At 40.1% G+C, this 144179-nt stretch overlaps 2 protein-coding genes across 5 annotated transcripts; one reads left to right on the top strand and one right to left on the bottom strand.

Moving 5' to 3' along the window:
- Positions 1 to 33481: 33481 nt before the first annotated feature.
- VEGFC (vascular endothelial growth factor C) lies at positions 33482 to 143122 on the bottom strand. Of its 2 annotated transcripts, none has more exons than XM_060652852.3 (7): positions 142700 to 143122; positions 69435 to 69648; positions 67808 to 67998; positions 53210 to 53361; positions 37739 to 37845; positions 37100 to 37433; positions 33482 to 33995 (listed from the first exon to the last, which is right to left on the bottom strand). In XM_060652852.3, the coding sequence occupies exons 1-7, from the start codon at positions 142844 to 142846 to the stop codon at positions 33881 to 33883; spliced, it is 1260 nt and encodes a 419-aa protein (XP_060508835.1). In that variant the 5' UTR covers positions 142847 to 143122; the 3' UTR covers positions 33482 to 33880. The 2 variants fall into 2 exon arrangements, with proteins under 2 accessions (XP_060508835.1, XP_060508838.1); XM_060652855.3 differs by lacking the exon at positions 142700 to 143122 and adding an exon at positions 81803 to 81900.
- LOC144616089 (uncharacterized) lies at positions 34494 to 127974 on the top strand. Of its 3 annotated transcripts, none has more exons than XM_078445249.2 (4): positions 34494 to 36333; positions 50553 to 50639; positions 104955 to 105072; positions 127528 to 127974. In XM_078445249.2, the coding sequence occupies exons 1-4, from the start codon at positions 36321 to 36323 to the stop codon at positions 127568 to 127570; spliced, it is 261 nt and encodes an 86-aa protein (XP_078301375.1). In that variant the 5' UTR covers positions 34494 to 36320; the 3' UTR covers positions 127571 to 127974. The 3 variants fall into 3 exon arrangements, 2 of the variants coding, with proteins under 2 accessions (XP_078301375.1, XP_078301374.1); XM_078445248.2 differs by lacking the exon at positions 34494 to 36333 and adding an exon at positions 47234 to 48220; XR_013554984.2 differs by lacking the exons at positions 34494 to 36333; positions 104955 to 105072; positions 127528 to 127974 and adding exons at positions 47234 to 48220; positions 58516 to 58678.
- Positions 143123 to 144179: the final 1057 nt, after the last annotated feature.

The raw sequence follows: 144179 nt of genomic DNA, 5'->3' as shown, positions 1-144179 counted from the left end.
AAGTTTTCAAAAGAGATACTGGTGCACCAATGTTTACAGCAGCATTATTCACAATAGTCATGAGGCACAAGCAACCAAGTTATCTGTTGACAGATGAATGGATATACAAAATGTGGAATTTACTTACAATGAGTATTATTTGGACTTAGGAAGGAAGAAAATTTGGACATATGCTACAAGACAGATGATACTGGGAAGTATTATGCTAAGTGAAACAAGCCAGTCACAAAGAGACAAATATTGTAAGATTCCACTTATACAAGGTATCTAGAACAATCAAATCTATAGACAAAGTAAAATGTTTGTTGCCAGGGCCTGGGGGAAGGGAAAATGGAAAGTTGTTGAATGGCTCTAAAGTTCTAGTTTTGCAAGGTAAAAAAGCTTTGGAGACTGGTTGCACAATAATGTAAGTATCCTTGGCTTCCTAGAACTATATATATTTAGAAATGATTAAAACAGTAAAGCTTATGTGCATTTTACTGTAATTAAAGATTTTGGAAGATTTGCTGACCATTTGATTCAGGGACAGCAGCTTCTAAAACAAAGTGGATATCCAATAAATATTTGTTGAGTAAATGAGAATACCATCAGATGTCACTGGTTCTCTTAAATGAATCAAATGTGTTATATTCAAAAACTCTGATGAAAAATTAATGTTTAGGTACTTGAATTACTTAATATTCCATATAATTTTAAGACTTCAGAAAAAAACCTAGTCTCCTTGAATATAAATCAACACGTGTTCTGCGACTGTATCATTTTCAGAAGTGACCTAAAATTCTTTGCATTTAATGATTTGTAGAAATAAAGGGTTTCAGTGGATCACTTAAATATTTTACAAATTAAAATTGATAGCTTATGAATACTGGTCTTTTTTTAAGACTGATCATTTTAAAAAATGCTTAAAAAGTGACATATTGTAAACTAGGGATAGGGAACTTAATTTGACAAAGAACATCTGCAAAAAACCTACAAATAACATCATATTTAATGGTGAGAAATTCAAGGCTTTACCTACTGAGATGAGGAACAAGGCAAGAATGACCCCTCTTCACTTGACTTCAACACTGTACTGGAAATCCCAGCTAATGCTATAAAACAAGAGGAGGAAACGAAAGGTATTTAGATTGCTAAGGAAGAGAGAAAACTGCTCACAGATGACATGATTGTCTAAGTAGAGAATCTGAAAGAATCAACTTCTGGAACTATTAAGTGACTATAGCAACGTTGTCGGATGCAAAGTGAATATGTAAAATCCATTGCTTTCCTCTATATCAGCAATGTACAAGTGGGATTTGAGATTAAAAACAAAATACCGTTTACATTAGCAACCAAGAAATGAAATACTTAAGTATGAGGCTAACAAAATATGTATAAGATCTTTATGGAGAACACTATAAAACTCTAGTATGAATGAAATCAAAGAACTAAATGAATGGAGAGATACTTTATGAGGCAGGAAAGAAAGGCTCCATATTTCCAAGGTGGAAATATAGATCTATAGAGATTCAGTAGGATCCTAATCAAAATTCCAGGGTTATGTAGGGATTGATAAACTGATTCTAAAGTTTATAAGATGTGGAAAAGACCCAGAATAGCCAACACGAGATTGAAGGAAAATTGGAGCACTGACCCTACTCGACTTCAAGACTTCCTGTAAAGCTACAGTATTCAAGACAGGGTGTATTGATGGAAAAGAAAGTTGAATCCATCAATGGGACAGAATAGAGAGCCCAGAAATAGACCCTTGTAAGTATAGTCGTTTGGTCTTTGACAAAGGATCAAAGGTAAAACAGTGAGGCAAAAAGAGTGTCTCAACAAATGGTACGAGGTTAACTGGATATCCACATACAAAAAAAATGCATCTAGACAAGAACCTTGTACCTTAAAAATTAACTCAAAATGGATCACAGAACTAAATGTAAAATGAAAAACTATAAAACACCTAGAAGAGAGCACCGGAGAAAACGTGGATGACCTTGGGTATGGCAATAACTTTTTAGATACAACACCAAAGCACAACCCATGAAAGAAGTAATAAGCTGGAATTCAGTAATGTTGAAAATTTCTGCTTTATGAAAGACAATGTTACAATAACAAGAAGACAAGCCACAGAATGGGAAAAATATTTGCAGAAGACATATCTGATGAATCTGTTATCAACATATACAAAGAACTCTTAAAACTTCAGAGAAAGAAAATACAATTTAAAAATGGGCCAAAGACCTTAACAGATACCTCAGCAAACAAAATACACAGATGGCAAATAAGCATATGGAAAAATGTCACACATCATGAATTATGAGAGAAATACAAATTGAAATGGCGAGATACTACTGCACGTCTATTAGAATGGCCAAAATCCAGAACACTGACAACATCAAATGCTGGTGAGGATGTGGAGCAACAGGAACTCTCATTCATCGCTGGTAGACCTGCAAAATGGTGCTGCCATTTTGGAAGACAGTTCGGGGGTTTCTTAGAAAAGTAACCATACTTTTAACATACAATTCAGCAGTCCTCCTCCTTGCTATTTACCCCAAGGAATTGAAAACATGTCATATACTTGCACACAGATGGTTTTAGCAGCTTTATTCATAGTTGATTAAAGTTGGAAGCAACCAAGATGTCCTTCAGTAGGTAAATAAAGACACTGTGTTATATCCAAAGAGTGGAGTATTAGTCAGTGCTAAAAAGAAATGAGCTGTCAAGCCATGAAAAAACATGGAGGGGTCCTGAATGCCTATTGGTAAGTAAAAGGAGCCAATTTGAAAAGGCTACATGCTGTGTGCCTCCAACCACGTGACATTCTACATAAGGCAGAACTATGGAGATTGTAGAAAGATCAGTGATCGCCAGGAATTAAAGAGAGTAGGGGGAGGAGGATGGGTGTTACAGGTCGGGTATGGAGGATTTTTAGGAAAGGAAAAATACTCTGTATGATAATATAATGATGGACGCACGTCATTTTGTGTATTTCCAACTCAGAATGCACTACATAAAGAGGGAACTCTAAGGTAAACTCTGGATTTTGACTAATAATGATATGTTCGTATAGGTTCACCAGTTGTGACGAATGTACCACTCTGGTGGGACGTTGGTAATGGGACGGGTTGTGGGGGGTGGGGGCAGGGCACACATGGGAAATCGCTGCACCTCCCCCTCAGTCTTGCTGCAAACCTAAAACTGCCCTTGAGAGTTTTCTGGATTACTTTAGACAGAAAAGCAGTACATATTTTATATCCGTACTTCCTAACAGCTAGGCTCTGGTTGAAAATTTCTATTGAGAATATTAATAAATCTATGCAGAATTAATTAAAATGAAAACTTCTGAATAAACTGAAATATATATATATATATATATATATATATATATATATATAGCATAATTTCAACGAGCTTCATAATCAAAAGCTGACCAAAAAATATTAGAGATGAGAATAAACTTTCCTGCTCTATTGAGAATTCATTTCATAACTTCCGTAGTGACTGAAAAAACTATTAAAATCTTTAACTCCACTGCAGCATTTGAATTGTATTAATTACTATACCATAACTTTGGGAATAATTTCATTGCCTTTGCTTTTTTGTGGTTATTTTCCTTAAATTATTAACATACAATGTAGCAGAGTCAAAGTAAAAACCTAAAGGACGTAAAACATGTGAATATCTACAGACTTGTAATAACAGAATTATTTCTTGAATGAATCTAAATTTTTCACCCCTGCCCCTAATACAGTCATTTCCATGTGATGGAAATAGAAAAGTACTATGAGCAGCAAATAACAAAGGAGTTTGAGGGAACTGGTAGATGACACGAGAAGAGAAAAAAGGAAGAAGGCTTATATTCTTTATTCAAGTGAACATAAATGCTACCTGACTATGTTCATCTTCAGTTTGAATTACGGTACCTCTCGAGACCACCCTTGAAAACACCATTTGGATTGTCACTTCTAGATTCCCTGGCAATAGAGAAGTTACTTTCATTCCCCAGCTGAGCTAGAATCCTACGGTTCTATCTTGCTAAAAAGGGCTTAAGGGAACTTAATCACATGTGTGCTAATTGTGGTAATTTTGCTCTACAAGAAGCTATGGGCAAGAGCAAGCCAGATGTTTGTGTCTAGTTCCTGCTTTGTAAGAGCGCATTTAAAATTCAGTTTCTTGGGGCTCCTGCGTGGCTCAGTCAGTTGAGCGCCCGACTCTGGATTTTGACTCAGGTCTTGATTCCAGGGTTGTGGGTTGGGACCCAGTGTCAGGCCCTGTGCTTAGTAGTATGGAGCCTGCTTAAGATTCTCTCTTTCTCTCTCTCTCTCTGCCCCTCTCCCCAGCTTGTGCACCCTCTCTTTGTCTCTAAAATTAAAAAAACAAAGTCAGTTTCTTACACTGTGAATCACAGCATGAATCCACAGATGCAGCTTCATATCCAAAAGAGATTCCCACACACTTGACATGGATCCATTCATTACTCAAGTTTGAGACACGCTAGTTGATGTTCAAGGATGTTTCCATGTAGTCAAAACTGTGGCTTGATGTCTTGCTCCCACCTTTTTTTTTTTTTTTTTTAAAGAGATTATCAGAATTTTAGAGAACCTTATCTTTCTAGAACCATCTTCCCTTTTAGAATCTTTTCTGATGCAATTTATTTTAACAGATGCTTGTGTATTTATATTTCTATCATATAAATCTAGTAAATACATTTATAAGACAACTTGTTTTTCTTTGAGACAAAGTGTTAACATAAAATTTAACTGAAAATTCACGACACATCAGTGAATTTATTTTTACTCCAATCATCATAAATGGCAAAAGCTTAAATATATTAGTCATTGTGTAGCTCTCTATGTGTTTGTGTCTCACACACTGTGTTGGTACAACTCTGTGGGGTGCTGAGATAACACAGCCTCAGAAGACCGGAGGGGCAAGGTGTGACAGGATACGTCTTAGGATGTCTCTAATGTAGTCGCTAATAAAAATAGAGCTCAGGAAGTATTATGAACAGTAGGATACCATTTTTAAAGTATATTCCTGGGGTGCCTGGGTGGCTCAGCTGGCTAAGCATACGACCTCGGCTCAGGTCATGATCTCACAGTCTGTGGGTTCGAGCCCCGTGATGGGCTCTGTGCTGACAGCTCGGAGCCTGGAGCCTGCTTCGGACTCTGTGTCTCCCTCTCTCTCTCTGCCCCTCCCCTGCTCACACTCTGTCTTTCTCTCAAAAAATAAATAATAGAACATTAAAAAAATCAAAAAGGATATTCCATAACAAAATTTTTGAGGAATATCACATCAAAATGTTAAGTAAGAGTATTTTTTGGTGATACAATTAGTGCAAGTTTAAAATTTATTTCTGTTTTCTGAATGTTTGATGGTGGAGTTACATTCCTTATAACCTGGTTTGCTCTGAAAATAGTTTTTGGGGAAAGTATGACATGACTAGTAGAGATAAGATATCAATAAGGTAAGCAAGAATTGGGACGTGCTGTCCCCAAAGGTGACTGACACCAGGAAAGTACAGTGTTGGGAAAAGTGAAGGGGTATTGGCTTTTGGGGACGTGTGGAGGGTCCAGTCCAGACTGAGCAAGGTCTGTACAGTAATGGAAAACCCCTACTGGGATTTTGGTAGAATGCTTTGAAAGCAAGGTGGGGAGGGAGTATTCTGCTTGTGTTCTGGAAGGCAACACCGTAAATGCTTGGGCAGGTAATACAGTCCCAGCAGTGTTTTCGGAATATCACTGTACTGTACTTGCTTAATTTGAAATCATGACCAGTGGGAATGAGAAGACCGGATACAGTAATGTTCAGTTATTCTTCTAGGAATAAAAGGTACTTGATCATGAGCACAAACTAATTTGAGAATCAGGCCAGCTTTACCGAGGGAAAAGAAGAAAAGTAATAAAATAGATAACATCCAGGTATATTCTTTTCTTCCTGATTGAAAAGACATGTTCCTCTGCAGACTCTGTAAAAAACTACCCATTACTAACCAGTTAGTTTCTCAATATTTGGTCTTCCTTAAATAAAGTCTTAGTCATATAAACTAGTTTTAGGAACTGGTAGAACGTCCATATTAACTTTCTAATTGACAAAATACTTTTGTGGTTTGGTGTATTAGGGATTTGGCAATCAAAATCCAGCTCTCAGTCCAAGGGGAATGTTACATAGCTTGAGTTCTTTTACCGGAAATACATTGGTCAATTAAAAGAAACCAGCAAAGCCTCAAAGAGGATTTGGACAAGATACACAAACAGGAAAACAATTTCCATTATCTCTTGTCAGATCATTTAAAACTTAATGAGTATGATTCCTCGATCTTTAAATGGCCATTTTCTTCATTAAAAAAAAATTATAATTCTAATTTTTGAATTCACCCACATTTCCAAAAGTTAGAAAGTCTCCAAGAATTCTTAAAACTTTAATTGTGGAAAAAAATCTTAAGAGTTCTCCTCAGTAATGTATTTCCAAAATCCTTTTAGCTTAAAAAAGTTTCTTTTTCCACTTTCCAAACTCCAACGATAGAAACCAGCCCTGTGCTTCCAAATTTCTGGAATAGTTGCAGATGAGTCGATAAAAATGCCAACTTTCTGATCTGGTGTAGTGTAATTATTCTGGTGGTAGTTTTGATACTTGGTGCTTTTGAATTCATTTATGGGAGAAATGCAGCTTTTCTCACTTGTGTTTTTTGTTTGTTTGTTTGTTTGATTTTTAGAAGAAAATGCACTCAAGGCAACTTTTCCTGTTTTTTTTTTTTAAATTGTTATGTTTTTTTCTTTTCCTGGTATCAGAGAGAAAAAAAAAAGTCCTGGAAACATCTGTTTTCCTTCAAGTCTCTGACTTTCCACATCCATTGCTCAGTTATTACCAACGACTGATTATAAAGTGAGTGATTTTTCTAGGATGCTCTGTACGGAAGAACAGGAATAAAAAAATCTTGAGGATACAATCTTTCTGAACCCAGACTGTAGGTACTTGGAATCGGCAAGCAGTGCTCAGCTCTTAGCAAATGAAACCATGATCTGGGCTAACTCATGATTTGCTAGTGGTTTATGCTCATTTCACCAAGCTGTATGAATATGAGGGTTAGACGTATTTGGAGGATGCAGGGGTGACAGTGAAGGTAACGTCATGGTCCATGGCTTGGTGTAGGACTTGGGGCTTGCTCTGCTCTGGGAGATGATCACTCTGGAATTTTCCTAATCCTGCCATTAACTTTTTAACAATCCTGGAGGAGCTATTTGAATTACCCTCAAATTTCATCCGCAGAATGGGCACGAGTGTATTTATTTTAAATCATTGGAGTTTTCTGAACCATGACAAACACAACTATTAGTAAGTTTATATGTTAATAGACAAAGAGATAGGCTGAATACCAGGGGGTACTTTCCTTAAAAATAGGATTGCTACAATGGGGCACCTGGGTGGCTCAGTCAGTTGAGTGTCTGACTTCGGCTCATGATCTCACGGCTCATGAGTTCAGCCCTGTGTTGGGCTCTGTGCTGACAGCTCAGAGCCTGCAGCCTGCTTCAGATTCTATGTCTCCCTCTCTCTTTGCCCCACCCCTGCTTGTGCTCTGTCTCTGTCTGTCTGTCTGTCTGTCTCTCTCAAAGCTAAACATTACATAAGTAGAATTGCTATAAAATTAACAGAACTTTTGCAGAGCTTATTGGCATTACACTTGAAATCAAATTTGCTGGAAGTTTACTCTTTTTTTCTTATGTGTATCAAGTTCTTCCACTAAATATACATTGATATTAACTGGTGTAGCCCAACTCCATGAATATTGGTATACCCAGAAGTAATTTTTGGTACTCATCTGCTGGTGGCTTATCGCTCTGTCTTCATTTGAGTGTTGCAAAAAGTTGACCCATGTGGGTGCTTTAAAAGATGCCAAGTTGTTGTATGGAAACAAATTTGACAATAAATTTCATATGTTGAAAAAAAAAAAGATGCCAAGCGCCTGAGGTCATAGGCATTGAAATAAATACTGTGCTAATAGCCCACCTGCAATTTCATGGGAGAAGGCTAGATGGAGCGTAGGGATTTCTTTTCAGTGCCCGCTATGTAGAAAACATGGAACTAAATATTTTTTTACATTTATTAGCTCATTTAATTTTCATAAAAACCCTATGGAATGTGTATTATTTCCTTCTTTTCCTTTCCAAATGTAGAACTTGTGGTTCTGTGAGATGAATGGATAGGTCTGTCATCACAGAGTTGGTCAGGGGCAAAAGTGGAACTCTAAAATTCACGTGTGACTCTTAAACTTAGACCCCATTGAAGGCCACAGTTCCTTATAGTTGAAATTAGCCATGAAATAGGGAGGGATGGAGGCAAATTAGTGGATTTTTTATTTTTATTTCTTGTTATCTTAACAATGTGGTTCCATTGGTGAGATGTTACTAGGTATAGGAGGCAAAATTCTAAAATGACTCCAATGACCTTCTACCATTGGTGTTCCTCCCTTGATCATGTTACCGTATATGGCAAAAGAGATTTTGTAGATGCTAAGATTGCTGATCATTTCCCCTTAAAATAGGAAAATTATCAGGGTGGGTGTAACCTATCATCTGAGCCTCATTAAATCTCTTCAGATGGTTGCAGGCAAGTAACTCTAATCATCAAAGGGATTCTTTGTGAGGAAACGCTAAGCATGAGACGGATTCTATGTGAGGAAAGTTAACTGCCATTGGGATGGAGAGTCCCTGAGGCAAGGACCCAGGAGTGGCCTCTAGGAGGCACTGATGTACTCAGCTTGTGACCTGTAGGAGTGGAAGTTGATGAATGGGTGTTGTTCTAAGCTGCTGTTTCTGTGGCAATAGAGAATGAATATGTTAAGTGAATGGTCAAATTCACACTGCCCTTAGTTACGTGTGCCATATTGCCCTTGACACGATTCTTAATCATGAACTTGTCTACCTGGTTGGATAATTCCATTAAGTATTTTTCAGCGTGAGGAGATTCACTCACCTTGTCTTGTTCTCCTTTATCTGACCAGGGTGACTTGCACCAAATCAGAATAATGAATAGATTTTGTTCACCTTTTAGTTTTGCTTAAAAAAGAATGGAGTCTGGTCTAAAGCCTACTATTTCATATATGCACAAATCGTGAGCCTTGTTTTCAGTAAGAGATGTAAAGACCTACCTGGTAGCAGAGTGTTGCCTATTCACCACGTGCGTGTGTGCTTGTGAAGAGACAGGTTATCACGGGAAAAGGATCTTGTGTACTGGTAAGAAATAAAAATGCTTTGAATCCATTGGAATATCTGGCAACTTTGCTATAAAGTCTTGTTTTTATTAACATGGTTTGGGCTGGACGTTTCTTTGATTATTTAAAATTCCTTTCCACTCTCCCTCCTCCCTGCCTCCAACCCCATGTTTAAAACATTATTGGTATTTTGGCAAATCAGGCGGACTTGAAAACAAACTACTTGCTTACATTTTGTCAAGCAGCTATCTAACACAAAAGTATGTTGATGGGCATGCTTTCTCCATGCTGCTATTGGGCACATATTTGGTTTTGCCGTTATTACTCATGAACTGTGTGTAATGCACATAGCACGAACTGGTCTCATGCCTTTGCAGGAGATTTATATTCCTCCAAAAGCCTAACTTCTTCATGTAAACAAAAGCATTCACAGTCCATCTCTGCATTATTCTTTAATCGAGTCTTTACTTGTGTACTTTTATAATCTATCGTTATGAAACTACCCATATCTATCACTGTAGAGCAACAATAATTGTATTACATTCACTGATTCTTTGGGTCAGGAGTTCAGATAGGGCATGGCAGGGACGGCTTGTGCCTGCTGCATAAGGGCCTGAGGGAGTTTCAAATATCTGAGGGCTGGACTCATCCGGAGGCTACTTAACTCACATGTCTGGTGTCTGGGTTGGTATGACTCAAAGGCTGGACTCAGCTGGGACTGTTGACTGGTGCAGCTACTCATGATCTCCTGGTGTGGGTTGTGATACACCAGGAGATCATGGCTAGGTTCTGTGAGAGACCATAGCAGGAGACAGTGCCCAGAGTGAGTGTCTCAAATGACCGGGACCATAAGAGAAGCATGGCACGTGCTTCAGTCTGAAAGTCCTCTAGTGGCCCTGCCCTGTGCTCCATTGCTGCAAGCAACCAGAAACCCACAAGATTTAAGGACGGGCAAGGGCAGTAGACTGTGCTTCTTGATGGGAGTGAGCAAAGCACAATTCACGAAAGCATTTTGGACAGGATCTGCTTGGCGGCCATCTTTAGGAAATCTAGCATGCCACGATTCATGCTCTGGGCCACAGTGATTCACATCCCATGGCATGCAAAATAGTCACTGTCTGTCAAGATCGCAAAACATCTCTTTCTATTTCAGTTTCTATCTCAGGCTCAGGGCCCAGAATGTTGTCCTCCAAACTGGGGCAGTGTGTAAACGAGACACCACGGATGCAGTTTCTCCAGTATGGTTTCTCTCCATCTGGTCTGTGAACAGAAGAGACAGGTTATGTGCCCCCAAAGCTGCAAATGTTCAATGGGTAAGCAGATGAGGATAACCATGGCAGACTCTCAGTGTTCAACTGCACACTCGCTGTCCCATAGCAGTTCTGAAATCTGGCAGGGAACGTGTTCCCAGCTCCGGGAACGAGGCGTAGACCTACAACCTGAGACATGTTCCTTTGGCATTTGGATGTATCCTGAGCTCTTTGTTCAGTCTCCGAGTCCTTTTTCATAAGCCATAGCCTGTAGTGATAGCTAAGCAGAGTTTTGTTTATTTTTGTTTTTATCTTGTATCTTGTCGGTTCAGGGATTCAGCGATTTTTTTTTTTTTCATTTCGTCCTGTCTGTCCCTTTCAGTCTCAACAGTTTAAGAACTTTGTTATTTGTCCATTTATGAACCTAGCCATTTAGATAAAATCTGTATATTAACAAATTTTAGAGATAAGCCCATTTCTACTTTGGGCCTCTCGTGCAACTTCTGTGGAATAATGTCCTTAAGAATTTTAGAAACCCTGATTGTGTTTTTTAACAGAGGCACACCCAGAAGACCATCAGAAAGGTTTTTGTCTGTCTGAACGTTTCTACGTGTCATGGGTGTAGATCTTAGGGTCTCATGATGGTTTTCACAATTATCTGAAAGTTTTATCTTTACTCTGAGACAATATTTTTCTGCTAGCCTCTGGTTTTAATATTTGAACCAAAGATCCTTTCTTATTTGAGAAGCTTTCCTGCCTGGAAATTCTTTCCTAACACCTCGACACCTGCTTTTAATCTCTCTGCTCTCAGATTGTACCATAGGAGCGAGGAGAAGCCACATGGACCTCGGCTCTTGTCCTGAAGCCTCCTTACCCAGCTGAGTTCATTGGTGTATTTCTCATTCTCTATGTGACCATGGGTGACTGTTGCCAAACTCCTACCTATGAGTTTCCTTTCCTCTTGTTTGCAACAACCACCTCCAAAATCTCAAACTTTTTCTAACTACCTTCTTTTTTTATTAAAAAACATTTTTTTAATGTTGATTAGTTTTTGAGAGAGGGAGAGACAGAGCACAAGCAGGGGAGGGGCAGAGAGAGGGAAATACAGAATCTGAAGCAGGCTCCAGGCTCCCAGCCATCAGCACAGAGCCTGACGTGGGGCTCGAATCCTTGAACCCTGCGATCATGACCTGAGACGAAGTCAGATGCTTAACCAACTGATCCCCTCAGGTGCCCCTGTAACTAGCTTTTAAGGGCAGCGTTCCGTTCCTGTGGCTGCTCTGACCAATGACCATAGGCTGGGTGGTTTAAAGCAACAGTCATTGATTGTTCTGGAGGACCAGTCTGCAATCAGTGTTACTGGGCAGAATCAAGGCGTGGGTGGGGCTGTGTTTCCCCGGAAAGTTCCGGGGGAGAATCCTCGCTTGTCTCTTCCAGCTGCCGTGGCTTGTGGCTGTGTCGCTCTGTTTCCTGCCTCTGTCTTCACTGCCTGCTTTTCTCTGTGTCAGAACCCCTCCTCTCTGATGGGGACACCTGTGCTGGCATTTACGGCCCCTCTGGATAAGCCAGGTTAAGTCTCCTCATCACAAGACCTGTAACTTAATCATACCTGCAGAGAACTTTCCATAAGGCAATATAGGCCCCAGGAATGAGGACGTGAGGGTGTCTTGGGGGGGGCGGGCAGCATTTCAGCTCACCACAGGCCTTTCAGGCTTCCACCTGACCCTTCATCTTGAAAACACATCCTGCCTGTTTGGGCAGACCTTCATTTCTAGGCACCCCATTCTATTTCACACCGTTGCTGCGTGAACAAAGCACCGTGGGATTTGTTTAAAAAACAAATCCTTCCCTCCTAGATTCTGTGGTTCAGGAATACCCACCGTGGGAGGGGATCAATGTCCCCTGTTCCATGGTGTCTGGGGCCCTGGAGGGCTGACGTGCCTGAGGGCGGTGGTTTGGAATCTCGTGGTGAAGTGTTCGCCGTGTGTGCTGAGCGTGGGGCTTTGGGTTCTTCTCGGTTTTACTTGTTTGTGTCTAGGTTCCAGGTTCCTCCTAAAGGTACCTCTTCTGTCTTTGGAGTAAAGGGCAGGGGAACCCCGCGGATTCAGCGTTCACAGCCAGCGAGCGCGCATCCTCATTTATATGATAAATCTAGGAATCAAAGTAATGTGCAAACAGCTAAGGAGTAAAAAATATATATATATAGTGTACGTGCTTTTCACTCCACAGCTGGGTAGTTAAGAGTGAACTTGAGAGCCAGGTGCCCTTGGTTACACCCCGTGACACCATGTATTAACTCTACAGCTGAGGGAAGTTGGTTTAACCATCTGTGCTCAGCCTCCTCGTGTCTAAACTGTAGAGGACATTACCTGCCTCTTAGGATGTTGTGGCAATTAAGTTAATGTCTACATGCAAAGCGCACAGAACAATACAAGAAGTAGCCGGTACTCAGTAGGCAGTTTATAGTAAAAATGCAATTTTAGACATCCCCACCACACGTAGCTAAGGATAGACATGCACAGATATCCTCCCCACCCCCGCCCCCCAACACACACAAAAGTCTCTAACCACTCTCCTTGTGAACCAAATAGCTATGGAAAAGCTTAGTGGCATCATGAATGTTTGAGGGCTAAGCATTCATAAAGGGACTGCCTCAGATAAGATTTGAAAATCCACTGAGGAAAAAGAAATCCTTAAAAAAAAATACCTGAGTCTTTTTTGTTTGTTTTTTGGCCTTAATAATTTTCTACAAGTTGGACTTTTTGGAAGACCTAAATAACTCCCCAAGATTCCTGGAAGAATTTCCCCCATCATATATTCTTGAGAATCTTTTTCTTTTAATGGTTAGTGAAATGAGCTTCATGTTTTTGAACCGGCATGTAAAAGAAGGTTCAGCCAGCAGAGTTATTTCCCAGTTTGTCTGCGGGAAGTACATGGAAAGTTTACCGTGGAGAGAAGAGGGAATTTTGTCATAAAGAGATAATTGTGTTCTTGAAATGTCCTTCATTGCAAATTTGAAGGAATTCTCCTTTTATGGACTCAAATTAGAACCATTTGAAGAAAGCATACAGCCGTTTGAAAATGATGAGTAAAAAATGAGGATCCTAGAATGTCCTCATACTATTGGAATTGAAGAAAAAAAGTGCAGGGTGGGAAATGAGGGTGGTGGTAAACCCCAGAATTTCCAAACGCAAGGATTTACTCTCTGAGCCTTTAGATGAAACTTTTCCTTCCAGAGGAAGTTAGCATCCAGTTTTTCTGGGTGTATTTTTGGACTGTCAGCCCTGGGGTGACTAATGTGCAGTTTGCCCATGACTTTGGACGTGGCAGCATGGGCTTGCTTACACTCCAGCGCCTCCACGGCGACATGTTAATGTCACCCATGTCCTTTCATTCCCCCGCTCCCCCTGCCGCTGCCTTTGATATGTGCGTGTTCAGTGTGGAAGTCTCGCAGCTTTCCCCCAGGGACCGATCGGTCACCTTGTCCCCCTTGTAAAGCTAGGGCTCCACTCTCACGGGGAAATAGGTATGGACGAGATCTGTGCCTGGAGGTCATTGTGAAACTTTTCACCATCGTCAGTACTGTTGTTTCTGTCCGGTTGAGGATGACAGGGGTGCCGCGAGGGGTCTGGCCACCGTTATCTCAGCCGGGGCTGCTCGCACAGGGGGTGTGCCGGCTGGCCTTGTACGGTATCTCCAGACGTGTTGTGTATCTGCTTTTGTTGACGTGAGTATCCTCATACACAGAATTGTGTGACATCTGTGTGCTTTCGGGTCAAGACTGTGCAGCTGCAACTGAACATCGTTCTCCCTGATGTCCAATGGCGTGGACAGAGGAGGAGCCCTCTCACTTAATTGTGCAGGGTCTGACAGATTCTTGAACGAGATGTTAAGTGATTAGGGGGAAAGAAAGACTTTTTTATGAGCAAAATACTACTTCATTATACTTAGAGTGCTTTTGGACTGCGAGCAGCTAAAATATGTGTGTGTGGGGGGGTGGGGGGGTGCCTGGGGGCTCAGTCGGTTAAGCATCTGACTTTGGCTCAGGTCATGATCTTGCTGTTCCCGAGTTCGAGCCCCACGTCCGGCTCTGTGCCGACAGCTCGGAGCCTGCTTCGGATGCCGTGTCTGCCTCTCTCTGCCCCTCTCCCATGCTCGCTCTCTCTCTCGCTCTCTCAAAAATAAACATTAAATAAATAAATAAATAAATAAATAAATAAAATATGTATGTGAATGGATCAGTGTAGCCAATATTCCCGAGCTATTAGAAACCCTTATTTCTCTTCAGCCTTTGAAGGAGGATGTTCCAAAGGACATTTGACTTGTTACCGGGACATAAAACCCTAGGTCTTAAAATGTTTTCCACATGTCACAGTGTTCTCTCTATCAGCAAGGGCACCTTTGACTTCCTTGGCCTCTACTTTGAATTTTTGCAACATTCCCAGAGGCAGGCACAGTTGGTATCTGTGTCTAACTGATGAGAAATCTAAGATGTGGAATGGACAAATAATCAGCAGAACAATGTGTTTCGACCGGTAGCTTCTTATTCTCTAAACCCATACATGGGAACAATTATAACTACACTATGAGGATTTGGGGAAAAGGTTTAAAAATTGTGTGAGGCACCGTGCGTAATGCCAAGATGTAGTAGGTCCTTGACTTAAAAAAAAAAAAAATGCTGCAAGAAGTCGACTGAGATGAAAAGACTCTGGCTTGAGTGTGTTTCCGTATCACTTGAAATGCAAGAACTGATTCGCCCTATACACTTTAGGCTTTGAAAAGCCAACAAAATTCTGGTTCTCTTCTCTTTACTTCGGAGCCACTTATAGCAGGAGTTGGTCTGCTCTTTATGTAGTGACTATGTGACTGACACCAATAGGCTAGTGCCTTTTACCGAGCAACATTTTGTGTATATTATGACTTTTCTGTTTTGACGACTGGAGGTTCATTAGTAAAATATATGTGTGTGTGTGTGTGTGTGTATGTGTATATATATATATATATATATATATATATATATATATATATATATATATTTATATTTATATTTATATAAATACAGGGGAAAGTCTGTGGGGAAAGTCTGTATTAGTCCTGCACTGCTCATCTGACTCCTAAAAGCTGGAAAAAAAAAAAAAAAAAAGGAGCTGAATCTGCCTTGTCTTGAGCCTTGGGAAGGTAGAATTGTTCCAGGTGTTTCTACACAGACAACTCCCTACCTGCCAATACTGATCCATAACAAGAATATGATTTCCCAATTAAACAACTCAATAGAAAAAAAATTGCAAGAGAGAACACAGTCACCTTTGAAGCTTAAATTATTCGAGTGGAAGGTCAAGTGCAAACGTCTTTTAAAACCCAGGAGCAAACTAAATTGAAGAATTGAAAAAAGGTTGAAAAATCATGATGGAATAAAGCAACACATTTGGGATGATAGATTTAAGAAGCCAAATGTGTTACTAAAAGAGTCCTGAACAAGAAAATATAAGATGCTTGAAGATAAAATAAATAGTATTGTGTTACATGTCCACTGCTGTGTACCTAATTATCTCCCAACTAAGTGACTTATATTAATTTTATCTCATAGTTTCTATGGGGCAGGAACCCAGGGGAAGCTCAGCAGGGTGGTGTTCTGACTCAGTCTCCCAAGAGATTACAGTCAAACCATGTGCCAAGGCTGCGTTGTCTGAGCTTGACTGTTGCTGAAGCATCCACTTCAGAGTGTATCCGTGGCCTAGAGAGAATGAAAGAGAGGGTAAGTGCTCCATGGAGAAGCCAAAGCCTTACACATTTATCTGAGCTGACGTGCCATCATGTGTGCCATACGCTGCATCAGACCAGCCTTGGCACAATCTTTGAGGGGTCTTCACAAGAGTGAACACCAGGAGGCGGGCACCGTTGGGGGGCATCTTCAAGATTGCCTGCAACATGTACTATAGAAGGAAAACCTCTAGAGTTGAAGGAGACTTGGATCTGAAATTTCCAAGAGCTCAATTAAGGCTGGGTAAGAAAACATGCACATCTATTCGGCATAAAAGGCTTGAACACCAGATACCAAGTGAAAAAGCTACAGTGTTAAACTTATTTATTACTACAAAGTGGAAACCTCATACCTGCCGGGGACTTATCTCCGCAAGAATCTAGAGCATTAACAGGGATGGGATCTACCCCCTAAAGAAAAGAGAGGACTGCAACTCTAAAGTTCTAGATCAAGCCATGACAGCCCATACCTCAGTAAAATAGAAACTTGAGTTTAGAATGTAGACCATTCATCTCTCCCATGAGAAAAATAATTGAGAAAATACATTAACCAGTAACCAAATAAAGTGCTCTACAGAGTTCGAGACATGGGAAAATAAAGAAGAAAGGGAACAGAAGCATTGTGGGATGCGTTTTCAGGAGCATAAACAAGTGTCAAAGAAGGACTCCTGAGAGGGAAGCATAGAACACGGTATATTTGGGTAGCGGCCCCCACATTTCTGCGGTTTTTGTACAATAAAAACCTAGTCCTCGCTTGACTATTCTAGTCGTCTTCACCTTGGGTGACTCTGCCAGATGGCTGACCTTATGAGGCCTCTCAAATTTCGAAGGCACTTAAGTTTTGTGGTTCTGCCATCGTAAGACAAATGCTTTTCCATGTTCTGGGAGCGGTAGAGAGAGGCTATAAAAACCGCACAAGAGCTTTTTGCTTACTCAGCTTAGAAATGATCCCCGTGATTCTACATACATTTCATTGGCCCAGACATGTTCCATGGCCTCAGCTGAACGCAGGGGAGCTGGGAAGTGAAATACAGGAAATAAAGGAGAACTGTATATGGATGAGCCCTGATGTTACCCACCATGCTGTCAGGTGAGGTCCCCAAACGTGGGTAAGAAAGGAAGTGAACCATAGTCGTGGGGCATGGCAGGGAAATGCGAAGAGGTTAGAGAGAAGGTTCTTTGAAAGGTGTCATCTGGTCGGTAAAGGCAGGGGGTTATGTGTCTTGATTAAAGAAGGCCGTTTTTACCTTGCCTTCATATAAAAGTGTGCTTCTCTAGGGGACAGCAGGGAAAACGACGCTAACAGCAAATGGAGTGAACAGTTGACATGGCTTCTGTGGATCCTTCCCAGAAAACTAAGACAGAAAATGACAATATAAAATTAAACATAGAGCAAGGTGGAAAAATAAAAGCAATTATACAGGACATTAAATGAGATGTCAGCAAATCAAAACTCTCACATTAGAAGAGAAAACCTGTAGGCTGGTTTCAGGAAACAAAGCTTGAAACAAGTGGGTCAAGAAATGCTGAAAATAGAGGCAATTGCAGGCAATTACAAAGCAAGTGAAAAGATTGGAGATATTAATATCAGACAGCGTAATTCTTTAAGATTATTAAACAAGGAGCTGAAATCATCATTGACACCATGCATTGACTGTGCATACAAATCGGTGCCAGATGCTTCTGTTGAAGTTGTGTTCATTTTGGAAATGTTCTCATCCTAAGCAGCGTGACGTTCTGGTGTTTTCTTCAACTTGGTAGATGACTTGTTGGAGTATAAATATTTCCAGGATAGAAATAGACAGCTACTGATGACTAATATTTCAATTTATTTAAAGCTGTCAATGATAAGAAAGATCGTGAAGTTCTTTGTTTGTCAGACCTCTGGCTCTTGACCAGGACCTACAACGAACTCATCAGTCCAGTGACGAGACCCCGTACATCAGTGTAAGACACGGTACCCTTCCTCATTTCTCTAGTGTAGTTCAACTCTCTGGCACTTTCTGGGGCATGAGCTGAAATTCAGTCGTAACAACTTAGTTTCTAATTGAATTGGACTTTGTGTTGCACACAATGGTTCCAGGAGGCAAATGTATTGAAAACAGGAAACATTTAAATGAAACCCATTCCTTTAGACTGGGGCAGCTGAGAGTTTTTTTTTTAAGATATTATCTCGAAAGTTCACTTGTTGGGTTTACTTGGCTATGGAAAAAACATCGCAGAGAATATGAAATTACATGGAAATGGCTGGTCTAATATAAACAGAAGTATGTGGTGCAGAATCTCACGAGGCCATGGGGGTTTGAAAGCTATTTTGTTGTTGGAAGGGAGGCTAATTCCACAGGCTGCCCACGAAAGGCTTGACGGGACACAAGACGGGCCCCAAGACGGAAAAGGTGCTGTCTGAAGTCCTGAAACTATACTTTATTTGCAGTAAACTTAAGGGCAGCAAACTAATCAGGCTCCTTTGGTGATAAAGAAAAAACTGGCAGACGGCACGAAGTATTTTTAAACGGAAGAGATAAATTAACCTTTGCACATTTTAGTCTAAGGGGCGCACACAAAAAGGAACTAATGGCTAGAGAAACATTACAAGTTCACCCCGTAAGCCTGCTTGAAGCAAATAGCAGATGGGCACGGTGAGGGAAGCTGTCTCAGGAGTTGTCTTGAAAGGTTAAAATCCACAAAGACAAGTAAGAGAGAAAAACGAAACTTGAGCTCACTTCTGCAGCGGTCCTTCCTTTCAAATAGGACTATTGTTCACAACATTGTGTGCAGAAAAATACACGGAAGGCTGCCTGCAATAATGTTTTAAGTTCACTCGGTTACCTACAACTTATTAAACTTCTGTTTGGAAACTGTAAATGGCCTTGAAGCCTGAAAGGCCACTTCTGGTTCAAAGAGATCGGAGGCTACATTCCTGTTCCTTTATTATTATTTTTTATCCCAAATAGCATAAGCTTCTCATAGACATCATTCTGTGTTTAACCAGAGACATTATTTTGAAGTTTCCTAGGGATGAGCTTAGAGCAGCCCCTTAGGGGTTGAGGTGGGAAGAGGAGGGTCAGGAAATGGAAAAAGGATTAAGGAATTGCAAACATCTGGCTGGATGTTTTTGTTTGTTCTTAGTACTTAGGGATAGTCTCCTTGAAAAGTGAAAAGACGACTTTCTGAAACATCGTAGTTCATAGTTTGAAGGCTTTTAATAACACATATGTCTATGTTGGTGACCCAAAGAATTGCTTTTTTCAAGCTTAGGCAATTATATGATCCAAACTTGGTTATCTCAGCATTGTAAATTACTAGAGGAAATGAACAGACACACGTTTACTCAGTGTTTTCTTCTGAAAGTAACCATGATACGTGGAAAATTAAGACAAAGTCTAAGAAAACTGAATGCTTTGGAAAGGCTCGGTCAAGGAGAGTCAGTTAAAAAAGGTTGTCCAATTTAATCTGAGCAAGTCAGCTACCAATGTTTGGCTGCTATGAAATGTAGCAGAAGAAATTGTTTTCTTCAGACTATTTTGCAAGTGACTTTAATTTCTCAATCCTTGTTAATGGAATAAAAACTCCAAAACAAAGCATTACAGGTATTGTATATGCAAGAAAACCAAGATCTAACTCCAAAGACAAGATCTTGTTCCTACAACAAAAGCCAAGTGAATTAGTAAACAGGCATATAAAAATGTATATTTAAAGAATGATTATATTGTTAATAATTTTCACTTTAACTTTTTAGACTAATCAATCACGAAGCATGAGTTCTGATGATCTGTGGTAAAACCCTTCCATCCCAAGAGATTCAGACACAAATTATACCATGGGCAGAGTTTAAAGCCCCCTTTTATTTTAATGTCATTAATTTTAGACAATGAAAATTAAGTACCTCATACATTTCACACCTATTGCATGGGGCAAGTGTAATTTGACAAAGAATCTGGATTGAGGTTTGTTAACCTTTTCATTCAGAGGGTGCCATTTTCCCCACACCTAATTCTCTTCCCACCCAAATGTTTTTTTTATTTTCACGGAGATTTTGTATTTTTATCTGAAGACCAATAACCCAAAATGCCATTAAATTTTTTTTTTTTAATGTTTATTTATTTTTGAGAGAGAGAGGCAGAGTGTGAACAATGGAAGGGCAGAGAGAGAGAGAATCTGAAGCAAGCTCCAAGCACGGAGCTGTCAGCACAGAGCCCAACATGGGGCTCGAACCCACGAACTGTGAGATCATGACCTGAGCTGAAGTCGGACGCATCACCGACTGAGCCACCCAGGCGCTCCCAAAATGCCACTAAAGGGGAAGTCATTGTATATTTTTCTTAGTAGAAAGCATCTTCACAAGGATTATTGAGCAGTCACCTGGTGGGTGACTGATAAGTCCTGGTTAATGCTATGACCGTCTTTGAAGCCCTTCCCAAGTTAAGGCATGCTTATCCTCAGCATGTTGAAAAGGCAAATTGTAAAATGTGACTTCCTCGAGTGACTGTGTTCCCGTAAACATCACAGACTTAAGAGGAATTGGGGACAAAATGCCACCTGCCTGGTGAGCAAGGCCTCCCTCACTTCTCTCAACTTAGTAACAAAATTCTTGCGAAGACCCCCTCCCCAACTCCCCCACCCCCGCCAAAAAAAAAAAAAAACAAAACCCAAAAAAACCTGACACCTGATACTTAGTGTCTGGGAGGAATTTGCCCAAACTAGAGGGTTGAAATAGAGTTCTTAAAATGCTGATGATGGACTGGTCTTTTGCTTTCTTCAGTAAAGCATTCCAGTGGACCTGATCGACAATCACGGTCCCCGCAAGGGACCGGGCGGCTCTCCTCTCCCTCGTGGGTGCAAGTTGTGACCTGGAGAGGCCAATACCCTCCTCTTCCACACAGTGCCAGTCGGCAGATGGTGGGGTGATCGTCTCTTAAGAGAGCATCCCTGTGACTTTCAGGAACTAAGAAAAGGGTTCAAAGAAGACAAACGAGGGATGCTTGCTCTGCCTACCAAAAATTCAAAATAATTTAGGCTAAAATGTCACAGCACTGATGAAAGAATCCAAAGCAGATACGTTTAAAAAAAAGCAGATAGCCTTGGAAACAATCAATGATGCGTAAGAAAGTAACACACGTATGGAAAAAGAATGCCACACACACAGGTCATGTGAAGAAATCATTCTTTAAAAGTATTGGTAAGGCAACTGGCTAAATGATTTGGGCAAAAGTTCAACCATACCCTAATATTTCTGTTGGTTTAAAAAGTTGAATTTTGTAAATGCCACTAAGGAACCAGTTGTTTCATAAAAAGATTTTTTTTTAAGATGGAATGATTGATATTTTATGTCATAGATTCTCTAGCAAACTTATTTTTAAGTTTGTCCCTCCCCCCCCCCCCCCCACCTCTGGATAATTTTACTTCTTTATGCTGGACATTCTGCTACTCTAGGGATTTCATATCCTAGGAACAGAGCGTGTCCAGGGTAATTATCATTGGTGTTATTGTTCAAAGGAGCCTCTGAATGTACCTACCAAGAAATCAAAGTCATGGATGTGGAAGAGAAAAGAAGGATGATGGACTTGCCCATAGAGCATTGTCCCACATAGAGAAGAGAGACAGGTTCATATCCCAGCCTCAGTCTTACGGTGCCTTGTAGACATTCCTCCGTGATTAATGACGCCATTTTCTCTATCGTTGACATAGTTCTGAAATACCTTCTAATTACTGCAAAGAGAAGGCTGCTTTGCAGGAAGGACATGAAAAAAAGCAAATAAAGGTTTGACTCATGAAATTAAAAATTGTTTGTACATAGAGACTTTATGAAGTACTTAACAAGGCTAATAGAAAACAAAAAATAGATGCACAAGTAGATAATCAAACTTTTGCTATTCGATTGCTGTTTTAAAAGTTCTTACAATTTGGTAGGTAGAGCAACCCAATAAAAACTGGGAAAGAGGAGGACTGTCACAGAGAAATAATACATGAAAGGATATTCGACCTCATGGTTGATCAAAAGAATTACAAATTAAACCAATTTAAGGTGCTTTTCACCCCCAGATTAGCTGAGATTCTTTTAAAGATAATATTTGTGGGGTTGCAAGGAAACTTAGGTCTCTGGCAAAATTGTACAGAGAGAATCAAAGGACACATCTTTCTGGAGGAGTTTGTTGGCAATATATATCAAGTTGTCCAGAAGGTGAATACACTTGTCCCATAGATGTTACAGATAAGAAGGAAATAGAGCTAGGACACCGTGTGTAAAGAATTAGAGGTCAGGGGCACCTGGGTGGCTCAGTCGGTTGAGTGTCCGACTTCGGCTCAGGTCATGATCTCTCAGTCTGTGAGTTCGAGCCCCGCATCGGGCTCTGTGCCGGCAGCTTAGAGCCTGGAGCCTGCTTCGGATTCTGTGTCTCCCTCTCTCTCTGCCCCTCCCCTGCTCATTTGCTCTCGCTCTCTCTCTCTCTCTCTCTCTCTCTGTCAAAAATAAATAAACATTAAAAAAATTTTAATAAGAATTAGAGGTCATAACTGTAATGGGGTGAAAATCATAAGCTAATTAAATAAGTGTTCAAATGTAATAGAGTAATTAGAGATTTTTGTTCAGCTGTAATATGCATTTACGCAAAATTGAGACCTTGTGAAGAAAAAGTTCACACAAACATTAAGCACTAAATGCGTGAAACAAATCTGTACAGGCCCTATGATCCCAGTTTTGTGTATTCATGAATAGAGTCCTAAAACTATGTACAACACAATGTAATGATTAAGTTTGGATAGTATAACAGGCCACTTTAATGTTCTTACATGTATATATTTCTGAACGTTCTACTATAAACATGTAGTTTTTCCAGATATACAGAGATAGTAGACCAAATAGGTTATATTAGATGTTTAAATGCATTCTTATTTCATGTTATTCCTCCTCTTAGATCTTCTATCCTGTTAAGTAAGATTTGTTCTTCAAAATCTAGAATTTGTTTTGTTTCGTTTTTTCCTCCTCTTTCCTACTGCTTCCCTTTCCACCTATATGTAGGACCTACCTAAAGCAGGTAGAGACTGATTCTCAAAGGAAAGATCTCATGGAACTTGACTACGCAAATCGATCTTTCCGCACAGGAGTAGACAAAGGTGGGGAAAAACGAAGTAGGTTTTCACCTTATGATGGGTCGAATTCTGGACTAGACACACACAGTGAGGAATTCAGTAAAAGTTTGAGTAGCCCCTCTTTGCACAATCCCCCGTCGGGGCCCTCGTATGCACTCCTGCATCCAGTCTATGCAGCATCCCCCGACGGCGGCGTGGTTGAAGGAGTTGAGGCTTAGACAGGTCACAGGGCCCCACGGCCTCTGGCGTGCTCTTCTCACCTTCCCCAAAGGAACGTCCATCAGAACAGGCGATTTCGGTCGGTCTGGTTTTTGCATTTCATGCTGACAAAATGAGATCCGTGAAGGCGGGTGGCCTTTAAAATGCAGTTTTAAAATACTGTTATTTCCTCGATGGAGATATTTTTCCAAGATGAGATGGCTTAGAATTTTGGATAGAGACCCAGCCCCCTTGAAACTTTGAAATCCAGCCTGCAAGGTTCTTGTGATCATCTAATCAAAATTTGTATGCAGGCGTGTTTTAGTTCAAGACCAGGATGTGTAGAAGGAGCCATTTGACAAGAGGATCACGTGATTACTGTAAACTAAAAGCAGCGCCTGAAAGGTCAACTTTGTTAATAGTGTTTGGGGCTGGTTTATATTTTTTATGAACATTATAGGAAGTCCTGTTTTATTTTGCCTATTAGAATTTTTAATTCTGTGTGCACACGCTTTTTGCTCTGGTGTTTTTATAGTTTTATTTTTAAATTCTTACCCCCGCCCCCCCGCCCTTTCCCAAGCTCTTAGTATTTTACACTTTAACCTTTAACCCTTTTCAGCAAACTATGCTTTGAACCACATTGACTGAACCTTCTGTTGTCTGTCTTTTATAAAAGGTACTCTGTATTTCAGTAGATCTCTATAAATTTCTTTTCTTTTGAAGAAAGAAAGAGTAAAAAATTTCAGATCTGCTAGAAATGGATGAAGATTCCCAAAATAGCTATTTCTGAGGGTATTTTTTTTCCAACAGCTGTTGAATAGTTATTTCTAATCTCATAAGTAAGTTATATGTTGAGGGCATAGTGTTGCCTCCTTGGTTCAGTTTAAAGCACAGGAACATTATGCATTTCTCTGACATTTTCCAGATCATGCCTTTTAAAAATGCAGTAAGAATTCACTCATAGTTAATGTTTGAAAAGTGCTGATTTAAACTGAATTTCTCAGATTTATGAGTGAAGTGCATTTTCTTAACAATGAAGGAAATTCATACCAAAAGGGTGGGAGAAATTCTTAAGTTGAAATTTGAATACAAAGTTTATTTTCAACCTAATGTCATCGATACTTAGATGCTTTTAGGTTGTTTTTTTTTTTTCACATTTGTTGCCCTTTTCTGTATATATTTTTTAATTTTAAAAATTAAATTAAAACTGTCCTTCATTCCTAGAATATTTATCTTGGTCTTTCAGAGCCTCTAGACTGTGTGTGCCTTTTGACATACTAAAGGCAAAGAGTTGGAATTGATATATTTGAAGTACAAAGTCTCAGGACCTAATTTGACCATAAAGTGTGACTGAATTCCAAAACGCATGACGACACTGTCTTATATCATCACAAGTGGTGATGAATTAAGGTTTTAAAATTTGATACTTGGCTGAATTCTGACATTCTCTTGTTTTGCTCTGTTGCAATTGGTAAATGAGGCTGAATTTCTGGAGACTTTGATTGTGATTAAAAAGGATTCAGCATTTGAAACTTCCAAAGATCATGGGAACGACTTAGGGATCACGCTTTATTTGCACATGAACATTTGTGGCCGTCTTGCCCAACAGTCAAGGAATTAAAGAAATTCTCTTTGAAATCAGCAACTGTGGCCTTGCTTCTTGGTCACCTATGGAATCCCAGTGCCGAAGGGGGGTCGTGAGCTTGTAACTTTGGGAAAATCATGTATAGATTGCCACACTTAACTCTAGAGTTCCTTTTGCCAAGTTAACAACCATATTAGCGATGTGTGAAAGCAGCAGGCAGTTCAACATAAGCTCATTACAATAGGAGGCGTCTCGATGTGCCAACTATCTAGGCAGATAAATTTAAGACCCGTGTTCCCAGCAAAGTCCAGCTTAAACATACATGTATTTTATCATTTTTACTTACAATTCAGTAGAGCTGTTGTTTGAAGACTCTCTCAGGTAGAGTTTGAAGTATAGCTTGTTGTTCTCGAACTAGTTATTCTCTCTGAAGGTCTTGCTTATTCTTCTCATGTACCAACATCTAACCCTATTTGGGTATTCTGCCTTGAAATAGATACTTTTTTGGTTTCAAAATGTTTGATTTCTGTTTCTTTCTTATCTCTTTCTTAGCAATTAAAATTCGCACACAAAGAGGAGTTATTAAGGGGGCACCTGGGAGGCTCAGACTTCAGCTCAGGTCATGATCTCACAGTCAGGTCCGTGGGTTCAAGCCACACATTGGGCTCTGTACTCGACAGCTCGGAGCCTGGAGTCTGCTTCGGATTCTGTGTCTCCCTCTCCCTCTCTGCCCCTTCTCTGTTCACGCTCTGTCTCTCTCTCTGTCTCTCTCAAAAATAAACATTTTTTTAAAAAAAGGAGTTATTATGGAGTGAATTGTGTCCCCTCCAAATTCAGATGTTAAAGTCCTAACTCCCAGTGTTACTGCATTTGAAGATAAAACCTTTAAGATGGTAATTAAGGGTAAAAGAGGTCTTAAGAGTAGGGCTCTGATATGATAAAGCTGGTGTCCTTAGAAGAAGAGACACCAGAGATCTCATTTCTCTCACATGTGCACAGAGGAAAGACCTTGGGGGCACAGTGAGAAAGAAACAAGGCAGCTGTCTTCAAGTTAGGAAGAGGTTTCGCCACAAACTTCTAGAAACAACATTGATGGTACCTTGATCTGGGACTTCCAGCTTCCAAAGCTGTGAGAAAATAAAATTTCTTTTTTTTTTTTTTTTTTTTTTTTTTTTTTTTTTCGTTTTTTTTTTTATTTATTTGTGGGACAGAGAGAGACAGAGCATGAACGGGGGAGGGACAGAGAGAGAGGGAGACACAGAATCGGAAACAGGCTCCAGGCTCTGAGCCATCAGCCCAGAGCCTGACGCGGGGCTCGAACTCACGGACCGTGAGATCGTGACCTGGCTGAAGTCGGACGCTTAACCGACTGCGCCACCCAGGCGCCCCGAAAATAAAATTTCTGTTGCCCAAGCTACCCACATGATATTGTTACAGCAGCTGATCAGATTAAGCCGGGGCAAAGTTGTGTCAAATGAACTGAGTTCGTACAGACCCCTGACAAAAATTAGGCATGTCTAGATACGGAAGCCTTCTCCCTGTAGATTTGAAGTCTTTGTAAAGCTAGTCTTCGTAAGGGAAGAGAGGGTCATGGTATACGGATTTGGTCCAAGAATAGTGCCTCCTGGCTGGAGGGAGGGGGCTGATTATAAATCCAGCCCAGAGGATGCTTTAACCCTGCTCAGGCTGCGTTGTGTTTGTGCTTTGGTCTAAGGCTGTCAGATAGGCAATTGAAAAAAAAAAATCTAAACATTTTTCCATAAATCCTGTTTTAAGCATTCTTAAGGCTGGGGCACCTTTGCACGGGGGTTAAGAACTTGGTCCCTCTCCTGATGAGAGCACCGTGACCTTGGTCGGTGTTCTGAGGGCACTTGTCCCCCGGTCCAGGAGAGGAGCTGTAATGCTCCAGGATTTTGGCACGTGAGCCACAGCTGCACCTGTGGGAGATGATGGCTTTGGCAGAGAGCGAGAGGTCGTTAAAGTAATTCGGTCACGTAAACCTCCTAGCGTAGGGCAGCGATTTGAAAAAAAGCACTTGTGAAGAGCCTTTTAAAAAAGAGAATGTTCCCCCCTCAATATCTTCCCGTGAAACAGACGAAAGCCTGGCTGCCCAGGACTTGGCAGAACATACGCTGACGGTCACTGTGGAAGCGGGAGGGTTGCCACCCCTCGTGGTGGCCAGCCCGGGGTTTCTTACGGACTCTGCCGCTCTGCTGCTCGTCCCCAGAAGAACCTTTAATGGTTCAGGGCTGCAGATTCGCTATTTGTAAGAACGAGAGGTTGATTTCTATCATCGCTAAAAACCTCTCCCAGGTCTAGCTCAAATTCCAGAACCATCTCGTTTGTTGAAGAGAACTTTCCCACCTCCACCATCTCTTCAGCTTAATGAGGCTGCAGATGGCCCAGAGCACAGGCACTGTGCGTCCCCACGCCGTGGGGATCAAGGGGACTTTGCTTGCCTGAGCCCTGGAAGGTGACTCATGACAGGGGCAACAGCGCTTGTCCGCCTCTCTCACCCAGCGCGAGACGGTCTCGTAACTTGTTTAAAAAAGGTCACAAGGAGACTCTCAGGTTCTCTGAAATTCATGGAAAAACACCTGCTTTAAGTGCAGAGATGAGGGCATTCTTTGTTTCCCCAAGACCTCATCAAAAGCTACGCACCGTGATGTGAATGAGGTGGCATCAGGGTTTCGCCACGTGCACAAGTCAAGACGGACGTTCCTTGGTGCCAAGGATCCTGTGTCTTACGCCAGGCTTTTCCCAGTGGAACTGTCATATCACCATCGTGGTATTCGTCGTGTTTACTCAGGTTTACACCATAATCCCAGACCTGCCCAACAGATAGTGTGACTTTGCCTCGGCCATTCTTGTTCCCCAGTTGCAGAAATTTTTCCTGCACGTGTCAGGAATCCACCCTACCTTCTTTCTCTATCGCTGTCCCAGCAGGTCACATGAGACCTCTCCCCCGCCTTTTTTTTCTTAAAATACTAGTGTGTTTGGCTTTTTGTCTCTCCTTTTCTTTCCCTTTCCCTCTCTTTTATTAAAATTTATTTATTTTGAGACAGCGAGAGCACGACTAGGGGAAGGGTAGAGAGACAGAATCCCAAGCAGGCTCCGCAATGACCTACACAGGGCTTGATCTCACGAACCCTGAGATCATAACCTGAGCTGAAATCAAGAGTTGGACGCATAACCAACAGAGCCACCCAGGCGTCCCCATCATACCCATTTTAAGATAGCATCCCCTACTTTTAATATCAGTCTGTCCATCCAACGCTTGGGCTGGAATCGGAGGAGGCTGGGAATGTTGAGTCTGATGTCCCCACATCCTGTCTGATCCCTATGTGCCTTCTCTGGCCTGTGATAGTTCCATTGAGCAGAGATTGTCACAAACATGTAGTACAAACCTCAGGCCGGGAATAAGGAAAAGAATAATCAGGGGTAACAGGTCATTGGGTAAGATGAGCAGGAAATAAGGGGAACAAATTAGTGGGCTAAAAAAATAAAAATCTGTCCTAGAAAGGAGAACGGAAGTATAAACAAGGGGGCATAATAGAGGACATGTTTGTCACATCAGGAAGGCTTTTGAAATCTTGGTGGCAAGACATCTCCATATGACACTAGTGATGAAGAAAAGCTTATTTTCATTTTTATTTATTATTTTTTTTAATGTTTATTTATACCTTTGAGAGGAACAGAGATACCGCATGAGTGGCAGAGGGGCAGAGAGAGAGGGATTCACAGAACCCGAAGCAGGATCCAGGCTCCGAGCTGTCAGCACAGACCCTGACGTGGGGCTCGAACTCACGAGCTGTGAGATCATGACCTGAGCCAAAGTAAGACACTTAACCGACTGAGACCCCCAGGTGCCCTTCCCCCACTTTTTTTTTTTTTTTTTTTTTTAGAAAAGCTTGTTTTTAAACAATGTGTCAGTCATATAGTTTTATTTAAGGAAGTGTGATGATAATCTCAAATTCCTACTGAATTTAAATATGTAAGTTTGAATAGAAGGAAGATGAAGTTTTAAAAACATTAAGAATAGGTATAGCTGCCTTAAAATGATGAAAAAAACCCACGACTTGAACAGCACGTCTTCTAAAGTAGTGTTGAATATACAGGAAACATTTTTAAAAGTTTTTATGAAATTATTTCTGGTTGAGACCATTTCCAATTCTTAGGCAGCTAGTTATCATTTGATGGATTTCAAAGAAGTTCTTAATGGCATTTCATCGTCGTGGCTATCGAATGAAAGGCGTGATTGCTGTCTGTGTGGACAGTCGTGTCTTTCAAGCCTGATGTGTCATCAGCCCTGGTGGGCGAGCCCCAGGGTAGCATCTGAGCGTTTTAGCGTGTGTACTTCCAGATCATGTAGATGCCGGGTCCTGATGGTGCGGGCCCCATACCTGATGAGAGCCGATCACCAGAACTCCAGATGGCTCCAACGTTCAGAGTCATCTGTGCTGCAATGGCTTGGCCTGGATGAAAGACAGTGTATGGGCACCTGATTGAGGTTTGCACACAGTGCCCGGGGAGCGTTCCTTTCTGCCTTCTTCGGGAAAGTTACTTGTTTTTTGTTTTTTTTCAAGATAATTACCCTTTGCAACATTTGAAAGAAATTTTCCAGAGTCTCCCTGTGTGACCACCTTTGGTAAGAAATCAGGAAGAACGATGCTGTCGGCTGTCTAAATTAGTTAGCATTGAAGAAATAGAGGCAGAAGGAGAGGAGTTTTCACGTATAATTTCTTAGACAAAACATTTTTAAATGATCGTTCTCTTGATGTGGTCACTGGTTTCAAAGAACAGGGCTTTCTCAACATTTTAAGGAGACTTTAAAAAAACATTAAAAATTTTTTTTCCTCTTTGTGGGGTCATTAATCTCAAGAATGGGGCTTCCTTGAACTTCTTAAAAACATTCTCTGTGTGTTTTCCCCCCTTTGCATGTAGTTTAGTACAAACTTTGCAGCTTCAGAGGTGAGATTTGATACACCATTTTCACCCAGCTCTGTCCTTCCACAGAGTAAGAAGTTGAGACTCTGAGGGTTTTGGTGATTTGCTCAGGGGCACAGCAGAAAAGTCAAGATTAAAAAACTGGTGCATAATTCCCGATCCCCTACTCCTTCCATTGTTGTATGCTCTTCAGAGCCGATGAGTTGTGAGCAATTTTTTTGTGAAACTTGGGTTTAAAAAAAATGTCTTCAAGCCGTCAGGCCTCATTTGCCGTTCCACCCATTAACAGATAATTATTCCCCACTTGAAAAATATTCTTAATATACACTAAAACTTCCAACATGAACAGAGAAACTGGGAATTATGTTATAAAACATGTCACTGACTTCCTTCGATTGTTCTCTGGGTGTACTCTGTGCCTTCCTCAGATACCATATTGGATTTATTTAGAACTTTCTAGAATCCATGTCTATAAAAATCAGTTAACACTATTCTGTAGCAGAGTGAAATAACTTTTTTTTTTTTTTTTTTTAATGTCCTTCTCATTTGCGGTTCAAGAGGTAAAGTCCCTAAACATCCTTTGAAAAGTCTGCCAGTGAAAGCTCAGATCTGGGTGGGACAGTGTGGTCACAAAGGTAAGGTGAGGGCAACAGACCCTTGTTCGGCTCTCTGCCCAGCACCTACTGGGTTGGGGAACATGCGAAGTTACCCAAGTAAGGAGTCACATGCTTTGGGCAGCAAGCTATACAAGGCTGTAGTATAAGCTCTCTCACCTGCTGTGTCTGCCTCACCTGATCGGAGCAGGGACCCCGGAAGAGATGAGAGGAAAGCGTGTGACCCTTTCTCCTTGTGTTTAAGCGCATTCTGGGTAGGCCAGTGAATGCCGCTTACGGTCACCCCTCAAACTTCTGGTGTGAGTTATATGCACGTAGCAGACAAAGGTTATTTTTAGAAAGTCTAATCACGGATCGATTTCTCTCAAGCAGCTAGCAAATTAAAACCCCCTTCCAAAAAAATATCTGGAAGCTAAATGTTACACAACCGCTTTTTTTTTTCCTAAGGTTTTTTATTTTTACATAATCTCTACAGCCAACATGGGGCTTGAACTTACAACCCTGAGATCAAGAGTCACATGCTCTGCTGACTGAGCCAGCCAGGCCCATTAGTCTTTTAAACTGAGAATACAGTATTTAGTTTCTAGACATAAAATTCTATGTATAAACTCTTTAGGATTTGAATGTATCAAGTATCCCGGCAAGCTTCCAGTATTTTCTCATCGTTATCCTTGAGATTTGGCTGGGCTGGTATCTTGAGGCTCCTGGAGAGTTTACATTCTCACTGTAATTTTGTTTCAGCGTTTTGTTGAATCATGCTTGCTAACATTCTAAGGAACTCTAAAATCTCTAGTCTAAACTGGCACCACAAAATCTCAATTATTATAATTTAGTGACGTGAGATTTTTATCATCCACATAAAATTGTTTGCAAGTATCTCTGGCAGTATATTGTTTCTGCTCATGTTATTTTAAATTTTGACCAAAATTATTACATCTCCAGGGACAAATTAAGTGTTATTTTTCTGGCATGCTTCATGATTTAAGTTTTGGTCTAGTGATTTCTTTTGGCTTAGCCATATATTCTGAGAAACTAATTGTCAACACATACTTGAGATTTTTTTAAAGCTGATAGTGGTCGTTGTATCAGGTTCTCATATTCTTTATGTGGCCTCGGGGTTAATTTGAAACCTAGAATACACTTTCCCCCCTAAATTAGCTAAAAAATCAATACATTTTAAATGTATCAAAACTAAAAACGATTAACCAGATTGCCATAACATTACATAATGTTTGTTTGCTTACATTCTTGGCTCAAATGCGATGAAAAATGATTGAAGTGAATCTCTGCTGAATTTCACAGACGGTGACGATTTTACGCACTAGGGACCGTCTCATCAGGTGGAAAGATATTATTTATTACTCCACTTTTCCTTTGGTAAAATCATCCCTGAATTTGTGCTTGTGGAGAAATCTTCATAAAACTATAGCTTTTGTCAAATGTAAGCATTTTTTCTTTGGTATTTTTACTATCCTCATTTTCTGCTGTTCACATGTTTGAAAATACCCTAGACCTTGGCTGGAACTTTGAATGTACAGCACATGTATTTTCTGCCTGAAGACTTCAGCCGTCCTCACAAATAAACAGGAAGATGGTCATAAATGTATAATGAGAGAATTTCAGAAGATCATCTTCCCCTAATACAGGAAGAGTCTTAATTTATAAATGAGATGTTAAAGTTATGCACAGCACGTAAGTGGAATTCTGTAAACACTATGGACAACATTATTTTAGAAGTCAGTACTCAAAACACTGAGGGCATGTCTAAGGCATCAGTCTGTTTAAATATTTTTCAAGAAAGCAAATTATTTTATGGCAAAACACAAGTACTACTATTTTGAGCAGTCGCCTACACCATTTAAAGATGTTCTTGTTAAACTTGCAAGGTTTAAGAGACTTATCTTCATATAACTATAGAATTTTCTTCTCCTTTCAGGACTAATTATTTTTAGGTATTGCTGTAGCTATGTCATACCAGGAAATAATCCTGTCCATATGCAAACTACTCATCTGGTTACATTTATGTAGACAAAATATTTGTTCCTAGAGAAAAGCATTTTAGCATAATGCCTTTTTAAAAACGATGGTGCGCCTGGGTGGCTGAGTCAGTTGAGCGTCCGACTTCGGCCCAGGTCATGATCTCACGGTTCGTGAGTTCGAGCCCCGCATCAGCTCTGTTCTGACAGCTCAGAGTCCGGAGCCTGCTTCGGATTCTGTGTCTCCCTCTGTCTCTGTCTCAAAAATAAACATTAAAAAAAATTTTTTTTTAAATGAAATAAACACTTCAGTTGTGTTACGAAAATGTTTCCTTTTTAACACAGAAGAGCATTTAAACATGATTTCCAGTGTATTTTAAACGTGCTAGATAGGAGCATTTCTGCTTACACAAAGTGTTTGAGCTGGTCAGAAGAAGTCAAATATCCGGGAAGGATTCTTTTTGAGTGAAATATTTTAAAGCCATTTTAATACATACTGAGGGATATTAAATCACATGAAGAGTCTGAATGAATCATCCCAGTGCGCGGCATAACTTTCATCTCGGGGACATACTAAGCAGACAAACTAATAATATGTTCTGTATTGACTCGCTTGGTTATAAATTCAAAAGTGTCACGTGCTACAGTATTTATAATTATTAAATATATTGAGATGAATTTAAATAAAATGGAATAGCAAATGTTGTCTCTCTGAAACTTTGTTTTCTAGAATCACGCTTTTTCAGAGTCATCAAAATCTGACGTCTGGTTAGAGGAAAGGAAAAAGGGCAGGGGGAGGTGCACGTTTTCATATCATCAAGTTTTGCTCATCATGTAAGATAGTAATGGACTGAACTTACCAGTTTATAATACAGCTTTCGTTTTATTTTAAACATATTTGGCATGATATAAAAATATTGATCACAGTGAGCTTTACCAATTGTTATTGCTAGAAAAATGAATGCAGAAACAATCTTTTTAGTGGAAATAAATTATATAGTCATTATTATTTTTTTTTTTTTTTTAAATCACAAGAGAAAAACCTCAGCTGTTTGGTCCTTGGTAGAAAACCAGTCATTGAAAAGAGGTCTTTTGCGGGTGAGCTCCAGTCCATTTCTGTAAAGCTGTGCACACAGTCCAGAGAACCCTGACTTGTCTTGGTCCACATGGTCCCACAAAGGTCGCTCTGTTCGCGGACAGTTCTAGCGTGGCAACACGGTCTTCCGAGATCGCCAGGTGACAAGTTGGAAAAGAGCGCAGCCTTAGTTCACGTGCGGTCTTTTCCAGTACGAAGGGACACAGCGACACACTTCCTCACTAAATGTAAGTCCTTGTTCACAAGGCTTCAGTCGATTCGTACACGGTCTTCTGTAACAACTAGGAAAACAGAGAGGAAAGCGTTTGTGTTGACGACCAACGCAACGGATTCACGATGCTACAAACGCAGTTGTTTTTCTGCATTTAAAACGAGAACAAAGTTACTCATGTGATCATAGACCTGTTCTTAGGTTTCTGTCTTTCTGAAGTTCGAGGCTGAGAATTAGAAAACCGAGGAGGACCGCAAAAGCCTAAAACCAGCGCTGCTGCTCGAACAGATGTGAGGGGGAGGTGATGTGAGCACTGGTTCTTTTGAAGTGTCCTCTGCTTTGTGGATGAAAGGAGCATAAAAGAGAGACCGGGAAAGTGAGTGTTGAAGTTCTGCAGATAGAGTGTGAGCCCAGAGGCGTGGCGGAGTCCCCAGGAGTCTGGGTGCTTGTGCGGAACCCAGACTTGGAAGGGATGACCGTACGCCCCAGTGGGGAGCCCCGACCTCCCTTTGTTTCTCTCCACCCGGCAGGCAGCTGGCTGTGCCACGGGGTCCCTGTCCCTCTCCGCCTGGGCTCCAGGGGAGAAGAAGGTGGTCTGGGGGAGGGGGAGAGGGACGGTGCTTCCCTGGGCCCCCCTCTCTTCCCACCCTGGACTTCCAGTGGGGAAAGGACAGATGCTCCAAAGGCCCTATTGCTCCAGTGAACGGGAGCTGCCTTTGAAGAAGCTTGGGGGGTGTGAGACATGTCCAGTGCAAGAAGGGGATGGGCGTCCAGGGTGTAAGGCAGCGTGGCCTGGCCGGGAGATCAAAAGCACGCTATAGAGACCCTGCACGTGTGAGTTGGAAGTGTCATTTCTTGTGCTCCGGAAAACATACCTAGTTCAAGTGTTACTTTTTTTTTCTCCTCTAAGTGCAAATGCATTATGGTTGGACTACTGGTATTCCTTTACTAAAAAGATGCAATTCTCAATGATCAATGGAAGCTGATGATTAAGGCAGTGGACAAAAAATATATACTCTGCCCCTCTCCGACACTTTTGGAATACCTATTAAGAAATGAGTGTCCACATTTTCAAAATATTATATATTTTTGCTTCGATGTATACATATACACCTGGAAGTATATCCTTAGAAAAATGAACACAGTGTTTCAGTAAACAGAAAGTCTTCATGAAACAACATATACTATTAGGAGAATTACAAAGATCGAAATCTTTTTCTTAGGTTAATATAAGAATTCTGTAGACAAGTATGGTGGCTGGTTTAGTCTTATGGAAACATAAGATCAGGCTTTCCAAGTATAGTAGGGTCCCTTAGAAGGGTTCACTGTGCAAAATGGTTAATAATCTGTAGTAAGACTTAGTATATACAATATTCTGCCTTTTTGAAGTATCCTTCTGGGAGGCATATACCCAGATAAAATTGGGATACAGTTGTTGCTCAAGATATTCTAAAAAGGAAACACAAGATCCCTATAAGATACTCTGACACAGTAATGGAAGAAAACAATGTCATCCATGAGATACCTAGATTCACTGAAGTTCCTTTATGCAGCACCTAAAATGTTAGTGTGGACAGATCATCGGCGACATAAATTAGAACAGGAACACAAGCCTCACGAGCATCAAAAAGATGGAAATTTTACTTACTGGGAAAAGTAGTAAACATTGATGTAGGTAGGAAATTGTAAATACATGAAATTGAATTTTTTAAACATGTTTGTTTATTTTGAGAGAGTGAGAGAGAGAGAGAGAGGAATGAATGAATCCCTAGCAGGCTCAGAGAGAGAGAGAGAGAGAGAGAGAGAGAGAGAGAGAGAGAGAGAATGAATCCCTAGTCCCTGGCAGGCTCCAGGCTGTCAGCACAGAGCCTGACATGGGACTCGATCTTAAGAACCATGAGATCACGACTGGAGCTGAGATCAAGAGTCGGACGCCTAACCGACGTAGCCACTCAAGAGTCTCCCCCAACCCCTCAATTTAAGTTTTAAGTCATGTGAGTGCTCGTCTGTTGCAAGGGCATTATTGCCATCTCTAAAGAGTGTGCCGGAAGAAGAGAAGCCAGTGTTGGTGATGACAAACCGACGGTCTGAGAGCTGAAAGGGCAGCGAGGAGAGTGAAACGTTATGTCAGCCAGGACAAAGAGGGGAGCTTCGAGAAAAAGTACACAAAGGACAGGTTACACGAACACCGACGTGTCCACTGAATTTGGCAGTGGAGTCTACGGATACCTTCCATAGAACTTTCTCATGGAATGCCAGGGCGTAACCTCGGTTACAGCTGGTTAAATATGTGACAGATGCAAGAGGCGAACACAATTGCCAAGTGCCTAGGTCTTGGCGCAAGTTCGAAGAGGACCGAGCTTCGCTGCTAACATACGCTCGGCATCCCAGTAAGATGCTAATGAGATGTAAGTCCGGGAATGCTCATAAGCTGAGGGGAAAGAAAAGTAGTTGACGACGTCAAAAGTATGGGAGAGAGAGGGCCTGTCTGGCGGAGCAAGGTTGAAGAAAATGCCGGAGACACCGATCTGGCTAAAATGCAGACCACCTCGCCCTCAGGTTAAAGAGGAAGCAGCTCAACCCTGGAAGGGTCTGAGTCCAACGGTCTCATTTTCTTTTTCTTGGTGGAAAAGGGGGCAGAATCCACGTTTCAGGAATGAGTCTTGAATAATCTTGAGCGATATATTGATTTATTTCTCTAACTCCACTATTCAGCTTAACTGTCATTCTTTCTCGATACAACTCTACAATTAGTGGCACTATCCTGTCTTTTGAATATTTTGCATAGACGTTTCTGCACTGAGGACAGGTGTCCGGCCTTATGATGGCATCATAATTTTTGGTGGGGGCAGCTGAGTGTTGTTCGGATGTTCCAGAAACGCTCGTCAAGGGACTGTCCCGCGCCTCTGTCTCCCTACCACTATGACAGCCTCAGCCTCTGGGACAAGGATTAGCGCGTGTTCGGAGCTTGGATCTGGTTTGGGTTCCCAGGGCTCCTGTCTTGTTTTTCTCAGGAGTAAACAGGGTCTCAGCGGAAGTTTAACCTTGGTTAGAAAATAACAGAATTCGCCTCCCAGAACTTAACTGGTCTCATTCTAAAAAGCAACTGCTCTTTTGGTTGAGAAAAACTATTCTCAGTAAGACAAGTGAATACGATTTATGAAGATTTCTTACCTGCATGTTTGATGTTGAAATTTCTTTCCTTTTAAGAAGCATTTCTGTGAATTTTCTGTACACTCACAGGCACATTTTCCAGGGTTTAGGGGCTGACTTCTTGGACAGGTTCTTTTACATACGCACTGACACGTGTTTTCGTCAAATTCTCTGTTGGCCCCACATGAGTTGGGTAAAAGTTTGTTTTTACAGACACACTGGCATGAGTTTCTGTCTAGTTCTTTGTGGGGTCCACAGCTGGAAGGCCGGAGCCCCCCTCTGCAGACACACTGACACGTCTCTTCATCAAGCTCCTTGTTGGGTCCACAGATGTCATGGGATCCATCTGTAGAGTCTAGACAAATACAGTCAGACATCTTTACTATACTTTACTTAGCACGAGGTGTGGTGGGAAACAATTAAAAGCATTTAAAAGTGTCTTCGTGTGTTTCATTGAAGGGTTGTGCACAAACATGGGTATGTTCCTTTATAAGGAAACTCAAAATAATCCCACTGTCAAGTAGAAAGTGGCCTGTTTTGTAGTCACTTATTTCAGAGCAAGATGATCTGAATACCATACATGTGCTTTTAATACTAACGTATTTGTTGACCAAAATAGAGACCCTTGGCAGTTAGTCTTTAAAACATCATTCTGCTTACCTTCCCCAGAATTAGAAGGAAAAATAAAATCTTGCTGAGCCAGGCACCTGCACAGGTGATCATTCCAGATGTAGTTTGTGGGGCAAGTCTTGTTTGCAGCCTGGCACCTTGGGGAGAGAGAGAGACACACGAATTAATAGTCTAACTGGTACGCAGAAGGGATCGTCTCTATTCTTACCGACGTATCACAAAGCCAATGCATGCTTGTGAAAAAGCTTTACCATGATAGAAGGATGAAGCGAAATGTGAATATTCCTTCTCAGACTACCCTCCTCACCCCCATGTGCGGCCAAATTCTAAGCCCAGCGGGGACCACTCTCGGTGGTGTGGTCTTATATTGCTTCCAGACTTTTATTGGGTTAAGGCAAGTGCATTTACTTGTATAATCACATAGTGGTTTAGCTTGTGTACAAATGGAATAAGCCTCTTCTATCACTCTGGAATTTCTTTCTTCCACTAAACAATATATTGTGGATATCTTCATAGGTTACATCATCATGTGCTGTTACATCCACTGTTTAGTGGTGACACAGCAGTCCATCAAATGGATGTGCTATGAATCTCCGATCGGTAGCTAATGAAATTGCTTCCTACTTTTGGCTTTTTCAAATAATTCGATAGGACACATCTTCATACATTTACGTTTACTGACCTTTCTTTTTTTAATTTTATTTTTTAACGTCTATTCAGTTTCGAGAGAAAGAGACAGAGTGTGAGTGGGGGAGGGGCAGAGAGAGAGGGAGACACAGAATCCCAAGCAGGCTCCAGGCTCTGAGCTGTCAGCGCGGAGCCCGACGCAGGACTTGAACTCACGGACTGTGAGATCATGACCTGAGCTGAAGTCAGATGCTCAACCAACTGAGCCACCCAGGTGCCCCTTTCCTGATGTTTCTGAAATACAGATACCTATAACTATAAAGTGTCTGTTAATACAAATTTCCACTCTACACTCCACCAGAAAGGCATCGAAGTCTTGTTAATGCTGCTGTTCTAGGTTTTCCTCCCTCTCTCTTTCCTTTTCTTCTATCCTCATTATTTCAGTAAAAGTTATGAACATACGGGCTTCAGTCAAGTACACCAAGCACTCTTTTGCTGCAGCTGTCCCACTGTTGGCTAACTGGGCCACCTTCATGTTGACGCCTGTATGAAATGAGCCCTCTAGTTTGAAACTTCTCTGGCATGAACAGATGTCACAAGCTCATCTTGCCCATTTCCCCCCTACCCCCAGAATCAGCCATTCTTTCAAGGGGCCCTAATGCTGCTTGTTGGAAAATGGCATTTGGGATTAGGTTCATTCAGTGACATCAGGTTACACTAACCTTTGCGGGGCACAGCACTAGAAAATGCGTGTATATCCCATAGAATGTCTCTGTAGGTAATGTTTACCCAATAGAAGGGTTCTTGGCTCCTAATATCCTAACTTAGAGTGTATATAAATCTCTTACTACCTAATTGTTCAGCTGAGGTTGGTGCAGGGGAAATAATTATACAATTATATCTTCCACACTCAGTATCGTGAACGACAGGTGATAGGAGAGTGTTGGGTTACATTCCAAACTGTTAGAACATAACATCATCTTCACAGGGCCACTGAGTGTAAACAAACAGGACATGTGCTTTGGATGGTGCTAAGAAAAGTTTCAGAGGCCTACTGTGTGATGAGGTAATGACACATCTTTCGTTAAAAGACAGCCTGATGTCTTGAACAGCACCACAGAAAGGAATTTTTGAAGTGTAAGCACATCTATATTTTGCAACCACTTTTTCCTGGACAACCACTTCTGAGAATTTATGGGAACTCTCCCACCCAGCAGTCTCTACAGGAGCCCCAAGACCCGCAAAATCTCTATTGGTTCCATTCAGTATGATTGTTTCCCTAAAACACCTTCCCCACAGCACTGCGAATGGCAGTGACTGTCTTACCCTTACCCCTCCTTCCTTGTGCCTTTCTTCAAGGGTCATGTCTCCAGCTTGATGAAAAACCATCTGTGATGGAAAGTTTTCTTGAATTTTATTTTCAAGAAATAAAATTTCTTGAATTTGTAACAAGTCTTTGAACGCTGTGTGCTATCTGCTTTCCTGTCTCATAAGCTAATTAATTTCTCATTCAGCATGCAAATAATCCAAGTAACCACATATAAAGCAACTGTGTGTTAACAACTATGATAACTGCTGGATGATCAAGGGAACAGCGTTTGAGCATTTTAGATCCTATCAAGATAGGATGTTCCTTTTCCTACAGATAGTTAAGTTATTTTGTAGGGGATTAGTTATGTTTGGGGTTTCCCTACAATACTTTATAATTCTTCCCATTTAAAGCAATAAAAGATACGTTTGCAATGTATATTTTTGGAAATAGGTTATTGATTTTAAGTAAAAGATACGTGTACATATCTTTAGGAAAAAACAAACAGTCACAGAGCTATGTCCAAATACAATGTAACATTATTGGGGTTTTAAATGTACTCCTTTGACTTCATACTAATAACTTCCATTAAAATCTTTGTTACTAACAATCTTTATATTTTCTAAAGTATATATAAGAATATACTTGCCTTATATGCTACATGCCTTTTTATAATTTTATTTTTTGAAACATTTATGTGATTTCAGTTAAAATTATGAGCAAATATATATTCAGAGGATTCATTCTGACCCACGTCCTAAGCATGCTGATACTTTTTGTTGCTTTTTGTTTTCAGTGTTTCTTTCTGTAAATAAAGGAAAAGTACGTACGCATGTATATCTTTTCCTCCATTCTCTTACACAGAAGACAGCCTCTCTTACATGCTGTTCCAAACCTTGCTTTTCTTGTGAACAATATCCCCTGGGGAACATTGTACTTTCCCGATAATTTTACATATTCCCAAGAACAAGTCTCTACTTACCACATATTTTTGTCATTAGAATTTTCTTGGTTAATCATAAACCATTGTTCCACATAACATTTAGACAGTATCAATTTTCTAAAACAATATCGTTTTTTCCTTTATCTCCTTTCCAAAGTGTTAGTACCCTTCCATCAAATAAGATGCAGCTCTGTTTAGTTACAGAATAATAACACCTAATCCTGGCTGAATGAGCTTAGATTACTCTTCTGTAAGTGAAGAGAAGTCCATTTTGGCTGTATTGCCCTACTCTTGACATATACGTGAGTTAAGTAACACACTCCCATGTTGGTATCAGGAGGGCACAGCGCTGTGGTGGTTGCAGTAGAAGGGAATTTTCATTTTGCCAATATGTGATTTATACTGCCATTACCGAAACCCAGCAGTCTCCCAGCTGTTAGCTGTAATCCACCAGTGGATCACAAATCAATTATAAGGGATGGGAAATGCATTCTTAATGTAAAAGAATGACATATAATAAAATACTACTAGAATGCACGCATAAAGATGGTTTCTGCAATTATATGCCACTTATATATATGCATATATGTAATATATGCAATATGCATATATAAACATGTATATATAAATATGCATGTACACACCCTCACACATACAACCTTCCCCCCTCTGCCACATGTGTATATGTGAATATGGTAGCAATGTCAAATGCGTTCTTTTTTTACTTATAGTAGTTGATAAACACGTGACTAAGCTATTTATTTTTTATGGAAAGAAGTATCCAGAGATCTAGAGATCCCCATCACTAGCCAAGTGAGACTGGTCAGTAATGGGTTCTTCAACTGCAGGAGCGTGTGCTAACGTATCCGTGCTGAACTTTCAGTAGGTATACAAGATTGTGCACCCTAAATAGATACGAAAATAAAACATTTCCTGTTTCCCATGAAGTGAGGAAAAAAGTAGAGTTTTCTAATATTTCACATTCTTAAAAATATAAGTTCAAAAATATGGACCACGTATAGAAACCAATGTAGAAATGTATTTCTGAAAATGTCATAACAAGGTATCTACTGTCTAGTTTTACAGAACGGTTTCATATAATCTGGCTACGCTAGCCATTTTGACTCTGCACATTCATGTTGAGTAAAAATATAGTCTTCAGAATAACAATTTCAATTATGTTACCTGAAGTGTTTTTGCTAAAGTAAACTTGATATTAGTAATTATGCTTTGCTAAAGGTGAGCTAAATATTTTAAGTTCTAATATTCTTAAAACTTAAATTTCTAGAAAAATGACTTTAGAAGCTTTGCCAAAAATAAGTAGCTCCTACTTTTCAATGTTAACCTATTTTAATGTTGAAATTTGAAATCCTGCTAGATACCATTTAATTAAAGAAACATGTATCTGCATAGAATACATTTTCATAATTATTAAATGAGGATCCCTACTCTAAAAGTGAATGGCAAGTTGTTAGCATTTAAAGCTTCTCATGTGAGAAAAAAGGAGACACGATTTCCAAAGTATTATTTTAGAATGAAAGAAAATGTTTTTACTGTAGGTAGAGGGGTGAGCACAATTTACTTATTTTCTCCATATCTTAATCTCCAAAGCATTTTTATTCTATTGAGATATTTCTTCAAGTTCTGCACATTGATGTGTGTAAACACATTAAAACGTTTAAATAAATTAGTTATTTTGTACATTGTATTTATGATTCCAGGGCACATTTTGTCTCCAAAGCCAACGCTTATGCCATTACTTGTAAAGTAAATCTTGGTGGAAAATCACATGTAAATAAACGAACTTGCCTACTTTTCCTTTCCCCCCGTACACATAACCATAGCCCCGTTTATATTTATGCAGGTAAAAGACGCTTTTCTTAAAAATTCTTTCATTACTTCACTTCACCGGTTTGGTAGCTACTGCTAGTTAAGAGCAGAGAACAAAAATGTAAGGGGATGTGTGTTACAGAATAATGGATTTAATGATCAAAATGGTTCTTATGTTGCCGTTGATCTCTCTCTTGAAATTTTCAAGGACGGATATGTCCTGTGCATACTGGATGAGTTACTGGCTCTTGTGCCTGGGCCACTGCAGCGGACTGTTTTGTGCAAACTGTTGTTTGGGTTCTTTCAACTTCTCTACTTTTTGCCCCTTGAGTTTTTATAATCTTGGAAATCTCCTGACCCCCCAAATCCGTATTTAAGGAATGCTGACACATTACCATCTTTTGTTTGGCATTAGTGAGAAGTGAGCTGAATGTATTTCGTAATATATCTCTAAGTGAGAAACAATGAACAGCGTCTTGATTTGTATTAAACTACTACTGATCTACTTGACCAAATATCTCTTAAAATATTTCATAGATCATTCAAGATGAGTGTTAACATTAATTGAATACACATTCAACTTGTGGCACTCAATGGCTTTTTGAAATAGCACATTGTCTCTGTGACATGAACTGTGCTATTAATCAAGTACTCTGATCGGCATCTATGTTTGTAAGGTGTCTTCACAACAATGCAACTGATTAAAATTCTGATGAAAGTGTGGTACGTGTAATACAGTTGTGTTCCTTAAGTAGCAATCCTGCCTTAAATCTTATTCAATGTGAAGTGTGATCCAGTAATATTCGTTTGAAAGCATGTGCTGTGGGCTCTCCTACATTTCTTCTGAGCATCTTGATATCATCCAATGAGCTAGCCAATAATATGCTCTGTACTCCATTAAGAAAACACAGAGGGGGCACTCTGACCACGTTAATACTTTGGATAAATACCCAAATACAGGTTTGGTTCCCTAAGTGCCAACTGTTGCTGTCATCTGAACTTCACCCGCTATGATTAGCAATCACTCAGACCTGTAATTATATTTTGAAAGCATATCCACCCAGACCCTCCCAAGATTGCTGTCAGAGTAGCAGCTGCAAGGGCAACTCTTTTCTTTCACTCTCAGAGCCACACAACTCTGGGGAAAAGACTGCAACAGTTTGATTTCCAAAGACTGAATTGTGTTGGTCTTGAGTTCTTTATGCATGGCCCTTGATTACACTTGACTATCTGATGCAAGGTATTAATAATAGGGGAATCTAGGGAATAAGGGTATGGAGTAGATGGGAATTCTTTATACCTTTTTCTCAGTTTTTCTATAAGCCTAAAACTTCTTAAAAAAAAAAAAGGCTGTGCTTTCACCTGTTATCGTTCAGAAGACAGAAAGCAGACAGTCCAAAGGTGGGTGCACAGGTCAGCACGGTTAGCTTCCTGTTAGAAAAAATATGCTCCAAGGCCTGGAGACTCTTACCTGAGTTCCATGGCTAAATGGATTCATGTTAATCAGTGCTCATTTGAAGGGGTTAGACAATATTTAGATAATAACGAGTTTTGTAAAAAGAAAAAAAGGATGAGCAGACCTACGAATTAAGGTTTCAGAAATAACTGCATATGATCAGGAGAGTTTTAAACCTATCAAGAGGGGATTTTTCAGGGAAGGACACAGATGCATGTTTTAAAATAGTGGGAAAGTTTCTGGCCAACTGGAGCAAGACTTCGTGTCCCAGTTTCACTGGCAGATGTATTGTTTCTGCATTTCTGTTCTGATGCAGTTTACTAACTGCATCGTGCTACTCTATCTCTATTTTTGGTAAAGCAAGAATGGAATGCATGATCTTGAAATGAAAAGGAAAGAAATAATTAAAAGGAGAAAATCAAAGCCTAATGGATATTCAAGCTTCTAAGCATTCAGACTGAGGATCTGTTATAGATTAATGAAGACACTGAGCCCTCAAGTTCTACATCAAAGGTTGCCAGGGCGATAAATTTGCTCTGTTCCTTGGAGAAGAGAGTCGTTCTCACACGAATGAAATTTTCCTTAATAAGCCCGGGTAACTCTAACTTCTTAGAGGCAAATATGTTTTATTTTGTGTCTTAGTAAACAATGTTGACAACTTCGTAAAAGAAATGAAAACCAGTAAACAAATAAAAATGAATGAGCCTTCAAGCTAGAGTTTTCCATTTTCTCTTTTTTCACCCCTTCTTTTCCTCTGTTACCACATCATGGCTCTCCCCCAAAGACTGGCAGAACCTCTTTATCAGGTTGAAATCATACATATTTCTATTTCGTATTCATTAAAATCCAAGGTACCCTGGCTGTGCTGAGCATGCTCTTGTCACTCCCCTACCAAAAAACTCCGCATGCTCCCCAATACCTCCACAGGAAGGGTGAAACTCTCTAGGCTGGTACCCAAAGCTTCCTAAGCACAGCCTTAGCACTGCCTTCTTAATTGAATCTCCGATGGCCTTCTTCCATTAACACGCAATCCTCGTCGATTCAATTCTCATGGATTTATTGTCCCCAGAATGTGCTATTTCCTTTAGGAACCCTTTAGAAACATTGTCAGTGATAACCAATTAACCAATGAATTTACCACTGGGTAGAATTCATTTCATGGCACTTATGTTTCAAATGTGACATCTCTCTCCTTTGATTTTACTCTCTTCCTAGTATGTAGTATATTGCTTCCCTATAGTCTGTATCGTAGAATAAACATGAATATTCATTCACTCACTCATTCATTCATTCATCCATACAATGGAATACTACACAGGTATTTAATGAACAAAGGGGGCCTAGAGACCTCAAAATGATTACATCTCTAAAACATCATGTTCAGAGAAAAAAGTACTGTCACCATTTTAACATATTTTAAGCAAAGCCGTACTATACATTCTTTTGTCTTATAAAAATGGAAGAGCATGAATGAGGATACAATTTTCAATCAGTGGTTACCTCTGGCAAGGAAGGGTGCTGAATGGTGACCATGGCTTTGGGTTGTTGTCTTGAGTGAGTATGACAGAATTGGGGTGGAGGGATATGTCGTTTTTGCATTTTTTTTGTTCTTTCCTATATGTTTGAAGGGTTTTTTTTTTGTTGTTGTTGTTTTTAATGTGAAGAAGTTAAAAATGTAGTCATGACTGCATCCCCAAAGGAATGGATTGACTCCAAATTTAGTCTGAATCTCTGGTTTGCCACTCTTGAGTTGTGTGATGTTGGGGCAAATGACCTAATCCCCCTGATTCAATTTCTCATATGTAACTGGGAATTCCACTCCCTTGTTTCATCTTCCTCCTTCTCAAAGTGGTTGTGCAAGATAGGGTATTAATAAGTGTTATCTCCGTTTCATGTCCTTCAGATAAGGGAGTCCATCACAGTAACTCATGAGCTTTTTCTAAGACTTGATCTTCTGACCACTTCTTTGTTCCTTGAATTCTTGTTTGGCTTTTGCAATATCCTTTGGATTCTGTAATAGCTAGTTTTGAATCCCTGATTTTTCTGACTATTCTCAGTCTCTGCACAGACTATTATTTCTCCCAGTTTCTTAGATATTGGTATTCTGCATAGTGCCAGCTGCTGCTGCTTTTTTTACTGTCTCTATTTTCCTCGGTTGGGCTCATCTCTTCCAACGCTCTATCAGCTTCATGCTGGCAGTGGCCACCTTAGCGCCCTCCCAGCTCCAGATCCTACCGCCTTGCAAACATTTCTCTTTGATTTCTTAGAGATGCCACTCTTCCTGTGAACACGTGTTCCCTGTCTTGGTGAATACTGTCCATGCACTGCACCCTCAACTTCTGCCTCTGTTCTCCTGTACATGCCATTCCCAAGTCGTGACTTTCTCAAAATTGTCTCTTCATCTCTTTTCTTTCCATCCCCATTTCCGCCGCCTTGGTTCCTACCCTTGTTGCTTCTCTATGAGACTATTTCAGAAGCTTCTTCTCCAGTTTTTCCACCTCTTGTTTTGGGACTCAGTATACCTACTATGGTGCTATCCATGTTTTTTCTATTATTACACTGCCATCCAGATGTTCTTTCTGTAATATGCAATGTAAATATCATGGGTCATACATGTATCTCTTAATGGCTCCTGAGAGACTTGAAGACAAAGTCCATCCTTGGCATGGCAGATGCAGTTCTCTGTACCTCTGCAGACGCGGGCATCTTGTGTGTGACGGGAGGGATGCAGCCCGCGTTCTTCCTCTGCCTCAGCAGCTCATGTCCCGTGTGCATCTTTCTGACTCACGGGATTTCTCTAGAGGAGTGAGCCTGTCTACCTTCCTCTCTCTCTAACCTACCATAATAGCAATACCAAGTAGATACACAATAAGTGTTTGATGAATGACTCAATAAAGCAGAGCACAGTGTACATTTATGTACTTATTATATTAGGAATACTTGTGTTTGTACTCTGGCACAGAGCGGTTTTAGTTACGGAATTATCCATTTTTTTAAATATCCCTCATCTAGGATGGTGTGACACACATGTAAGACTCAAATATCTCACGAATGGATATTTCATGAATGGATATTTTTACTTCTATCAAGTAAAAAAAAAAAAAATCTCTGGCATCACTTCTTAATTACAAATGATTCCCTCCATAGAAAGAGACCCTCCATGTAAGGGGCCATGGGAATCCATGGGGTTCAAGCTGAAGGAAAATATAGGAGGAAGTAATTGGAAGGAAAGAAAATAATCTATGAGAACATCAACATGAATATTGATATCTAACAACTTCTAGAGAGAATATCTTCTACCTCTGGACTTTCTGACGTATCTTGGTATTGATATTGAAGCTTGAAAGTTGTTGGGGTTTTTTTGTTTTTGTTTTTTTAAATACTATAAGATACTGGGGGAGAGGATGGGCTTAAGAGATGAAAAGACTTGAATCTGTATTTTTTTTCTGGCACTTTTCTTAGCTGTTCAGCTTTGTTATGTGCTGATTAACACTTCTAATACTCCGTTTTTCCATTTGTAGAATGTCTGTAAAAATAGCAGCCCAAGTTTATTGAATGCTCACCGTCAGGCATCAGGCACTATGCCAAGACCGGGCAGGTGTCACTGAGTATAAATGTCACTGCATCCCTATGTGTTGGATGTTGTCCTCTTCCTTCTCCTTATTACTCTTATTCTATTTCACTCTTCTACAATATCGGACTAATGAAATGTCACTGAAGAGGTTAATTGTGAGGATTAGGTTATAAATGTGACACTGCATTTTTGAATGTAACATTTGAATTTATGTTTCGTACATGAAGAAAATGAATCACAAAAAGTTGACCGAAGGTAGCGAAACTCACAGCAGAAAATGAGTTTTGTAATTGGGAAGCTGCTTGCAGTGTGCACTATTCCCCCCTGTGCTCTGTGGTGTGGACCATCCATGCGGCCACCTAGCAGGGTTAGGATGAGCATGTGGCGGTGTGTGGCAGGTGCCTGGTGCATGGTTACGTTTTGTAAAATCATAATGGTGATAATTGTACAGACAGAACACGTGTCGTCCCTCCCTGACTGTGCGCATGCTCGGATCCTCCCTCCTTGAATCCGCGCATGCTCAGATCGTCCCTCCCTGAGTGCCACATGCTGTGAGGTCAGAATCAGCCAAGCCCGTGTCTATCCTCCCTCACACTACCTTGGAGGGTTCTCGGCCGGTTTTAGAGACTCAATAGTTTTTTATGGACAACTCACTTTATGAAAGATTCATTTATTTACTGAATTATACTTCTTCATAAATAACCTGGAACAAATGGTCTGCTACTCATTTAATCTCCTAATAATGGGACTTGAGCACCATGCACCTGAGAAAGGCAAGTCTTGTCTTTGTCCCAACAGTGGTTGGTAAGAGCGCAGGGGTTGGGCAGAGCTGGGGCCACTGCTGGAAAATTTCGAACTCTATACAAATGAGGGCTGGGAGGCCCTCCCTGCTGGGGAATCTTGAGAATCTTAAAATATTTGACTTTGTTATCATGAAGATTTTAAGAAATCTACCATTTTAAACCTACGTGAATTTCAAAATTATAGTTAATAAAATAGGTCTGTTGCTTTTGGCTTTTCAAAACTCTTATTTTGTTGAGAAGGGGCATATGATAAAATGCTTGTATTTTAAGTTCATTTTTTTACACATGTAGGTACCCATGTAACTATTACCATAATCAAAATATGGAACATGTTTATCACCCCAAAGTTTCCTTTTGCTCCTTCCAGTCAATCCCCACCATCTATATCTTGAGGCAACTCCCAAAATGCTTTCTCTCAGTCTAGGTTCTATTTGTCTTCTCTAGGGTTCATGTAAATTGAATCATATAACATGTAGTTTTTAGTCTAGCTTGTCTTACTCAGCTTGATGTTCTGAGACCCATTCATGGTGGGCGTGTCAAGAGTTCATTTGTATTATATTGCTCAGTAATGTTCCACTGTATGGATATACCGCGGTTTGCTTATGCATTCACCTTTGATGGGTATTTGGGTTGTTTCTAGTTACTGGCTAATGAAGCTTCTGCGGACATTCATGTGCAAGTTATTGTGTGCAAGTATGTTTTTAGATGACTTACGGATGATATCAGAAGTGTATTATTTAAGTTGATAAGAATCTGCCAAAATATTTTGTAAAGTGGTTATGCCGTTTAACATTCCCATTAGTGACATATGAACATAGCGCCATGCCCTCTCCACTATTAGCTTTTGTCATTTCTTTTTAATTTTGGCGATTGTGGTGGCAATTCCTGCTATTTTTAACAAATGGTTTTGTCACATGGCTTTATCTCATCATATATAAGTTGCCATGACAGTTTTTAATTAAATTGAAGGCCACACGTCACAATAAGTGGAGACTGACATTAAAAAAAAGAGAGAAACAGAAAAGAAAGAAGTATCTGTGTACCCCATGGGTAGTAGCAAGGCATGCATTCACAATGGGGGCAGTATCTTTGGCAAGGGAGTAAAAACTAGTTATTGGAGAGGAGGAATCTTAAATGTTGCAGTGGTTTTTGTCTCTCCAAAACCCAAGAAAAGCTTTTGAACCAGTAATTTCTATTGGGTTTTATGGGTTGTCACGTGAGCAGGATTGGCACCGAAGATATCCAGAGTCTTTGCAAGATAAGGGCTATGAGATTATAGTGAATGGAGGGCTGTCACTGAAGGATTTTCTCTGAATTGAGTGCTCAATCTCAAGGTCACAGAGCAGCAGCTGCCTGTGTGGGCATGTTGGCTGCCTTGGGACTGCTGCCAATGGTTGATCCCTGGTGTTTTGTGTGTGACGTGAGCTTAGGGAATTAAGTAAAAGTAGTTTTTATTTTATTATTTAATTCTCCAGAAGTTATTCAAGCCATTAGTGTGTCAAATGCTGAGAAGAAAAAGCTAGTGACACTAAGTAAGCATCCAGCAGTTATAGAAGTTACAAGTTGTTTTCTCACGTGATGTGGAAGTTAAGTTCTCTAAAAAATGTTACATAAATTATTTAAAAAATTATCCTTCTTTTCCTGGAACGATAATTATTTGGAATGTTTTCTTTCAACATACATTCGTATCATTATATATCAATCGGTATTTTCTGTATGTAATATGATATATTACCACTATATTAGTAAATAACTTACCTTAAAGGTTTGTCAGCAAATACTGTGTAATAAAATTATGTTTGATGTTCATGGCTTTTATGTTTTTAATTTAACTTTTAACTATAAATTTTGTTTTGTCATTTTTAGTCCTACATTGCATTAAAAAGCTTTCTATTGCGAGGCCCTATAGCTCAGGGATTAGAGCACTTGTCTTGTAAAAAGCTTTCTACTTCCTTTTTTTATGTATAAAGCCCAAATATACATATAATACCTAAAGCTATATGAATAGGTCTATGGTATTAAAACTTTATGAGGGAGGTGATTACAAAAAAGGTCTGCAAAAGGATCCTTAGGGGGTGATAATGAAAAAAGAGTTGGCTGCTACTGTAATAAATGAGAGTGTTTTAAAATAATGTTCTGTCTTACTCTTACAGTTATATATAACTACATGTAAGGTTATACAGTTAATTTAAATATATACACTATATATGCTATATGCATATTACATAAACATAGCTGTTGCACCCATACAGATTCATGTGTGTACTGATGTGGAATGTGAAATGCATTTTTTTTATTGTAGACCGTGGTAAAAAAAAAAACCAAAACAACAACAACACTAGAAAACATGAGGAGATGGATGAATCAGAGATGGATCTTAACGGTAATGGTAAGTCTGCCTTTTACTGACTATCGCTTAGATGCCAGGCACTGTGCTAAGCACCATAGTCAGTGTTTCATTCATTCCTCTTTACTTTGTGCTTTCACATATAAGCAAACTGAAGTTCAGACACGTGAAATAACCCAACCTTAGAAAGTGAGCTGGTGGCCAACCTGAATTCGGGCTCAGACCTGGCTCACTGTGAGGCACAGGCTTGATTTGCTCTTTCTGTCTCTTCTTGCCTTCAACAGCATTTCAGTTATATGAATAAGTTGTATGAATAAGTAATGGTGAAGATCCGAGCGAAACATGCAAATGCTACAAAATTGCAGATACAGAAGTGATTTGATATTTACAAACACTGGCTGATCAGTGGAGTGTATTGTTTCGCTCCTAACTCTGGAGTGTGATGACCTGCTTCATCTGTACAATGAAGCTACTACCACTATCAGCTTCAGAGATGCTTTTTGGGAGGGTTCAGGGAGACAGTGCATGTGAAGGGCTGAAAGTACAGTAATGACTCAGTAATTTTCAAGCATTATTCGCTGGAGACTGTGGAGGGTACAAACCTACCTGAAATGCTCACCATCCAGTTGCTCACATGCCGTATTTATGGAGCCCTACAAACCCATGCGAGGACAAGGCAAATGCAGTAATTGCTATGGGCATTCAGGAAGCAAGGGAGGCTTGCGTTTGGGCAAGACAGATGTAGGACCGAGACCTTTCCCAAACTCTGAGAAGTGGACAGGGCTTTGGGAAGGCAGGAAAAAAAGGGAATTTATTGTAAGCCAGGGCCAGAATAGAAAGGACAAACAAAGCAGGAAATGAGTTTGGTGTTCAGGGAATAAGACTTGGTGAAACCCAGCCTTGGTGAGAAATGAGAAGCGAAACAAGAAAGGAAGGCTGATTACAGGACAAGGAGGTGAGAAATCTGTGCTCAGGTCTTTGAGCAGCTGAAAGCCACCGACAGTTTCTGGTCACATGAAGGAAGTGAGGCCTTTTAAAGCTTACTTGTGACATTACACAGGAGCTGGAGAAGGTTCTGGCATGAGAAAACGGGTATCGACACCGCTGCATTAGATGAGGTCTGCATGCAGGATGATGTGAGCGAGGATGGCAGTGATAGAAAGGAACTACATGTATATAGGTTGGAGCAAATATCTCCCGTCTCCCCCATCCCCCCAGATAAAATCAGGACAAAAAAGCAAATGACAACCGTGTGATTTCAAGGCCTCAAAGAATATGAGAGAGAAGTGCTATGAATAATGTAGAAATAAACAGAATTAGTCTTTGAGTTTTGTACCTATTATATCTGATACAAACAGCAATAGAGGAGATGTAGATATATTTTAAGTCAGTCTTAAACCATAATGTTGGGGACAGCCAGCACGGGGATAATGGCCGAGGTGCTGAGAACGGACGAGTGGCCACAGGGGCTAGGGGTGCGACTTTCTGAGCTGCGTGGGTGAACTCGCACACACGACAACTTTGGGGGGTACTCGTCCTCCTGTATGGTGGCATCAGTTTATTTACAGAGGCCTGTAAGACCTTTTTGTTCTCACGTGGAGGATAGACTTCACTCTAGATGATGCTATCCTTAGTTTAAGTGTTCCTGGAAAGATCAGGCCTCCTATCTGCCGTACTAAGTAAAGCAGGAATGGGGAAAAAATGCTCTCAGCATCTCACATTTATTGTCACGTCCCCTAAAATGCAAGGCTACACTTTTTTTGGTAATATATATGTGTGCCCATCAATTTATTGAACAGTTTGTTATAGATGTTGAAGTTCAGTAAATTTTATTCCCATGCATTGGATATCCTAAAGATCAAAGAGCCGAATCTTCATTTTGGGGTAGCGAGCTGAAAAGTTCCTAGATTTTTGATGATGATGCATAATGATTCAGTCTACACTATTCATAGAGTCCACACCTGATGCCTCTCCAGCCCCTTCTATGTGATCTAATGCAGCAAATGCTGCCATTTACGAGCCTAAAAAATTTGATGAGAAAGGAATTTGAGTAACAAATGGTACTTTGAATGTTAATTTGGGATAACAGTAAGAGAAAATTCTTTCAGGTAATTCATCAGTATTTCAATATTCAATCCTGGCTGAAATAAACAATACGAACAGATAGAGAAAAACAACTGAGATTGAAAAAAGACAAGTGAATGCTAATAGATGTAAAATAATCTTTTCCTATTTACTTTTTGTTTGGGACCAAAAATCTTACTGAGGCTTAAATGTTTTTGGCTGTAAAAACGTCATTTATGAGTTCGCACACTTGATTTCATGGATGTTAGATCAATTAGGCTAAATTACTTATAAGAGGAATATTGGGGGGATGCGTGTCACTCCATAGAAATACTTGCTTTATACTGTTAACTAGATGGTCTATACGAAGGGCTTCCTGGTTTGAGTTTGATTTTATTTTCGTGGTGCACTATCCAATTTGTCTTTTGCATTTGATGCAAAGTATATTATAGCAAGTTTCACAAAAGTTCCTTTGATAAACTGTGTTTACTTGAAAATCATTTTATATTAGTAGAGGATGCAGAAAAATAGATTTAATTCATACTCACTGTGGTGGTGTTGCTGGCAGGGAACGTCTAATAATTGAATGAACTTGTCTGTAAACGTCCAGTTTAGACATGCATCGGCAGGAAGTGTGATTGGCAAAACTGATTGTTACTGGTTTGGGGCCTTGAGAGAGAGGCACTGTAATTTCAAACAACTACAAAGAAGGGACAAAAAGAAGAAAAAATTATATAGATGCTAGAAAGCATTTTTATGGTAAATGTCGGAGTCCAAAAAAAGTGAGATAAATTCTTTATGATAGGTAGTGCTTCGTGATATATGCAGGACGCAAAAGTTGTTTCATGATTACGACGTAAAAACTGTTTTGCTTCAAATCAGTAAGTATCCTTTATCAGAATAATAAATAGTCCATATGCTTCTCTCATGTCACTACTGTAAAGCATATTAGAATTTTGATAACCGGCTAATGATTATGGAGCAGAGATGCAAGGGACCAGGGTGTTCGGGGGAAAAAGCATTTTTTCGGAGTCCTCGATTATTCCAGGGGTTATGAAAAAGTGGCACAGATATAAATATCTTTGTTTCTATGAGAGTAAACAGCTGTTGGCCACACAACCTAGAGATCTTTGGTTAAGTCTTATTCCAGGTAAACTGAATACAGAGACATAAAATACATAGATGTGAAATCGATTTTCATTCCAAACTAAATTTCCACCTCAAAGTAGTTTTACAATTGTCCGAGATAATCTTATGAATTTATTAGGTTTAAAAGAAAATAAACACATTCATCACTTAGTAGATAAAGCTTTGTTTCTGCTCTTTTGTCACAGGCATTATGAAAATAATAAGCTTAAAATAAGGTAGGACATGATACGTGGTTGTGGGTTAGAGTCTGAAAATTTAAAGTCTCATTCTGAATGCCTTGTTTATGGGAACTTCAATTCATCTCTTCCTTCGCCAAAGTCAATGTTTTAAGTTGAATTTACAAATAAATTAATGGTTAAGTAAAACTGAGTGGATTTAAATTCTGAAGTTTCTTAAATTCTAATTGATCAGGGGCTCCCGGGTGGCTCAGTTGGTTAAGCATCTGACTTCAGCTCAGGTCATGATTTCACTGTTCCCGAGTTCGAGCCCCACGTTGAGCTCTGTGCTGACAGCTCTGAGCCTGGAGCCTGCTTCAGAATCTGTGTCTCCCTCTCTGTCTCTTCCTCTCCCCTCTCGTGCGCTGTCTCTCTCTCTCAAAACTAAATAAACATTTAAAATAATTTTTAAAAATCTAACTTCTCAATAATCATGGTAAAAGTGAAGTCCTGGCCATTATGTGCTTGATAAGATCCGTCTGTAGTAATAGGACGATAGCTGAATGGCTTTGGTGTTACTGTCTTTCTGGCAATCTGAGCAGCTAAAAACGATGACAAACTCCAGAGCCTTGTGATCCGGCCCCTCACTGCCCTTCCAAGCCAACACTTGAAGATCATTGGAATTGAATTAGTTGCCCGTTTAGTCCTACAGGGAGATTTATGGACATGCAATTTGAAGCATGAAACACAGAGATACCTAAATTATAAAACGCACATTTTCTACATTTGAAATACATTTATTGTATAGTCATTGAAAAATTCAGCACTTTGTTAGCACAGGTGCCTTAGGAGGAAGGGGCACAAGGCCACACCCCAACAGGGCAGTTTTATTACCAACCCCACTTGTAAGTTGTGTAAACTTGGAAAAGTCATTTAACTTATCTAAGCTGTATATTTCTTTAAAAATCAGTCAAGTTGAGGAAACATCTGACCCACTGTCCATCGGATGGTTATAAAAATGACATACGTTAATGTCAGTGAGTGTGATATGCATACTGATTGCTATATTTTTTATATTTTGCACATATTCTCAAGATTCTAGATCTCCTCCAGAATACTGCCCATGATACACAGATAAATCTCAACATTTGACCTCAACATATCCCAGTACTATGGCTTTGACCAGTCACTTCTGTAAAAGGACATTCGTTTATGCAGATTGGAAGACACCTTTTATTAGGTGAAAGGTCACCCTGGTAGAAATCCTTTGCACTAGGTAAAACTATTTTAAGAGACAGACTTCTACAGTGTCTATATACACTACAGTTTTTCTGCTTCTTATCGCATCTCTGGACCCTAGCATAGAACCAGTGGAACAGAAGAAATGTATGTTTCATAAACTACTTATTCAATTTTTATATGTATAAAATTTAAAAATTATGTAAACCTTGTGTAATGGTAGAAATGGTAGGATTCACAGGCTGGCTGACAAAATCCTGAGAACTTGGGTCTACCAGGCAGTTGGATTTGTGTCTAGAGCCTAGGACAGACACTTCAAAGCCATCGATATGAAAGCCCTTCTTGACATCTTGGACCCCGATGAGATTACTTGGTGAGATCACTCTGAATGAAGGGGAAAATGTCTGACAGAAGCCTGGGGAACAAGTGCATCATGAAGGGGTGGAAAAGGCAAATAGTAACTATGTCTGGGAAGAAGAAAGAATGAAGACGCAGAGCCAGGAGGGCTTACTGGTAGACCAAGAGAAGCCAAAGGAAGACAGGAGAGCTTCAGAAAGGCGTGTGTGGTCACAGGGCCCGATGTCTTGGGGGAATGAAGCCTTAGGACAGGTGGACGGAAACGGGGTAGCAGAGCAGCTCCGGGCCCTGTGGGGGGCCGGGCTGTGGGACGGGGAGCAGGGCGGAGCAGGGGGTGAAGACAGACCTCTCGGGATCAGAGGGAAAGCGCTCAGTGGGCTCAGGCCAGGGGAGCGGTGTTTGCTTACGGAACGCATGGAATCACTTGGGGATCTGGCACTGTCTCCAGTGACAGGCGGCAGCCCGGGGGCCTGAGAGGGACGGGGGAGGTGCGGTTTGAGACCCTGCTGCTGTGCAAGCTTGCCTGATGTTCCCCGCCCTCAGGGGCTGCTACCTCCCAGAGGCCACCCTGGCAAGGTTTCCCAAGGGCCAAGAGAGATCTGTCCCCTTCAGCCACTGCTGGGGGGATGACGTCCACACTCAGGACCCACCCTGGAGTCCCATGTGTACACTTAGGAACTGGGGCTTTGAAGAATGTTCTAGTGGGAGGGGAACACTCTTCTGCATTAAGAAAGCATCTTCCTGGAGAAAAAAAGCCTGGCTGTACACTTTCAAGGGGTGGAAGAGATTGGGGTCTGTGAACTCACTGACTAAAGGCACAAAGGGACAGGTAAACAGGCAGTAAAAGAAAATCGCTGTTTAGAGAACTCTTTTTTTCCTGCTAAGTATTACAACTACATTCATAAGTATTAAAAGTACAGTAGAACGTGAGAGAAAAATTTACTTGTGAAATAAATAAAACCCCCAAATTTTAATTACTTATGTTTCATTTCTCTTATTTGAGTCTAGGCAGGCAACTGGGCAGCTGAATTCAGTTAATTTGGGTGAAAGGAATAAATAGGCTGAAAAAATAAAGTAAAAAAAAAAAAAAGTCCCTTCTCTTGAAACACATCTTCCGACTCCAAATTTTTACCTGAGTTTTTCAGATAGTTTTTTTTAATTCTCTACTTGAGTGTGTCAGTGTGGACAAAATTTAAGGGTCCAGAGAAAGATGCCTGACCAATATTAAAAGTAGAAGGTTCTTGATAAATAAGTTTTATTCATCTATCAACTTCCCAAATATAGGGGAGCGTGCCGTATGTGTGTGCATTCAGGCACGATGGTACCTATTGTGGCTCTTGTCATGTATTGAAGAGGCCTCTTTCATTTTCCAGTTTCTTCCTGCACTGGTCTTACGTGTGTGGATTGACTGACTTTTCTCATTTAAAATGATTATAAGGTTTCCACCACCTGTTTAAGAAGTATGATAAATTCCATTTCCTTCCTTCCAGATCCATTTGTAAATTTTATATAGCTATATTTAATCCCCACATTATGAAGAGTGTCCACAGGCCCTTTTCCCTAATCAGATAGTATGTGCTTTAGAAACGGTAAACTTGTTTGAACAACAACAAAAAATGAGTAATTTGAATCACTTTATAAACTCACAGCCCCCCCAATCATTAAATGTAATTTCCAAATAACCAGCAACCTCTCTCCTTTACCAGCGTTAGAATAGTAACCAAGAACCAAGTCTTAGAAACACAGACATTTGAGTCCTGCATCCGCAATTTACTATTTCTGTGACTTGGAAGAATTATCCCATTTCCCTTTGCCTCCATTTTGTTATCCATAAAATAGGGATAATACTGGTGGTGATGTCATAGCGGTGTTCTCTGAACAGTGGTTCTCCTTCAAAATTGATCTGAATCTTTGGTAGATGAATCCCAACGATTTGACATTTTACCTTGTTTAGTTTTCAGTAACTCCTTATTGAGAACCAACAAGATGCCGAGTACCAAGTGCCATGACAGCTTCTCATCAATCAGTGGCTCTTGCCCCATGCAGCTCTCTCTCCCCTGCCCCCTCCGTCTCTCTCATACAGACACACACATATACACATACAATGATACCATGTTAGAATTTTTAAACTATCAAATCGTTTATCACAAATGCCGTTCGTGAGCAAGAACCTACAGTTTAACTCTCTTGAAATCTGTGCTTGCCGTTATATAAAGATCTGAACCAACACAGTATAATTTTCTCTCAAAAGAGTCAAGGTCTCTCCGGCACATCACTGTTGCAACAACATATAAATTCTTTATATTTCAATAAAACTATCCTCATACCATTGTCAGACTGTTTTGTGCCTTAATGTGTGCACAACGGTATTCTCTACTTTATATTTAAGCTCACAGAGTGCAAAATTTATGTATTATGTTCAGCATTAGCTAACAAGTCCATGTATATATGTATACTCAGTCAATCCTAATTGAGGATGATGACATTTATACTTGGATATTTTGAACGTGGTGATTTTCCTAAAATAGTTTTATGCTATAAAGTGAATTGTTCTTGAACAGTACATGATAATAGCTTGTAGCTAAGTTAGGATTTAAGGAGTAATATAATTCATAATGGACCCATACTATCTGCATATGTCTGTTTGAGGAGTTGCCGGTTTTAGAGATCAAAAGGGTTTATATAAAGATGGCATTTAAATAAGCCTGGACATTGGGAAAAAAAATATTTGTGCATTCTGTAAAGCTGCAATAAAAAAGAGGAAACGCCAAGCATTTCCAACTGAATGGTTCCCAGTTGTTATCTACAGGAATTCTTTAATAAGAGTATTTAATAGTCAATTCTCACCAACAAGAATGGACTTCAAATAAAGCCACATTTTGAAACAATAGGCTGTTTATACCAGCCTAGCAACAGTTGTAAAACAACAATTCCTATTTCTACTTATCTTGCAGGCTATTCAAGAAAAAGGTGTAGAACTTCCTTACTGACGAGATCCTGGACTACAGTTTAGTATTACATTTTAAGGGAATGTCTGTGTGGGTACAAATATGAAACAAAAAAATGCTGCCCTTTACGACATCTTTATACCCCCAAAATATAACCAGTTTCTTTTCATAGCATGTCTCGTTGCCATATTTAATTTAAATATTCCAATCTTGAGTCCATTAATTAAGTATAGAGGCAATCTGGAGCTTCTGGAGAGTATAGTTAATGACCGTAAGATGATATAGGGAAACCACACAGCACTTAAGTAAATCCTAAAAATGGGAAAAGTTAAACATTGAGGGTTCACTGTCAGCTTATCAAGTGAGCAGACCAACCACAGGACCACTGTCAAGGGGATATAGAACTTAAATTGGGTCTGGGAAGAACAGATTGCCATTTGGGATGGAATTAATTTTATATAATGTTATACATAAAATGCATAAACAATGCTATAGTTAAAAACCCCAACTGAGGAGTTTTAGAAACACTGAATCAGTTTTGTACACAGGATCACAGTGCCTGGAGTTGGAAAAGAGGTATTTTTAACAGATGCGTTATTTTTTTCCTTCAGGCAAACGTTCTTCTTTCACTTCTGATAACTGGTATGGTAGAGAGCTTTTCCCCACATCTGGACAAAACCTGATTTCCAACAACTGCGCTTGCCAAATATTAATTAGCTAAAGATTCCAAACAAATCACATTCCACTTGTTGAATACATACGAGTGGAATCTTCCGAACTGCTGCAGTACAAAATAATACCTCGCAGCTTGATTCCATAGTTGCACATTTTTACTCGGGTTTAAATAAATTTTTCTGTAAAAGAACATTTTATGAAGCATGCAGTTGAACTCAGATACAATCTGGAATGTTTTTGCTAATATATATGCTTATATTATTTCTTTATGGAATAATTAAAAATGTAATAGTTTTTTTTTTTTTTTTTGGATGGCAACACAGAATTTTAAATATTGCTGTCCATGTCCATCAGCATGGACCAGAGGAGGCCCAGCTTCCAGAGTGAGCGGGCTCCTTCTGCTGGCACCAAAAAACACAGCAAAGAGGGTATAGTCTCTTGAGCTCTAACCCCAGGATTTCCAGAGAAGCCCCATGGGCTCTGTAGTTTTTCTTCTTCATTCCTATCTTTGGAAAAACCATGTAAGGTAAATACTAACACTTAGATAACTTTTTAATCCAAGTGTTTGGCTCCAAAGGAGATGACCTCCTTCTGCTTTTATTTGAGTCATCAAATAATTTATCTCCTGCAAAATTCACTTTCTGGTTTTTGGTCATATCCCTTTAAATATACAACTTCTCGTAAGAAAATAGACTGAAGGCGCATGTTTATGAAGGAGGTCAGAAAGACACCCACCCCGTTTACTTCTCTGAAGCAGATAGCAGGGAGGACTTTGAAAGCGGTTGTGACCTATCAGTTCACGCTGGAATGCTTAGGGCATGTGGTTTCACTTTTCAAATGGCTGGTTTCTCGCACATTCTAGAAACCTGCTCTTCATTGAGCCCTATTAAAAAGAATTCTAAGGAAGTTTCTATAAAAAACGTTGGGTTTTATATCACCTAAGGTACATTGTCTTTAAAATTTATATGATTCTAGTTGGTGATTTTTGTTGTTAAAAGTTGTGTCTGGAACTCCTTTGACAAAACGACAACTCTTTTTTTTCATCCCCTTCGGAAAAAACAGCAGTAAGAAACTTCCTTTTATGTTTGAAAGAGATCATCACATGCTCCCACTTATAGTACACTGAAAATATAATAAAAAATACACTTAGGAAAGGTATTAGGTATAAGCCTCTATAAGCTGCAATATTAGTGAAAATGTTAAACCATGCATGAAAACATTGCCTTCAGGAGTTTCACGCCTTGTCCTCCTTGATATGCATTTCCATAAACCCTTGCATTTATTTCTTCTTTACAACACTTAGGCTCCTTTTATTTGCTTGATAAATGCTGATTTTCCCTGCTAAATTGTAAGCTCCGTTAGTGCACGGTCCATACATGACTGTATACCCATTATACAACAGGGTATGAAGCACCCATAGTGGGTACTTCACTACACTTAACTGAATTTAAATGAAAATAATTGTTTTTGCTATTAAAAACTATCTGAGTGGATTCTTTGGGTGGGAGAAGGGATGATATTATAAAATTAGGAAGAGAAACGGGTGGTACTATATGACTGAATGTTGGCTTTCCCTTGGCACTGGCTTTTATATGAATTCTCTCCATAGTAACAAGTACACCATGGCTTCAGACAACATTTATCAATATGATGTTTCCTCTTATAGCTATAGCTAGGGATCCCATCACTGTTATAGAATTCTAGAGTTACCTGCCCAATCTTCTTCCTATCTCCACATAAATATCACTCAGAGTTTTCAAAATCGGCATATTCCCAGCTCTACCCTTGGCCTCAAATCTGTTCTTTTTCCTGTATTCATTCAATTGAGTGCTTAGCGTTTCCTATGTGCCAATGACTGTGCTGTGCTCCAGTGTAATAACCAAACACAATCTTTGCTTTCATGGAGTTTAGGGCTCAGGGACTAAAACAGCCTGACAGAATAGATAACGATGTTATATGGGCAATAAAGGATGCTATGGAGCAGACAACACAATGCCTTGGAAGTGACATTCTTATCACTTAAGATAAAGTGGGTAAAAATTAGCTAAAGATGGGTAGAAATTAGCTAGATGAATGGGGAGGTCAAGGTGGTATATAAGGAGATGTTCAAACACAAAGGACAGTATTGTAGTGACTTCGAGGCTAAGAGATACTGACATAATTGAAGGAGTGAAAGCATTTGGGTTCTTGTGGAAAGCAATATTTGGGGGAAAAAGCAGTGACCAGTGAGGCTACAGATTTAGGTGGCAGCCAGATCACGGAGGGCCTAGCGAACCGTGTTGATGGATTTAACCTAAAGAAGACACCTAAAGGAGAGTGCTGCTCAAAATACTTAATGACCTAGAACATTTGCATCGACCAATAAGAACGATGCTAACGTGGGCAATAACTGATTTACCATTTAGCAAAGAGAAAACTTACTGCTATAATGTAGCCAATGGACTAGAGGGAAGTAAGAGTGGAGACATGGGACCAGTTACTAGGCTGGCTGGCCCAGGTGATTGATGAATGTGGCCTAGATCAGAGTGGGATCAGCAGGATGAAGACACCAGATGGATTCTAGCCATGTCTGGAAGACAGATTTAACAGGAATTGATTGGGCTTGTAGTGAAAGGAAGAATAACTTGGATTAACCCACAAGATGAGGGGTGTTATTTACCAAGAGAATACTGGAAGAGGAAAGGGCCTATTGCTTGTCTACTTGTGTAGGTGGGGTGGCTGTGCGGGAACAGGTCGTAAACTCCAGTGGGGCACACACTTTCCATGATTGTCAAAGAGGAAGCGGAGTCACAGGGTTGAGTATGGGAACCGCGAGAGAAGTCTGGGCTGGAGATAAGGATTTTGGAGTCATCCCCATGAAGAGCAAAATAGTGTGGATGAGGAAACCCAAGGAAAGAGTGTGGAGTCAGAAAAGAACGTGTCCTGGGGCAGAACTTTGAGGGCTAAGTACCTTGTTTTCAATGCATTTCAAATTTTTAATTCAAACTCTGCAACTCTTCAGCAAACGGAAGTGCGGAGATGAGATCTAGCCTGCTGTTACAGTGATGCATACAACGTTTAAAAACACTACTGCTCTGTAGATCAGAACTTATAAGAATTATGATTACTGCACATATCAAGCCTATCAAAAAGGATCCAAAAAAAACTTGAGAAAACAACACAAAACCAACAGCAAGGAACCAGATCTCAAAAATGTTATAGGTAAATTCTTGATTTTTCATAGGAGCAGATGACTGGAGGAGGTAGGTGAAATGATTTGAACATCATAAATCTGTTATACTAGTAAACCTAAATTCTCTGAAGGCTAGAGGTGCAAGAGGATGAAACACACTGAGAACTGATTCCATATGATCTAAAGTAGATGTAGTTTTCCTGTAGAAAAATATACTGGACCAAATTCTAGTTCACCTACACATACCTTAAACTTAGCACTAAATGCTCTTCTTAGCCTGGAAGCCTTATAACGTTCTGAAGCCTGCATCCACGTGAGGCTTCCAACTTGACAGAGAAGCGTGTGTGCGCTGTTGTGCATACATACTTATCCTTGAATAAATGCTTTCACTCTGGCACCAATGAGGTCAACATGGGACCTAATCATGCCACTGCAGGAAACAAATATGCACTGGTCACAGAAAAACCACCAATGATCAACTGAAGACTACATTTATTGATTTTGTTTACTAACAGTGATGTTATGTTTCCCAAGTTTAGATTTTACTCAAGGCACTCCTGAGATCTATTTGGCACATATTGTGTAAAGTAAGCATGTATTTAGTAAGACAGTGGTAAGAGGAATACAATGGTGATTTTTAAGTTTATTTATTTTGAGAGAGTGAGAGAGGGAGGGAGGGAGAGGGAGGGGAAGAGAGAGATAGCGGGAGAGAGAGACAATCCTAAGTAAGGCTCCACACCGTTAGTGCAGAACTGATGTGGGGCTCGAACTCAGGAACCAGGAGATCATGACCTGAGCCAAAGTTGGATACTTAACCGACTGAGCCACCAAGGCACCCCTAGAATGGTGACTTTTGCTCTCGCCATCTATGAATGGGAAAAGAAAGTGGGAGAATTTTCTATGTGATAAAAAACAGACATTTAACAATACTGTTCTAAAATTGACAGCATATACTTTTGTTAGGCAATAGGATCCATTTATTTAAAAATTACACAAGTGAGTTGGGGCACCTGTGTACCTCAGTTGGTTGAGCCTCTGTCTCTTGATTTCAGCTCAGGTCATGATCTCTCAGTTTGTGGGACTGAACCTTATGTTAGGCTCTGCACTAAAAGCATAGAGCCTCCTTGGGATTCTCTCTCTCTCTCTCTCTCTCTCTCTCTCTCTCTCTCCCTCTCTCCCTCTCTCTCTCTCTCTCTCTCCCTGCCTCTTCCTCACTCTCGAGAGCACATGCTCTCTCTCTTTCTCTCAAAAATAAATAAAATTACACAGGTGAGTTAATCAACTATTTTATTTGTTTTTAATGTTTATTTTTGAAGGAGGGAGAGACAAGAATGTGAGTGGCGGAGGGGCAGGGAGAGAGGGAGACACAGACTCTGAAGCAGGCTTCAGTCTCTGAACTGTCAGCCCCATGCAGGGCTCGAACTCACAAACTGCCAGATCATGATCTTAGCTGAAGTCGGACATTTAACCGACTGAGCCACCCAGGCGCCCCGACTATTTTATTATTATTAACCTTCAAGGCAGTAGTTTTAAAATCTGGTTCAACAGATAAGGAGTAGGGTAAGGAAGCCATATCCTTGGAACTCTGGGGTAAATACTGTGGGTATGTCCATATTTTCATTTTTTCTGGTGAGAGGGTCCAGTTTTTATGTGGTTCCAAAAGGGGTTGTATGCTAATTCTGTGGTAGATACTCAGGTAACCCATGAACAACACAGACCTGCTTTTGGCTTTAAGGAGGAGACAGACATTAATCAAATAATAATGGCTATATTGTTACAAATGGATTTATAAGCTGCAGTTAAGTGCAATGAAAGAAAAGTATGGGAAACTATAAAGAATTTAAAAGAAACAGGATCCGATCAAGGAGGTCAGATAAATCTCCCCCAGGGACTTGTTGAGTCATGTGATGGGAGACTGGAAGAACTGGTACCCCAGCAAGGAGGAGACCAGAAGGCCAGGGTATGAGCAAAGATCCTGGGCCAGAGGGGGCACGGTGGAAGGAACTCAAGGAAGCCTAGAGCATTTAGAAGCACAAAAAGTAAGGACAAGGGACACTTCTGGCAGACCATGTTGTAGAGCCAAGCAGACATTCAAGGCTGTGATAAAGAGTTTGGTTGTATTCTAAGAGCAGTGGGAAATCACCGAAGGGTCTTTATGCTGGAAACACCCTTAGACTTGTGTTTTAAAAAATATCGCGTTTGGGGGCAGTTGACAGAATCAAGGGGAAATGGAAGCAGGAGAACAGAGAGGCTGGTTTTTCATTAGCTGGAAAAAGCATGAAAAGTATGTTGGACTAGAGTGATGGTGGTAGACATGGGGATTCAAGATACTTATGGGATAAAATTAACATCGGACTGGTGACAGGCTGGATGTGTGACAAGAGAAGGGAGCGGTCAAGGACGACCCCTGTGCTCCTGACTAGAGATGAAGACACGCGTCCAGAGGGAAAACCACAAGACCAGGGTGTTGTTTGGGCTGAGCGTGGTACTGGGGAACTAAGAGCTTATCTGAGGAACTATTACACAGAACATCTGAGCATCTGTATCTAAAAAAGATATATTTTGAAATATGTAATTTAAATATGAAAATATTTAATAAAGAATATACTATAAAGTCTGAGACTTTTTTTTTTTTTTTACAGAAACTTCATTTAAGTTTATTTATTTTCAGTGGTGGGGGGAATGCATGTGAGCAGGGGAAGGGCAGAGAGAGGCAGAGGGCAGAGAGAGAGAGAATCCCAAGCAGGCTCCGCACTGTCAGCCCAGAGACCGACGCAGGGCTTGGTCCCACGAAATGGGAAACCATGACCTGAGGCGAGATCAAGAGTCAGACGGTTACCCGACTGAGCCACCCAGGTGCCCCAGAGAAAATTCATTTCAAACTATTTTTTTTTCTGTCAGCTTAACAAGGCATCATAGAAGAATTTGTGGAAGGAATTAATAATGAAAAACAGCATTATTGTCAACTGGCAACTGATTTTCACTGAGAAAATAAATTAACTCTAAAAAAGACAGGAATTTCAAGAAATGAACCAACGAAACGACATCCCAATGCTAAAACAGTTATGACTCAACTTTTCACCTTTACAACACGAGCACTTTGATGATAAAGTTTCACCCAACAACCAAATCCAATAAGGCGCTTTTGAAATGACAAATAATGAGCTCTTAGTAGGTAACATTTTATTCCATGAAATCTTCAAAATCTATTTTTTGAGCCTCTTCCATGCCATCCCATTTTTAAACCAGATCTAGCCCTTCGGTCTTTGGAAAATGCAACTGGTTTATCTGGACTTTTTGAAGGTCAACCAAATTGCTATTTGCCTTAAGTCAAACCCCACAATAATAATATAATCTAGGGTAGATATCATATTGCTTAATAGAAATATTTACAAATATATTCTATTAAAGGCATTCCAAAAAGGTAATTTCCCAAATCACCCTCGTGTATTTTCTCTAACTGTGACAACACAGAAGGCCAAAAATCCTTTTATGGGCTTCAGCTAAAATATGAAAGCCAGCAACATTTTTAATTTTAACATCTCTTTAAAAATGAGTGTTATGTTTTAGAGACTATCCCACTGGAATAAGTAGTTCGATATTTTTGAAAAAAGGTGTTTAGTGCCAACACCTCTAAAAGGATTTCTAAAATCCTGTTATACTTCAGGATTATGATGAGCTTAAAGCCCTATTATCCAGTAAAACCTGTGAAATCAGTAGCATTTTATTCCGAACAGTATACGGTAAATGTACGGTTCTCAGCTACCAAATTTCTAATCACTGTTTGATGAAGGAGGGGGATGAGTGAAAAAGAGGTGCTGTGCTCAAACACACGATGATGTGTTGTTCCATTCAAATATCAGAATTTTATCAAGCACTGGAATGTTATGCTATGTTAGGCCCACAAACAAACATTCTACTGATTAAGTTTCTAAATGCGTGACTATATTTAGGAGTATGCTGCTTCATCAAGAATAAATGAAGTCCTTCTGGCTGTGCTTAATTATGATAACATGGAGGACGCCAGGCCCCGATGCATCACCTTTTCATTTTTGTTTTTAGTCTTTAGAGTTGAGGCAGAGGTAAACTGAATAGAAAATACAGTTTGATAATTTTTGTTTCCTCCTGCAAGTCTTAGTATCTGAAACAGCTGGTTCCTTCAGCAGGTGTATGAGCAATAAAAAGAAATACGACTGTTTTTTTTTTTTTTTCAAAAAGGCAATTTAACTTTCATTTCCACTTAGTTCTATCAAAATAAGAGATTTTATTAGTGCGATCCAAACTTCTGAGCAGCAAGGTCTATACGAGAAGAAGCCTCTCTTACACGGGTTCCAAGTAGAGACATTATCTGACTAAAAGCGTGACCCTGTTATCATTCCACACTGTACAAATCACACCGAGCATCCCGTTTTTGAAGTTATTTTTCACTTTAAAAGTCAGAGTACAGTTCTTGGGGTGCCTGGGTGGCTCAGTCGGTTAAGAGCCCGACTCTTAGTTTCGGCTCAGGTCATGATCTCACGGTGTGTGAGTTCGAGCCCCGCGTCGGGCTCCGCGCTCGACAGAGCAGAGCCTGCCGGGGATTCTCTCTCTCTCCCTCTCTCTCTGCCCCTCCCCCACTCACTCTCTCTGTCTCCCTCTCAAAAATAAATAAATAAAACTGAAAAAAAACAAGTCAAAGTACAGTTCTGGATGTAGCCAGGCTGCCTGTGTTATTCCACCTCCCAAAATGGATCAGAAAAGCCTTTTAGGCAAACACGGTTTTGTCGTTCGGGGAGTCTGCCTCGGCCCGGCCCAGGCCCCGGGCTTCTCCAGACATCTCTGTGCAGAGGCCAGTGGCTCACACCCCTTCAGACAACACCCCGTGGCCACCACCAGCGCCCAGACGTGCCCTCTGACGGCCAGCCGCCTCCTCCACGGCCGACCCGCGGTGCAGGTGAGCGCATCCGCTCCCAAGATCCCAGCACCCAACCTTAAGATACGTTTCTGGGCTGTTTGTTCGAAGCCTCCCGTCTCGTGTGATGGGACCTCACAGGTAACTCAGAATCCATGAGACCGAGCGGCAGACCATTTCCTTTGCTTCCTAGACGAACACAATTCAGCTCAGGGTGCTGGCTCGTCTCAGTATTACGCCTGTTGCACAGAACACCCACCCGCATTTCAGCATGTATCTTGAACGTGTAATTCGTGCTGTGTCTCTGTCATCGGAAGACTTACGCACCTGACAGTCGTTTTATTGCCCAAGGGAAGTAGCTGGGTCTCCCTCTCTCAGACACGCACTCGTACGTGTGTTTATTCTCAGATACCGCTACCACGAACAGGGTTCCTCAAGCATCAGTTACTTTCTCTGTGAGATTGTACCATCCAAACCGCGGGGCCCTGAGAAATGAACTTCATTCCCAGCGAGAACGTCGGCGGCTCTGGAGGGCAGAGCCCCGGCACCCACCCACCTACCGTCTTGCTGAGGTAGCTGGTGCTGGTGTTCATGCACTGCTGGCCCTCACTGTTGCAGCAGCCTCCACATCTGTAGGCGGACACACACGGGGGTTTAAAGAAGGTGTTTGTTGCCGCTCCGAACTCCTTCCCCACATCTATACACACCTCACGCGGCAGGCACTGAGTCTTCCTCCACTCGCTGTCAATACCTGCCGGGTCACAGGGAAGGCCGTGAGTCACAACGAAGCCAGCGAGGGCCAGAAGCCTCTGGCAGTCGCCAGCGGCTTTCCATTTCAGAGTTCCAGATTTAAGCGCGAGATGTAACGTTACAAAAATATAAAAGGAGTCGACGGGATCCTAAGCTGCCCCGTGACCTGGAATATGATACGATATTTCACGGGGCGCCTACGGATATTTTCCTTGACACACGGATCTCTCCAGCCGTGTAACAAGCTAAAATTAGGATTATGCTTTCTTGAAACGACACCGATTTTCTACAGCACTTGTGCTCGGTTTTCTTTGCTTAAGAAGATGAAAATTTAATCATTTGCAGGACCCGCGGAGAGGAAGTCACGTTCTTCGGCTATAGCATGGACTATTTTTGTGGTCTCCGAGCAAATATGAACGTGACTTAATTTTTCCTTTTAAACTGAGATATAAATGAGAAAATGGCTGTGGGTTTGGACTGCGTTCAGAGATGGTTTTCAGGCAGGCTGCTTGGCAGCTTTGGGTAATGTCATGGCCGTGGCTGCTTGAAACGCAGGGGTATTTTCCATCAAGCGGGGCCTGGATCCTGAACTAAGTGCTTTCGGGAAAGTCTAATTTTTCTGTTCCTTTGATACTCTCTCTTGGAATTCTGTTTACAGTGGGTTAGTGGGTTGGCCATAGCACTGCTGACCTTTTAACTGCTGCATTATAGGTGACGTACTTCTTACATGTTTTAGCTTATTTTTCCCCTATTTGCCCTCAAGTAAAATTTTTAGAAAAAAAGCGTGGAAGCTATTGGTTACTCAACCGTGAAGCCATGCTGTGTGTGTTTGTTTTGGGAATAAATTGCAATCTCAAACCTTGAGAGCGATTCATATCTAACAACCGAAGGGACTTATTTTTTTAAAAGTAGCCCACCAATTTATACCATGCCACTTTACCCGGCATCGTAATTTTTTGTGACTCTTTCTGCTAGATCTTTTAGTAGCTTTCCCAGAGTCCAGCTATCAAGAAACAAGGCAAGAAGAAGTCATTGGAAAGATGATTTGGGGTGATTTAGAAATTCAGCATTTCTGAATCCAAATCAAAGAATTTCTGTGCAATTATTTTGTAAGACATAGAATGCTTAAATGCTTGCAGAGTGTGTAAAATATATCTTCACCTTTTGAAAATTTTGCATTGGGATATCACCTCAATTGAAAAAAAAAAGTGTTGATATGCATCCACATTTCTATTCTTTATATTTCGAGAAATCCTCTTAACCACTCACAGTGAAGTCATAAAACGCTATATTTTGAAAACCTTTATTTCTGTTGTCTGCTTTCAGCCCTAAAGGGCTTTAGTGGTACAAACACTGAAATTAAAAAGAAAGAAAACAGACTAGCAGCTTTCACTGGGCTGACTGAAGCTTATCAAATATTTTTCTTCCCATGCTTACTTTTCAAGATCTCCGCATTATAATGTGCTGCAGCAAATTTTACAGTGTCTTCTGTTCTTGCATTGATGTTGGGCTGTTCTTTATTATGTTGCCAGCCGCCTTTCCTTAACTGACACTTGTACATTTTCCAATATTCTGGGTAGAGTACGGTCATGAGTTCATCGACACTGGACACGGACCGCAGTCGCTCCTCCAGCTCTTTGCCGGCATATGCCTATCAAAGAAACACGCAAGATCGGTCATTTCTCAGATTAGGGGATTTGGAAATAATGCACACAAAAAACCTGTAGGTTTAGTGTTACGTATGCCAGATCCTTATTAAAAATCAGGGTGCCTGGGGCGCCTGGGTGGCTCAGTTGGTTAAGCGTCCGACTTCAGCTCAGGTCATGATCTCGCGGTCCGTGAGTTCGAGCCCCGCGTCAGGCTCTGTGCTGACAGCTCAGAGCCTGGAGCCCGTTTCAGATTCTGTGTCTCCCTCTCTCTCTGACCCTCCCCTGCTCATGCTCTGTCTCTCTCTGTCTCAAAAATAAACTTAAAAAAAAAAAAAAAAAAAAAAAACCTGGAGAAGACTCTGAGAGGGAATTATAGGGCAATCTCTCTCCTAAACTAAGTGTAAAAATCCTAAACAAAAGAGTAGAGACACGTGTTAATGGATATTAAGATTTAATACTGTGAAGATGTAAAGTGCCTCAGAATTAATCTACAGATTTAATACAGTATAATTAACAAGTTAACCTAAAATTTAGATGGATGTGTCAATGGCCAAGAATAGTCAAGGCAGTCTTGAAGGTGACAAAGCTGAAAGTTTACACTATCAGCTATCATTACTTCTTATAAAGCTACAATAATTAAGACAGTGTAGTACTGATATAAAGATACAAAAACCCACTAATGGAACACAATGAATCCAGAATAAACCCCTTCATGGGCTGTTAACTGATTTATGATGAAGGTGATAATGCTGTATGGTGAGCAAAGAACAGACCTTTAAATAACTACTTGTGGGTCAACTGAATACCCTTAGAGAAAAATACAAAGAAATCTTCACCCCAATCTTATAGAATACCAGGAAAAAAGCACCAATACCAGAGAGACTGGAAATCTAAATATGTAAAGTAGAACAATAAAGCTTTCCAAGAAAACTAATAAGAATATATAGTCTTTGGAGTAGAAAAAGATTTACTAAACAAGACACACCCAAAAAGCACAAAACCACAAAGGAAAACAATTGACATATTACATTAAAATCACAAACTTATGGGGGCACCTGGGTGGCTCAGTCAGTTAAGCGTCCGACTTCAGCTCAGGTCATGATCTCACTAATGGTGAGTTTGAGCCCCGCGTCGGGCTCTGTGCTGACAGCTCAGAGCCTGGAGCCCACTTCGAGTTCTGTCTCTCCCTCTGTCTCTGTTACTGACCTGCCCCTGCTCACACACTCTCTCTCTCTCTCAAAAATCAATAAACATTAAAAAAAATTTAAAAAAATCAGGGCGCCTGGGTGGCTCAGTCAGTTAAGTGTCTGACTCTTGGTTTCAGCTCAGGTCACGATCTCATGGTTCGTGGGATCCAGCCTCATGTTGGGCTCTGCGCTGACAGCACAGAGGCTGCTTTGGATTCTCTCTCTCCCCACTTCCCCTCCCCCCTCCTCACTCTCTCAAAATAAATTTAAAAAATTTAAAAAATATATTATCAATTATCCCTGAGTTTTAACTTTTCTTGGTAAAATTATATTCATATTTTAATTTGAATCAATACCACAATTAAAAATGAAATTAAGTACCACAACCAAATTTGGAAAATATATATTTGGGTCTTAAGACAAAAATTTTGTGAGACATAATTTTAAAAACAATTTCTAAAGTAGCCTGTTCGATATACAGTTTTACCTAATTGGCAAACTTTAAGTTGGAAAATTTATTCAAGCTCGTATTAGCCTTCAGCACATATAAGCCGTAGTCCACTGTAATCCTTTGCTTCACTTTTAATTACCAGCATCAATATAATATAATTAAGCAGGATGCTTGGAATTAGGAATCTAATTTTACAGAAGTTACTTTAGAATAAATAATCCCATGAAGAAAGGGATTTCAACAAAAGTATCACATTTAGGTATGTATTTTGGTAGAACCTCCAAGTATTCCCAAAAATGTTGACACTGAAGATTTATTTTGCTACGAAAAAGACATGAAACAATCCAGAGAAGGTGAATTCTGCTTATACGTGATTGTCTACATTAGTGTATCCAATTAAGTTGAACTTTCCAAGTTATATTCAGGTAGTTACTGGGGCATCTGAGTGGCTCAGCTGGTTAAGTGTCCTATTTGGGCTCAGGTCATAATCTCACAGTTTGTGGGTTTGAGCCCTGCACTGGGATCTATGCAGGCTGGTGATGTGGAGCCTGCTTGGGATTGTCTCTCCGCCCCCCTCTCTCTCGCACACACAATCTCTCTCTCTCACAAAATAAATAAATAAACTGAAAACAATTATATTCAGGTATTTACCATAGCTATGAAAAACAACAGTTTTCTAAATCACACTTTGAAATTTGGGGAAAATGGGGCATTATTTAACTTTGTATACAAAGTGAACTACAACATCAGAAGTTTAGTTTATGCTTTCATAAATATGGAGGTCTAAATATGGAAGTAAACACTTCGGACATTGGTTCTTCAAGTGGGGCGTGCACAGGGGTCAGCCGGAGAGCTGTTCAATGCAGGAACTGCCCCGCCTGTCTCAGATGGAGGTCAACAGTCCACATTCTAGCAGGTTACAGGTTTCTCCTTTCTAATTTCTGATGTACAAAATTGAAATATTTGCTTTGAAAAATCAAAATACTATTTAATTGAAAGTCTTTTCACCATTACTTTGAATAATCAAAGTTATTCTGATGTAGGTGCTATTTGTACTGTGTTTTGAGAAACGGCATCTAACATGATTTCCTTTTATCATTATAGAGCCTCCTAGGCAGTAGATTATGAAATGTGTTCCTTTCTTTTAGATAATAAAATTGGCTATTAATTTCAGGATTTTCCCTTTCTTCATTAATTGTGTAATTGGGGCATATCACTTAATGTCTTTAGGTCTTTGTTTTAAAAATACCGATATTAATCCATTACCTTCTGGAATATGTAGGGTGACTGCTGACATGCCAGGCAGCTATACCCAGAGTAATTCCATTGGCAACATGGCGGGTGGGGATGGACAGATCCCAGCTTAAGCGAAAGTGACCACATGTCCTCACAGAGTCTCTCAACTCTTAATGAAATATTTGTCTCAAGAAAATCTCACACATGACACGGCATTCAAGACTCAAAATGTGTCGTAATGGAAAAGGATTGCAACTGGAAGGAAAGTTTGCAGAAGTACATGGGCCAATGTAGGGTCATTGCTACCAGAAGTGAAATGCTATGGATGGGTTTCTGGCTGCCTCTGCTTGCTTGAATAGCCCTTGAACCAACAGAAGCAGCACGGGTCTGTGTGACTGGTGGGTCCCCGGGATTCTTTTCTCCATAATTCGGCCAGAAATAAAGTCAGGATGTGACCTCAGCTGATCACATGAATCTCACAGGCACAGGCTCATGAGTGTGCACTCTGCCAGGAAGGGCTGTGGGACCACACTCCAGTGTTACACACCACAATGAAATGTGCACCCCAGGCCATTAAGATAAAAGGTAGTGGCAAGGAGGGACTTCCAATTAAGTTATTATTTTAAGTTTTAATTTGTACTTCAAATTAAGAAGGGAAAATAACAGGGGTGCCTGGGTGGCTCATTCAGTTAAGCGTCCGATTCCTGATTTCAGCTCAGGTCATGATCTCCTGGCTTGGGAGTTCGAGCCCCGTGTCGGGCTCTGCACTGGGAGTGTGGAGCCTGCTTGGGATTGTCACTCTCCCCTCTCTCTCTCTGCCTCTCCCCTGCCTGCGCTTTCTTTCACTCTCAAAATAAATAAAAAGAAGGGAAAATAGCAATACTTGTATCTATGACAGAAAACACTGTCACTCAGTAGACAAATAGGAGAAAAATATAAGCATAGCATTCCAAATAGAAAAAATGCAATATAAAAAAAATTGAGAAAAGAACCTAAAACCGAACCACAACAAAGGACTAGAAAATGAAAGTTATATTTAAGCTCTTAGGCTGAAAAAAGGCCTTTCTGAAGGTGAATGTAAAAATAAAATGTAAACTATCTGTATGGTAGCAAATACTGTAAACTAAATAAAAGACAGTAAAGTAGAAAAACTATTTGCAATATACAGGACAGATGGAGAAGGACTAGTATTCTTAAAATATCGCGTGAACATGATAATGACAAAAAAGTAAACAGGTACTTCAGTAGAAAAATGGGCAAAGATCTTATATGGAATATTCACTAAGAACATATTAATTTGTTTTTGGTGATGGTAAAAAGCAGGAAGCTATAGTTTTTTTCAATCCTGGTGGGAGTATAAATTTGTACAGCTATTTAAGGCAAGTGTGTTATTTCAAATTGAAAGGATTTAAAAAATACCTTCATTTTATACGGCACATTCACTTTGGAATTAAAATTTCCGACCGACAGAAGTGAGAATATAATTATGCCAGATGTATGTACAACTTCATCATGGGGCTGTCTATCATTATGAATGTGAAAAATAATCTATACAGATAATAATAAAAGGATATATTAAATAACATATAGCACAAACAGAAATTAGCACAGAAATGTAATAAAATGACATTATAAAATGATACATAACTGAGACATGTAAAGAGGTTCATAAATACTTTATGAAGAAGTACAGTATACAGTTTATACACAGTACGCACATTGTTTATACCTGTAGTACAGTCTTGTTTATAAAACCAAATTTATGTAGAGACAGTATGCATACGTGTGTGTTTATAGACAAGAGTAAAAAATGCAGCAAAAATAGATCTATCTTTCCATCTATCTATACATATCCTATCCAAATTACAGGATGTAAGGTATTATGTCCTTCTTCATATATTTACGTACTTTAAATTTAAAAAAAAATGTACATATATAACTTTTACTAGCAGAATGAAAATTTAAAAGTAATCATCTTGGGGCGCCTGGGTGGCTCAGTCAGTTAAGCGTCCGACTTCAGCCCGAGTCATGATCTCGCGGTGAGTTCAAGCCCCGTGTCGGGCTCTGTGCTGACAGCTCAGAGCCTGGAGCCTGCTTCTGATTCTGTGTCTCCCTCTTTCTGCCCCTCCCCTACTCATGTTCTGTCTCTCTCTGTCTCAGAAATAAACATTAAAAAAAAATTTTAAAAAAAAGTAATCATCTTGGGGCATCTGGGTGGTTCAGTCGGTTAAGTGTCTGACTCTTGATTTTGGCTCAGGTCATGATCCCATGGTCATGAGATATGGTGCCCTGGGTCAGGCGCCATGGAGCCTGCTTAATATGGTCTCCCTCCCTCTCTCTGCCCTCCCCTGCTTGTACTCTCTTTCTTTAAAAAAAAAATAATAGGAGCCTCTGGGCAGCTCAGTCAGTTAACCATCTGACTTTGACTCAGGTCATGATCTTGCTGTTGGTGGGTTTGAGCCCCGTGTTGGGCTCTGCTCTAACAGTTCACAGCCTACTTGGGATTCTTTCTCTCTCCCTTTCTCTCTGCTTCTTCCCCACTTGCGCTTTCTCTCTCTTTCAAAATAAATAAATAAACTTAATTTTTTTAAATAATAATAACAATAATAAAGAAAATAAAAATAATCATCTTTAAGTGTACTGGCAGGGCACAGTATCAGCAGTTAGTTCAGCCTTCATTGGCTTTACTCTTTTGTCTCCACAGAGCGTGCCTTTCAAATATTACCTAATGTATAGCAACCACTGCCAAAAGCAGAAGCTATGACAGACAAAATGGTATAAAAATAGCTTGATACTGAGCAATTAATTGACTTATTCCCATTAGACTTCAGTCATTGTATCTGTGTAAGAAAAAGAAGCTATCCAGATTTCCATCCTGGCTAAAGACCTTACTTAATGGAGTATCATTAGATTTCATTTGAGTCTCCCTTTGCTCTGTAAAATGGGAATGATGATACCTTCTTCACAGAATTTTTATGATGATCCAAACAGACATTTGATATAGAAGTATCAAATCTTACAGTTAAGGGTGGAATTACTTGTCATTATAACATCATTAGAGATGAAACAGTACAGAAACTGTTTTTTAGATAAGTTGAAATTTTTACTCAGTTTTGGACTATAACTCTCAGTATTGTACCAGTTCTGGGACGATATTTCTTTTCCTCTGTCTTCTCCATTTTTGTTCTAAATAAGCAGCAACCTAGGAATTCAGCATCGTCAGCTAAGTGACAGGGCTATTGAGTGAATCCAGAGAAGACCCAAATATTAAGATTAGATAATACCAGCTCACCATGGTATCTTCATATTCTACTTTCAATGAATTAGAAGGGGGCCCAGTAACCTAGAATGAGTTCTGAACCTGGGACGCATTCAAATCTTTCAAGTAGAAGTCAAGTAAAAGTCAAGTTCTTTCTCAAAGCTTTCTTTCTTTTTCTTTCTTTCTTTTTCTTTCTTTCTTTCTTTCTTTCTTTCTTTCTTTCTTTCTTTCTTTCCTTCCTTCCTTCCTTCCTTCCTTCCTTTAAATGTTTCTTAATTTTTGAGAGAGGGAGAGAGTGAACAGGGGAGGAGCAGAGAGATAGGGAGACAGAATCTGAAGCAGGCTCCAGGCTCTGAGCTGTCAACACTGAGCCCAGCGTGGGGCTCAAACTCACAAGCCGCGAGATCATGACCTGAGATGAAGTCAGATGCTTAAGCAACTGAACCACCCAGGTGCCCCTCAAAGCTTTCTTTTTTTTTGGTGGGGGGAGGAGCCTGGGTGGCTCAGTTGGTTAAGCGTCCGACTCTTGATATGGGCTCAGGTCATGATCTCTTTGTTTATAGGATTGAGCCCCCGGCTCTGTGTTGGCATTGCGCAGCCTGCTTGGGATTCTCTCTCTCCCTCTCTCTCTGCCCCTACCCTGCTTGTACTCTCTCTCTCAAAATAAATAAGTATTTTTTAAAAACTAAAAACTTTTTTTTTTTAATTGCAATATAATTAACATACAATGTTATATTAGTTTCAGGAGTGCAACATAGTGATTCAACAGTTCTTTCCATTACTCATTGGTCACCACAGTAAGTGTAGTCACCATCTGTCACCAGATAATGTTATCACAGTATTACTGACTATATTCCCATGTGTTGTTTCAGTCTCCATGACTTATTTATTTTATAACTGAAAGTTTGTATCGCTTAATCTTCTTTATCTGTTTCAACCATCCCCACACCCACCTCCCCTCTGGCAACTACCAGTTTGTTCTCTGTATTTAAGAGTGCTTGTTTTGTTTTTTAGGTCCCACATTTCCATATAAGTGAAATCATATGGTATTTGTCTTTCTCTGTCTGACTTACTGCACTCAGCATAATACCCTCTCGGTCCATCCATGTTATTGCAAATGGAAAGTTCTCATTCTTTTTTATGGCTAAGGAATACTCCGTTAAGTGTGTGTACCTCCACACATCACATCTTTATCCACTCATCTTTTGATGGACACTTGGGTTACTTCCTTATCTTGGCTATTGTAATATTTTTTAAAAATGTTTACTTATTTCTGAGAGAGACACAGAGACAGGGCATAAGAGGGGGTGGGGCAGAGAGAGAGGGAGATACAGAATCTGAAGCAGGCTCCAGGCTCTGAGCTATCAGCACAGAGTCCGACGCAGGACTCAAACCCACAAACTGTGAGATCATGACTTGGGCCAAAGTTGGACACTTAACCAGCTGAGACACCCAGGCGCCCCTCTTGGCTGTTGTAAGTAATGCTGTAATAAACACAGGAGTACATGTATCTTTTGAAATTAGTGTTTTCATATTCTTGGGTAAAGTCCTAGAATTACTGGATCGTATGGCATTTCTCATTATTTGAGGAACCTCCATACTGTTTTCCACAGTGGTTGTACACATTTACATTCCCACCAACAGCCCACGAGGGTTCCTGTTTCTCCACATCCTCACCAACAGTTGTTATTTGTCTTTTTGATACTAGCAATCCTGACTGGTACGAGTAGTATGTCATTGTGGTTTTAATTTGCATTTCTTTGATGACTAGTGATGTCGAGCACCTTTTCATGTGTCTGTTGGCCATTTGTATGTCTTTAGAAAAATGTCTATTCAGGTCCTCTTTCCATTTTATTAATCAGATTGATTTTTTATGGTATTGAGTTGTATAAGGTGTTCATATATATTGGATATTAATCCCTTATCAAATATATCATTTGCAACTATCTTCTCCCACTCAGAAAGTTGCATTTTCATTTTGTTGATGATTTCTTTTGCTGTGCAAAATCTTTATTTTGGTGTAGTTCCAATAGTTCCCTTTTTGCTTTTGTTTCTCTTGCCTGAGGAGACGTATCCATAAATATGTGGCTATGGCTGACGTCCAAGAGATTACTGCCTAGGTTTTCTTTTTGGAGTTTGACGGTTTTAGGTCTTACGCTTAAATCTCTAATCCATTTTGAATTTGTTTTTGTATATGGCATAAGAAAGGGGTCCAATTTCATTCTTTTGCAGGTAGCTCTTCAGTTTTCCCAACACCACTTTTTGAAGAGACTTTTTCTCCATTGCATATTTTTGCCTACTTTGTCATAAATGAATTGACCATATAACTGTGGGTTTATTTCTGGATTCTCTATTCTGTTCCATTGGTCTATGGGTCTATTTTTGTGCCAGTACTGCACTGTTTTGATTAGGTTACTATAGCTCTGTAGTACATCTTGAAGCCTGGGATTGTGATACCTCCAGGTTTGTTATTTCTCAAGATTGCTTTAGCTATTTGAATTCTTTTGTGGTTCCATACAAATTTTAGGACAAATTTATTTGTCATAGTTCTGTGAAAAATGCTATTGGTGTTTTGATAGAAACTGAACTGAACATGTAGATTTCTGGGTAGTATAGACATTTTAACAATATTAATTCTTCCAACCAATGAATATGGAATGTCTTTCCATTTGTTTGTGTCATCTTCAATTTCTTTCATTGATATTGTAGTTGTCAGAATATAGATAGGTCTCTCTCCTCCTTGGTTACATTCATACCTAGGTATCTTATTCTTTTTGGTGCCATTTTAAATGGGATTATTTTCTTAATTTCTCTTTCTGCTATTTTGTTACTAGTGTATAGAAATGAAACACATTTTTGTATATTAATTTTGTATTCTGTGACTTTTCTGAATTCATTTATCAGTTTTAATAGTGTTTTGGTGGAGTCTTCAGGGTTTTCTATATATAATATGTCATCTGCAAATTGTGATTATTTCTTCCTTACCAATGTGGATAGCTTTGTTTCTTTTTCTTGTCGGATTGTGTTGGCTAGGATTTCCATTACTATGTAGAATAAAAATATTGAGAGTGGGCATTCTTGTCTTGTTTTTGATTTTAGAGGAAATGCTCTCAGTTTTTCACCACTGAGTATGATGTTAGCTGTGGGTTTTATATATACAGCCTTTATTATGTTGAGGTATGTTCCCTCTAAACCAATTTTGTTGAGAATTTTTATCATGAATTGAATGCTGTATTTTGTCATAGGCTTTTCCTACATCTATTGAGATGATCATAAAGTTTTAACCTTTCCTCTTGTTAATGTGACATATCACATTGATTGACTTATGAATACTGAACCACCCTTGTATCCCTGGAATAAATCATACCTGACCATGGTGAATTATCCTTTTAATGTGTTGTTGAATTTTGTTTGCTATTTTGTTGGGAATTTTGCATCAGAGATATTGGCCTGTAGTTCTGTTGTTTGTTTGTTTGTTTGTTTTTGGAGTGTCTTTATAATCAGGGTAATACTGACCTTGTAGAATAAATTTGGAAGTTTTCCTTCCCCTTATATTTTTTGGAATAGTTTGAGAAGAACAAATGTTAACTCTTCTCCAAAATTTGGAAGCATTAATCTGTGAAGCCATCTGGTCCTGGACTTTCATTTATTGGGAGCTTTTTGATTACCAATTTAATTTCATTACTAGCAATCTGTATCAAAGTTTCTACTTCTTATTCATTTCTAGAAGATGCATATTTCTAGGAATGTATCCATTTCTTCCTGGTTGTCCAGTTTATTGATAAATAATTTTTCATAATATTCTCTTGTAATTCTTTGTATTTCCGTGGAGTTTGTTCTTATTTCTCCTTCTTCAATTCTGATTTTATTTATTTGAGTCCTCTCTCTTTTTCTCTTGATGAATCTGGCTAAATATTTTCAATTTTGCTTATCTTTTCAAAGAATCAGTTCTTAGTTTCACTGATTATTATTGTTTTGTCTTTTCTTCTTTTGCTTCTCCTTTAATCTTTAAAACTTCACTCCTACTAGCATTGAGCTTTGTTCCTCTTGTTCTGGCTCCTTCAGGTGTAAGGTTAGGTTGTTTATTTGAGAATTTTCTTGTTTCTCAAGGTAGGCCTGCATTGCTATATGTAAATGCTTTCTTGAGTGTTTATGTTCACCAGTGTTTTCCAGCATTTTGAAGTCATTTGCTTGAATGGTTGACATATTCCTTTTATTTTCCAAAGCAATGTGGTATGTCTTAAAATAGAAAGTGTTTTAAAAACGGATATTCAACTGTAATAAAAAGCTTCAAGTAATCTAAAGATAAATCTGGTTTTGTATTCTGTTCTGGAGGGCTCAATTAGGAGGTTCTAGTGATGACTCTTATCTAACGTTCAGCATGTATACATTTGCAAAGAGCAACCTACGTGACAATCAGTGGAGGATATTGAGGTGCTGTGGAAGTCAAGCTGAGTGTGCAGTGTCAAAGGCGCGTACCTAAAACACATTCCCTTCTTAATGTAACAGGAGAATGATGATTCCAGAAGTGACACGATGAGAACAAACTTTGGGGGTTTACCTGCAATCTGTAAACCCACTTCATTATAAAGAATCATAACATGAAGTGAACACTTGAGGTAGCATCGGCTGTGGACCCTAATTGACTTTACATTGTACACATATGGCTTACAAAATCTAGATTTCCTCCTGCTTCTCTGTGTTGACTAGGGGTTGTTCAGATGTCTGTTTGGGAGAAATCACGAGGGCACAGAGGTTGTCCTTCCTTCCCCCAAATGTAACAACCCAGAGAGTCAATGATAAGTACGAAGTCACCTAGGATTGTCAGTAATGGCCTGGCATTTGTCAATGAGTAGAAATAAGTTAAAAAAAAAATCCCACCAATCTAATGTCAATAATCCCTTCAAACAACAATCTTAAGTTATTGCTACACTATATATAAATTTGGTACTCATTTGATTTATGAAGCTGAAAATTCATGAGGAAATGGACATATTTTAATTATGGAAAATTTTCTTTCGCTTAAAAGGATATACTCTTATCAAATCGTAATCATCAGAACTGAAAGAGTGGGCACGGGTCCATCCATCAAAGATAGGTTTGGTCACACTAGTGTATTTTCATGAAGCAGCTAAAATGGTCATAGGCAATTTGTTTAGTTGTCCAATATATTTATATTTGGGGGGAGAGGAGATAACTTACTATGCAAACTGGAAAATAAGAGATACTTACATTTTTTTCTTTAAATGTATTATCTTTAAAAAAGTCTGGCTTAAGTAATATATTTTTTAAAATGTACATTTTCATGGATAATTTCATAAAACAAAGTAAAAAGAAAATCATTTGGTCAATTATCAGTTTATTAAGACAAGAAATTTACTAAAAAAGTTTAAAAGAAAGTATTTTTCATGTTATTCATCACATGCATCATTCCTTTGTCCTAAGAAACCAAATTATCAGTAAGGATCAATCTATTGTAAGGCAATTATCGAGATCAGTAACTCTACACTACCATTGGCTTTTCTTTCTTTCTTTCTTTCTTTCTTTCTTTCTTTCTTTCTTTCTTTCCTTCCTCCCTCCCTCCCTCCCTCCCTCCCTTTCTTTCTTTCTTTGGAAATAAGGTCAGATCCAATCATTAGAATAAGTAGTTGTTGAAATCATTCTTCCCCTAACATAACAAAGGAACTTGCTTATTCAGTCCTTCTTAACAGTGGCGGTTGCAGGACACGTGAACTGTGAGTTGTTCTGTTTCCTTCAGATAACTATCCACGCTAAGCAAATTTGGAAGTCTTAAAATTATATTTCGATTAATGAAAAATACCTTTTTAAAGCAAAATCTGGGCAAGGTGCTGGAATGTAGAAGGTTTTGGATTTGAAAAATCATCTAATACATAGTTGTAAAATTTCTTTTTTAAAATCCCCCTTTAGTAGAGAGTCATAAATAAATATATAAAATCAAATGATATCCTTCTAAGGAACAGAAACTTTTAAATGTTCTAAATGACCTTAGCAAATCATTTCACCTAATGTTTCAGTGAAGGTGTCAGAGTCAGGTTCTTTCCCCCACAGGTCACCCATCATCCATGTCTACACCAACCTGATGTGCCACAGATAGGTAACCCTGGAAGCAGACATTTAAATTTTAGTTTAATATTGGAAGTTTTTAATTGGGAGTTTTAGGTTTTAATTTTTTGCCTAATCCTCTGAAAATGTTTTGTTACAAATTTTGAAAATAAAGCCATAATAAAAAATGAAATCTTTTTATATCTATTATTGATAGCATAAATTGTTTTTTCAAAAAAGAAAAGGCATCCGGGCCAGAGAACTTCTTACTAGACTCATCGCTGAAGAGAAAGGAAACAAAAGCAAACATGAACTACTGGGACCTCATCAAGATAACAAACTTCTGCACAGTGAAGGAAATAATCAACTAAAAGGCAGCCTACAGAATGGGAGAAGATATTTGCAAATGGCATATCTGATAAAGCGTATCCCAAATCTATAAAGAACTTATCAAACTCAATACCCCAAAACAAACAACCCAGTTAAGAAATGGACAGAAGACACGAATAGACACTTTTCCAAGGAAGACATCCAGATGGCTAACAGACACATGAAAATATACTCAACATCACTCATCAGCAGAGAAACACAAATCAAAATTACAATGAGATACCACCTCATGCAATGAGATACACCTCATACCTGTCAGAATGGCTAAAATTAACAACACAAGAAATAACAGGTGTTGGCAAGGATGCAGAGAAAGGGGAACCTTCTTGCACTTGTTGATGAGAATGCAAACTAATGCATCCACTCTGGAGGACAGTATGGAGGTTCCTCAAAAAACTAAAAATAGAACTACCCCACAATCTAGCAATTGCTTTAGGTATTTACCCAAAGGATACAAAAATACAGATTTGAAGGGGTACATGCACCCTGATGTTTACAGCAACAGTATCAACAATAGCCACACTACGGAGAGAGCCAAAATGTCCATCAGCTAATGAATAGATAAAGAAGTCGTGGTATACATATGTGATGGAATATTACTCAGCCACCAAAAAAATGAAATCTTGCCATTTACAACAACATGGATGAAGCTAGAATGTGTTACTGTAAGTGAAATAAGTCAATCAGAGAAAGACAAACACTATATGATTTCACGCATATGTGGAATTTAAAAAACAAAACAGATGAACATATGAGGAGTGGGGGAAAAAGAGAAGAGAGGGAAACAAACCATAAGAAACTCTTAATGATAGAGAACCAGCTGAGGATTGACAGAGGAAGAGGGGGGAGACGGGATAGATACATGAAAGGTATTAAGGAGGATGCTTATGATGAGCACCTGGCGTTGTATGGAACTGATATCACTGAATTCTACTCCTGAAACCAATATTGCACTGTAAGAAAAGTATGTGTGGAAGCATTTAAAAAGTCACTCCTTTAGTTTATCACATACATGAGTTAAATTAAAAAATCAAATACTGGTTTCATCATCTAAGTAGACTCTTAGAAAATATTTTAAATCTTCATTTCCCCTGTTACAGCTGAGACAACTTTCTAATTTAATGCCAAAGTAGGCAGTCACATCTGCATAATGCACACACTGGATACGATCACTCTGTATACACTACTTTCCTACACACACCTTGAGAAACCTACACACACTGAGAACCACTCCTTGCCAATTATTTACAAACAGAATTGGTTTTCCTTCCTTGTAGAATGACAAAACCATTTTAGAGCTGTTAATTGCAACCTGTGCCCATATATACATATGATGGCAAAGATATCACCAGATGGATGAAGCCAAAGATAATGTTTTTACTGACAACAGGGTAATTCCAAGGAACTAAAACTTAGGACTCTAGTATTCCAATATATGCATATTGTAGAACAGTGGCTCTCCACCAGTAGGGTCATTTGGCAACATCATCTGCAGACATTTTCATTTTCAGAACTATGGGGTGATGCTCCTGGCAGTAGTTAAGAGTGCCACCAACCATTCTACAATGTACGATCCCTACAAGAAAAGGATAATCCAGGCCAACACTCACTGGTGCTGCTGTTGGTAAACTCTGCAGCTGCGTAAGAGTGGGCTTTGTCATTTATTAGCCTCTTAAGAACATGTCAGAAGGCTGAAAATTTGCATGAATTTTACCTTTTAAAATCCCTACAGACATCAGAATGAGTAAATGAATGGATCTAAAACACCACCAGCAGGTGGACTTAGTAACATTCTTAGTGAGATTTATTTATCATTCAGGGTAACATCTCATTTTTCTTTTTGCATAAGCATTTCTCAACACCATTCCTTTGTTTCATAAAGAGAAGAGAATGTACCAGTTCAGACACAGTCTTTCTAGGTAAGGAAATTCAAAACATTTCATAATTATTTTCCTTTGATTGCTTTCATTTTTTTGAAGACTAAACTAATTTCAAGAACATCTGATACATTTAATTTTGAAATTAAAAAATGTAATAGGTTATTATAATATCCCTTTCCAGTACATTTTTTCTTTGCTATTTTAAAGGCCAATTTATGTTAATGCTATTTAATCTTGGAAGTAATACTAATAATGCTTTAAAAAATCTTTAATGAAGAACATTCACACAGGAGAGTGAACAAATGACACAGTTTTGATAAATTTTTACCAACTGAACATACATGTGTAATCACGCCCAGATCAAGATACAGAGCATCGACCACATTCCAGATACTTCCTTTATTCTCCTCAGTGACAATTCTCCTCCAAATATTGCCATTTTGTTATCTTTAGGCATTTCTGTTTTCTACCAACATAGTTTTTTGTCTTTTTCAACTTTACATAAATGGTATCCAGTAACATAAAATATTTTCTGTCAGGTCCTTTTTCTCACCCTTATGTTTGTGACATTGATCTCCATTGTTTGAAGCAGCTGGTTTTCCTGCTGTGTCTTTTCTCATTGTCTGCACTGCAAGTTATTAATCTAGTCTACCCTCAGCATGTCTTGTGATGACCATAATATGCATGGGGGGGGGGTCTATAAATAGAAACAGGAATGGCGGTTCATGAGGTATGCATATATGTAGCTTATAGTAATGGCCGTTTTCCAAAATAATCTTACCAATTTACACTCTTGCAGGCTGTATATCAGAATTCCTGGTTCCATATGTTTGCCAATGACTAACGGTGTTTGGTGTTTAATTTTAGCTATTTCCATGAGGTTGTGATAATATTCTGTTGTGGTTTTAATGTGTAGCACACCTCGATGAATATGTTGACCACTCTCATATTATTTGGATATTAGGTAATCCTCTTTTAAAAAGTACCAATTAAAAGTTTTTTATTCATTTCTGTTGGCTGTCTTATTTGTCACTGATTTGTAAGAGCTCTTAATGACCCTGGATACAAATCCTTTGTTGAATATGTGTATTGTTAACATCTTCTTCCAATACAAAACTTGTATTCTCATGCTCTCAGTGGTGTTTGCTAAGAGAAATTAAAGAAAATCCAAATAAAGGAAGAGACCTACCATGTTCACAGATTGGAACATTCAGTATCACCAATTGATAATCCTCCCCATGCCGATCTACAGTACATTAATGCAATCCCAGCAGAATTTCTTGTAGAAATTTCAAGCTGACCTCAAAGTGTGTGCAAAGAGTCAGAATAACTAATTTTATTTGGAAAAAGAAGAACAAAGTTGGAAGACTCCTATGATCAGGTCTCAAACTCTGTAGGGTAATCAGGACAGTGTGATACTGGCTTAAGAAATGACTGATAAGTTAGAATAGAGAGGGCAGAAACAAATAAAAAATCTCTGTACTGATGATCGAAAGATGTTAGACTAAAGTGCCAAGGCAAATAAACGCAGAAGGGGTAGTCCTAGGCGGTGCTAGGACAATCTGTTAATCATATGCCAATACGAAAACAGAGCAAAACCACAACCCCCAAACCCCCCAAAGCAGAAAACAAAACCACTTCCTTCTCACTAGTCTCATAAGTTAATACAAAATAGATCACGTACGTCAGGGTAAGCGTTAAAACTGCAAAATGTTTAGAACAAAATGTAGTTTCACCTTTGCAAAGTTGGATTAGGCCACAGTACCTTGGATATGATATCAAAAACACAATTTATAAAAGAAAATATGGTAGATTGGACTTTATCAAAATGGAGACTTTTGTTCTTCAAAAGATATCATTAAGAACATCAGAACACAAGCCAAACATGGAGATAAAATGTCTGAACATCACGTTGCTGATAAAGAACTTGCATCCAGAATATACATAAGAAATTTTCCAAATAAAAAAAGACAACCCAAGTTTAAAAAGGTGGGAGGCAAAAGACGTGAATAGATGTTTCTCCTAAAAAGATATTCAGATAGATAATAGGCATGTGAAACGATGGTAAGCATCATTAGTTACTAAGGTAAGTTATGCAGATCAAACCACAAACCACTAGAATGGCTATAATCCAAAAGAATCACATACCAGTACTGATGAGGATGTGGAGAAATGACAACCCATATACTGTTCATATGAATGTACAATATGCACCCTGGAAGTTAGTTTGACAGTTTCTTAAAGAACTGAACAAATACTTATCATATGGCCCAGAAATTCCACTGCTAGTGGAGTGTCCACACAAACACCTGTATGTGAATTGTTCACTGTCACATGATGCATAATACACCCAAACTGGAAAAAAACGTTACAAACCCGTCACCTGGCTAAATATGAGAAAAATGTGTTATACTGATATAATGGGACAACTTTCAGTTGAAAAGAATAGACTATGGATACATACTACATAACTGATGCACCTCAAAAACATTATGCTAACTGAAAAGAGCCAGACACAAAAGACTATGCAGTATATAATCCCATTTATAAGGAATTTCTGGAAATTGCAAAACTGTAGAAAGTGAACACGAATTGGTGATTACCTGAGCCTGGGTGTGGGGGCAGGGATTGACTAAACACAAGGGTGCTTTTTGGGGCAGTAAAGATAGAAAACTGGATGGTGATGGTCGCTGTAGGTCTATAAATCATGATCTACTTACAGTGAGTACATTTTATGGTATGCAAATTATTCTGCAATAAAGCTGTTAAAAAATGAGATTCTTCTCAATCTCCCCTTGTGCGGAGCACCGGGTGTTGGCAGTGGGGAATCACTATACTGCACACCTGAACCTAGTATTACACTGTATGCTAACTAAGTAGAATTTAAATACAAACTTTAAAAAATGAGATTCTTCAACAAAATGAGGGAAGAAGCCAAGAAAAAGACATACGGCCCCGGAGATTAGCAGTCGCATACTGGAAAGGCACAAAGAACTGTACAAATTGAAAATAGTGGCAGAGAGAAGCCTCCAGGAGAGAAAAAAAAGAGAGTGAGAGAAAAATATATAATTTCTAAATTAACTTCTATGTTTTGTTACCAATTTTCAGTAGACTTTTATAATTATTTTAGAATATCTGGAGAAAATTTGTGGCAGGGACAAGCAACCTATGAAATAATTATTGTACAAGAAGAAAAACTACTCAAGAGTGAATAGTACAGTGCATGAAAAAGTAAACAATGTATGTTCCACCCCAAATTTAGATGTACTGTAGCTCCTTTAAGATGATGGATGGGTAAGGGGTGCCCGGGTGGCTCAGTCCCTTAAGCGTCTGACTTCAGCTTAGGTCACAATCTCAGGGTTTATGAGTTTGAGCCCTGAATCTGGTCAGATCCTCTGTCTCCCTCTCTCTCCTCCCCTCCCCCATTTGTGCTCGCTTGCTCTCTCTCTCTCACTCTCAAAATAAACATTAAAAAATCCCTACCACTTAAAAAAAGATGATGGATGGATAAGAAGTGTGTTTATTTAATACAGAGAATAATCAGTGGCAGGTGTATAAAAGGGATAAAAGGAGGGATACAGACCAGATCCTTATATTCTTTAATAACAAGCCAATAGAGGAAACACAAACACAAAAAATCAAGAGAGAGTGCCAAAATATGGAGGTAACGGCCAATAGCAACCATTAAAAGGAAAGAGACTGTATCTGGAGAACAGGATTAAGAACAAGAGAGGCTGTGGCAATAGTTTTTTCATTAGTAGAGCTATGAAACTATTTTACCTTTAACTTTCCTAATGTATCACTTAATCAAAAGTTAAATTTTCAATCATTGAAGAATTTGGTTGAAATGTATAGCCCAACATTTTAGCCTATGAATCACACAACAGTCAGTGGGTTTTAAAATCCTCCATAATTCATATCCAACTTTCTACACACCTTCCCCCCCCATTCCCCGACATGATTCTGTACCAAATGATTCTCATCGTGCCCATGTGTAATTTGCTTCTTAATGCAACCCCTCTTCAAACTACTTCTTTCCTTTTCTCATCCATCAAAAAGGTACCAATTATTCAAGGACATGTTTATGTATTAATTTCATCTTGAGTTTTTCTTCAGCCATTCTGAAGTTCAGTGAACTTCACATCTTGGCTCTTGATTATTCACTCTTTTAATGTGGGGCAACTGTAGTCATCATTATTCAACAATTACTTTCTGAATTCTCCTTGTGTGTGAAAAACCATTCTTTTTGTGGACATGGACATTGGAAAACAGATTTGAGGGCTACTGAGTTCTAAAATGTAGAATACGTGGTTTATATTAGCAAAGTGAGGGAGAGGGAGATGTCCGTGTGAGCACAGAGATTCTGGAATGAGTGCCAAAAGGTGAAAAGAAGAATGCTGTGGGAGGACCAGATTTGGCTGGGGGCAAATAATGATTCACCTGGGACATTCCAGGTGAGAAGCATTTAAGACATTCATGTGCCAACTCTGAGTTGGCAATAGAACAGTGACTCTACCAATCAGAAGAAGCCTATCCTGTGAATATAAATATGACAGCTGTCTTTGTGTCTAGTTGGTACATGAAGCCACGTGTGTGGCTGAGATTCCCTCAGAAAAGGATACAGAGTGAGCAGAGCCACAGAGAACCCAGGCTGGGAGCTCCGAGACCCGACTGTTCAGATTCCAGAGAGTGAACCAGTGAAACACCAAAAGGAGAGGTAGGAGGAGGTGGTGTCATAAAATTTAAGGTAGAAGAAAGTTTCTGAAAGGAGGGAATGGTTTAAAACGAAAGTTACATTTGTCTGCATCCATTGTAAGATGACAGCTGGAACCATCAGAAGGACTAGAACAAAGGTGGTGATTTCATCCGTGGAGTGCAGGGCAGAGCCAGACAAAATAAAAAGGGGTCGATTCGTTGAAGGATGAATTACCCAGGAGAATGGGAATTTCCCTAACCAGTTCTTGCTGATTTGTTAAAAGAATAAACTTAAGTTTGCGGTGGGGGTGGGGGGGGGCGTCTAGGTTGGTTTGAGGGACTCTTAGTAGGTTCTTAGGGGAGCCAAATAACATCACTCAAAAAACATGTGACTCGCCAGTTTTTGAGGATAGATTTCAAAACCACCTCATCTTTCTGGAGAATCTATGAAAGTAGAATGACTCAGCATTGCTCAGATAGCCAGGAGGTGAAGTACAGAGAGAATAATCACAAAACGCATATATTAAAAAAAAAAAAAAAAAAAAAAGTTCTCAGAGACCTAAATGTAAAACCCCATCAAAATTTCTAGAAGAAAATCTTTGTGCTCTTAGGTGAAGCAAAGTGTTTTTAATACCAAGAGAAGGAAACCTAAAATAAAGTAAGATAAAATACAAATACAAATTGTATTTCAAGAAAACTGGAATGTCTACTTCTGGAAAGTCACACAAGCCACAAACTGAGAGAAGATATTCACAGAGCACAAATCTGATAAAGACTTGTTTCCAAAATAGAAAGGAACTCTCAAAACCCAATGATGAAAAAATAACCAAAAGGGCAAAAGATATTATCAGATATTTCACCAAAGATAGATCAAGATAGCAAATGAAACAATGCTCCACATTATTATTAGGGAAATGCTCACTATAAACTTGATGAGATACCACTCTATATCAGTGAGAAAGGATGAAATAAAAAAAATACGATACTAAATGCTAATAAGGGATATTATTATGATACTTATAATAATTAAACTTTATTACAAAGAATGGATCCCAAGTCTAACTAAAGTGCAAACGTATAAACACTGAAGACTAAAATATAATTTTATCTTTCATCTAAATATTTGTACCAATAAAAACTAAAAGGCCAATTTAAAAGGGAAACACAACCTTAACACTATCGATTTTTTTAGCAATAAAAAGAATTTAAACAAAAAATATAATTTAGGTGTTCATCTAGAAATAAATTTTTTGGTATGCATAGGACTTATGAGATTTCTTTTTCTTTTTTTTTCCTTTGCAAATGGTATGATCTTATATTCTGAGTGAGTTGGAAGCAATATTATGTTGAAGGTGGTAATCTGGGGTCAAATATGGGCTTTGTTTCTAGTTAATGGCTAAGTAACTTTGGAACAGTGACCTGAATTCTCTGGGTCTCAGTTTCCTATTAAAAAGATACTGATTTTAGCACCTGTGTAAAAAGCTTTTCTATTGTTTTATGTTTTGTAGTGTGCAAAGTACAATAAATAAAATTTGAATAAGATAGTCAAATCTACTTTAAGTAGATCCACAGGGTGGTCTGCTCTGTCATTATCTGTAATTGTAGCAAACATTTTATCATTAAAAACACATTTAAAAAACACATTCAACAGTTATTGTAATAAATTATACAGGTGGTCAATACACAGAAGGGATTATCACATTTTTATGTTAGAAAACTCATCTTTAGGGGCACCTGGATGGCTCAGTTGGTTAAGTCTCTGACTTCAATTCAGGTCATGATCTCACGGTTCTTGGGTTCGAGCCTTACGTTGGGCTCTGTACTGACAGCTCAGAGCCTGGAGCCTGCTTCAGATTCTGTGTCTCCCTCTCTCTGCCTTTCCCCTACTTGTGCTCTCTTTCTCTCTCCCAAAAATAAATAAACATTAAAAAAACCCATCTTTAGACGGATAAGAGAAAAAAATACAAAATAGTTTTTAAAACAAACATATTGTTTATGTTTTTAACTAAAAATAACCACTTTTATAGGTAACCAAAGCCTAGTAAAGCCAGCACTGACTAATTGCTTTTAGGAAAATGGTGTGAAAGAAATTTGTAGACTATAAGAAACCGGTAAAACTGGCAAAAGTTAAGTGACAGAAACCTAAAAGTGTGTGAGAGTACCAGAAAAGAAAATGTTTAGAATGGATATGTGTGTTTATGGGTATACATATTTATTACTCATTTGCAAAGAAGGATTTCATTTATACAATGTCAGTGGAGAAATGTTCACCCAACTTCTGTGTACGTGGTTTTAGAATAATGATTTTAGGAGAAGTAATTAAAGACAGTGACAATTTTTATGACTGTATTCAGGGAGAAATTTAATAAATGTTAATTTGAAAACAGTCAATTAAACATTTTTTTGTTGAAGTATAATTAACATGTAGTGTTATATTAGCTTTAGGTGTATAACATAACAATTCAGTTCTGTACATTACATTACTTATCACCGTAAGTGGACTCTTAATGCCCTTTATCTCTTTCACCTATCCCCACACCTACCTGCCTTCTGGCAACCATCAGTTTGTTCTCTGTATTTAACAGCATGCTTTTTGGTCTTTTGTTTCTTTATTTCTGTGTTTTAGTTCTTAAATTCCACATATGAGTGAAATCATATGGTACTTGTCTTTGTCTGACTTACTTCACTTAACATTACACTCTCCAGGTCCATCCACATTGTTGCAAATGGTAAGATCTCATTCTTTTTTTTATGTCTGAGTAATATTCCATTGTGTGTGTGTGTGTGTGTGTATACATGTATACATATATATATGTATACACATACATATACGTAAATACACCACTTTCTCTTTATCCATTCATTTATTGATGGATACTTGGACGGCTCCCATATCTTGACTATTACTGTAAATAATGCTGCAATAAACATATGGGTACATTTATCTTTTCAAATTGTTTTCATTTTATTTGGGTAAATGCTCAGTAATAGAATACCTGGATCATATGGTAGTCCAATTTTTAATCATTTGAGGGACCTTCGTACTGTTTTCAACCATGGCTGTACCAACTTGCATTCCCACCATCAGTGCACAAAGTTTCCTTTTTCTCCACATCCTCGCTAACACTTGTTATTTCTTATCTTTATAATTTTAGCCATTCTGACTGGTGTGGGGTGACATCTCATTGTGGTTTTGATTTGTATTTCGCTGATGATTAGTGATGTTGAGCATCTTTTCATGTGTCTGTTAGCCATGTGTATGTCCTCTTTGAAAAAAATGTCTATTCAGATCCTCTGCCCATTTTTTCAAATGGATTATTTATTTTTTTGGCATCGAGTTGTAGAAGTTCTCTATATATTGTGGATATTAAGCCCTTATTGCATATATCATACAGTAGGTATGCCTACTCTTACACAGTAGATTGGCTTTTATATCATTTTACTGATGGTTCCTTTTGCTGTGCAAAAACTTTTTATTTTGGTGTAGTACCAGTAGTTTAGTTTTGCTTTTGTTTCCCCTGCCAGAGGATACATTATCTGGAAAAATGTTTCTATGGTTGATACCAAAGAAATGATTGCCTATGTTTTCTTCTGGGAGTTTTATGATTTCAGGTCTCAAATTTAAGTCTATAATCTATTTAGAATTTATTTATGTGTATGGTGTAAGAAAAATGGCCCACTGTTGTTCTTTTGCGTGTAGTTGTCCAGTTTCTCAACACCATTTGTTGAAGTGACCATGTTTCCCCCATTGTATATCGTTGCTTCTTTTGTTGTAGATTAATTGACCATGTAGGCATTGGTTTATTTCTGAGCTCTGTCTTATGTTCCATTGATCTATGTGTTTATTTTTTTTCTGCCACTACTATACTATTTTGATTACTTCAGCTTTGTAGTATATCTTGAAATTCTGGATTGTTCTTTCTCAAGATTGCTTTGGCTATTTGGGGTCTTTTGTGGTTCCATACCAATTTTAGTATTAGTTGTTCTAGCTTGTGAAAAATGTTCGTACTTGATAGGCACTGCATCAAATCTGTAGACTCCTTTGGGCAGTATGAACATTTTAACAATATTGATTCTTCCAATCCATGAGAATGGAGTATCTTTCCATTTATTTATGTTGTCTTCAGTTTTTTTCATTGATGTTTTATAGTTTTTAGAGCACAGGTCTTTCACGTCCTTGGTTAAGTTTTCCCTAGGTATTCTGTTTTTTGGTGCAACTGGAATGAAATTGTTTTCTTAATTTCTTTTTCTGCTACTTCATTTTTAGTGAAAAGAAATGCAACATATTTCTGTATATTAATTTTGCATTCTGTGACTTCACTGCATTCACTTATCAGTTCTAGCAGTTTTTTGGAGGAGTCTTTAGGGTTTTCTATATATAGTATAATGTTATCCACAAATGGTGAGTTTTACTTCTTCTTTACCAATTAAAATGGCTTTTATTTCTTTTTTGTCTGATCGTTGTGGCTAGCAGAATGGAAATTCTTGTCTTGTTCCTGATCTTATAGTAAAAGCTCCCAGCTTTTCACAATTGAGTATGGTGTTAGCTGTGGGTTTCTCATATATAGGCCTTATTATGTTAAGGTATGTTCCCTCTAAACCTACTTGGTTAAGAATTTTTAACATGAATGTCAAATGCTTTTTTTGCATCTTTTGAGATGATAATATTTATAAGTGTGATGCATCACACTGATTTGCAAACGTTAATCCACTCTTGCATCACTGGAATAAATGGCACTGGATCATGGTTCCAACATTTCTTTTGAACTTAAATGACTGGCAAGGCAACTATTTCTGATTTTGCTAAAGATGTTATCTCTTGTTGTTGAAAGATTCATTCCCTGGTTTCAATAAAAGGTATTTCCAGTGGATTTCTCTGTAATGGAATTTTGTTTATTCTCAATCTCCTGGGAATCTTTATTCTTCTTGCAGTATTCAGTTCTCTCTCCCCTTGGAGCTCCTTCCTACATGACTTACTGATGGCAAATAGATTCAAAAACACCTTTTAAATCCTCACAATCTAGTAACATTTCCCAAAATCAGCCTTTCAGGTACAAATGAAAATTTGTTTCCTATTCTTCATCCTCAGATATTTTTCAAACATCATTTTCTTTTTTCCAGCCCTTTTACATATACTTTTAGGATCAAATACAAGATTGTGAAACACCACGGTAAGATTAGTCATTATGTGTTTTTACTTTAATAAGTTAAATACTGACAGTGTAGAATAACTCTGTTCAGAAAAGTGCAGATTTGTCCACCTTTTGGATCTAGACAGATAGAATTCTTATTCACAAGCCTTTCACCCAGTTCTTTTCTTTACACAGGAAAGAAAAGGAAAAAGCAAAACAAAACAAAATAATAGTGGCTAGCTATAACAAAACAAAACAAAATAATAGTGGCTAGCTATTGCCACTATCTTTGCTTTTTCAGCACTGGATGTTTTGGACAGAGGCTCTTAGAGGAAATCTTCCCAGAAATGAAATTCTCATCTTTTTCTATTTGGTTGTATAGGAAGAATTCAATGGAGTAAGTGACTATGAAATGTCATATTCAAGAACTTGCAAAAGCACGCTTCCAAATAGTGACACTTTGAATAGAACACTGCAGAGTTTAATCTTGGAGGCCCTAATGCTGACCTTCCAAGTGTGAGGAGACTCTGGACCAAATCGCATCACACTACTTCAGAGGGGTGTCTGCCATTTGGATCGTTTTCAAATGGCTATTTGAAAGGACTATGAAATTGTTTCAGTGATGTATGTAAAATTCTCATAACCTTTTGAAATCGTATATAAGTTGACACATTTAAATAGCCTTTTATAGTATCTAAAATGGCAAAGACTTTGGCCTTAATTGTGACACATGTACCTGTTCATCTAAAAATGGACTTTTAGCCCCTCTTTCCTGCTAGAGAAAGACACTATCTCCAGCTTGGAGCATCTCCTCCATGGAGACTCTTCCTTCATTTTTATAACCAGAGAAATTCTGTAAGGGCTCTAGGCTTGAAAATTATTTCTTGAATAAGACAGAAAATATTGGAATAATGTGCACCTAAATTACCAATAGAAAACTAAAAGGTTGCATGCTTTTGGGCAATAATCGCTAAGTACCCTACAGTCACATTTTGTGGTGTTTTCCTCTTGATTTATAATTTTAAGTAACAATAAATCTTTCTACACATTCAATATAGAAGTTAAGAACCTAGTTTTTAGATCTAGCCTCGGAGGTTACAAACTCAGCTGCATATACATTATTTAGTATCTTTGTGCCTCAACTAATTTATTATAAAGAAGGTATAACAAACTTGGCTGCCTCACTATTTCTTACAATGATTCAAAGAGATGATGTGTGATTTCAACCATTCTCACAGTTTTGAGGTGGTAATGTTGAGCATCTTTTCAGGTGTCTTTTGGCCACTGGTATGTCTTCTTTGGAAAAAAAAAATGTCGGTTCAGGTCCTCTGCCCATTTTTAATCAGATTATTTGATTCTTTTGGTGTTGAGTTGTATAAGCTCTTTATGTATTTTGGATGTAAATCCCTTATTGGATATATCATTTGGAAATATCTTCTCCCATTCATTAGGTTGTCTTTTTGTTTTGTGGATGATTTCCTTTGCTGTGCAGAAGCTTTTTATTTTGACGCAGAGGGTATTGTGCAAAGTAAAATAAGGCAGACTAGGAAAGACCCTATGATTTCATTCGTGAATGGAATCTAGAAAAATTAATAAACAAAACGCAGAATTAAATCTATACATACAGAAAATAAAGTGATGGTTGCCAGAGGAGAAGGGAGGTGGGGGGTTGAGCAAAATGAGTTAAGGGGAGAGGGAAAAACAGGCTTCCATATTGGCATGAATAAATCATGGGCATAAGGCACAGCATGAGGAATATAGCCTATGATATTATAACAGTGATGTGTTGGAACAGAAAGTAGTTACACTTGTGCGGAGCATAGCATAATGCGTAATCTTGTCCAATCACTACGTTGCACACCTGAAACCAATATAACACTGTGTGTTGACCATACTCATAAATAAATAAATAAACAGAAGAGATAATATGTGTATAGAATTCAGTATAATTCTGAATGTGTCAATAGATACTACATAGTGTGAAGCTACTTCCTCTAAGGCTCCAAGAGAAGTATGCATTTTAAAGTTAAATTCATGCACATATAAGGAAAGAAAGACTCCATCTTGGATATAAGCATTCATTTCAATGAGAATTCCTCTTGTGGTGATTTTTTAAAATGTTTCTTCTTTTATAAAATCGTTAAGTATTTTGTAACTGCTCCAACATTTCTCATATTCCTAAATAGGGTACTATTCACCAAATGAAAAACAATTCTTAGCTAAACACATACAGATAGAAGAAAACTATGGAGTAAATATTTATTAATGAGCTACACAGTGAACGTAACATGTTTTATTTTTAAGGATTCATATTAAAATATTGATCCTCCTAGTTCAACAAATGTTAATAATTATTTTTTTGTAAACCATTCTTAAACAAAATATCTAATGTGTCAGTGTATAAATTCTAAATGGTCATACAAAACATGCACTATTTACAAACCTGAGTGATAATATTAATTAAGAGACCACCCAGTATGTTGAATTAACTAATAAACATCCTAAAATAAAATGTAAACAATGAAAAAGAAATGTAAACTACCATAAAAATTTATTAATTCAAAGAAGAGGGAATTGTTGTTTGTTTGAAAATATTCTAAAAATGTTTTGTAATTATTAACATATGATAAATTTGAGATGTTTTTCAGAAAAAACTACAGATTAATGCAGAATTTATTCAATGTTTCTTAAAAACATTTATCGTTCAGTGTTCATACAGTTCATATCTAAAAATTATTTGAAAAGGAGAAATACCTTCTTCTTTCACTTTATGAAAAGAGCCCCAAATAATGATAGAAATTACTGTTTTAAACAGAATAATTATACAGATAGTCTAGTTATAGAACTTTCATTGTATAACTTTAATTTTTTCCCAATAAAACTCTCCTTGGAAAATCACATCGATTCTTCATAATTTATCATATTTTATTCCTTAGTGGCTATTTAAAAATAATCCATGATTCTCATTACATATAATTTCAAATTTAGTTTAAAATATAAGCTGCAGATGCAAAGCACAAAACGAGCAGAATGTTTTTGCAAACTTTGAGAGATACTACTCCACATTTCTTTAGTTGTTGAATAAAAGTTTATTTGTTCGGGAGATGATAATAAATTGAAGAAAACTCTGGGGTGCCTGCGTGGCTCAGTCAATTAAGTGTCTGACTTTGGCTCAGGTCAGGATCTCGCAGTTGTGAGTTCCAGCTCCGCGTCGGGCTCTGTGCTGACAGCTCAGAGCCTGGAGCCTGCTTCGGATTCTGTGTCTCCCTCTCTCTCTGCCCGTCCCTGGCTTGGGTGCGCGCTCTCTCTCTCTCTCTCTCTCTCTCTCTCTCTCTCAAAAAATGAATACCCATTAAACAAATTTAAATTGAAGAAGAATCTTTCTAATATCAACTTGACAGAATAAGATGCTGGATCTGGGCAAAAGGTAGGAATAAACTACAGCTTGAAATTGTGAGAAAAAGGCTTTGAAATTTTTTAAGAAACAAAACAAGGTAGGTAATGGGTTGAAGCTTTTAAAACTGGATGCTGGGCCAAAGTGAGGTTACGTTTTATAATTTTAGCAACTTTTGATGAACCGGGAACATAGGAGAGACTTTGCACAAAGCATGCTCTGGACCAAAGCGCATCAGTATGTAGTTGAAATCAGACCTTTGCGAGTTTGAAGTCACTTTTTGGATCACCTTATCAAAGCAAATCAGACACGAGACTTTTGGTAAACGCCACATTTAAATTACACGGTGATTTGGTAGTTTCCAAACTGAATTTTGGTATTAACCGTATTTTTATAGCTTGATGATGGTAAGGCTGGTCCTCAAAGAAATAAACCTCAAGCCTAATTAATCAAGTTTAGGAAAATGTAAGTGAGCTGTAGGCTGGGATCTGTGTTTCCCTGCTTATTATCTGCTTGGGGGGTTTTGTCTTCAGAGGCTGTAGAAAGGGTTAGGAACATGCCCAAACCATCAATTTCAAATTTGAAACTGTTTCTCAACACACACACACACACACACACACACACCACCACCACCATCACCAACAACAACAACGACAACAACAAACACCTTATACAGATATTGTGATCACAACAAGCCTTCTCTAATGATTGGAATACTCACATGGTTTACAGAACTTGGCCTCAAACGATTTTGGCTGTTTTTATATTTGGCATTATTTAGATTATTCCAAAGAAAAATAACTGCTACAGATGATGGAGACATTTTCAAAAGTCAATAGTCCAAAAACATCTTAAGCAAAAGCAAACTTCTCCTTTGTCCCAAGTTCAGGTAACTTTTGTCCAATGCCCCTCAAACAGTTCTTTACACACAGTATGACCTCAGTAAATACTTACTGATTGAAACGAATGCAAGTACTCAACAAATGTTTGTTGTATAAAGTTGTTAATCTGATAATTAAGGAGGTCAATGAGAACTCACTAAATTTGAGAGATAAAACAACAAAAAACCCGAGGAGTCAATATTTAGTTTCACATTTTTCATTTATCAATGACACTGCCCAATATCTCTTATGTACTTGGCCTTTTGTGTGTGTGCACGCCACATGAAGCACATTAAGTGCTCGTTAAAAATATTGTTTTTAATGTTTATTTAGAGATAGAGAGAGGGAGCGAGTGGGGGAGGGAGAGAGAGAAAGAGAGACTGAGGATCTGAAGCAGACTCTGTGCTGAAAGCAGACAGCCTGATGCGGGGCTTGAACCATGAAACCATGAGATCATGACCTGAGCCAAAGTCGGATGCTCAACCAACTGAGCCACACAGGGGCCCCAAGTGCTCATTTTTAAAGCTAAAGCTCCATTTTGATGGTTTATCTTTATGTAAAATCATCATTTATAGTAAACTGGAAAGTTAGAGAACACAGGAAACGTGTTTGTTCCACATAAATCCTTACATTGTAGCATGGAAGCATTCTTAATATAAGAAACAAGCAAAAAGGCTATGCTAATTTCAGCTGGTTTAGTTGTTGGAATAATGACTTATTTTATGTAAACCACATGTGTGCCCAGGGCTGTGACAGCTGGACAGTCAACACTGATGAAGATTATACTGGGGTGGGGCGTCTGGGTGTCTCAGTCGGTTGGGCGACCGACTTTGGCTCAGCTCATGATCTCGCAGTGTGTGAGTTCGAGCCCCGCATCGGGTTCTGTGCTGACAGCTCAGAGCCTGGAGTCTGCTTTGGATTCTGTGTCTCCCCCTCTCTCTGCCCCTCCCCTGCTCACGCTCTGTGTCTCTCTCTCTCTCTCAATAATAAATGTTACATTTTTTTTTTTAAATATGATATTGGGATACTCTGCAGGCATATTAAAAAGTGAGAAATCCAGGACAGAGTCTACTTTGGGGCTTGATTTATCTGGGACGGTTATCTCTAGTATTGTAGCAACTGGGAAACTGCCAGACTGCTACTGAATTATGCTGTGTATATGATGTCTAATACCTCTGGTTCCTCATTTTAAACTGAGAGTACACAGGGTCCCATACATCCTAAAACACATTATGCTGTGCATGATAAAAAAAAGAAAAAAAAAAAAGTGTAACCTCTAGTTGAAAAAACCATTTAATGAGGATTTTAAATTGAACTGTTTGGTGCAACTGTTACTGATTGTGCTGTTCATTAAGAAAAACTATTCTGGACTATCTCCAAGACCTCCGTAAGGGAAAGGGAAGGGGTGCAAGATGGGCTATTACACTTTTTCTTGTCAGTTATGACATTTAAGAAGAAAAGCCATAAATCATATAGTATTAAATCAATTCTCTTATTCAGTTCAATGTTGTTCTTCTCTTTCTTCATATGGTTCAAGTGTATGGCTTAAGGGGAGATCACGAGTTTGGGACCAGACAGACCTTGGTTCAAATCCTAGTTCTTCTATGTACTTTTTGGCTTACCTTCAAATAATTATTCATAATAATTCTGAGTCTCAATTTAATTATGTTTAAACATGTTTCTTAGTAACTATCTTTCGGGTTGTTCTGAAGATTAAAATGCTCAACCTGTTCAACAACTGCATATCACCGTCTTCATGCATTTTGTTGGTACTAATTTTTAAGTTGTACTATTCTAAAAACAACTCTATTCTTAATTAATTCTTTTCAAACTATTCTATGATTGGTGGTGTAGCTTTTGTCCATAATGATGCGAAAGGTCATAAACTAAATTTATTCCCTCCCAAAATATTTATTTGGCAAGAATGTCCCAGGTGCTGGAGACGGCAGGTGGAAAATGTCTCCTAATTTGAGACAGTGATAATGTCAATACCAAAGTATTGGTATTGACCACGGTCAGCTAGCCACACAAAGGAGCCCATGTGGGTGTTGGATGAAGGGAAAAGGAAGGATACTGAAGTCAGATATATTCAAGGAAGGCCTAGCAACCCACGGAAACAAGAACAGTAAGAGGGAACTCAAGAAGGAAGTCAAAAGGTAGACATGGGCCATGGGCAAACACCCTTGTTGAGCATTCCTGCTCATTACGATTGCACATTGTCTCCTTCCTGTCCCTGGGAAGGCCGTGTGGATTCAAAGACTCAGGACAGAGCATACAATAAGAGCTTGTTTTCAAAGCATTTTCATATTAATAGAATACAAATGCTGAAAATATTTGGGGCAAGAAAATCTGTAATAAACTATGTATGTAGCTATTTGGTATGCCCTGCTTATTTAAGTAAATGAAATGATATCCAATAAAGAGATCACACAGTAGAACCATAAAGTGAGAATAAATGATGAAAAGCCTTCTATGACAGTAGACTAGAAACAGGATGTAGCATGCACAATTGTATAGTCACTGTATATATAACATGTATTATAACATGTTAATAATATATGTTATATAACAGAGCTTATGACTCTATATTTGTATAAATATGCTGCTCCAGGGTTGAGGATGCTTAGTACAATCTTTTCAGCAGCAATGGAATGTTATCTTGTATTTCTCTATTGTTTTATTCATATGAATGACAAATGTGTATAGAAAGTTAATAATATATATTATTTACTGATTTTAAAACATCTACTCTGCAAGCTGTTACTTAGCTGTTATGGTCTACACTTCATAACATAGCAACGTTGTAAATGTGGAATAACTACTGTTTCTGACCAATGGTTCCAAGTCTCCGCCCCATACTTAGGGCCACGCAAACGTATCAAAATTTTGATTTCCAAAAATGCTGGTCAGCATCCAGAAAGGAAAAAATGGCCACAATTTCAAGAAACCTTTGTTATTCTATTTTACGTCCAGGTATCCTTTCTCAAAGCCATTATCGGACTCAAAACTTGTCATGCTTAGGGCATTAATAAAACTTGAATGTAGTAAAATTCTCATCTTAAGAAAGAAAAATCACTTCACGTTCAAAATGTTTGGCAGTGATTAGTCCTGGATACTTGTTCCTGTGAATTCATGGACTCTGTCTGGCCGCAATGTCGCTGGTTACATAAGTATTTCAGTGAACGGAGTTGGACAATACTAGCCTCTACTTTATAAACATACTTAATTTACTTTGAATGGAATCTGTGATGGGTGAGATTTTGAGCTAGAGTATAGAGAATGCTCAGAACAGCTAGGGAATCCTGGGCAGCCTATACACAATTTAAGTAGAAAGAAATACCGAATTTTCTCAGCAAGCCTGAAGTGCCCAGGGCAAACATTTCCTTAAGAAATATCAAAGTCCTTTCCTAAATGAAAAAGTAACTCTCCATTCCCTTTACAATTTAGGGTCCATCTGGGATGGGCCTATAGATACAATGTTGCATAAGATGTTACCTCTTTCTTTAGGGACTTCGGGTTAATTGTGATGTTCACAGGAGAGATTTCAGCATGTGAACCCCAATATTTTGGTAATATTCTTGTAATGATATAGTTGTTGATGAGAAGGAGGATAATCAAGATATATAAGCTCATTATATGGGGCGCCTGGGTGGCTTAGTCAGTTAAGCATCTGACTTCAGCTCACGTCCTGATCTCACCGCTTGTGAGTTCGAGCCCCGCGGGGGGCTCTGTGCTCACAGCTCAGAGCCTGGAGCCTGCTTCACATTCTGTGCCTCCCTCTCTCTCTGTCCCTCTCCTGCTCATGCTCTTTCTGTCAAAAATAAATAAACGTTAAAAACAAAAATTAAAAAAAATCTATAAGCTCATTATAATAGCAATAATTATTGAAATTTTTATTGTTAACTCGAATCTGTGCTAGCTTTTTAAAACATACATTATTGCTTCTCCTGTAATAGTACTTCAAGGTAGGTAATATCAACCTCATTTCACAGATGAGGAAACTGGGGTTTAGAGAAGTTAAATCACTTGCCAAGGATATGCAGCCAATAAGCAGGGAAGACAGTATTCAAATCTATATTCCTGTGACTTCACAGCCGGTGCTATTTGCACTACATTTCCACATTTCTATGTAATTCTAGAAATCTGTGACTTTTATTTTACTTATTTTAAAAAATCTAAACATTTATTTTTGAGAGAAAGAGATAGAGCGTGAGCAGGGGAGGGGCGGAGAGAGAGGGAGACACAGAATCCGAAGTGGGCTCCAGGCTCTGAGCCATCAGCACAGAGCCCGACGAGGGGCTCAGATTCATGAACCGTGAGATCGTGACCTGAGCCGAAGTCGGACGCTTAATAGACTGGGCCACCCAGGTGCCCCTAGAAATCTGTGAAGTTTATAATTTCACACTCCCCAGGCGTAGTGCAGCTTTGACAACCGGGTGTGTCTTACCCTTTCGGTCTCACTCCTTCCCGACAGCCAGCTTTTCTCCCCATCCAGCTGGTGGAAAAGCTGGAGACTCTGACGAGCGCTGGTAACAAGGACCGAGGTTTCAAAGACAGGCTGCCCTGACTCCGACCACATATCCTTGCAGGTTGCCGAATGTCACCTTCTCTGGGAGTGCTCTGGGACGCTTTATCCTTCCTTGCAATGACACAGTTGCTCATCGCTCGCCCGAACATCCACTGCTTGTACCTTTACCATACCGCTGATTCCAAAGCTTTTGTTAAAGAACATACAAATACAGGGTGCCTGGGTGGCTCACTTAGGTGAGCATCCGACTCTTGGTTTAGGCTCAGGTCACCATCTCATGGTTTCCTTAGTTCGAGCCGTGCGTCGGGCTCTCTGCCAGCAGCACCGAGCCTGCTTGGGATTCTCTTTCTCTCCCTCTCTCTACCCCTCCCCCACTCACACTGTCTCTCTCAAATTTCAAAAAAAAGTTTTTAAAGAATATTAAAAAATATATATATATTACTTTCTGTTAAAAATAGAAGTCCCTGGGTCTGCCTCCTATAGATACTGATGTATTCTTGATCACTGGGAATCACTCGGCATGGGATTCAGATCTGCAGACCACTCTCACAGATCACCCAGTCTGCACCTGCCAGGAACTGTGGGGTTAGCCGACTTCTCCACTGCCTGCCTACAGAAGTTGCTAGATCGGGTTCCAGGACCTATCACGTCAGACCATGTCTCAAATAATGCAGAAAATATCCTGGCCTAACAGCTCATGTGAAAAAGTCTCGGTATTTTAGGGGTTTATAAATTGATCCCAATCCCAAACTGTGATGTCTGGCTAAAGTCGCACCGAGGCCTGCTTGGGTCTGTTCTGGGCAGACCACAGCTGAAGCGTTGTGTCCAACCATAGGCACCTCATTTCAAGACAGAAGAGGATGATCCACAGCAGGACAAGAGGGACAATAAAAATACTAAAAGGCCACAGCAAGTGTTATTAGGAGCACGAGAGATACAAAGTGTAGGAAGTACAAATTCAAAGGAAAATATATCTATTTCCAAATCCTTACTGGGTTCGGATTTGGAGGACATTTTCTGTTACTCAGGGGACAGAGCTGAAACCAGTGTGCAAAGGCAAATTTTTGGTTCATCCTGAACATTTTCTAAGTGCTAGAGCTTTCCCATAACATAAGGGAGTGAGGCCAACATCATACAGAAGCCAAGTAACTTGTGATGGATGGTATGGGAGATACTTGGCCAGAGATGGTGCAGAAGATACACCAGAAGATGATGCTGTAGGGCATTTTCTGTTTATTAGTCACTGGTTTTTGTTCATCATTTATATACAAAGACAAGCAGCATATCTCTTTAGCTCACAAAGTTAACATCACCCCCCAGGCTGATGTTTGTGCTAGTCCTTCTGCACCTAGAGAAAACCCATGCTGCGTTAATGATGTTCATCCTTTTGGGAATTCCAAGGTCCTAAGATACAGACGGACATGATCTTTGGAACTAAACACCTGAATGTACATATGTCTGAGAGATGTGAAATTTACTGCTGAGATCCAGGAGTAGCCAGAAACCTTCCAGAGTCTTGGCTGTGCAGTCTTTACTTGGCATTCCGCACTAAAATGGTATCATTGTTTAAAATAAAAAAGTCCCTTTCAATGAGCAGCTTGTAGGAGTCAGTGTCTGTTACTTGCTAGTAATATACTTTTGAAAATCTCCCTCCCTCCCTTTTTAAAATTTTTTTAAAACATTTATTTATCTTTGAGAGACAGTATGCACGTGGGGGAGGGGCAGAGAGGGAGACACAGAATCCGAAGCAGGCTCCAGGCTCGGAGCTGTCATCACAGAGCCCGACGCAGGGCTCCAACCCATAAACCTATGAGATCATGACTTGAGCCGAAGTCAGATGCTCAACCTACTGAGCCACCCAGGTGCCCCTCCCTCCCTCCTTCCCTTATAAAATAGAATTCTTAAATATTTTTCCTCTTGTGCTTGTATTTTGTAAAGTTCTTCAAGGGGAGGTATATGTCACCCAAACTGACGGCTATACAGACTCTCGTTGGCTGACCCTGTGATTTCTAGGAAGTGTAAAGCAGCCAAGAGAGAGCCGGTTACGATGTGAACATTGACAAGAGCACACAAACATCAAACCACTACTGAAATTCCAAGCAACCACAAAAATTATCAAAGGCGACCAGGCATCAGTGACTCATGTAAAGCCACTAAAGGAAGGCAGATGCCAGATGTTGATAAACTCTTGTCTGCTTAATTTATTAACCAGATGCAGAAACCTGCCTATTGTTCGAGTGCTTTGGTACCATGGAGGCATGCGCTCTAGAAATCTGTGGCCAGAGGGAGAAACAGCATCCTCTGAACATCACGCTGCATGACCGTGCACGGTGAGTGAGAGGTGTGCTTCTGTTCATGGCGCCCGTCTCACAATTTGGAGATCTGACGTCATGAGACTATGGCAGGGGACTGCATCCTGTGACTCTGTGTAGAAAATGTAACAGCACGGTTGTATAAGCTTTAAAACGGGAAGCCCAGGGAAATGAGAGGCACTTAACGACCCATCAAGATGGACACAAACTGAAGTCATGAACTGAGTATGTTCTTCTTTTAGGACCCTGTGTTAAAGTAAGCCGACTTGAATTATTTATACAATACAGGATGATGCTGATCTATTTTGAATAATTAATAGTAAAAATACAGGCAGAGATAAATTAGATAAAAACAAATCCACTATCTTTAACCGAAATATCACCGTCAGTACTTACTCAGAACTATAATGAGCATAATCGTGGGCTGTGGCCCAGAAGCAGAGATTGGACAGGTACAGTACTCAAGGAATGACCAAGTTCTGCCTCATTAAATAGCTTATGCTAACAAAGGGGGACATGAGGTCCAGAAGGAAGGGAGATGCTGGTGTAGACCGAGTGTTATGCACTTTGGACACACCATGAGTTTAACCTTATTTTAATTTTTTAAATTAGTTTTCTTTATTTTGGAGAGATGGAGAGAAACAGAGCGTGAGTTGGGAAGGGGCAGAGAGAGAGGGAGACACAGAATCCGAAGCAGGCTCCAGGCTCTGAGCTGTCAGCACAGAGCCCAATGTGGGGCCCAAACTCACAAACCGTGAGATCATGACCTGAGCCGAAGTCGGATGCTCAACTGACTGAGCCACCAGGTGTCCCTAGCCTTATTTAAAAAAAAATATTAAATTAATTCCTTTGGGATTGGCAAACGCTTTTTAAATATGTGTTGAGGCATTTAATATGTGAACCAAAAGTCCTGAAAGTTTTAGATTACACTAAGCCTGCACCAGGCTGATCTTGTATGGATCCATTTATTATGTGATGCATCACATTATTATGCGATCACATAGGTAAAACTCATTTTAATGTAAGAGAAGATCTTTTTGTGTTTTAGTAACAGCTCATAGAGAATTGTTGAGGTGATGAAATATTACTTTATATTAAAAAAAACAAGGCAAATCAACATAGAAGTTAGAGCATGATTCTGAAATAAACAAATATCTGAACCCATATTTGAGCTTTACAAGGTCATGTGCTGTAAAATCTATACTTGGCGGCTACCAACTTCATTAAGTCTCAGTTTCTTCAGTTCAAACATGTGAGCCATAATATCCATATATTTGGATGGTTTGCAAATTAAATGTAAAAAAGCAATTTGTACAGTGCCTGGATATGCAGCTACTAGCTAAGTGACACAGGTATAGACTGAAGGAAAGAAAGAAAAGAGAGAGGAGGTGAAAGAGAGTGAGAAACCAACTAGGTGAACAACCTCACATTCACGTTACGTCCTTCTGCTTCCATTTCCTCATCTACAACAGACTGACAAGATAAGCCCTATTCAATTTACCTTCTATAAAGTTTGATGCAAAAATGATTATGTTACTTGGTTCAAAATTTGCATCAAACTGCATTGAAACTTTTGAAGCGGTTCTTCCCCGGCAAGGTGCCAGGAACACGCAGGGCACAATTTGTACGGAAAACAGAGGTTGTGGAGTAAATCCTCTCCTGGGCACTCGTAGCGGCCTCCTGACTTTCTGTAATCTGAGTGCACAAGAGGCCAGAGCTTCTGGCTCCGAGGGCACTGGTAACACCACCGACAGCAACTGAAAATCACCTGACACCATGACAGCACAGGAGGCATTTAGACAGGAAGGGGTGATAATGTGAAAAGAACCACTCCTTCCACTCACTATTAAAATGGGAATTTCCTCTGAGCCCAAAGTGGCAGTTCAATAGTCCTGCAAGGACGAGCACATCCTCTAAGGCAAGTTCTCCACGTAAGATGTACCGTGTGCTCGTCACACAAGCATAAGCACGTACACAAGCCCAAAAGGGTGCTCCTGACACCCAGCGAGGGGACGTGGCTTTCCCACAGAAGCGGAACGTGGCCAAAGCAAGACAGCTTAGGTTCCCCAGCCCATCGGCCCAGCCACCTCCCAGCTGGCTGGGGGACTTCTCAGACTCAGCCCTCTCCTTTCTAAAATGAGAACGTCGGTCCCTCCATCTGATGTTATTTTAAAGACCCAAACTACAGTCTGCGGCATGCAGTTTGTCCATTGACGGAGCGCGGGACCTGAAGGCACGGAAACAGGTCCGGAACAGCTCGCCGGCATTGAGGGCGATGAACTGAAAAACCGCATAGGAAGAGAAACGGTGACACAGCCGGCCCTCCCTGCCTCCCTCTCCCACCTCCGGGCTTTCCCGAGGCAACATCAAGTAACAGGCTGCAGCTGTGGCATTCAGGGCTGTCTGATGGCTGGGGTGTCCGAAAATCAAAAAGCAAACTGTTTATTGTTGTTTTGCTTTGAGCTTGTTTTTGGAAGGGGCAGGAGAAGGCGGGAGGTGATACAGAGGCCGCAGGGGAACAAACCCACGCACCAGTGCCTCGGGTCTGGGGCTTAAGAAGAGAGAAGCCAGCAGCCACACCTTCTGGAGCTCATTAGCCGTGTGGGTTCTTCACCCGGGAGCCCACGGCCAACCTGGAGCCCTGCAGGCGGCCCCTTTGGTCGCAGGAAGGGTGACCCCTTTCATCAGAGACGGTCGGTCCTTTTCTGTGCCCCCAAACGATCTTTGCTGATGTTAAGACAGATGCAAAGGGAGGCTCCGAACAATATTTGTGCCAAAGTTTTAGAAAAGCTAGAGCAAGAGCACGGTTTCATAAACCGGCTGAAGGAGAGGAGGCTGGGTTCAAGATCTGATAGTCCGCTGCGATGTTTTATTCCCACGTCAGTGAAGTATTTTAAAATACTTTTTTTCTTGTTAAAATGTCTCTTTTTATTTTTGAGAGAGAGAGACACAGAGAGCAGGAGAGGGAGAGGGGCAGAGAGAGAGGGAGACACAGAATCCAGAACAGGCTCCAGGCTCTGAGCTGTCAGCACAGAGCCCGATGCGGGGCCCGAACTCACAAACCGCGAGGTCATGACCCGAGCCGAAGTCAGATGCTTAACCGACTGAGCCACCCAGGCGGCTCTAAAATATTTCTAATTAAGGGCTAGAAAATGCACCTTAAAATGTATGACAGAAAAATAACGATGTAAATATTCGTGGCTTAACATGGACTTATGACTTGTTGACCGGACATATGATATATACCTGCTCATTGATTCAGAAACACTTAAAACGTCTATAAATGGACCAGAATTATGTGGCTTCATTTGTATATTTTGAATATTTGATTTCTGAGATTAACTCTTTGGCACTAACATTTATTGAGAAAGCCAAGTAACCTGCATATACTATTTTGCAGTCTAGAAAGTACTTTTACGTGGATTCTCTAAACCGATCTTTCCATAAACTCCTGAAAGAAGCAAGAGTGTTATTACTCTTCCTGTGTTCCAGAGCACAAACATAGAGCTAAGAGAAATGAAATGTTAACTGAGATGAAATAGAGGATAATTAGGCAGAATTCCAAACCAGTTCTGCTTTTTTTCAAATTCCAAAATCTGTTCAGTGTTCCAAACGGTATTCACTACACTCATCTATCCATCTACCTATATGAAAATTGCTATGATTTACAAAATACAGGTCAACCTTTTTTTTTTTTTTTTTTTTCACTTGAGGTGACCTCACATCTCTGTGTTTGACTAGGTAGTATAGGAGTTTCCTATTGCTGCTGGGGCAAAGTGCTCCAATGCAAATTGCCACAATGCAACTGCATTATTTTGGAGATAGCAAGTCCAAAGTGGTTCTCACAAGTGCTGTGGTCATTTTTAAGGGGCTCTAAAAGGGAATTCACTTTCTTGCCTTTTCCAGCTTCTAGAAGCTGCCCACATTCCTTGGCTCATGTCCCCATTCCACCTTCAAAGCCCGGAATGGCCACGAGAGTCTTTTCCACACCGTGTCACTGTGAACCTGACTCTCCTGCCACCTCTTGTTTCACTTCTAAGGACTACTGGGATTACATTGGACCTGCTCACATAATCCAGGGTAATAGTCTTCCCAAACTTCCTAAACTTCATCCAATCTGCAAGGTCCCCTCTGCCATGTAAAGTAAAATTCCACACATTAGGATGCAGGCATCTTTGGAAGGCAATATTCTGCCTACCACAGGTAGGTCTGAGTTATCTAAACACTGTGTAGTTATACCGATGGGGTTGGAGGTGTTTTAACATAGAGACACGCTGTTAAATTTGTTAGGATTATCTACTGAGATCATATCCTAAAGAGGATGGTTATATATTATATAAAGATGTAGCTTTCTGAAATATACCAACAATCCCTAAAATGCAGACTGTCATACGGTTCCCATCAGTATATACATTCAGACAGAAACCAATTTACATAGAGTATTATCCGTATATTCTGTCTCAGCAATTGCATCTAAGTAATTCCTATATTCTCGTTTTCAGTCAGCTACTTTTCTTTGGTTGGCCCCAATTCATACAGACATATACACACACAAGAAACTACCATGTGCACATGGGTGGTTTAGAAGCCCCTGTCAATACCCTAAATGTCTATGTCCTCACTGTTTCAGTAAATACCAGTACCCCAGCTGCCTTGCTCCTTGGCTGGGATAACTCTGAGTTGCACATTCTACGCTGATTCCCAGAGTAACCCAGTGGAATTAAACTTCAGATGCTCTCAGCAGTAGCTCGCTTGATAAGGGACTGGCTCTTCTCCCATCCAGTCTCAGTTGTTGATCACCTCCTTATAAATGTACCCTTGCATCATCTCCCAAATAAACTCCTTGCCTCAAAATCCCCATCTCAAAGTCTACTTCTAGGAAACCGCAACTAATGACCCCATTGGTATACGTATATTCATAGTCACATAGCTATCAATGTGTTATCAATGTGTCCATGAGTTTGTATCTTTAACATGAATGCATTACTGCATTACTGTAAGGCCAGTCTGGTATTTTTAGTTAGGCAATTCAAGTCAACAGGTGTATTATGTGTCCAGTTAATTTTTGCACGATGTGTTATGCAAAGACTATATTCCTCTGCCAAAGATTATTTTGTAGATATCTTCTTTGATATCGTAACTTAATGAAATAATTTGTCGCAAGGGGATAACATGGCATAGAGACTGAAGAATCCAGGTAAAGTTCTAATGTCTGACAAAGCTGAGTTCAAATTCTGCCTCTACCACTGAACATACTCACTGGCTTTGGGCAAGGTAATTAACCTCTCAAATCTCTGATTTTGACAAATGCTAAATAACAGTAACAGCATTAAACTCATAATGATGTCCTCAGAGTTATGTGAAATTATATTTTCTTATTTAACAAAATGTACTCAACACTTCTAGATATTCTTTGAATGCCAGACATTATTCTAGGTTCTGGGCATTTGACTGTGAACCAAACACTCCAAACCCTTAGAGTTTCTGGTGGAGAGACAGAATCAATTAAGAAATAAAGCAATAAATCAAAAAGAAAATGAAGAATCGTGCTGAAGCTGAAACCAGAACAACAACACAAGAGCCAGCCATGCTCCTCTAGGGAAGAACATTCCAGGCTCTATGGAAAGAATGTGTTTACATGGTAGACAAAAAAATGTGGGGATGTAGTCTTTTGAGAAAAGGGATGGTGTGGCACAGTGTCATGGGGGTGAAGTCAAAGAGGGTCAGAGGCCAGGTCTTAGCATCTATGGTTGGGAGTCTGGATTTTAGTCTGGATGTGATGGAAAGAAGCCACTGGTGGGCTGGGATTTAGGAATGATATCATCTCATTTACAATTTTAGAAAAACCTCAGCTGTCATGGTTAGATTAGATTCAAAGAGGGTGAAGCGTGGCAATAGGACAATTTGGTTCTGTTACAATCATCTAAGCAAGGGATAACAATGCCCTAAGTTAGGATAGAGGTACAGTGAAATTAAGTGGATTTGGGATTCATTTGAAAGGAAGAGAAGCCTTGAGTTGCTGATAGATGGCTGGAGGTTTAGGCAAAGAATAGAAAAGATCTTGGATGTTTCCCAGATTCATTATACACATTACACAGAAGGCTAGGCTTCTAGGCTTGCTGAATGTCTAGAACATATTAAGCTCTCAGTATATGATAGCAACATGATAAACCTTGGTGGAAAGAGAATTTAAACGCAGACCAGTAAAATGAGGAATATAAATGGAGACAGTATGTTAACAGGCAGCAGAAATAAATATATGGATAGAACAATTATTCATTACCAATACGTATATTTTTTTCTGAGCACCGTTTATAATCCACACATATCTATTGAATGTTAAGGGCTGTAAAGGGACATACATATGGTACCAGTCTTTTTTTTTAAATTTTTAATGTTTATTTATTTCTGAGAGAGAGACAGCACGAGCGGGAGAGGGGCAGAGAGAGGGAGACACGGAATCTGAAGCAGGCTCCAGGCTCTGAGCTGTTAGCACAGAACCCACCACGGGGCTCAAGCTCATAAAATGTGAGATCATGACCTGAGCCTAAGTCAGACACTCAATCAACTGAGCCACCCAGGGCCCCCCATATGGTACCAGTCTTGGTGTTAATACATATTAAATGCCAAATGAATGCAATAGGCAGTGATGGCCACACAGGAGTTCAGAAGACAGAGGATCACTGGATCTGTGACATAAACTCAGAATTTCAATATAGAAATTACATTATCTACTTCTAACCTAAGCCATGCAATACTGTGCACTGGAAATTCAATCGAAATAGACAGTCTGATCTGTTAGAAACTATTTCAAACAGACAATAGCAGAGAGCAACACACTGCTTCCACAGTTAAATCACAGATATTGCATTCTAATGTAAATTCTAAGGCAGGCATTACCAACTCAGAGACTTAAAGGAATATCAAATAGACCAAAAATTTCTCTTTTAATACTGTACATTTTATGGTCTTTATTAACATTTCTTATGATTAGTCATCTTTTGAGTTCAGTTTTTAAATTCTTTTTTCTACCTGAACATACATTCTGCCAGCTCCCTTCACAATTTTCATCAGCTTTCAATTCTCTTTCCATACACCTCATTCTCGTATAATTAGTCCTATGTTTAAACAGCAACAGTCCTCTTTAATCTCCTTGAAAATTAACCTCATTATAGATGCAATATCATTTTGGGAAATGATAATTTATTATATTCAATATATTGCCTTGTCCTAAATTTCCATAAAAGTGAAAGCATAATTTCGCTGGGCATTTTCTGTATTTCATGAAATTATGTATCCTAGATCTTAGTACTATCTTGTGTAAATTTCTCACTTGTTCATTCAATAACACACATTTGTTGGTCATTCAATTATGTGTTGGTCATTCAATTTGTTTTTAACTTGTAGAAGGGAAGAAAATGATTTAGGCATGGTCCTGTTAGAGTGAGAGATGAAAAATATTCCCAAATAATAGTCATTAGTAAAAGGAAGGAAACATTGGTTACCAGCAGCAAATAAAACCCCATTATAGATCTGAGGCTTCATTTTTAGAGGACAGACATAAGCTTAATTGCTTCTGCTTTTCTCACTAAGGTTTATTCCTCACCATTCAGAGAGGCCACACTCAGTTACCTTGCTGATGAAATACTGAAGGAAGATCCTGAAGTTAGATATACTTCCCAGTAGTAAATTCACATTTAGGTGAACAAGTACAAGCATCAGTCACACCAGACACTTTGTAGTGCTAGGACATGCACATCCTTTTAATCTTGGCAGCCGGCACTAGAAAACCTCCTTGCTGTTCACTACCGTTGAATTAAATGTGGTTATCTATCCGGATCCGTGCCAGGGAGGATATAAAGTCCATCAGTAGGTAGCTTCCCAAATGGGACACCAACCATTCTGGACTTGCTGCTTTTTCTCGCTTTGTGTAACTTTTCCCCGGAAAATGAGCTCTTCCTCAAGCCCTGGTTATTAGCAGAACAGCTTCTGTCTTGTATCCAAAGTCTGAAACCTTCCCATGACGTCCACCTCAGGGCCCATGATTGCGTTCAGATACCAGACATTATACCCAAGCTGCCAATCTCTTGGCTCCTGAGATGCTCAGGTTCTAACTCTTGTCTGCACTTACACTATCACACGGCCATTCCTAGAACAGTCCCCTGATGTCTTCCATGTATTTAGTCTTGAGTGGCATTTGCTCGGTGCTACGCCAGCCTTCCTGTGCTTGTCCCACTGCACCCGCATCCAGGGACAGCACAGCCAGGATCACTTACCTTCTGGTCCACTGCTAGCTACTGAGCTCCATTTTAAAGGCACTAGGAGAGTTTCCCATTAAAAGAACCAGGAGACTTTCTGAAATACTAAGAAACTCTCACCGGAGGGATAATTATGTCATTAAAAGTATCTGCCTTCCTAAAAGAGAACCTGTAAAGTCACAAATGAATTGGAAAAATTCACAAATACAAAAGAAGCTAAAATAGCATCTGACCAAAGTAAAAACTCAGTTAACTGCACTACCTACTGAAATTTATAATTGTCAGGATAAATTTTGCTTAATTTATGCTTAGAGATTACATTTAACAGGCTTCCCTTTGAAAAGACTTCTTAGATGTGGCATTTCTGGGTTGAGCCAATTCATTTAGGAGAACAGAGGGAGAAGGTACTTGTGTATTTATCATACAGAAAAATGAAAATAGTTAACAGCCAGGAGGACACAAAACAAATAAAAAATGAAGTAATGCAGTCATTCAAATCACATTCTTGTGGAACAGAATATGAAAAATAGAGAATATTCTATTTTAAAATTGTGCTATGAAACAGTATTTTAAGCATGGTTTAATTTTTCCAACTGTAGCCTGGAAAAATATAGGGCAAAACATGGTAAGCACTTATAGTAATGTTACAGATGGTCATTTTAATATATTTCTGACTTTCAAAAATTACCTATCAAGATCTAACACATGTTTAGACAAGCAATTCAAAACAAGGCTATTAAAAACATTTTTTTCTTAATGTTTATTTATTTTTGACAGAAAGCAAGAGCAAGCGTGAGCTGGGGAAGGGCAGAGAGAGAGAGACAGAGGATCTGAAGTGGGCTCCAGATGGATAGCAGTGAGCCCGGTGTGGGGCTCAGGCTCATGAACTGTGAGATCATGACCTGAGCCAAAGTCAGACACGCAACAGACTGAGCCACCCAGGTGCTCCCCAAAAAGGCTATTTCTAATTGACTTTTATGCATATGTTTTGACTAGATTACTAAGCAACAGTCTTTCCTTATATAGCTATCTCCGACAAATAAAAAATAATTCTCCAAGGAAAACTATCTTTTAGTGGTTGCTGGGTTTAATCAGACTCAGTTAAGACCAGCTACAATGTCTTCACATGTCTACTTTTTGTAATACGTATATATCCACCTGTTGACTGACGGCTCTCTAGGGCAGCAGGTAAGGAGGAAATGTAATAAGAATTCTATGCTGTAACAAGCTTTCAGTGTTTCCTTTTCTTATCCAACAGCCCCCCTCAGCAGTCTACTCCAGACCTTTTTTCATACAACCTCAAGTTCTCTGTGAAACACAGAATGAAAGAATCATTTTCTCTGGCCAATTTTTTCCCATGCATAGGGTTTGAAAAAGTCCTATTTATTCCCCCAGAAATATGCCATTCATTAATAATCTGCGGATTCCAAAACAAAGAATTATTTTTTAAAGAACTGAACAAACACCACATTGAGGCGGCTCCAGATGGCATCAATCTCAGTTAGGATGTTGTCTAAGCTTATTACTACTCATCGTATCAGCAATCGTTTTGCTCCCGGTAAAATCACTCAAAGTCAGCATAAACAAGTTTGGCGTGCTGTGTGTCTGGCCTAGTGAGCAAGGCTAGGCCTCCCAGGAATTTAAAATGGTCTGTTCCCTAAAGTGAAAAAGTTCTGTGTTTTCCTGCTACTGATCTAACAAAAGCAAGTGACAGTTTTTGAAAAATAAAAATTAGTGCATGATCACAGTGCTTTTATGGAAGTGTCCTAAAACTTCTATGAAATTAAATACCACAATTGAGAAGCAAATGTATTTATTTCCTCTTGCTGGACATTTTCCCTCAAATATCAGTGAATACTCTAATATAAACTATCTTTAACCTAGTATCGGTGAATATAAAAACAGCTGCTATCATTTGTAGTGACTATATACACATGGAGGTTTTCTGGGGAGCAAACACATAGTTTTTATAGATGATCCCTAAAACAAAAACAAAACTATGCCACAGAGTTACTAAGATTGTAGGAATTGATAAAGTTGAATACTACATCAAGGACAACAATGAATTGATATAAATTGTCAGACAGATTCCCTGTGCACATTATATACATGCCCATATAACATTAGAAAAATAAACACATACTTAGCACCTAGGCTAATTATATCTTATGGTACACACAAATAATACAGAGGGAGGGGCATGCAGGCTCATCACACACAGATGGAAGGATCAACGGGGAGAGAGAAAGGCATGGAGTATAAATGGGGTGAAAGAAAGTACTAGAATTCAGAGTTGGAGGACATCATCAGTCTGAGAAGAAAATATGGGCAGAGAGACAAAGGTAAGAGAGGGATAGTGACTAAAGTCCAGCTGTCTCTGACCTGTGTATTAATTTTATTTAGAATAATCAATGTATTCAGTATAACCAAGCAATGTCCCATGCGTTTGTACCAACTAAGCTTAGGAAGGAAGTGAAAATTGTCTACCTTACCCTGCATCTATGACTAGAGATGCCCATGGCTGTGCAGCTGGTACCGCTGAGAATTGGTATCAGAAGCAGACACAGAACACAAGTCCTTAAAATCACCGAGTCTTAAGGACAATCCTAAAATCTCTTATAAAAATGAATTAGTTACTTCTAACCATTTGGTAGAAGAGATGTTTTCTAAAAAGGGATCTATCAACCGACCGACCGACCGACCTATGTACATATAAAAGTGTCCGTGTGTGTGCATCCCATATACAGTGAAAGTCTGGTAAGAAAATAAAGATTCCTAGGAAGCCAAAAATGAAGTGAAAGAGGGAAATCACAGATGAAGGAAGCACTCAAGTCATATTCACTCTGGAATGAGAAACAGGTGCTTTGGCTGGTGAACTTGGGCTTTGAGATTGATCGTGTCAGAGAAGACAGAGCCAAGAACTCCCCTGGATTTGGAAGTCTGATAGAATATTCCTGTATTAAGCTAGAACACCCAAAGTCTACAGTGTCCCCTCAGTACAAGGGCAAACTAGAAGAAAGCCGCAGGAGACAGCAGGAGTTGCTACCTCAACATTTCTTCCGGGTGAAAGAGGGGAAGAACTCTCTTCCTTGTGAGGTGATCATAAAAGAGCTCTCCTCGTGGTCTGTGTTCTGAAAAAATCTACCTGTGCAGTTCAAGCAGACTTTAACCAAATCTACCTTTGAAAGTGGTCTCTATTTATGATGTCCACAGGTGCCTAACACAGCAAACACAAATCTGCTCTACAGAAATTCATCCTCAATCCACCTAGATATAGTTCCAAAAAAAAAAAAAAAAAAGTCCAAAATGAAAAACCAGAAAACATATTTCTATTCATAGAAAAATACATATTTGGGGGATATTTTTACACTAAAATCTCGCTACGTTGAAAAATGGGGGGGGGGGGAGGGGGATGAAAGAACTACAGGTACAAAATGTTACCACGGATGAATTACAGAGACTTGGTGTTAAGGGGACAAGTATCTTATGAAAAAGCTTTGATTTTCTGATTACAGGTGATAAAACTGAGCTCTCACTAGGTAGGTATTTCACACAGTAAGTGGAATTCAAATCACAAACCTATCCAAAACTTTGTTCCCTTAGTCACCGAGCCATCCTAACCAGATAATTATTAAGATGGCTTGTTTAGTGAATGTCACTTGTAACCATCATGGGTGCAGCTTCTGCTCAGGACTAGAACATACAAGATAAAATTGAAGACAGCATACGCATATTGGAATATCTAACTGCAGAGGTGGCCAAGGCTTCAGGAGTCAGGATGATGGATAGAAAAAACTCAGAAAGCTGGGCTGACATTTTCAGCACTACCCTTGGATAATATGCCAGTCCTCGCATGGGTAAGAGGCTGAACATTCGGGCAAAAAGCAACATAGAAGTTAAAAGTGGGGACTTCTGGCAATCTGCTGGGTTGAAAAGAGGGAACATTGAAGTTTGGGCCTGCAGGGAAAGTCAGGCTTGGAGGGGCTCACATCCTGAGAGACGGTAAGACAAGAGAAGCAATCTGACATTTCTAGTTTTCCTTTTGGGGCACTGGATAAGATTTTCAAACTGTCCAGGGCAAGAAGCAAAGTAACAAGCAAAAATCTGAAAAGTATGGGGTGTTTTCAGCGGTATCACAGTGCTCAGAAACCACAGTTGGAGTTCAGGACCCACCGAGGAGCAACGATGGCTCCCAGATAAATCCCCTGAGTGTACTCCCTTGGAGCATGGGCGAACCACAGCAGCCTGACCCACACCCAGACTGCAGACAAGCCTCTAGGCACGCCACCCTCTGACTGAACTGGGGTGGCCTGTCCCCATCTTAGCTGACTAGCAGAGGACAAAGTAAACCCTCTCTGAAAGAACAAGCCTAATTCAGTTTTAACTCTTCATATCCGATGCCAGGCACTTAATCAATAATGTTCAACCACACTTGCAAATTAGATGAAGAAAACAAAATCACAGAAAAAGTATGCAATAAAAATAAAACCATAGATAAGCCAGATATTGAAACAGGTATTGCAATATGTGTGACTAGTATGGGTAAGAACATAGAAGGCAAGATGAAGAATGTTATCAGGGAAACTGAATTTATCAAAGAAAAAACAGCAATTTGAGAACTGTAAAACATACTAACTGAAAACACAGGGATCTCAGTACAATGGATTAACAGTATTAGGACAAAGGGAGGATCAGTGAACTGGAAGATAGGTCAGTAGAAAACCCCCACAGGAAACTAGAGGAAAAGCCTAATAGACACAGACAACACAAAAATTTGATGCAGAAATAGAGGGCACAGTGAGGATGTCTAACATACATTCAATTGGAGGATGGAGACTACAGGACAGAAGAAATATTGGACGAAATGATTTAGAATTTTCCAAAATAATAATAAAAACAGTCAAGCTACAGACTGAAGAATTTCTATGAACTCCAAGCACATTAAATACAAAGGAAGCTAGACCTAAAAGTGTAACAGAACTACTGAAATCCAAAAACAGAAAACCCCAAAAGCCAACAAGGAAGCTCATTTCTTGTTCAAAGGAGTAATAACATTGACAGTGGAAACAATGAAATCAGAACAAGGGCCGGGGGAGAAAAATCTTTAAAACAGGGATAGGAGCACCTGAGTGGCTCAGTCAGGTAAGTGTCAGACTCTTCATACCAGCTCCGGTCATGATCTCATAGTCATGAGATCAAGGCCCACACTGAGCTCCATGTGCAGCATGGAGTCTGCTTGGGGTTCTCTCTCCCTCTCTCTCTGCTGCTCTCCCCTCTCCCTCAAAATAAACAAATGCTAAAAAATAAAATAGGTAAAGAAAAAAATGCCAATGTAGAATACTATACCCGGAAAAGTTAGGCAATGGAATGCAAAGGCAAATCCCCTTTGCAGTGGCATCAAAATGTCAAATACCCGGGCACCAACGAGGCAGTCGTGCAAAACCTCTACACAAAAAGAAAAAAAGGTTTTGTACAACTGAAAGAAATTTTTAAAAACCTAAATAGAAGGCTCAATATTGCTAGATATGCCAGTTTTCCTTAATTCATCTTCAGATTCAATGCAATTCCAACATATGTAGTCAAGGCAACATCCAAAACAAACTGGAAATATTTGTACCATATATCGAGTCTTTCTAGGAAACAAACAAACAAAAAATGCACACAACACTAACACAAGACAAATAGAGTGAAATAATAAACAGACAATCCGGAAAGGAACTGCGTATGTATAGAGAGAACACTTTTACAAGGGTAACACCAAGGATCAGTGGTAAAACACACGGAGGTAATTAGATATCTAAATAGAAAATATTTGTCCCGACTCATACTCCTCTTGCTGTACAAATAATTCCAGGTTCATTATACATCTGTGGAAGGTAAAAACACTAAAGCTTCTTGAAGAATACCTTCATGACACTGGGTAGACAAAGATTCCTTAAAATTTTTAAGAAAAAATTTATTCTTTTTAAGATATAAAAGTCATTAATCATAAAAGGAAGGAAAATCACGCTACGATTAAAATTTGAAAACTGTGGCCATTGAATAAAATAAAAAAGCAAGGCCAGTAGTAGGTGGAAGAAAATACTTGAAATATATATCTTAAAAAAGTCTGGTATCCAGTCACATATATTTATTTTAAAAATCAACTGAGGGGTGCCTGGGTGGCTCTGTCAGTTAAACGTCCAATTTCGGCTCAGGTCATGATCTCACGGTTCATGAGTTCAAGCCCCTCTTAGGGCTCCATGCTGACAGCTCAGAGCCTGGAGCCTGCTTGGGATTCTGTGTCTCCCTCTCTCTCTGCCCCTCCCCTGCTCTCACACTCTGTCTGTCTGTCTCTCTAAAATAAACAATAGAAAAAACAATTGCAAAGAAAGATATACAGCCAAACAGAAAAATGAGCAAAATATATGAGCAGGCATTTTTATAATGAAGATATCCAAAATGGGCAAAAACAAAAACAAAAACAAAAACCCTTATAAAAACGTGTCCAGCTTCATTACAGTCACCATGGGAAGGCAAAATGAAACCACGATGAAATAGGATTATGTAATAACCAGAATGGCTAAAATGGAAAAGGGTGACAGAATCAAGCGTTTGACCAGGATGTGAACAAAAACTGGGTTGGGACATTTACTCTCCTCCTGCACGTCCCTGCCTCACCACAGATATGAGCCTGTGTGCATGCCACACACCAGATCCTGCTGGAGATCGAGTCCCTCCGTCACTTCCAGGACCACCCCCTCACCCTGCTCCTGCAGGACCCAGGTGCTTAGGGCTTCCCACGGCTGCTAAGGCCCTGGGTACTTCCTGAACACCCACACCTCCTTAAACATATCCTCATTAAATTCTCTTCGATTAAAACATTTCTAGAATCCTGGTTGCTATTCCCTTGCAGAGATTTTGGTTTTTGCTCTGTGTGAAATAGGGAGCTATTCTAGGGCCTTCAATAGAAGAGGGCTGTGATGTGACTTGCGTTCTAAAAGGATTATTCTGTTTGCTCCGTTGCGAATACTCTATGAAGGGGTTAAGGATACAACCAGAGAGACTAGAGAACACAGCACTGTCTCACTGTGATCCCCGTGAGACACAACCGTGGCTCAGAACAGGACAGGTCACAGTAGATGTGGTGAGACGTGGTTAGATTCCGGATATACTTTGAAGGCTTAGCCAAGCAGGCTCGATTCCCATATTTGGATTTGGGGCAGGAAAGAAGGAAGGAAGGAAGTCAGGGATGACTCCCTACATTTTGACTTGTCCATCTTGAAGCACTTTGGTGCCACTGACTGAGTTAGGGAAAAGCTGTGGATAAGGCAGTCTGATCAGGGGTGAATATGTCTGATCAGTCTGATCAGTCTTTGAATATGTTAAACTTGGAATGTCTCTCACCCGTCCGAGTGGAAATGTCAAACAGGGAGATGAGAAGAGAGTTGGTTACGTTCTGAAGTTCAGAAAGTTCAGAAGAGGGATCTGGGCTGAAGACACTATTGGGGGACATTGAGAACCACGGGCCTGGGTTGCGTCACCAAGAGAGAGTGGACACCAGAACAGAGGGCATGGGGTGGGGCTGGGGGCACTTGGGTATTAAAAATCCAGGAAGAAGAACGGCCAGTAGTTCAGGTTCTCTTTTCCGCACCGGCGCTGGCTGGCAGGGACAGACCGCCCCTCCCAGGCTGGCCAATTCTTAGAGGTTCAAGGGCTGCAGCTGGGAGCATGCTTTTGACAAGCAAACTCACCAGTCCAGAGGCGCACCTGCTCTAGCTGGCCCTTACACCCCCTGAGGCACTTCTTCTTTGCCTTCATCGTCCCCCACGCCCCCAGGCCAGTTACCAGGCAACCTGGGACCACCCCTCCAGTGTAGAGCCCGCTGACATTTTTCAGACCAGCCAATCCTAACCCCTAACCGGTTCACCATGCCTTGCTATGCCTTTCCTGTGGAAACTCTGCTTTTGCCTCACTCCTGCTCTCTGCCTCCTCACCAAAATCTTCCCCTGTGGCCACGCATGGCTTGTGGGGAGCTCTTCCTGTGAGTATTATAGACTTTGTTTTCTTGCGTCTCTCTTGTGACTCCTCTCGTGGCCACATCTGACTGACCATCCCAGAAAAGAACACAGAACACAAAGTTCTGATGATGGTTCGCTGGCTTCAGCAACATGGAGATCACTGGTATCTTGCAAAGAGCAATGTATTATTTATATTTAATTAATAGTATTTAGCCAGTAGATATTCCATTAATAAATGGATGTTTAGATGAACTTTATTCCATCTGTGGGCCTTTGATCACAAAACATTAATTAAGGACTCTGAAGGCAAGAGTGTGAATCACACGGATGGAGTTAAATATTTTTCCAGGGCCTGGAGAGAGAACTAGGGCTTTATCAGTAGTTAACATGAGGCACTGCTTTACATGAGCTCTCTTACAGTGCTGTAAGGAATACACTATTTCCTCCAATTTATAGTGGAGAACCTGACTCAGGAGTCTTAAGATCTCACAGCTATTAAAGTGCAGTGCTAATTTCAAATTCAATTCTGACCCCAAAGTCCAAGTGGTTTCAACTACCCTATGTTCTCTGAGAGTAAAACAGAATGAAAGGATTATAAAAGGCTTACTTGAATTAACTGGGAATCAAATCTGGGTCCCTGTACTCCCCCAAATTACTATCTTATGCTAACCTATGCTAAAAGAAAATTTTATATGTTTACAAAATATATAAAACATATTCCTACAAGGCTTGGCAAGAAACATCTACTTACTAGAAAATAAGTTTTCAGGCAACTTAAAAAATATAATTACACATGATCTTAGAAACAGTCATTCTGAAAAACAAAATTCACCTAGCTTAAACATTCAAACTTCCAATTGTAAGTACATCTTATTCCTTTTTTCTCATCAAACTGAAAATATTTAGAACTACACTAACAAAACCAGAGTAACTCCTACCCCTGGCTACCCAAAGACTTCAATCAGTATTATTGCTTGAAATTAATCAGCTATTTAAAAAAAAAACAAAAACAGAAACAAAACTGTTAGTAAAAACCTTTTTTTTAAATGTTTATTTTTGAGAGAGAGAGAGAGACAGAGAGCAAGCAGGGGAGGGGCAAAGAGAGGGAGAAACAGAATCCGAAGCAGGCTTCAGGGCCTGAGCTGTCAGTACAGAGCCCGATGCAGGGCTTGAACCCACAAATTGTGAGATCATGACCTGAGCCGAAGTCAGACGCTTAACCGACTGAGCCAGTCGGGTGCCCATAGTAAAAATCTTTTCTAAACACATTTAGCAAGTATATTTAGCTACCCATAAAGTCTCTTTCCAGATGTGACAAGTCATTCCATTGAAAAGGATAAATCCTAACATCACCAACATTATTATTGTGGAAACATTCTAATATATTAGTCACTAGAATGACTTTCTAAACATATTTACCCAGTTTATTTGGCTATGTATGAAGTCTCTTTTCAAACCTGACATGTTATTTCCAGTGACCTGAATAGGGTATTTCCCTGAGACAGCACAATGGCAGAAAGTCTCCAGGCAGACTTTCCAAACAGAGAATAAGAATGTATCTAATGTATTTTCAGCTTTGGAATTATCTATTCCTATTATCGTGTCCTCTGGACCACTGCCCCTGAAAAACAACTGAGCTCCTATTTTCGCCAACAGACATTCTCCTGAGTTGGTTTAAAGCAATCGGGACAGACAGTTCAATAAAAGCGGTGAGAATTCCACTAAGGCCTAATACATCATCTTGTTTTTCCATGTGGTGAGCGCCTTCTCCCTGCCCGGCCGCCATCCACAGGGTGGCATCGTAGAACACACGGGAAGATGCTCACATCTGGTAGTCATGCCGTGCACACCCCACCTGGTCCTGTGTGAGGACAACACAGCCGGATCCGTACCAGGCGTTTTACTGGGGGGGTGAGGCCACTGACTCCGTCCCCGTCTCAGGGCTAGTTTCCGTCCTTATCTCGGGGGTGTGATCTGTAAATCAACACAGTGAAGTCGGGATGATGGTACTCTGTTGGAGTGGGCTGCGATCTGACAGCAGCCGTGCCCCACTCTTCCAGCAGAACCGTGTGAGGGAAGGAGACAGGGGACGTCTCCATCAGTACCAAGCTGGCCTCACAAACAATACAGCTCCACGAAGAGGAAAGACTGAGCACGTTAAGTTCATGCCTTAAGCAATGGTGATGACTCCATTGTCAGAAAGAAGCCACGTCAAATCTGAAATGTTTCCATGTCCAACCTCACAGCAAATATAGAGTAAAAGAAAAATCGACACCAATATATTACTGAAAAAATTTTAAATGAAGTGGGTTATATTTACTTGGGGTGGTAGTATTGTCCTATACTGAAATCCACACCCCTCGAGTATTTTTCAAGAACACTAGATTTTTCCGGTCTTTCCCTTCTCTGTTACTGCACTTACTTTTGACACAATACAATTAGCAAGTTTAAATTCTCATGTTCTATAAATGTTTCATAAAGGCACTATCTCTCCAAACTAGATTTTTTTTTAAATGTTTATTTGTGAGACAGAGAGAGAGAGACAGAGCATGAACGGGGGAGGGTCAGAGAGAAAGGGAGACACAGAATCCGAAGCAAGCTCCAGGCTCTGAGCTGTCAGCACAGAGCCCGATGCGGGGCTCGAACTCAGACCCCGAGATCATGAACTGAGCCGAAGTCGGACGCTTAACCGACTGAGCCACCCAGGCGCCCCTCCAAACTGGATTTTTAAATCTTTTGAAGAGTCGAAAGGTCTTGTGTGATACATTCATATTGCTTAAAAATCAACGCTTCAGTGACATTAATCTTTCAGATAAGTATTTAAGGGACACAGCGATGTTGCAGGCGTGAGGAAAAACGTGAGAAATTTCAGGGGGAAAGCTACAAATCATACTGATACCACGCTACAAACACTGCTACTCAAAATCCATTCTCCTTTTCTTCCTTAGGGAGCGAGTTCCAATATTGCTTGAAGGTGCATAGATTTTATTTCTTAGCCTCTCTTGCAGCTAGAGATGGCCACAGGACGGTTGTGGGAAGTGTAAGTTCCAATCTGCCAGGGATTTCTGAGCAAGCTGCTGCTTTCCTGTTAGGACGTCCGCTTCCTGTCTCCGTATCCTTCCTTCCTCCAGACCAGACATAAGGCTGGGAGGAGGCAGCTTTGCTGCAGCCGTGAGAGGGGAAGCGCACAGGGGCTGACACGCGGACAGCCCCGTGGAGCTCCTGGCTGCGCGAGCCCTTAACTGCCCGCTGGGGAGAGAAGGAAACTCAAATTCGCTTAAGCCGCTGAGCTAGAGTTTTGGTACAAATGGCCCGATCCCACTTTAACTGATATTCTCAGAGTAGTTGGCGAGATCACCAGAGGCTGAAATAGAATTCTTTGATGGTATGACACTAACAACAATAATAATAATAATAATAATAATAAAGAACCCAAAGCTAAAAACCAAAAAATCTCTCTCTTCCATCAAAGAACAGACGTACAGAAGCATTAGGGAAAGGAAACAAAAAAGACAAGTATAAAAACAAATTTTTAAAAGGTGCAAAGGACCCTGCAAACAGAAGTGGTAAATAACAGTGGTAGGAAGAAAAATGGGAAGTAGCAGTAATTTTTATTTTATAGCCGAATTCTTTTTTTAATGTAATTTTTTTTAATGTTTATTTATTTTTGAGACAGAGGGAGACAGAGCGCGAGTGGGGGAGGGGCAGAGAGAGAGAGGGAGACACAGAATCTGAAACAGGCTCCAGGCTCTGAGCTGTCAGCACAGAGCCCAACGCGGGGCTCGAACCCACGAACCGTGAGATCGTGACCTGAGCCGAAGTCGGACGTTCAACCGACTGAGCCACCCAGGCGCCCCTTTATAGCCCAATTATTAAAACGAGGTTATGTTTAACTTGCTTCAATCAACACAATATAAATATGATGTATTATACTTAAAAGTGCTAATTTGCAGGAGTCCAGAAAATTCACTTAAGACAACCTCACTTCTTTAGAAAGGCTGAATAATAAGCACGTATCCTTTGCTTGTGGAATAGCCTTGTTCCCAGCACACTGCTCAGAAAAAAGAAAATAAAAAAATCAGTCCTCCACAATACGCAGTTGATTTACAACATGCAATTGACTAAAACTCTTGAATAATGTATCGCATAGGACTATTTAAGGTATAGTTAAGCAAACGATTTTTAATTAAGGAGAAATTGTTAAATACGAATTCTCATCGATACTTTGAATTACTACATTCAGTGATCATTGTGAAAATTAACTTTATGAGCTTTAGGTTTTAAATGTGACAGAAAGTAATAGGTAGTGAATAACTTGAGAAACAAAAAAAAAATCAAAGAATCACTTTTGCTTGCGACTCAGTCCCTGTATTGAGTTATTCCGGTAGTCTACATGTGTGGGGTGTGTCAAACACTTATTTTTGTGGCAACAAAAATGATCTTTCCAGATATAAAACGGCTACCGCATGTAACATGGAAGAATACAAAACTGAAAATTTAGACATCAGAGAAGTGAGAAATGGAAAAGTATGACCACTTCTAGAAATTAAAATAATATCCCAATAAGAAACTTAGTAAGTAAAAATACACGTCATGGTCCATACTGCGTTTTAAGAGAAAAGCATTAGAACACATGCTTTATTTCGTGTTGCTTCCTGCATATGACTGTCTTGATTTGTATTCTCTAGATTGCCAGGTAAAAGGATCTAGCCATCAACTGGTTTAGCCTCAGACTAGAACCACGACTGATCAGATTTTAATGACCAGATATGGTCAAAGTGCCTTGAGCATAGATAGGGAGTCCACTGTACGATTCTGGCTGACCCACCGATAGCCTAACAGTCCCCTAGATGGCAAATAACGTGGCAGAAGTGAATTTAGGACACTTACCCACCCTGGAGTGGAATAAATCCACAGCTCCAAGAGGGAGCCAGTAATTTTCAGGGAGAAGGGCTAGTCAAGTATGAAATCCTTAATCATTGCAGATTACTACAACTGGCCTGTGAGCTCCAGATCCAAAATCTTTCAGCTGAGGGAAAAAAAAAATCTAACTGAAAGAGAACTGTGTTGTGCTTATAAATAAACTTTTATTAGAAAAAGTAAACTAAGGGGCGCCTGGGTGGCTGAGTCGGGTAAGCATCTGACTCTTGGTTTTGGCTCAGGTCATGATCTCATGGTTTGTGAGTTTAAACCCCACATCAGGCTCTGTGCTGACAGTGTGCAGCCTGCTTGGGATTCTCTCTCTCTTTCTCTGCTCCTCCCCTGCTTGTGCTCTGTCTCTCTCTCTCAAAATAAATAAATAAACTTAAAACACAAAGAAAAGTCAACTAACATATCTCTTATTATTTGATGTTTTTCCCCCAAACATTAAGCTGAAACTGTATATCACTATAGGAGGGATTGTACACATTTCAAATTTGTCTTGGACAGAGCTTTTCCTAGGAATGAGTACCCTGTACGTTGGCCAATCACATTCTTGGAGGCACCTCTGAACATTCCATTGGGTTTTATAATTGCACTTAAAGCCATTCATGTGGCATCTGTAAGCACTTGTTGACAGATGTGAAGATGGGCCTCTATGCCATGTACTGTATTTCCAGCTGCTTTAAATTTAAATTAGCATGCTTTCCTAATTTCCCATCTTGATGCTCCGATGACACATTCGGGCTTGTAAAGGCCTGGAATCAAACACAAGTTTTGCACAGCCCAGGTGTTTATTCATTAATCTGAACGAAGATATGAAAATACTTCCTTGTTTGCACATTTTTTCCTCATATTTGAGACTTCTCATCCAGTCTTCTCTCTCTCTAAATCCCATGAGAATTTTCTCTCTAGCTGCCATTTTCTAAACAATTAGAGTTGGTCCAGAGTCACTCTCAAGCTACTAATACTTCTAACGGTGAGAAGGGACAGGAGGTGTACATGTCTTCATAGACACAATTGTTATTTATTTCAGATGTGGCTGGCTTAAAGTATTTACAAAATACGAACATAAATATCATCTTAAGAGAATCCATCAGTCATGCAAAAAATGTTGGATATAAAGATACAAATTATTATAAGTCTAGGGGCAACAGATTGAGGACGTCGTACAAATTTAGAAAGTCACTACACAGTCACATGCTTACATTAATAATTTAAAAAATTTTAGTCCAAAAGTGTTCTTTGTTAAGTATGAAGTATTTTTAAATTTAAGCGACTTTTCTTATTTCCAGGGAAGAAAACAAGAAGAAAAGCAGTGTTTTATCAGAAAAGTGAAAGTTTTCCCATAAATCTTAGATTCTGCCTTATACTTCATTGGCCAGAATATCCTATGCCAGTGCCACCTACAAAGAACACTAGAAAAGAAGTTTATAAATTTTAACCGAGTACATGAAAACTGTTCCATAAAAAAAAGTCACTATTATATATGAAACTTTTAAGCACATAAAAGCTTACATCTTGGAATCTTATAGAATTGTTTTCCTCAGATTTTACTTAATACCATAAATGCTGACACATAGAAGGCAATAACTACTTAGTGAACCAAGTAATCAATTTTATAAAGTAACAGATACGGATATATGATTTATTCTTGGTATATGTAAGGTATCCATTTTATAGTCAGAATGTGCCTAGAAATCTAATTCTTTGACTTCTCTCAGCTCAAAGTTATACTCAAATTCTAATTCTTCAAGTCAAAGAACTTGATGTCTTTTCTGTTTACAATTCAAAATGAAATACATTTTTATTCGGCCCACAATTATAATCACCAAAATACTGAACTTTAGCCAGAACAGTACATAAAAAGGGGAAAAAAATGCATGAGCAACAGGGGACAATATGACTTCACATGCTAATGGTCTAGTTGTGGCCGACTGTATTCTCAGGGTAAATACATTTGCTGGTGAGCTTCGATAACTAATCCATACTGGGTTACATGGAATTTCTACTGATATTTGTTCACAATTATAATTGGAAGCAAGGAAGAGAATGCCCCCCCCCCCCACACACACAAAGAAAGTAAGTGAACGGTCCCCTTCTAGAAAAGAATGCTACCAGAGGGAAAAGTGTTCCTTAAGGTGCCCTACATCAAAGTAAACAAGGGGCGCCTGGGTGATTCAGTTGGTTGAGCGTCAGACTCTTGATTTCAGCTCAGGTCATGAACTCAAGATTCCTGACTATGAGCTGGGATTCTCTCTCTATCCCTCTCCCTCTGCTCCTCCCCCATTTGCACTCTCTCTCAAAATAAATAAACTTAAAAAAAACACAAAGAAAACAAGTATTTGTTCTTCAACAATCATTAAGCTAGCAATCCCAAATTACTTAGCGCTATGACATCTATTACGATCAAATGCGGATTCAAGTAAGAACGACTAATTAAATAATTCTGACTAAATCACCTGGCCCTGCAAGCAAGTTACTTTGTTGAACTGAAGACTTATAAGGGTGAATCTAAACTATACTCATCTTTAATTCCCAGTCTCAGTGAAGTCGGGTTTTGATAGCTACATATGACCCAGATATACTTTAACCGTGCTCTCACTCCCTGCTGCGAAAACATCTGGTCTCACCCAAAACACTGTCTGTTCTACATTCTACATGTGTAGCAACTTACCTTCCCAATTTCCTGAGAGTGTTTCGTCTTCAAATATTCCTGCTGTCCTCATAAACTCCAGATATATCCTGGAAAATTTTCTGATTGCACATTGCAGCAACAGCATAAACCAGTTTAACAAAATTATAAATTTATATATATTGCCACAAGAAAAAGCACCCAAAGTTGGGAAGGAATTCTGGTTCCTCATGTTAAATGCACCCTAGATGCACATACGACCTACATACTATGTGTACTTCTGTAGTCATGGAAGAAGTGTATGTGCTAAGTTTTCCAAGCCACAACCAGCTACTATTACATTAAAATGGAAGCAACTGTGATATAAAAGCATCATTTATGCACCAAAATAGTGGGAAGATGTGTTGAGGTGCAAAGATGGCAGAGCCTGGAGCCTAATTTTCCAAAAAGAAATTAAGTTCAAATTTAAATGTACTGTAAGAAATTCTGCTCTCACTAAATTGTTGACCTTCTTTGTAGAATGCTATATATAGACTGAAGTACAAGGCGGTATAAACAATGACTCTTGGCGGTGGTAGACATAGTTATTCTGTAATGAGCTGAAGTTGTTTAAAGCGTGTTGAAAAATAGTTAATGGCAAAATATACTAGAGTAAAAAGATGGAATATAGGAAAAGGAAAGATTATGTAATTTATCAGGAAGACTATTATGTGTCTGTAATTTTGGTTTATGAAAGAATGGTCCCATGTCTGTCAGCACCCAAGGGCATGTTATCAAGAGGGATACGTTGCTTTAGAGTGAAGCATTACTCTCTAATCAGGAGTCTTTGTAACCTTCAAGGGAGCCCATGATCCTGGAATTACAACATGTTCTTTCTGCCCTTGGGACAGACCAACTCGTGTCAGGGGGTCCAGCAAAGGACCCAGAGAAAAAAAAACAAAACAAAACAGAATTTAGTTAACTAAAATGGTAATCGTTTAGGCTTAGGGTTAGAAAGGCAGAAACTGTTCTGGAAAAGACTGAACTTAAATACGGGTAGAAACAATGCACCAGGGTGCTCACGAAATCACACAGCTTCAGAGATTCGCGTACCATTAGGTCTAAACGACACTCTTCCTCACGGGTGTGGAAGTCCTTGTTTGATGACAGGTTGGTGACATTTCGTTAAAAAGGGAAAGGTTTTAAACTTCACTATTTAACTGGAACTCCTAAAGTTCAGACTAACGGCACCTGAGTGCTTGGCATTGCACAGACGTAGCTGTTACAACTCGTTTATAACCCATTGGCTAAGCAAGTGTAGACGCTTACGTGCAACACACGGTGCATATGGTGTGCCATACAGCTCATCTGAACGTCACAGATTCAATTTTAGCACATGGATATCTTAGTGTTTAAGTTACCATTTTAACTTGGGGGCAGAAGGTCCAATTTATAATTATCTAAAACACTCCTGGGAGGAGAAAACCCACAGTCAGTCGTAAGAGGGGATTTAAGGCAAATCAGGCATATTTGTTCTCCTTCCTACCACACCGCAAACACCTTACAGAGGTGCAATAAAGTCAAAATCAATGTCAAGAACACCTTTATTTAAAAACAACAACGACGACGACAGCAAACCTTGGTACCTGCGACGGCAAAATTTCAGGTATTTTCTGCTGGAGGAAGCTTGAGGCAGTCACACTAACATGGGCCCCGGTTTAAGAATCCAGAAGAAACTGCAGGCTGCACTGACAGATAAGCGTGACACAGAAAGGGAACGCCAGTTTTAAATCTTTTCATCTTCCATTCACGAAGGCGGGTGTCACCGTATGCCAGGTTACAGTAATATCATTATGCTACGCTCCTGTGGCCATGACACAAAGGTGCGTTTTTCTAAAGTAAAACAGAATGGGTCTCAACAGAGCAGCCCCCCACCCCGGCTACCAATATTTAGGAGGAAAAAAATCATTTGTGCTACAATTTATGACATCATTATTTGCTTAATCTGTGTATCTAAAGCAGCTTCAAATTACTCAATTTTAAGTGTAATGGTCATGACTCACGAGTAATTTTGACCTTGGTAAAATTCTAATTTGGCATGGATGGACACCAATTCTTTTTTTTTAAGCCCTAGGATTCAAAGAGAACAAACAATGATTCACTATCATCCCAAAACGTAAATCTGGCTCTGAGACAAAAGGATTAGTTTGTGTTTTAGGGAAGTCTTAAGTGTCATGACCCATAAGCAAACATGAACCTCCATAAGTGTTCCATTTTTCAAAACATAAACTTGGAAGAGGCCTTTAAGAAGGATAAAGTAACGAAATATACACAGCAGATGCAAACATAAAGAAAGAATCAAAAATATTCCATGGAGGCAATGCTAACCGTAGTAAAGTAAACCACAGTGGTTTAAAACAGCATCACATCTGGTATTTGATATTAACCGGCTACTTCCAAGGAACTCTGAGTGAAAGGAAAAAACAACCCCTTTCACAGATTATAGGAATTCAGTCCTAAGATTCATGGCAGATGTGTGGTCACTCTGGTTACAAGAGAATCAGGACTATTTTCTTTCAGATTTCAGTCTGATTTAATTTGTCAAGTTTACCCACCCACCATTTGTTTTGGGGGGGGTGGGGAGGTGAGCATTGGAAGAAAAGGCTCCATGTAAGTGTAAACAAAGAAAAGAAAATGCGCTATTTTCTTGAGGAAAGGTTATAGGGCTCTTACCAACACATCTTTTTTAGTAAGGTAATGATTTTTGCCATTTCAGAAAAAAAGACATTAAACCTTTGACCGCTAGCTGGCTGAGGAGGTGATAAGGAGTCAGTTTCCCTGCTCCCAGCCAGTTCCCAGGAGTGTGGCTCCCCATGCATATATATGTAAGACTTTTCCTAAACAACTACAATATCAAAGTCTGCTCTTTCTTCTCAGAAAGTTTTCATCTGTTTCAAGTACTTCAGCAAGTTGGAAGCGAAAGTATTACTAATCACACAACATATCCTCCACATATAAAGGAATATTAAATATGCAATGCTATTTTAATCTTGTTTCTTACCAAAAATATAAGCCACAGCCCTTTTAACAGGGAAAAAAAATTGTATAAAAGTTACTGTGAAGAAAATTACATTAAAATTTAAATTTGCAAAATTTAAATTTGAAAATAGGGAATGTAATGGCACTTACATATGAAGCTGCATTTTATATCATGACACATAGTTCTGATCCTGAAATAAAAATATGAAACTCACTTTATTTTTTATTATTATTATTTTTAATGTTTTTATTTATTTTTGAGAGAGAGACAGACAGAGCATGAACAGGGGAGGGTCAGAGAGAGAGAGGGAGACACAGAATCCGAAACAGGCTCCGGGCTCCAAGCCGTCAGCACAGAGCCCGATGCGGGGCTCGAACCCACGGACCGCGAGATCATGACCTGGGCTGAAGTCGGACGCTCAACTGACTGAGCCACCCAGGCGCCCCTGCAACTCACTTTAAAAGAGGGGGATACCCGTACCTGCATAAAGACTTGAATGGCTAATCTACATAGATATGCACGGATTTCTATAGCTAATATGTCATCTAATTCTTTATTCGGTTACAAGGAGGCTGAGTGCCTAATTAGCGTCTATTCTTTTGGTCCGGACTGGGTCAGGACAACATTCTCAGTTTAGAAATACGGGATCTGGTCAGAAGTTCCTAAAATACTTCCGCTAACGTCTGTACTGGAATCCTAAGGAAGTGTACTTTCAAGATGTTAATGAAGAACAAATACAGCATTAGCTCTTGAGGAGCTAGGAGCTGTGTACCCCACTTATTTTGAATTTCCTCTTCCTTACTTGCTCATGCACCTCCAACACTCCTCACCCCCATCCGCACCAAGAGGCTGCACCAAGAACTTCAGTGTCTACTGACTGGCAGGCCAGCAAACAGAACCATCGAACAAAATCAGCTACCGCGAGCAAGCCAGGGTCCTCAGGTAAACCACGCTTACTCCCGAAGTGAAGTGTCTACTCCCCGGTTCATCTCCATGACAGCACAGACCGGACAGACTTTGCCGGTCTGGAAGGTTGCCCCAGAGAGGCAGGGCTAGTACATTTTCCTAAACAAATTTACACAAGCTTCCCTCTTGCAGGTAACATGCTGGCATGACATTTTCTTTATGTTTTATTCGTGGACACTCCGCTTTTAATATTTTAGGTATTCTGGAAAGGTTTCCCTATAAATTTAGAACGTGTATTTTTATTTCTCTCATGCCAGGTAATAATATAAAGACTTGAGAGGTTTACACACTAAAGTGGCAACATTAGTCTGTTTCTTTAACAGAGATTTGAACTTTAAAGTACTTAAGCCTTGAAAGTATTCAGGATGAGGTCATGTGAAATGATACGGCATTGTAAAAGTCTTGTGTGTATCAAAATCCTTTTCACCAAATGACTTAAGTGCAGGGCACTTCAGACGATGACCATCGTCCCCTATTCCTGGACTCAGTGGTCTCAAAATCAAATATCAATATTATCTCCTCTTCCCATATTTTAGAAATCAGGAAAATTGTAAGCTTATAATAAAAATGTAATAAACTAGGTGGAAGGTGCTGGAGAATCACTGGGAAGAATATCACAGTTACTTCCTATGCCTAGGACCACAGCCTTTATGTCTATGATGTGTTTCTGACGATGAAACCCATCTATTTAACAAGAAGTTATAGAATTTGATAGCTTATGGCTGTCCCCTCTAGTCTTACTGTTGGCAGGAATACTTGTAAGCAGGTTAAAAACATTTGTTTAATGTTTATTTATTTTTGAAAGAGAGAGAGAGAGACAGACAGTATGAGTGGGGGAGAGGCAGAGAGAGAGAGGGAGAATCCAAAGCAGGCTCCAGGCTCTGAGTTGTCAGCACAGAGCCCGATGCCAGACTTGAACCCATGAACCACGAGATCACGACCTGAGCCAGTCAGACACTTAACCGACTGAGCCACCCAGGCACCCAAAGCAGATTTTAAAAAGTGGGAATTGCTGGGGCGCCTGGCTGGCTTAGTTGGTAGAGCATGTGACTCTTGATCTCAGATTGGGAGTTCAAGCCCCACAGTGGGCACAGAGCCATCTTAAAAACAGGGTGGGGGGGTAGGAATTGCTGGGACACTTAAGAGTTATCAGTCTCTCTCTCTTGCTCTCCCTTTCTTGCTCTTTGTCAGCTGAACTACAAATCAGTATATAAACTGTGGAGAATATAATATCATATACTCTGATTTTTTTTATATTCTCTTTCAATGGATTGTCCGAAAATATTTAGCTAGGCAAGAAAAAATACAGAAGCCATGGCTGGCAGTTTGAAGAATGATTAAAGGGAGGGGAGTGGTGACAGAAAGGGACAAGGGTGGGGGGTAGTGTGTGTGTGTGTGTGTATCTAAGCCTGACCATTGTTTACACTACTTGCTCTGTTTGGAATGTGAGCCATAATAGAGAAAATGTCTGTTATTAATATACTTTATAAATGTTTCCAGATAGCGCAGGGGTGGGTGCTTACATAAATCTGCAGTGGTCATCACTATCGTCATCAGAAATAACCAGGAACATATAGTGGAGTTCAAATTCCATATATGGGTGGCCCACAGAATGAGAACAGCAATCGTTGACAGACACTGCAAGGACGTCTGCAGTTGGTAATGGCTTCGGGGAACCTCGCAGCCACCTTCTAGTCTTCTTCTTTTAGATACTTCTGCACAATGATGCCAAATTAAGTTCCTCAAGACACCAATTTCAGCCTATCACTCAAGAATCTTCAGTGGCTCCTGTTGTGTCAACCGAGATCCAAACTTAGGTCCTGCTCCTTGGTTTTTTATACCTTCTACAAGATTCCCCTCTGTTTCCCTCAAAGCTCTGGACAGTCTACTCCCTTCTCCCCAAACACCCTGCTGACTAGACTGACTTGTACTTTGCACTCACACTTCAATATGTGAAATCCCCTCCTTTGTTTCTGTAACCACCATCGACTTGCTTTGCACAGCTGACCTCTTACCAGTCCAGCCTTCCCATGCTTGTCCATGCAGCCTCCAGGGCTCACTCGACAACTTCTGGTAAATCAGGAGACTTCCTTACAATAGCTCTTCCACTGTCTGCATTTCCAGTGTAACCCACTTCTGGTATTTTTAATGAGTAAGCTTCTTGTTCCTTACACAAGATCACATGCTTGTTATAGACAAGAATCACTCACTCTAAGTTGTGTGATCACTCACCACATTGTAATTTCCTGCCTAGAACTGAAGCTGCTACTAGTGAGAATTAATTAAAATGCCCCTGAATTGAAGTCAATCTAAATAGGAGAATCTGGAGGAAGAAATCCATAAACCTGATACTAACGGGCAAGCGGAGTTAGCAGCATCACCGTGGCCTCCTTCCTGAGTACCTCAGTATCCCCTCCAGGTGATCACTGGGGTGATCAGGGGACTAGGGGAAGCCTTTGGAAAAGAACCATTCGACAATCCAATCCCTTCCCCTTGTCCCGGAGCCTGCGCAAACTTCAGATCCCAGAATTCTTCAGCAAACCCGGGGTATATGTATACACATCTCATAAGTGAACACCTTACTATTTCTTTAACGAAATTTAGAAATATTCAAACTCAGAGGATAAATACTATACATAGCCTTATGTTACATCAGGGTCATAGCACCAAACAATTTATGAAAATGCTTTTGGATTCCAGAACTTCATGAAAGCCTCCTAACACTTTGAAAGACACTAGCTCACAATCAGTACCAGAAAACAGTAAGAATCTACTGGCAAAAGGCATTTCCAGGCATCCATTTGACTGACTCTTACGATGAATGCCAAGAAAGACAATGTCTTCTTCTAACAGTTAAACTACAAATTCTGAAAAAGAGTAAATCAACTAAAGATAGGAACCACCTGAATATACACGAGTAAATTTCAGAAGAAACAATTATCCAGACAAATCTATAATTTTTACTGAAAATTTTAAACACTTTTTTAAAGTTTACTTATTTACTTTGAAAGAGAGAGAGAGACAGCTTGAGCAAGGGAGGGGCAGAGAGAGAAGGAGAGAGAGAGATTCCCAAGCAGACTCCGCACTGTCAGCACAGAGCCCGATGTGGGGCTCAAACTCATGAAAGTGTGAGATCATGACCTGAGCCGAAACCAAGAGTCAGACGCTTAACCAAATGAGCCACCCAGGCGCCCCTTTAATGTAAATTGTAGAATTACGTTATAAGTTAACTGAACTATCATCCCTTGTTTGAAGTTCTCTGCTACATCTGTTATTTCTAATGTGAAAACTCAATGATACTTAAGTCAAAATGTGTACAAGTCTGCACTTACAAATGTGCGTTCTGCAACAAAACGTAGGACCAGGTAGTATTTGACTGCACCTCTACCAGAAATAATGTAACTGGTACAGGATAAGGCAATGGGTGCCCAGAAGTCAGAGGGCCTGTAATGCTTCCACCAACCACAGTTTGTTCTCTCCAAATCCAATGATTCCTGGAAAGGTCGCTTGGCATAGGTAAGACCATAATCCTTCACTGAAGTCAGAGCAGTGCAACTTTGAAAAACTGTGTGATTATTGTCAGGAATTCTGGTGAAGATTCTTGTTACGCAGTCATTCTTACGAGCCTATTATGGATTAGGCCATCTGTGATGGCTCTTTGGTCAGAGGGGCACCATATGGTAAGGCCTGGAAGAAAGTACAGGTTTATTTCAGATTTGTCTAACTGCAGGGAATCAGGACTTAAATAAAAGTAACTGGGTAGGCAGAGTACCTCTTCTCTCTGCCTTCCTGCACCCAGCTGCAACAAGAAAGGAATATATATATGATCATGGGTCTTTCATAAATCCAGAAGGCCCAAACCCCTTATCACACTTTTCTAAAACATATGCCGTGTAAGTATTTTTTAAACGAGAAATGCGGGTCCCTGGGTGGCTCAGTTGGGTAAGCATCTGACTTTGGCTCAGGTCATGATCTCATGGTTCGTGGGTTGGAGCCCCGCATTGGGTTCTGTGCTGACAGCTCAGAGCCTGGAGCCTGCTTCAGAGTCGGTGTCTCCCCCTCTCTTTGTTCCTTCCCCACTCATGTTCTATCTCTCTCTGCCTCTCAAAACTAAATAAACGTAAAAAAAATTAAAAAGTAAGTAAATCGAGAAATGAAACAAAAAAGCTCTATCCTTGCTCCTGGCTAAGTCAGAATAACATCCATCTCATAAAGATGTAGTGAAAAACAGGGGCGCCTGGGTGGCTCAGTCGGTTAAGCGGCCGACTTCGGCTCAGGTCATGATCTCGCGGTCCGTGAGTTCGAGCCCCGCGTCGGGCTCTGTGCTGACAGCTCAGAGCCTGGAGCCTGTTTCAGATTCTGTGTCTCCCTCTCTCTGACCCTCCCCCGTTCATGCTCTGTCTCTCTCTGTCTCAAAAATAAATAAACGTTAAAAAAAAAATTTAAAAGATGTGTGAAAAACAAACTTGTAAAGCTCTCAGCACAGTGCATGGCACAGATAGATAGATACCGAGGATGTCGTAGAGGAAAGCGAATTATGATGTAAACATCTATGCAATATTCAGACATATGTATGGTACCCAGGGGGCAATTAGAACCTGTGAATACCACTATAGCTGCCAAAGACAAAAGCGATGCCAGGGGCACAGGAAACCATCTTTCCTCTCCCACCACCCCTGTGTCCCAAAACACCCTAGAAAGAGCTATGAGACAGAGCTCCTGGTTGGTCCCATGTTGATAGGAGGCCAAGACCTCCATATCAAGAGCTCCAGAACTGGAAGGCCAGAAAGACACCTCCCCAGTCCGCCACCCTCCACCTTCTCAGATCAACTCAGAAGGACAAGAATAGAGACCCACTGGTCTGGAAGCCATGCCACCGATATCGGTAACTGCTTCCTATGAAGCAATTTTGATGATAACTGATTCTCGAACAAATGACTGCCAATCAGGTGTTCACAATTCAGAAGAAAGACTACACAGAAGTGGAAACCAAAATGAAGGATGAATTGAGTTTCTTATGCCCCAAACCATAGATCCCCAGCATCACTCAGAGTTTGGTCAGAAATCTCTCATAAGCCAGGAAGCTTGCAAGAACCCAATCCAATCCTTCCATTATGTATTCCTTTGCCCTCCTCAGAAAGGGACTCCAGGGAGTGAAACTCCAGGCACCCGCCATAAACTGATGCAGAGTGAAGTGAAGACAAGAGAATTCATGGGTTTCCACTTTCACAAATGTATTTCCTTACTACCGAACCTCCTTTCTAAAGATTGCTGCCAGAAAGTATGGACATTTGCAGTACATCAGGAAATGTCACGGGTACTGAGGCATGAAGCCCAGAGAAGGCTGCAAGTCCATGACTACATATTATAGTTGCATTTATGGCCTAATTCAGTGGAATAAAATTTGCCTCTTTATTTTGAATGCAGGGCAGTAGACTATGCATACTGTTAATTTTCCTTTTGGGATTGTAATAGTACTTGTCAAATGCTCAAATACTTTACGGATATTACACCATTTAAGTCCTGTTGATCCCAGGCAATTATTTTCCTTAAATAGGATGTAAATGTGTAAAGCTTATTTTGCTTCTCCAAAGAGTCTGAAGTCTAGTAAAATCTTAAGTGATTTACAGAATAATGCCGTCATCCTCCATCAACGGTCCATGAAAACCAGCCTCTGCTCTTCTCTGCGACGCCCTAATCCTGCATGTAGGACCAACATTGTCCTATGATGAAAACACTGACGCCAAGGTCCATTTCTTCCACTTCCTAAGCTTTCTTGTAAATCAGTCACCAAAGCTATGGGTTCTTCCTCCGTGACAGCTTTGGCTGCTAGTCTCACTGCCTCCACTCTGCCCTATTCATCACTTCCCCTTCTAGAGTATTGCTGGTCACTAGACCACGTCCCCAGAAGTCTTTGTGATCTCTAATAACATCCCACAAATGGTTCCAATACTTTTCTTGCTCCCTGTGTCTTTCGGGAGCTCAGTGCACGAATCACCCTCCATGACCCACCTTCAACTGGCGTGGGCCCTATGCAGTACAGCCCCAGTCACCTCTAAAAACGTATTCGTAGTTACGATTCTTCGCTGTTATGCAAATAATCCCCTTGCCTTCTCACCTTCTCAAGCCATCCACAACACGAAGGGATTCCTGTGCTTGATGTAGTCATCTGTTAGAAATTCTCACCCGAGTTGTTAGCCCAAGTCCAGCCTTATGTCAAAGCACTCGGACCAACCAGGCCACGTGCCTGAGTGTCTTGTGCCAACTTCGGGACACAGACAATGCTTTGGTACCATTCCCCTGGTATCTCACAGTATTTTTGTGCTTAAGATTTTCTTTTTTCTACATGAGTTGTAAGCTCCTTGAAGAGAGGAAAATGTCTTATGTCTTTTAAGATGCTCAGTCCCTAACACATTACCTTGCAAACTCAACAGTTATATAATGAAGATGGTAAAACCAACGAATCTAAAACTGTCATTGTGTATGAGAGTAATCTAGAATGTTCACTAAAAATGTATATTCCTAGACCCCAACCGAGAGATTTGGCTGGTCTCAGGTAAGAGGAAAAAATTAAAGACTTCTAGGGAATTCTCATGCGAGTAACATACAGATAGTATTTTGAAAAACATCATCACTGATTAATTTGAAACCGTAAATGCAAATAAAACAAGTACAAAAGTACGCAGAATTATAAATAATAGAGACAGAAAACCTGGCATGTTACAAACCAGTTGCCAATATTAGGAAGTTTTTTTTGTGATAGACACCATAAACCATATATGCTTCTACTATTTGAATTTAAAATAGCAATTCTCATTAAAGCAATTCATGTTAATATTAAGCTAATCTTGTTTTTTTCATTTAAACTAGAAAGTAGGGATACTTAAAGTTATGTAAAACAGAAGTTATATTTTGACACTCAAGAATAACTGATCTTCTAGATTATTCACTTAATTGATACAAGGTTATAAATCTTTAAGCTTTCTTTTGTTGATTTTGACCTTTAACAAAAGCATGTGCAACATAAGACGTGCTCTCCTTGAATTCATTACTCTAAAAATATATAAGGATCTAGGTACTTATACTCCCAGTCCAACACTTTTTGGAATAAAAGTATACTTCACATAACTCTTCCTTTATTATTATAAAGTTTTTCCTTTGAACATCAAAATCCTGAACTTCATCCAACCAGAGTGAACTCTGTGCAATGTCATGTTGGCAAATAATTTCATTTAGCAATCTAGTTGCTCTTTCTAGGCTTTGCAGTTTTTTATTTTTAGTTGGACGATAATTCTATATATTTCCTCTTTTTCCCATCACGCCTAGTTAATTTTAATTATATAATAGGCAAAACTGTGTTTGCCTCACTTTTCTGATGTTGGCTTGCTTGCACTACTGTCCTTCAGGGAAACATTTTGGGATCTTTTAGTAAGTCCTGTACCACGGATAATTAGAAAGAGGAACCTAATAAATGCAAATATAAGTCAAGTAACAAGGAGATCTCATTTGTCTTTGTGATTTTACCTCCCGATTTTTGTGTGCTTTTGTGGGTGGGGTGAAGGACTGGATGGCTAAGCTTTGTTTATAGTTTGTGAGCTATTTTGTATTTTTTAAACATTACAAAAGTACTTCCTAAATGTGAATTAACCAAAACCCTGCATTTGTTGGAGATTTTGTATACTCAGTGTTCCTTATTTACCTTCTGAAATCTCTTCTTGGGATATAGGTATTTCACAGGAAATTAACAATCAGTTCCCTCTCCACGGTTTCCATCCCTGTGAGTCACTTGTTTAGGCCACTAGGGAGAGACATGGAGTCTTTGGACCAGGTCTTCTGGGAGTTTCATGGCAGGGACACAGCAGTTCACTGAAGGCATTCATGACACACGCCCTGTCAAGCCTCTACTCGACCAATGAGGAACACTTTAGTGCATGCATAATATACTGCCCTGTGGTCCGTGGAACTCAAGAGACCTAAAATGATGTTTCACCAAGTGAAAAAGAGTCCGTATCACATACAGAATGTCAACTCACGTGCACCATACAGGATATAAAAGATGGTTAAGTATGAAAAGCAAATAAAAATGCATAAAGATTTTCTTCACAGTAAAGAAAAAGTTGATTACATCACCAGCGAAGATGATTTGAAGACTAACAACAAGTTTAACCTCCAACGGGACGCCCACGTATAACACACACGCATGCGCACACAGGGGCATGTTCATTCACGACCGACCCACCGGTGAGTGACTCTCATATAGGCTTCTGGCTTATCGGGCAAGACTTCTCATTTTACCTCCTTCTTCACACTTTCTTACTGTAAACTCAAGAAAGTAATCACAGGCAATAACCTGCTCTGGAACAGGTTACGTGGTCTCTTTCACCAGCCACCTCTCCAGGTGTTGCCTTACTAAATGATACTTTTAATGGCTTGACTTTGCAGAAACAGAAAGTGAGTCGATATCATGAAACTCCAGGCATTCCAATTACAGGAAGTGTTAGTGGGTCTAATGCTACATTTTTGTGGCATTTAAGCACAGGAAGACATTCTCACGATAATAGTTCTACCACTGTTAAGTGGGAATTTCACAAGTCCTAGAATACACTCTGTTCGGCAATTTAACAGTTTTTTTATTCGCAAGGTTGTTTTCCTTGACTTCTATATTGAATGACAGATTCCGGTTTTTTTTTTCAATTCCCCCCCACCCCGAAATTTAAAATTTAAAGGTAGTTTTTTTTGTTTTTTTTTTTTTAATTAGTCTTCTCAATCTTAAAACGTATTGCAAAATAACTGTGAAGGCAATTCAATTTTTGCACATTCAACATATGTCATTCAATCAAGTCAACTCACAGTTGATAGTCACACACTATGGGCACCTCTCCACTTGCCATCGGTTGAAATAAACCTCCGCATTCTGTACCCAGCCAGGGGTACTGCGCATGTTTGAACGGGGACGTCCCAGAGTATGTGTAATATAAAAAGTTCTTCAGGACTTCCCAACTCTATTACGAATACTATCCATCCTTAATGTCAGATCTGAACGTTTTTTAGGCGCACATTTTGGAAAAGCAAGTTGAGAAGCGGGCACACCTACGGTCACTCCTTTTTGAAAATCAGAATGTCTCCAAAGTGTCTTGGCAACATTTTCCGGCAAAGGGTTAAACCGCTATTTCATAAACCCAACAAAACAACAATCCACCTTACTGTTCAGGACTTTCAGGACCAGATTTCAGCAACGCAGAGGTTGAAGTTGAAAAGTCATGCCTGATCGTGATCTATGGGAGATCCTGTTGCAGCTCAAGTTTGGCCAACTTCTCCAAGTGACTCTGAAGTCTTGAGCCCTCAAGCCCCGGTGACTAAATCCCTTCCACATTATCCTAAAATCGCCTGGTGCTCCGCCTAAGGGGAACACTCCGGGAAAATGAACCTCGGTTGACCGGTCGTCCTGGCCCCAGGAGCCGAGGGGACTCCCACTAATCTGCTCCGGAGGGAAAAGAGCAGTGCGGACCCGGACGAGCCGCGCTCCCGGGGAGGGTTCCAGCCCAATGGGCGCACCCGCGGGGGACGACTGCTCCCCAGCAGGTTCCGCGATCTCTACCACCGCCCGCCCCCCCCCCCCCCCACCTCACTCAGCGGCTGCGTCTACCAGGCTTTCTGGCTTTCCTACTTAGTAACAACTTTATGCAAAAACAAAAACAAAACTTTTCTCCCAGGAAGCGTGCAGTCTGCTCGTTATAACTCTGGAGGCAACGTTCCGAAGGTGAAACAGCAACACACGGTCGGCGCGGCTTCTGGGTCCGCAGCGCCCCGCGGTCGCCCCCCACCGCCGGCCCGGCCCCGCACCTACCTGGGCCTCGTCCGCGTCGGGCTCCGCGTCGGAGAAGCCGAGTCCCGACTCGAAGGCGGCGGCGGCGGCGGGCGCGTCGCGCGGACCCCGCAGCAGCGCAGCGGCGAGCAGGGAACACGCCAGGGACCAGAAGCCCAGCAAGTGCATGGTGGAAGGACCCGGAGCGCGGCGGCCCGGCCGCGGTGGGGGCGGGGTGGGCGCGTGGCGCCCCCGCGACGCTGCGCTCCCTGCGCGCGGAGCCGCCGGCGACCCCCCGAGGGCGGCCGGAGGCGGCGGCAGCGGTCCGCGGCTGGGCGCTCCCGACGCCTCGCGTCGCGGTGCTGGCCGGGGCCGGGGAGGGGCGCGGGGTCAGGTAGAAGCCTCACAGGAAACCGGACGTCCGAGCTCCCCGCATTCGGAGCCGGCGAGGTGAGGCGAGGGCGAGGGCGAGGGGGGGGTGGGGTGGGGGACGGCGCCTCGGTCCGCCTTTCTGTTTTCGCTTTCTGGCTAGAGGGGGGCAAAGCCGACCCCCTCGGCGCCGCTCGGCCCCTGCGGCCCCCCCACCCCCCCGAGCCCGCGGCCCCCTCCTCCCTCCCCTCCCCTTCCCCCGGTGCAGCGAGCGGCGGCCGGGAGGAGGGCGGCGGGGCGCCGCGCGGCCAGGCCGGGGGAGCTCGGCGGCGCGGGCGGCTCCGGAGCGCGGGGCGAGCGGCGGCGGCTGCGGCGGGCGCAGGGGCAGGGCATGGCTGACGCGCCCTCTGCCTGCGCTTATGTGAGAGAAAGCGGCCGAGGGAGGGAGCGTGCCGAGCCCGGCCGCCCTCCCCTCTCACTTTCCCTCGGAAGCGCTCCGCGCGCTCCCCGCGGCCCCGCGCCTCCGCCCCGGCGCCCCGCGCGTCCCCTCCCCCCCGCCCCCCTCCCGGGAGCGCGGCCCGTGGGGCGAGTCCAGCCGGGGCCGGCGGGCCGCGCGGGGCGGAGGGGGAGCGCGACCGAGTCGGCGTGGTGGGGAAGGCAGGCCGACCCTTTGTCCTCGGCAGGCGGCTCCCGGGCTCCTGCCCCTAGCCCACCGGCACGCCTCGCCCTCCGCGCCCCCCCGCCCTCCTGCTCCAGGTTTGCAAAGTGCCCCCGGGGGGCTCCGGAAGGTCCGAGAGAGAGAGAGTCGTCACAATGGCGGAGACCCCGCCGGGACCTCGGAGCCCGCCGCCGCCTCCTCGCTCCCCTCCTCTGGGCAACTTTCATGTGCAGCAAGAGCTCAGAGTGCAGGACAGGCTACGGGGGTGAATGCTAATGATCCCCTTGGAATCCCAAACTTGGGGCGGGTGGGGATGGAGGGCCACAGTCTTCGCAGAGAGCAAAGTCACGAGGCGTCAGTTTCTGCAGGGAAGTTGGGTTTAAATGGGAAAGGGAGCGATAAAGAGCCGCGTGTGTTGATCCTACTGTAGGAAGTGACCTGTGCGGAGAAGTCACTGCGTGTCCCCATTGGGAAAATCACGTTGTGGGGCTGATT

The sequence above is a fragment of the Panthera onca genome, chromosome B1 (genome assembly GCF_046562875.1).
Source record: "Panthera onca isolate mPanOnc1 chromosome B1, mPanOnc1 haplotype 2, whole genome shotgun sequence".
NCBI lineage: Eukaryota > Metazoa > Chordata > Mammalia > Carnivora > Felidae > Panthera > Panthera onca.
This window is presented reverse-complemented; position numbering and strand designations above follow the sequence as displayed.

Bases quoted from the DNA above. Each gene is read 5' to 3' on its own strand.
- LOC144616089 (XM_078445248.2), top strand. From the start codon at position 48,160: ATGGTCTGCTACTCATTTAATCTCCTAATAATGGGACTTGAGCACCAT. The intron at 48,221-50,552 runs GCAAGTCTTGTC...TTTTTATTGTAG, and splicing joins GCACCATGCACCTGAGAAAG to ACCGTGGTAAAAAAAAAAAC. The intron at 50,640-104,954 runs GTAAGTCTGCCT...TTTATTAACCAG, and splicing joins GATGGATCTTAACGGTAATG to ATGCAGAAACCTGCCTATTG.
- VEGFC (XM_060652852.3), bottom strand. From the start codon at position 142,846: ATGCACTTGCTGGGCTTCTGGTCCCTGGCGTGTTCCCTGCTCGCCGCT. The intron at 69,649-142,699 runs GTAGGTGCGGGG...TTTCTTTGATAG, and splicing joins CCGACGCGGACGAGGCCCAG to GCATATGCCGGCAAAGAGCT. The intron at 33,996-37,099 runs GTAAGAAATCTT...CTGTTTTCCTAG, and splicing joins TTTCAACATCAAACATGCAG to TTGTTACAGAAGACCGTGTA.